This window comes from Pyrgilauda ruficollis, unplaced genomic scaffold, assembly GCF_017590135.1.
Source record: "Pyrgilauda ruficollis isolate IOZ18807 unplaced genomic scaffold, ASM1759013v1 scaffold122, whole genome shotgun sequence".
In the NCBI taxonomy this organism is placed as follows: domain Eukaryota; kingdom Metazoa; phylum Chordata; class Aves; order Passeriformes; family Passeridae; genus Pyrgilauda; species Pyrgilauda ruficollis.
Genome location: NW_024510544.1, coordinates 1,269,680 through 1,412,626, shown reverse-complemented (window position 1 = coordinate 1,412,626; position 142,947 = coordinate 1,269,680). Strand labels below are relative to the sequence as shown.

At 39.7% G+C, this 142,947-nt stretch overlaps 8 protein-coding genes across 26 annotated transcripts in view; all 8 read right to left on the bottom strand.

Annotated features, from left to right (window-relative positions):
• LOC121365829 (translation initiation factor IF-2-like) overlaps nucleotides 1–6,290 on the bottom strand; it is an 8,887-nt gene extending 2,597 nt beyond the window's left edge. Inside the window, exons 1-3 of the mRNA XM_041490304.1 lie at nucleotides 6,276–6,290; nucleotides 5,457–6,097; nucleotides 1–49 (exon numbers count right to left, since the gene is read on the bottom strand). The exon at nucleotides 1–49 is cut by the window's left edge and continues 180 nt beyond it. Coding sequence (XP_041346238.1) covers nucleotides 1–49; nucleotides 5,457–6,097; nucleotides 6,276–6,290 — 705 coding nt within the window. The remainder of the gene's footprint in view (nucleotides 50–5,456; nucleotides 6,098–6,275) is intronic.
• Nucleotides 6,291–6,686: 396 nt separating this feature from the next.
• On the bottom strand, nucleotides 6,687–15,902 carry GNPTG (N-acetylglucosamine-1-phosphate transferase subunit gamma). Of its 3 annotated transcripts, none has more exons than XM_041490380.1 (11): nucleotides 15,704–15,902; nucleotides 15,568–15,625; nucleotides 15,284–15,351; nucleotides 13,079–13,133; nucleotides 12,887–12,970; nucleotides 11,880–11,973; nucleotides 10,477–10,591; nucleotides 9,837–9,919; nucleotides 9,455–9,583; nucleotides 7,943–8,024; nucleotides 6,687–6,866 (listed from the first exon to the last, which is right to left on the bottom strand). In XM_041490380.1, exons 1-11 carry the CDS (start codon nucleotides 15,810–15,812, stop codon nucleotides 6,742–6,744), a joined length of 1,002 nt encoding a protein of 333 aa, XP_041346314.1. In that variant the 5' UTR covers nucleotides 15,813–15,902; the 3' UTR covers nucleotides 6,687–6,741. The 3 variants fall into 3 exon arrangements, with proteins under 3 accessions (XP_041346314.1, XP_041346315.1, XP_041346313.1); XM_041490381.1 differs by having other exon boundaries at nucleotides 15,568–15,622; XM_041490379.1 differs by having other exon boundaries at nucleotides 15,568–15,902.
• Nucleotides 15,903–22,585: 6,683 nt separating this feature from the next.
• On the bottom strand, nucleotides 22,586–35,114 carry UBE2I (ubiquitin conjugating enzyme E2 I). 4 transcript variants are annotated; one of them, XR_005957083.1, is made up of 8 exons: nucleotides 34,975–35,091; nucleotides 30,985–31,063; nucleotides 30,664–30,747; nucleotides 27,995–28,067; nucleotides 26,228–26,337; nucleotides 25,976–26,055; nucleotides 23,109–23,246; nucleotides 22,586–22,721 (listed from the first exon to the last, which is right to left on the bottom strand). XR_005957083.1 is itself a non-coding variant. In XM_041490388.1 (7 exons), exons 2-7 carry the CDS (start codon nucleotides 31,048–31,050, stop codon nucleotides 23,183–23,185), a joined length of 477 nt encoding a protein of 158 aa, XP_041346322.1. In that variant the 5' UTR covers nucleotides 31,051–31,063; nucleotides 34,975–35,114; the 3' UTR covers nucleotides 22,586–23,182. The 4 variants fall into 4 exon arrangements, 3 of the variants coding, with proteins under 3 accessions (XP_041346322.1, XP_041346323.1, XP_041346324.1); XM_041490388.1 differs by having other exon boundaries at nucleotides 22,586–23,246; nucleotides 34,975–35,114; XM_041490389.1 differs by lacking the exon at nucleotides 34,975–35,091 and adding an exon at nucleotides 34,643–34,854 and having other exon boundaries at nucleotides 22,586–23,246.
• A 2,000-nt stretch (nucleotides 35,115–37,114) lies between these two features.
• Nucleotides 37,115–73,191, bottom strand: KCTD5 (potassium channel tetramerization domain containing 5). Of its 7 annotated transcripts, XR_005957082.1 has the most exons (9): nucleotides 67,794–73,191; nucleotides 61,551–61,659; nucleotides 60,362–60,453; nucleotides 59,413–59,508; nucleotides 56,189–56,305; nucleotides 50,273–50,398; nucleotides 47,950–48,044; nucleotides 47,757–47,815; nucleotides 47,108–47,235 (listed from the first exon to the last, which is right to left on the bottom strand). XR_005957082.1 is itself a non-coding variant. In XM_041490383.1 (8 exons), exons 1-7 carry the CDS (start codon nucleotides 68,025–68,027, stop codon nucleotides 47,771–47,773), a joined length of 819 nt encoding a protein of 272 aa, XP_041346317.1. In that variant the 5' UTR covers nucleotides 68,028–73,191; the 3' UTR covers nucleotides 47,108–47,235; nucleotides 47,757–47,770. The 7 variants fall into 7 exon arrangements, 5 of the variants coding, with proteins under 5 accessions (XP_041346318.1, XP_041346321.1, XP_041346317.1 ...); XR_005957081.1 differs by having other exon boundaries at nucleotides 47,108–47,815; XM_041490383.1 differs by lacking the exon at nucleotides 47,950–48,044.
• A 170-nt stretch (nucleotides 73,192–73,361) lies between these two features.
• PDPK1 (3-phosphoinositide dependent protein kinase 1) lies at nucleotides 73,362–100,735 on the bottom strand. 5 transcript variants are annotated; one of them, XM_041490353.1, is made up of 14 exons: nucleotides 100,166–100,735; nucleotides 89,095–89,364; nucleotides 85,404–85,497; nucleotides 85,077–85,214; nucleotides 83,765–83,909; nucleotides 81,357–81,454; nucleotides 80,519–80,594; nucleotides 78,960–79,028; nucleotides 78,359–78,455; nucleotides 76,878–77,051; nucleotides 76,235–76,452; nucleotides 75,329–75,386; nucleotides 74,229–74,381; nucleotides 73,362–73,604 (listed from the first exon to the last, which is right to left on the bottom strand). In XM_041490353.1, the coding sequence occupies exons 2-14, from the start codon at nucleotides 89,305–89,307 to the stop codon at nucleotides 73,497–73,499; spliced, it is 1,641 nt and encodes a 546-aa protein (XP_041346287.1). In that variant the 5' UTR covers nucleotides 89,308–89,364; nucleotides 100,166–100,735; the 3' UTR covers nucleotides 73,362–73,496. The 5 variants fall into 5 exon arrangements, with proteins under 5 accessions (XP_041346287.1, XP_041346284.1, XP_041346286.1 ...); XM_041490350.1 differs by lacking the exon at nucleotides 100,166–100,735 and adding an exon at nucleotides 99,917–100,079; XM_041490352.1 differs by lacking the exon at nucleotides 100,166–100,735 and adding an exon at nucleotides 99,974–100,079.
• Nucleotides 100,736–106,140: 5,405 nt separating this feature from the next.
• Nucleotides 106,141–112,129, bottom strand: LOC121365827 (interleukin-9 receptor-like). The gene is made up of 8 exons (XM_041490303.1): nucleotides 112,051–112,129; nucleotides 111,544–111,652; nucleotides 110,098–110,291; nucleotides 109,273–109,418; nucleotides 108,781–108,955; nucleotides 108,414–108,528; nucleotides 107,292–107,376; nucleotides 106,141–106,802 (listed from the first exon to the last, which is right to left on the bottom strand). Exons 1-8 carry the CDS (start codon nucleotides 112,127–112,129, stop codon nucleotides 106,263–106,265), a joined length of 1,443 nt encoding a protein of 480 aa, XP_041346237.1. The 3' UTR covers nucleotides 106,141–106,262.
• Nucleotides 112,130–119,968: 7,839 nt separating this feature from the next.
• IL21R (interleukin 21 receptor) lies at nucleotides 119,969–135,659 on the bottom strand. The gene is made up of 9 exons (XM_041490391.1): nucleotides 135,536–135,659; nucleotides 131,182–131,256; nucleotides 127,983–128,088; nucleotides 127,131–127,327; nucleotides 125,332–125,483; nucleotides 124,749–124,926; nucleotides 123,351–123,447; nucleotides 122,444–122,525; nucleotides 119,969–121,933 (listed from the first exon to the last, which is right to left on the bottom strand). Exons 1-9 carry the CDS (start codon nucleotides 135,552–135,554, stop codon nucleotides 121,019–121,021), a joined length of 1,821 nt encoding a protein of 606 aa, XP_041346325.1. The 5' UTR covers nucleotides 135,555–135,659; the 3' UTR covers nucleotides 119,969–121,018.
• Nucleotides 135,660–142,919: 7,260 nt separating this feature from the next.
• IL4R (interleukin 4 receptor) overlaps nucleotides 142,920–142,947 on the bottom strand; it is a 12,954-nt gene continuing 12,926 nt past the window's right edge. For all 4 annotated transcript variants that reach the window (XM_041490403.1, XM_041490404.1, XM_041490405.1 and 1 more), the window contains one exon: nucleotides 142,920–142,947. This exon is cut by the window's right edge and continues 2,159 nt beyond it. The gene's annotated coding sequence lies outside the window, so the exon portion shown is untranslated.

The following is a 142,947-nucleotide window of genomic DNA, read 5'->3' as shown; positions in this document are numbered from 1 at the left end:
CCACAAGGCGGCAGCACTGCCGCCGGCCACAGCTGGGGCTGCCGCTCGCCTCGAGGGGAGGGAGGCAAAAGGAACCGGCGCGATCCCCTTCGAAAAACCCTCAAAGATAAATGCCCCAAAAAAACCAGCACAAAAACCAAAAAAACCCCTGCCTCTAACCAAATAAAAGCCCCCAAACCCCCCTTTCTTTAAAACTATATTTAACTATTTTTATATTTATATTTTTCATATTTACATTTATAATGTATATTGATGTATAATGTTATTTCTATTCTATATTACATCTCTTCCTATTACTTATATTTATTTTTATTCCATACTTTTATATATATACATATCTTCATATATTTATTATATATTTATTATACGTTTTTATATTTAGGTTTATAATCATAAAACACTTGTGTTCTTTAAAATAAAAATCTTGCCTCTAAACAATTTCTGTCTCTATAAAATTAATAATAATTATATATTGTTTAAAATAAAAGCCCTGCCTCTAACCAAATAAGAATAAAAACCCACTTTCTTTAAAACTACAATTAAATATTTTTATATTTACATTTTTCATAATTATATTCACATTTACATTTGTATTTTATATTCACGTATTTTATTTATAGATACATATATATCACAATGTAATATTAACGATAGAGTATTATTTATATTATATTTTTTCAATTTCTAAGAGACATAATTCTTTCTATTCTATATTTTTATATATATTTTATGTATTTATGATACAGTTCTATATTTATATTTTTAATCATTATTTCTAATTTTATTATTTATAGGAAAAGCCCTGCCTATAACTACATCAAAACCATCCACACCGATTTTTAAATAATATTTAAATATTTTTACATCTACATAGGTATCTTTAGATATATATTTGTACATTTGGATTTATATTTTTATATTATTTATATTATTTAAAAAACACTGCAAGGACGACAGAAGGCAAAATGAAATGACTGAGGTGAGACCGATGGTGAGCTGATGAGGCTCAGAGAACCCTGGAGGAAGAAGATGCTAACTGAATGATTTCTTCTAAGAACTGCAAAGACGGATGCCTGTGAATCCTACGGTCAGGATCCTCTACCTATCCTCGCATTCTTCCTAAAAAACAAAAACAAAGAACAGTGCTGTAACAGTCACCACTTACACTTCCCCTGCAGAGACAAACTGTGACTGACCTGCTTGGAGGAACCCCCTCACCTGGTATGGGCTGCTCTGCCATGGATTTTATCTGCCTGCATCTGAAAGAAAGTCAGGACAAATGTCAAAGGGCTACAGGATAACTTCACAGCACCAGGCATCTTGTGTCCGTCTACAAATCCCATCTTAAAAACTTTAACACGAAACCCTAACCCTGTTGACCAGTGCGAGTGGCCGCAAACAGAGGCCATTTTCCATGGGAAAAAGAAGTCATTTTCCCAGGGTCTGGGTATTAGCTCAGAGGTGGCATTTGGGGCTTTAAGGGCATGCAGGGTCCTACTTGCTTCATTCCCCCAATTTCAAACACAGACAGTAATGGAAGAGGAGTTGCTTCCCTCCATTTAAACTCCTTTTGTCCTCATAATTCCCATTTTTTTCTAGGAGCACTTTGGAGAGACTGGCGAGAGGAAAGCAAAAGTGAAAAGGAGAAAGATTCCCCCCTGCAACTACATGCACTGGCTCATCTGCTAAGCTGCTGCTGCCTGGCAAGAAGGTTTGTCCCTCAGCACCTCCTTTAACTAATGCTCCACATATCCAAGTTCACATCCAGGTGCTCCCCCAGATCCTGAGAAGCTCTCACCGTCACGTAGCCAGATGTACTATCACTTTCAGAGCCAGCAGCTGTACTAGATTTCTGGTTTGTGTCTGTTAGAAGTGGGATTTGTGCTGGAGAGGTACTGTTGGGAACAAAGGATGGAGTAAATCCACTCCTGGGATGTGCAGTGAAGGACTGAGTTGCAGGGGAGGGGTGCATTTATAAACTGTATCTATATATCCCTGAAATTGACAGGTTTTGGTATTCTACACTCACTCCTCCCTGTGAATCTTCTGGCAGCTTTGGGTCCTTCTGGGGGAGGGCACCCAGCATGACCTCCCCCCCATCATTCCCCACTCACCTGCTCCTCCACTGCATCATGGCTCTCCCAGGGACGCTGGGGTGCCCCAAATGAGATCTGAGCCCCGAGCCTACACCCCATGCCCCAGCCTTTTTTCCTCACCCCCAAAGAAGGCACAAAATGAGCCCCTGGACAGCAGCGTGTTGCTTTATTAAAGCCATTTCCACATGCACGCACCCCCAAAAAGGGGCTCTGCTGCAACAAGAAAGGGCGGTAGCCCCCAGAAGGCCTGAAGGCCCTAGCTCCGTTGTCATGGACCGCTGGCCACCCCACAGCACGGGGACAGCGTGGCCTGAACGCTGCCGCAGCTCCTGCTCATGCTCCGCTCCGTTGCCGGCGGTAGTAGTTGGCTCATCCCTTCCCTACGACACTGCTGCTGCCGCCTCCCGGGACGCTGCATGTTCAGGTTCCTTATGTGGTCCCAAACCTGATCTTCATTTTCAATGGCTATTTTGTATAGCCAGTCTCTGTTTTGAGGGGCAGGGGCTTGAGAGAAGTAGGAAGAGAGATTACAATGGAAAACTGAGATGAAAAAATTGCTGAGTATCTCAGCCTTCTCCATCACAGTTGCCACTAGTTTTCCTGTCTTCCTTATCAGGACAGCATGAGGAGTGTGATGCTTGCATTTTCTTTCCTTTTCTGTTCAACGTACTTTGTCTTGGCTTTCCTGACCTCATCTCTGCTCCAGGCAGCATCCCTACAATGAAAGAAAAGCATACACTGAAGACAAGTGTAGTGAGGTTACAAGTAATTTGGAATTCAGCCATCCACGGGTTCTAGATTTACTGCCCATTTAAGTGCACATATTGCAGAATTTGGCATATTTCACATGCACAGAGGCATGTTGCAATAATGACATGCATATTCAAGAAAGGTCCAATACAGCTGCCCTGACCTATAAAAACTGGCATTCAGCATCAGCACAGTTATAGTGCTAACATTCATAGTATGAAGTAATGCCAAAGCCAGATGACAACGTAAGACATAAATCTGAAATTTGATATTAAAGCGACATCTTCCAGTTGTAAACTGAAGTATAGTATTCTTGCTAATAAGGGATTATACAGACCTGCAGCTGCACAGAGTCTTCTATAGTGCACAAAGAAATTAGGTAAGTAGGAAGTACCAGATTTGGAATGCAGAAGTAGAGATTTGCATTTAAAACTTTAAAATCTTCAAACAAATACACACGTTGTACCTGGCATCTAATGTATTCTTACCTTTACTGGCTAATACGTCTTTTGTGTGGACAGGCTTCTTTACCTTCTCTACTTGGCAGCTGACAGATGCTGTACGAGGAAGCAAAGAAAACAAGAAAATCAAAATTAAACTAACAAGACCTGTCTTACGGCTTTTGAAAGGTACATTTCCAAATGCATGTAGTTCCATCATCAGTCATATTCTGGAGAGGCTAATAACAAATGCCACATATTAAACAGTCACAAAATTGTAAACGTAAGCCTGGTAACTGTATAAAGACAACATGAAGTTAGAAGCTCTGTGTTACACATTTCCCACACTCTTCATTTTGTTTGAAAGCTGGAAGATTTTGGAATGCCACTTATAACATGAGCTGTATCAACTGACTTTCTGGTATTACCTCCCAAGCACTGCATCAGCTTAAGAGGTATGAATGAATGAGCCATGTGTGAAGGATTACCTGTATAATGCATCTCACTCATACACATGCAGACAGACCGCTGAAAGGTTAAAAAGGATGGTGCTCTGAAACTCTCGGGCTCCCCAGTCCTCCTTCCTTAACCCCTTCCTCAGAGTCTGGATGAGATCAAGCGATTGTGGTGTTGTGTCGATCGTGACCATTCATCCTCCAGAGGCAGCTGCTGGAGTGCAAGGACCAAGGCAGTAACCACAGTCTCCTACTGAACCACATTCAGCCTTTCAGCACGCACTTACACGCTGCAAATCCACTTTTGCCGGCTCAGGACCTGAATCAGGGGAAGGCACATAACAATCAGCATTCATTCAAAGGCGTAGTCCTTCTAGCTATGCTAATTATTAATTCAGCTGGTACTATTACTACTAGAGGTCTATAATTTTACAACAGAACAATTATAGAGCAATTTGCCACACTTGCTAAAAACATTAATATGTGGCAGAGAATATAAGTGAAAAAAATCCAGCAATGCACAGCTCTGCTCTAACACCTGATGTCAGGGCCAAAGTAAGTGACCAGGTCAAACTACAGCTCCCTCCTTTGATTTTCAGAGAGGGAATTTTGGGGGGCTTGCTGTGAGCTGGAGGGAAAGTCAGCCTAAATATCCAACTTCTCAAACTGATGGTGCAGGGATTGTCCTTCTCAGCCAATTCACAACTAAGTCCACAAGTTTTCACCCGTGGAGGTGAAAAACTGAAAAATGTGGAGCTGTCATTCATATGTTCCACTGCCCTCATCCCACTCACATGATATTGGACTCATACCTTCCATTTCTAGGATATGTTCTAAGGCATGTTTCTTTTTCCCTGGCTTCAAACCCATCACTCGGCCTCAGTACCAGCACATATATGTTTAGTCTCATTTACCCCATCTTGGTTTCTTGCTTCTTTTACAGCTCCTTCCACTGGAGGCTAAACTTCTTTTTTCTTATCTTATAATGTCCTTCCCATTGCCATTGATCACCTTCAGGATGCTTAGGGAGGCATGGGCAGTCCAAAAAAAAACATGCCACGGATGTAAACTAGTGCATGAGTTATTGCTACTATTCATATTTTAAATGGCAAAGGAGGTTGTAGTTATTGCTACATCATATTACTATTCATAAAGCTGCTAACATCAGTGGTTATTTTTCAGACTGTTACTCAGGGTATTTCGCTGCCATTTTCTTGAACTTAATTTTACTGGTCTGCTTCGTTTTTTATTTCTCCCGAGTGCTGTGAGTGGCAAAATATAAGCAGCCTGTGTTTAATTCCCTGCTTACTCCTGAAGGCTTGAATTACTTCACTTATCAAATCTCCCACTTTTCTATCTCCTGGTCTATCATTACGCTAGCCAGTGATCCATACCTACAGTGAATTTCCTTTGATAGATATTTTTTTTACTTACAGCTGCTTTATTTCTTTAAGTGGGGAGTATTAAACCCATTCCAAAACGATGCACGCGATGATAAACAGAGACTTTTTTTCTTTTTAAATTTAGAGCAGTTTATATAAACTATTTGTACTCTTTAACAAGGTCCCCAAGCTCTCTAACGCGAGAGATGGAAGCTTGGTTGTACTAGCTGGCTAGTAGAATTTAAGGGTTTATTTCAAAATTAATTTATAAATAACTTTAGATTGTCAATATATATAAAAAACTTGATGGGTTTGGTATTTGGCAGAAAACACCTCATGGCAGCACAGAGCTCCGACTCCCCGCTCGGACACCGTTCAGTAAACCGCAGCCCGCGGCACTGCACGCGCCACCCGCGGCCCGGGCCTGCCCCTCGCCCGCGAGGAGCCGCCGCCGCGGCGGCAGCGAGCGAGCAGAGCCGGCAGCGCCGGCCGGACCACGCGCGCCGCCCGCCTGCTGCAGCCCCACGGCTCCGCAGCGAGCGCAGGCACGGCCGCGAGGCGGGCGAGCGGCCGGGGCAGAGCCACGGCGGGGGACGGGGAGCCGAGCGGCCCCCGCCCGGTGCAGTGGCAGGCCCGTCCTCGCCCACTCCTCTGCCCCGAAGGGAACGCGGGCACGGCGGGCAGAAAACACCCCGAGGCCCGCGGCCACCCGCGGGGATGCGCTTACTTGATCGGGGCTGAGGGAAGAGCGGCAGCGCGGGGCGGAAGCGGACGCGGCTCGGACGGAAGCGCCGCAGCGCATGGCGGGCGGGGGCGCTCGCTGCCCGGCCGCCCTCACGGCTGGGCCGCGCGCGGGTCCGGCCGGCCCGGGGCGCGCGGCGGGGGGCGGGTGCCCGGCGCGGCGGCTTCGCTCTCCGGGGAGGCGCCCGCCGCTCGGCAAGGCGCAGGTTTGGGGTGGCCAAAAAGCGTGACCGCTGGACATGGGCGCACAAAAGAGTGCTCGGTTGTCTGTTCCCGGGCTCCCTCACCGCTGCTCCCGATCCCTAGCTAGGAGGAATGGGTATTTCCTCAACACAACTATGCTTTTGTAACAATTCAGTGATTTCATTGCACTTTTCTGTCAGATTCTGACCAACTTCCATTTAACCTGACAGCCAAAGACGACATCGACCTTTGAACACGAGTCGATGGAGTGGTGTGGTCTGCACTGCTGTGGCAGAAAATGTTTCTTTTTCTGCTGAAGTGTGCCCAGAAAACGTTTTAGCATATAGATGAAATAGCATGTTGTTAATATTGTATTTAGTACCTTTCTTAAAACATCTTGCAGCACTGGTCTTGCGCTGGTTTGTATTCACTCCAACTTCTCCCACAGCAAAAGCTGGGACTAGGCGCAGAGAATCTTTAAGTTTGTACCAAATACTAGTCTTACCAAAGAAGTGTTACAAATGTTGTCAGAAAGTAGCTAACTGTTCTCATAATGGTGTGCCCTCGCTCTACTATACTGTTTGCTTTAGGGCACAAATTGAAACAAAGTCAAGAATACTCACAAGAAGGTAAATAATCTTTGTGGCATAATACACGTTCAGTTTAATTTGCATTCTGTATCACCCAAGTTTCTTCATAGAGTATAATTCCAAATTCCTGTATCGCCATGCAGGTGCTCGTCGTTCTTTGACCCATTGAGAACTGATGCCACTGCAGTTGCCAGTTGGTGACTTACATGCTCAACACTGGTATTTCCAGCTGTAAAATTTAGTTTTTTAATACGACATCAGTTATTTTGGCTTTTAAACACCACAACATTTTTATCACAGAATTCACTAAATAATTTTGAAGTAAGTAATCTACAGTAAACTGAATTCTACTTCTGATTATAGAGTGCTAATCTGCAATAATTAAAAGAACTACTGCAATAATGAAAGAACTACCAAACAGGCAGAAATACTGTGCAAATAGTAGTTTAAATGTGCAGATAACATGTTCTACAAATTTTTTATATGAGTTTTTCCCTAGAAAAGTTTCTCAAAGCAAAAAGAAAAAAGTAAGTGTGTCACTAATTTTAAGCTAAGTTAATTAGCTCAAAGGTTCTTTGTTTTGTTGAAGTGCCAATTCTGAACATACAATCTGTAAAAGAAAAAAGATATATGTATTTATGTATATACATGTATTCCTGGACATTAAATTCTCCTTTGAGAAATAGTTCATGTAATAAAGGGCATGATGGTCTGGCAGGAATGAGGGAAAACAAACAAACAAACAGAAAACCAAATTACAAACCTCTCCAAAGAAAAAAAAAACAAAAAACAACTTGTCTGGAATTAATCCAGATTAGCCGTGCCCCTTCACAGCCAGCACCAGTCTTTCCTACTAAAAACTGCATGTGGTATGGTACTTACCTAACAGAAATCAAAGAGAGGGAAGAAAGAAACAGGCAACTTCAAAAAGGGAAATAAAACAATCCAAAAAGATACTGAGAAAACTTCAAGTGTTATGAAAGGAATCAAGCCTTGGGGTTAAAATACAGAAGTGGAGTTACTTAACAGACACCTTTGTTCTATTAATGAGGTAATATCGGTTTCCTTTTAAATTGGAAGGACTGGAAACAAACTTCAGTTACAACAGCGGTCAAAATTTTTCTATAAAGCTAGAATTTCAAGTCATCAACAGATTTTTTGAGGACAAAGTAAGTCCTTGTGCACAGGAATCAAAACCTAAGTACTTATTAAAAACTTTGTCTACTGAATTTTACCACCATATATGCCAGATTTTTTAACTGTTCCTGTAAAACAGCATTGAAGAATGATACCAAAAAAACTCACCAGAATTTCCTTTGTAAGCAATACCATGTTGACCTAATAAAACTCTAAGTTTTTTTATTTCTTCAGAAAGTTGCTTGTATTCCTAAGAAAGAAAATATATTAAAAATTGCCCTCCCACTTTTCAAATACATACCTAGATTGGGAGCTTTTAAGAAAAAAATGCGTTTGTGCACAGCTGTTACACTTCTTGGCTTTGAAGAACTTAAAGTGCTTGTTCCAAGAACATAGAGCAAATTTTAGAAAAAGATACATGTCTGTGTTGCTAAAAGAGGAGCCAGCTTTTTTCAAGCCCAAGAGTAAAAATTAGAAATGCTTTCTGTAATTATTTCATACTTGTCCTGTAATTAGCATTTTATCATAGAAGAAATCCTAAGTTTGCTTCAGGACTGCCCTTATTTTGTAATTATCGTAATTCTAAGGTCTGGAAATTTGTCAACTCCTCAACTCTTGGCCTAGTAACTTCATGTTCTTGCTCTCAGCATTTTCTGTTCCTGACCTTACAGACAGGGATTGCTTAATTCTTTTGAGACTCAAAGCACGTACCTGAAATCTCAGAGAAGCCCCTATTTTTTGCTGTGTTTTGGTGTTTACATGAATAAAGATAAAGCAAAAGAATAAGTATTTAAGATTCTGTGTTTACCAAACCAGCCAATTTATGTCAATTAAGCTATGATGAAGCCAGAAAAAGAAATAGAAATTATTAAATACTGTATTGTTAATGAGTGAAAAAAATAATCACGTGACTGTTCCAGCTCCTATGAGATCAAAATGGTGGTCTCTATATTAAAGTCTATTCAGCTTAACTGTGGTTTTATTTGGTTATATTAATGAATTACTACACGGTGTTTTGTCTTTGCTACATTTTTCAAATAAAAAGACAACACCAACTGCTTCTCTGCATTGCAATGAATGAATTCCCATCCGTGCTCTTTTTCTTGTGGTCAGGTTGCGCTCTTCTAGGCTGAGCACACCTTCTGCCTCTATTTTCCCCATTCCAACTCTGTTGCAGGAGAACTGTTCACATACACAAGAGTCATTCAGAAATAAATACAGCCCTTCTGCCTTTTGCTTGTGCAACAGCCAATGCATTCTTACACAAGTTTGGGTAATTACCCACAGAGATAATTATCCACAGAGATAATTAAAAGTGTCAACATTCTCGAGGTTGGTTACACATTTATCTTTGCAAGTAATTCCTTCCTGTCTCCAGACTGATATTCCCCAGAAAGAGTACCTACAAAGTGTTCATAACCCAAGCGCATACACCAATTCCTTCACAACCCCTATCTTCTTACTGGGCATTCATTTTTGCTGGTTTGTTTTTGACTTAGGGGCTATAATAAAGATACCGAATCACACTACATGCAGGCTGTCACATATTGAAACCAGAAAGGATAACCCCATGAAGAGATTCAGCTGAACACCAAGGGAATTTACATAATGCTCTCCCACTAGATACTGTCATATAGTGAAAAGGTGGCAATTCCACATTGTAAATATTATGCTCTATACCTTACTGCACTTTTCCACTGTTTCAAATTCCGGAGTTATTTTCTTACTCTGTTTTTCAACTTCATTTTCTTCTGTTGCTTTTAGAAGTCCTGCTTCCTCAAAAATCTCTTTCAGAATTTTTTTGTAACCCTAGAAAAGAAAGTTTACAAAAGGTGATAGATCAATCTGTTAAACTCTCGTCTCTGCTTGTAATTTGCACTGGCCATTCCAAGTCCTTAAGCTTCATTACCAGTTCATATAGCAGTTACAGAACACAAAAATTACTATTTGCCAACTGCAGAATAAATGCATCTGCTCCGAAAGGAGAAACTACAGAAGCCAGGTTTGGCTATTTGACAGTAACTTTTTTTTTTACCAAATAGAGTTGGAAGAATTAATAAACCTGGTCGGTTATTAGTTCGTCGTACAGAAGCTGCTCTGCTTCATCCCACTTCCTCTGTAGTGCTTCAGTCAGAGTTGGATAAACTGAAAAATGGAAGTCAAACCATGTAAAAACCAGGAGTGCTGTCCTGCATTAGTTAATTCATCCTCTAGTATCATGCAAGAATATTTGTTTTAAGAACTCACTGTTTCTTTACAGTACACAGCCTCCACTGCTTTCAAGAGCTGGGCTTAGGCTTAAATTGCACTTTGCACATTTAAAGTTTCTGGAGAATGACCAGAAATTTTTCTTATTTCAAGATCCAAGGCCTCATATTCCTTTGCTCAATGTAATTCTAATGGAGCTTTTTTGCAATGTAAGTAAATGGGCAGATACTACAGGGCTTATTCCTACAGACCAAGAAAAGAAAAAAAAAAAAATCATTCACTGGGTCTAAACTAGCAATGACAAAAAAAAAAATTTACAAATTTATAATCTCAAATAAAAAAAATATTTGAGAAATACCTGTGTTATAATGACTTCATATAATATGTTAACACTTATTACTAATTCATATTAAGGTACTAACTCAACCTAAAAACAGACACTCTGAGGATAGTGTATATGCTAGCTGTTCCACAAAGTATTTTTTAAATCTTACCTAAAAGTGAGTGGGGATGGCACACGAGAGGAGTCTCAAATGTCAAAGAGTAAACACAAGTACTTGGCTCAGACACATAAGCCAATTTATTGCTCTTCCCACAAACAAGATGAACCTAAACATCAGTAAAAACAAAGATGAGCAAAAAATGTCTACATGAAACGATACCATCACTGATGATCTATCTGCTGTGTTCCAATGCCAGTAGATGCATTTCTGCACACACTGTCATGTCAAAGCTTCCAGCGCCTTTTTTTATTTCTTTCGGACAGAAAAAGCATCACAGCAGCACATCATCCCTTTATTTTATCAAATGTGAAAATTGTTTTCTCTAATGGGAAATTATTCTCCCCACCAACCATTGTTTCTTGAACTACTAAGTACCATATTTCCAGCAAGAATGAGAGTAAAAAGGACAGCGAATAGGATGCCTTTAGAATCTCATCTAACATAAGCATAATCTTCTTAAATTTTATTTCTGACCAATGTGCTAATTTAAGAATACAAGACACATCCAGACTGCAGAGAATTGTTTTCATCTTTAGATTTGCAGCACAAATATTTTGTGTCTTCAAAATGAAATGCCAGTGAAAAATTAAATCACAATATCAAAGGTCATACAATATGAATTCTTTCTGCAGCTTCCATGAGAAATAAAGATGTTAAGCAGGCACCTCCATTAGAGTGTAACATTTTCACCGTGGCCAGGATATGGCAGCCAAGTTGGCAGCTAACTGCAAGAGATTCAACAAGGTGAAGTGCTGGGTAATGCACTTCGACCATAACAACCCCGTGCGCTTCTCCAGGCTCGGGCAAGAATAGCTGGAAAGCTGCCTGGTGGAAAAAGACCTGGGGATGCTGGCTGACAGGTGCTACTCATCAGACTTGCACTCTAGACCCTTGCACAGCTCCAGTGCCCTTCTCTAGACATGCTCCATCACCTCAAAGTCTTTTTTAAAATGTCCCAAGTGCTTGTTCTAACACCATGCTTAGCTCCTCAGCATGCTATTGTTAACTGCCAAATTCTTTTCCCTCCTTTTTCCTGGATGTTTTTAACAGGCTGGCATCTTGAATTCTGCAAAGAGCTCTTTTTCTTTATTTTGCCCGACACATATTACAAAGCACTGAACTGTATTTCTACAGTAATAATTATACCACTCTATCAAAGAAAAAAAGAGTTGTAACTAACCAATGAGAATCCATAAGTAAATGTCCTCAAAATTTTATCCTGATTCTAGCTTTCCTCCTCCAGTCATTCACATAGTCTCTGCAGGAATTCATCTTTATGTTTCCTATCACAGCTTAAATGATGACTTCTTCAGGGTAGGAATGTTTCAGTCTGTAGTCTCACAAGTGTTCGTAGAGTCATGCTGTCTGAATTAGCATAGTCTAAGTTATTATACCTTTGTCTGTCTGCTCTTAGTTTCACAGGAGTCTCCTTCCCTCATCCACATTCCAACAAATGTGTTGTTGTCAATTTCCCATTCATGCCAGATTCTGAAAAAAGAGGACACTATTTTGTTTTAAGTTACTGGACAGAAAAAGATGAACCCTCAGGAAGAAAACCAAGAATACCCTTATACCATGTTCAATTTAACTGTATATACTTAATTTCTGTTGTCACAGGATTTCCACTTCCTATAGCCAACACCTTGGAAGCAGTGTAGTTTGTTATCCAGGTTGCTATATAGGACACATCAACAGCACTTTTGAGAGCAGTTTGCAAACCATTTGCAGTTAGAAATCTGTGTTTAAGTCTAGTAAAATAAAGTTTAGAGATCAATCCTACAACAAATTCCATGAGGCTAAGTACACCATGAAACTCAGTTTGATTGCAGGATTTTTAGTGCTGGTGAGAGCACCTACAAAAACTAGTTTACTTCTGCAAGTCCTAAAGCCTGATACCCTCAGCATGGTGATGTACCAGTTTCCTCACATACTCACTTACTGTTTTGCACATAGGAAAAAAAGAGACATCTATATACAAAATATCTAGAAAAGCAATGGTCTGGTTTATATTGTTTAACAACCATTAGGCATAAAGCACTCTTTTAATTTTGTAATATTTGTATTTAACCCAAACTGCAAATAGTTAATGGCCATGAAATCTATGTTAATATAAGCTGTAGTTAGACATTATTGAATTTCTCACATAACATATCACACTTGCAGTTGGCAGGGGTTATTAATCAGTCTCCAGCTAAAAGAGGAGGTTAGTATTTATCAACAACAACAAAAAAAAAATCTGAATTTTTCAAGACAGGGTATTTTTATGTATAACGCCTTGGGAACTACCATGACCTAAGCTGAGCAATGGAAGAATCTCAGTTTTAAAACGGCCTCATCTTTACAATCTAAGAAGTAGCCTGCTGACAACATAGCTAAAACGTAAAAGGTCTAAATGCCTCACCCTAAAATCCCACTATAGGCATTCCATCGAAAAGTCTGCTCATGCTGAGTGACATTATGGAATGGACAAAACTCATACTTGTACCTTAAAAGGAGAGAAAAGAAACAGAAAATAAGAAATGTTTCAGATTGGAATAAAAAACTAGTTTATTCCTAGTAAGTATATAAGCAAATATCCAAATCCATTACTCACGTGGATTCCACAAAACTGAAACACTTGCCAGCAAGCCTAAAGAGATGTGCAGGGCCTAAAAACATCACAACATGACATAAAGGAAAAAGAATGTTTTGGTTAAATTTAAGCAAGCTACTGTGGTGATAAAAGTGCGAGGAGTATGTGACAAATTTAATTCTCTGCTGTACACAAGGAAATTTTAATCTTCCATGTGAATTTCCGTAAGTTCTTATTAGCACTATACAGGATTGCATCACAATCTTTGACGTTTATCATTCTCACTAGCCAGTGGAACAGATAAGCCTCATTTGACAACAAAAACAAGAAACCCGTGTAAAAATAAACATTTGGAGGCCAGGTCCATAAGAGGAATCATCAGTGCAGATCCTGCCAAAATCTAACATTGAAGTAGTTGAAACTCTTGCCTGGCAGCTCCAAATTCATCCAAACTCTGCAAGTTTATACTAGTAAAGCTCATTTGTTCAAAATGTTAACAGTGCTGCATATTTAAGTTTCACTGAGATTCTCAAACTGGATAGTCTTTTTTGTCATTTGCCTTCATGTCTGATCCAGGTAGTATTTAACAAGATAAAACTTTTGCTGTCAGACAGATCAGCAATTGCAATTCTATTCTTTTAGTATTGACTACAAGGCTTGCTGCCAAAGAAATCCAAGACAAGTAACTTCTCCTTAAAAAGAGGGCAAAAAGTTCTGAACTACATGCTAGAGGAGTATTTCAGTATCTCTCATATAAGGAAATTTACCTTGGAATTACTAAATATTTATGAGGAAAGAAGAAGAGATTACAAAGCAAACAAAGTAAAACCCCATCCTGGATTCAAATTCCCCGCTGTCAGGATTGTGTAGGCACTTTTTCCAAGTATCTAGACAAGCAATCCTACAAACAAAGGTCAGACTACCAGAATCACGCCCTCCAGAATGCTTTAACCACTGGGATACAGGGATACTGGGATACAGGGATACTGGGATACAGGGATACTGAGATACAGGCAGGTGCTCTTTCCCAGGTGTTCTTCTGACTGCACGATCTTGCATTTCATTCTACAGATGGGCTTGGCCAAAGGGTTTGCTCCTCTACTACATGAAATCTGTGCCTCAGTGATAAGGATGCTCTCCCCACAAATGAAAAACAGCAAATGTGAATGTGTCCATAAGGAATGCATTAAACTTATGTCCTCCCTTTCCAGGGCAGATGCTGTAGAAGAGAAACTACCAGAACTATTACCCCAACTGTTTTGCAGAAGAAAAGAACAAGTACAGTTTCCATGCTAAAGAAATTATTCGGCAAGGTAGGGTTCCATGCCCTTAGGTTCATGTTCCATACACACTCCCAATTTTTGGCTACATGTAAGATCCCACAACAAAGAAAGAAGGATTTCTGGTGTGCTGTTATTTTTTTCCTACTACTTTTGGCAGCTTCTCATTCAGCATTCTATTACTAATCCCATTTCTAACTATTTCACATTTCACATGCAGTACATGCAGAATTATACACTTGAGTTTATAAAAAGTGACAGAAAACATTAAGCATAATCACATTCAGTGTTGTCATACCAAAATGCCTTTCCTGAATCTGAACAAGGTTTAAGTTTCTGCCTAAGGTTAGCAGAGAGACAAGAGTTACTCCCTTTTGCTTAGTCTTTGCCGTCAGTGTTTATTTGCTCTCCTCTAGAGATGGCCTAGAACTTTCCTGTTCATTTTGCTTAAGGGATGCATTTATGTTGCAACACTGAGGCTGTGTGTGTGAAATTGAGCCCCGCTGACTGGTTCCAAACCTACTCTTAGGACTTCTTTTTTAAACTATCTTTGGGTACTAAGTACTACTGGACGATGGGATGACTTTTATATGATAATCTCAATGACATTGAGGATTGTGTCAAGAGAAATGTGTTTACTGTGGGTCAAAAGGATCTTTTACAGGCTAGAAAAACACAGAATAAAACATATGCATAGTCCCATCACAAAAACTGTATTAATAGCACTGGGACCTGGAACCACCAGTGAAGGTAATATAGGTTTTAATCCTTCAGGAGCACAATAAAATATATTTGCCCGTGCTTACTTTACATGATGCTTATAAAACAACACACAAAATTCGGTTTTGTATGCATAAAGTCGAAATAGACTATTTGCACTGCAAACAACTGCTGCTACATTATGAAAACTGTACCAAAAATAAAATAAAGTAACGGTTGCATATACCTGATACTGCAGACGGGGACATCTTTGGCTGCAGTCTATTTGTTTGAGGCAAGAATGGGTTATTCAACCTTTCAAAAGAAGGAAAGTTAAACGTTTAAGGCTGAGTTATGCATCTGGGCGTCCATACATCCTCCCCTACCTGTGTGTCTCAATACCGACGGCCGCTGCCCGCGAGCCAACTGCGTTGGAAAAAACGGGCTGGAGCGGGCACGACGGCAAGCAGACCCGAACCCGTCGAGTGCAGGTGGATCGCGGGACGACACGGCGAGCAGGCGGCCACGTACCCGAACGTATTCGGCTCCTCCACGATCTTCATTTTCCCCGCCGAGGCGAAGGGACCTGCTGGGAGAGAGCAGTTGGGCGCGGCGGATGGACCAAGCGACCGGCGCGCCCGCCCGCGGCCGCGGCCCCGGCACCCACCCAGCGCCGCGCCCAGCGCCGCCAGCAGCACCCGAGCCGCCATCGCCCGCTCCGCGGGAAGCGGAAGTGCGCGACCCCGCGGGGCGGCGTCTCCGCCGAGTGCGGCCATGGAGCGCGGCCGACGCGGAGGCCGGCGCGGGGGCCGGCGTGGGGCTCTCAGCCTCGAGACTTTCGCGGCGGAGGCGGAGGCAGCGCTGGCAGGTGCGTGAGGCGACGCGGGACGCGGGCAAGGGCAGGCGGGTCCTGCCGAGCTGTGCCGCGTCACCGCTGGGCACTGACGTACACCTGCCGTTTCCAGCTTGCCTGGACGGCGAGACGGCCGCGGATGGGGGCGCTCGGGAGGCCAAGTTCCCCTGCCCCCTTGCCATGTGGGAGCTCGGACACTGCGATCCCAAGAAATGCACCGGGAGAAAACTAGCTCGGAAGGGGTTGCTGCGAACCCTGCGCCTCCGCCAGAGATTCCCAGGCGTCGTCCTGAGTCCGCTGGCCACGGAGTACGTCTCTCCGGCTGACAGGTAGGGGCCTCTGTGCCTGTTGGCACAACCCGGCGGCGAGGGAAGTGGGGGAGGTGCAGACTGTGAGGGTCAGCACTTGGTTCAAATCCCGTCATGATGCTGTATTAAAGAACCACTGATACATGGCTGCAACTCATATGGAATAAAACTGACCTTCTTATGACGTTACACTGATGCATGAACATGAGAAATAGTCCTTTTATCAAATCAGCTTAACATTTTTACACAGCTAGTATGAGAAAAGCATCTGTAGCTCCCAATGAAAAATCAAAGTGCACATCCTGTAGGTTAATTTCTTCAGAGCATGGCCCTGTAGCTGCTGTGTCTTTTATCATGCTATAGGTAAGTTCTTTAGTTAGACAACACAATGTGTTAACCCGAAAACTTTTTGCAGAAAATGAAAATTTTCTTCAAATGTGCCTGCAGAATTTTTATAAAGATATACTTACTCAGAGAAAAGATTTGTCTCTAGAAGCAGAGAGAACCTAGCAGAGAACCTACTAGGAACTTCGGTGTAGTTGAAGGTGTGAACATTACTATTAACCACACTTCTGTCACATTTTTAAACCTAGAATTATTCACATTTCATTTTGAATCACACGGGTAAACTTTTTTTGCCATTTGCATGTTTGGAGGAAAACAGTGCTACTGTTCTCTCTCATTGCATCTCTGTTAGAGGTTATTGTAAAGCATATGGGTTTTGATTAACAAAAGCAGGGGATGTATGCAAGTTTGTTGCCAATATAAAGCATCAGTTGAAATTCTCACTTCATCAGTACAATGGTAACAATTTTTCAAATACAGTTGTGAAATACAAAGCTGTGTTTTGTGTCAGGTACATACAGGCAACGTGTGTATCTGTGATTGTGATATGCGTGGAAACTGACCATGGGACAGTTATAAAAGCAATTCTAATAAATAACTGAGGAAGTAAAGCGTGGAAGAAGGCCTTTGAACCTATCCTTTGTTTGCAATTAAACTTTATAAGTCTTAAGTTGATTTAGGCGCATTCGAATTAAAGCTTTAAGGATGTTGCTGTTTGACAGGAACTTTCTGCTTCTACCTAAAAAGAGTTTTGCAGTAATAACCTTCTGAAGTATAATTTTAGAATATTGCTTGTAGTAAGGATCTTTGAAACTATAGCTTTAGAATATATAAAAAGGAAACATGCTTATCTCGACGCATTAACAAAATATTGAAAAGCAGCTTGAGAAAGGAAGATGAACATCAACTCAAGGACTAATAGTTTTGACCAAGGGAAGCTGGACATTACTGTTATGAGATTTATAGTCCTTGCAATTAGAAGGTGAACCCGCATCTGGAATCTGGACCTCACCAGCTGGGAGACTTCTTTCTTCTTTCAGAAGCTGGACCCCACCATCTGGGGATACTCCTTTCTGGGAGTCATCCTGAGAAAAACTAAATCACAATAGTGTATAGAATGGTGACATAAAAATTGGGAATAGAAACTGCTGAGAAAGCTTACAAGTACCCCTATAAATATCTGTAAGCCCCAACTATTTGCGTGCAGTTGGAGGGAAAACTTCCCCCGCTGTACCCAGGGCTGTATTACTCATACTTTACCATATTAATTAATAAATTGATTGCTGCTTGAATATTGGCCTAGTCAAACTTCTCATTTATAACACAGTGACGTTTCTTTTTTTTCAGACGTGTCATTGCTCAGAATGGAATTGCAGTCATAGATTGCTCATGGGCCAAATTAGAAGAAACTCCCTTTCAGAGAATGAGGGGAAGTCATCTGCGGTTGCTGCCTTACTTGGTGGCTGCAAATCCTGTAAACTACGGTCGGCCGTGCAAGCTGTCCTGTGTGGAAGCTTTTGCTGCAGCGTTTTGCATTGTTGGTAGGCTCCATTTGTCTGATGTGAAGTATGGTGCTAGCAATTGCTTATATCTTTAATATATCAGAAGAGATGGTCTGCGGCAAAATAAACTGTAATGCTGTCATATGGGTCGTCACTTTCTTGACTTTGGGATCAGATTGTCTAGCTTTCTTCCAAGGGTGTGTTATCAGTTGCACTGAGGTATCCATGGAGTATTCATGTCAGCTACTAAACAGGACACAAAGTGATAATCCTCATTTTGTCTGGATGGTGCATAACCTTAGAAAAACTTAAAGAAGAGTGAACACAAATGCTTAGGCAAGAATGCCTTAATGAGAGGTAGCAGCTGGCTGTTACTAGGGCGAGGTCTGGGTAAGAACTAAGAAATTGCCCCCTCTTGTGATGTTTTGCAGACTCATCACAGAACTTTGATAAGAAATGCTCTACCATACTGCAGACAAATCTTACCTTCTGAAAATACTGTACAATTTGTCTTGTACTGAAGGGCTGTGGGACCTAGAATCATTCATTACCTGTATAAAATACTTTTATGTAGCACTTGTTACAGGGCTATGAACTAAGCACTCTTGGATTCAGTTCCATGTTTCAAGTTAAACTGAAATTTGAAAATGGCTGTAGTCTTTCCAAAAGTTTTAATCCCTGAACACTGGAAGAAACACTGGTAAACACCTCTCTACTGTATTGACATGAATGCACATACTGAACTAGAAGCCAAGTGAAATCTCACAGTAAAGAAGAAGACTGATAAATTATTTTCTGTTTTAGGATTCCCAGATCTAGCCACCATTCTTCTAAGGAAATTTAAATGGGGTAAGGCATTTCTTGACCTGAACAAAAATCTCTTGGAAAAATATGCAGCCTGTCATTGCCAGGACGACATGCTAATCATTGAGAAGGACTTCTTAGCCTGTGCCCAAGAAAAAAAAGATGAAGAAGTAGGTAAGAGAAAAACAGAAACACTACACATGCCCTTTTTCTAATTAGCTTATTCAGAGTCTTTTTCTTAAATCTCATAAAAATATTAGCAAGGTGGAAGATAAGTGCTTTGCTGATATGTGTAGTTCTGTCTTTATACTGTGCTAAGTGTACCTGTTAGCCCAATTTTTTTCAACTCAAACAGGGTGAAAATGAATGAAGCAATTTAGTGCATAGAGTATTCACAACTGAACTGTAAAGCAGTTACCCTTATTCAGCTAACCAAATTGGAAAACTTAGGAGCAAAAAGAAAATACAATGCTTCCTTGTTTTCTATACAGATGTTAAAAGCAGAGTATGAGTAAAAAGACTAGTAATTGAGAAGGCACTATAAGACAAATATAGGCATACAGTCAGATACCAAGTCAGTTACACATAAATCTAAGAAGGACTTTTAATAGACATATTTATATAGTCCTTAATAAAGATGTTTAAAATCAGATCTTTATTTACCTATAAAGATAATGAAAATAATTTATAATAAGTACAAGTAGTTTATTCCCAAAGTCTTCCAGTAAATTATTCCAGTCCCAGTATTTCAGGCTGTATTCACCAGTGAGTGCTTGGTCTCATTCAAGACAGCACAAAGAAAGGCAAATAATCAAGAACATATGAAAAGGGGTTATCCTAATTAACATTTTCCTTTCATGGTGATTAAGCCCTTAAAATAGGCCAGGGGCTTATACTGCAAGAAGGTGGTCAATAGCCTTCACTTGCTCTAATCTCTTTGCCATGATACTGAATTAAACCATTCTCTTGTTGGAGGCCTAACTAGTTAGGTTAAACTGAAGACAGCTCTTAAGGGGCAACATGGCTATGCCACTTAAAGCACACTTCCACCTACAATCCTATGTATTTTCTGGTTGAACTGCAGAACCAAGACTTGTTTGACTTTTCTGACAGTTCTTCCCAGCTGCTTCAGTCGAAGTAAGCCCAGCCTTACCCTTACTCAGCAAGAGCTAAACCTGGACAGCTGTAACTCACATCTTAGTGGATATCAGCTAACTAGATAGCCATTTTAGAACTTAAACCGTGTTTTCTTACCCAAAGCCTTAGAAACCTACTTATTCAATGTGACCACCTCTAAAGAGCAACAGAATCGCTTGCAGGGGGTGAGGGAAAAGAGTGAAAAGCCTAGACTGGGCAGGCAGGACTTCAGTTATTTTCTCATCTCCCCCAGTTTCTTCTCAAACAACAATGGTAAACTTATGAGAGATGTGAACTAGCCTTTCTGTGCCTTCCCCTCCCTGCCATTAATCTGTGAAAATGAAGGAAGACCATTAAGAAAATGCTTTTTTCATCTTATTTTTCCAGATCCATTTGATGTTGACTTAGAAAAAGAATTTTCTAATCCCAACAGGCCAGTCAATTACTCAGGGTAATGAAATTTAATTTAAATAATAGTTTTATTTAGTGTAAATTATTTTGCTTTTATAATCTTGAAAAATGTTTCCAGTCTAGCACCAAGGAAGGAAGACTCTGAGGAGGACAGCATGAGCAATCCAGATGATGCCACTGAAAGTAGTGAAAGCATTGACGAGAGCAATCCAGAAGAAATCAAAATCCCCAACAATCCCAAAGAGTTGTAACATCTTGTATAAAGAAATTTTCTTGTGTATACTTGAGTGTGTCTTGTTCATCTGTAACTTGGTGCTTAGCAAACCTCAGTCTCTGTGTAGGTTTGTAGGTATTTTTATGCACAAGAGCTCTAGGTTATTTAATTTTTAGGTAAGTATGGAACATTATTTTGTGAGGAGTTTGAAGTTTAGTTACAAGTTAAAAAATGACCCAGTATTCTAATCAATGTGTCTGGAAAGTGGATTATAGGGGATTATTTTTAACTAATAGTATATTAGGTAAACTTTCTTAACTTCTGATCTATATTTCAACAGTAGAACTCGACTAAGCTATTGCCCTGTTCATGGTTACCTACCACATAAGGAGTCTCTTGACTTTCTGCAGGCTCGAATCTGCCATGTGTATTTCAACTACTTCATCCATTTAGAATAAACTGAGCTAAGCCTGAAAGGAAAAAAAAATGCTTATTGGAATTGCTTTAACATTTGTCTCTTCAGGAACTTTAATTGCTCATTTTATTTACTCTGATACAGTCCTAAGCAACAACAGTGTTTTGGGCACTTCAGAATTTTACTGTGAAATTTCACATCACATGTTCATGAGTGCTATCTCTGTGTATTTTCATCACTCAAAGTGGCTCTGTACAAAGTCAGAAATACACATTGTCTGGCCCTTAAAGCTTTGTGACAGATTCGTACCAGCACTAGTATCTTAGGTCACTTTTCCTGACGCCTGCCTGTTTGTATAGTGAAAATGAGCTGTTAGCAGTTGTTTTCTATGTATTTAAATATAAAACTCTTTGGAGATTCAAGCACCCAACTGAAACATAAACTTCAGCGATCCTTCAGTGGACTTGGACATACTAAGGACAATTCAAAGTTCTTCACATCACAGGACTTTCTCCTCCCTCTACTACTAGAGGGATTAAATACTAGTGCTACTAAAGCTAAAGCTGGGAGTAACAGCAGCAGTTTGGGTAGTACATATACTGAATTTCCCTTTTAAAAACAAGAAGCACAAGTAAATTAATTCTACAAGAAGACATTCCCTTTGATTTGGTTTTTTCAATAACTTCCCCACCCATATGAAATCTGTTCCAAATGTGCTGCTTTAGCAAGGATTTCTTAGACAGTAACAAGAAAGCAATTCAACATAACTTTTAAAAGACTGAGAACCCTGTGAGCATGTCAGCTGTTCTAATATGGGGGAATGCTTTTATATTATTAGGCTGTAGTAATCAAATGCAGACAAACAAAACAGATCTGGGAACAGAGCTGTATAACTTAGATTAACTTAAGTGCTAAGCTGTAGCCTTTTTTTAACCCTAAAACCACTGAAGAAGATAAGCTCAGATGGAACAAGGCTTTCCACTTATTTTTTGTTTTGCAGAATGATTTTGACTTAAAAATATAATTAAAAAAGCAGTGAAAGTTTAATATAGAGCATATCAGCTTGACATACATGAAAATAACTTACATAATTTAACAGATTTCATTTACAGAGGGAAACTGATTGCATAGAGCACATTCTTTCCCTAGAAGCTATATGCATTAATATATGGAAAGAGGCACAAAATTATTTCCGATAAACGAGCGCCAGTAAAAATCCTCAGCATTCCTTGGACAACTATTATTGTTCATATCAGTCTAAAGCTCACGTTTTTATATTGATGTGGTCACACCAGTATGCTGATCCCATTATGCACAGTAAGCAATTGATCTCTGCTTGAGGAACTGATGAGAATTGCTGCAGTTACCACACATGGCCCAAGGATGGGCCACATATATGCTTCAGGTCAGAGACAGGCAAAACAAATGAAGGCAACATCTAAATCAAAGGCAAACGCAGCATCACAGGCCTTAAAAACAGAACTTGCACTGAATTGTGTTTAGAGCCGTTTAAATGGCAGTTTTTAAATAATCTTAATGAAGATAAATGAAACAAAGCCCTTTATATAAACAGTTTATTTACTCTAAACAGCAACACAGACAGAATGCCATATAAACACAAAGAAAGTGATGCAGAATAAGGATGCTGGCTAACTTTGGATCTCAGAGGCTTTCTTAAGCAATAACAACCTAGTTTCTGAAAGATAGAAAAAAACAAATTCAGGGAGGGAAGGGGGTGGAGGGCATGATTTTTTTTCATACAGCCAGCTAGAGGCTAAATATAGTTCTAACATTTTAAAGCATGCCTGCATCAGATAGCAAAGTAACTAGAGATACTAGTGAATTTATAGAAGTATAAAAGTTTATAATTTTACAGCAGTTGAAATACTGACATCAATATTAAAATAAAAGCAAGTTTTACATAACAATCAAAAATACAAAAGACTGAAGGAAGAGACCCTGTATGAAAAAACTGGGGGCAATTCAGCAAATTTAGAACTGTATACAACTGGCGAATATGGAAAATGGCACACATACAACCCCCTCCCCTTATGTGGATATTAATTGAACATAGCAACATTACATTTTGCAAAAGTTTTGTAAACAAGTTCTTGCCAAACCAATCCCTTCCTTTTTAAGATGCTGCGTGACAAATGCTTATGATGGTGCAAACTTCTTGGCTTGTGCTCGAACCCTCTTTTCGTATTCCACTCTGTTTTGGCTGAAAAGAGAAAGGGTAATTATAGCTGGAGAAATCAGAGGCTGTATAACAGTTAGTTTCATAATGAAGAGAAACAGAAGTCATTGCTGAAGGCAAACCCTTTTGATAGCAATTCTCAGAACACTACGATAAATTAAAGACTTTTCTGAATGAGTATGGTACTGTTCAACTAGTTACTTCCATCACCGGTTGTCAAATGATTGCACTGACTTTGTACTGTACCAGTCTCTTCGAACAGGTTTGCACCTGCTCTTCTCGAGACCAACTGTACCTCATGTGCAAACATTCCCTCTGAATGTTTGTTCATCTGAAGTTCTGTACTCCCCACTCACAATAAGACCTGAGGTCATTAATAACAAATTCCAGTACCCTAACAGTACAAAGTGAGGAGAGCAGTTCACTAACAGTTGGTGGACTTCATACGGTTTTAAATTATTATCTTTACTGCTTTGGAGAGAGAATGGAAACACTCCTAAGAAACAGGAGAATGATAATGGTGTGGTCATTTCAGCCTTTATCTCTACAGACCCTGACTCACAGATTTAGGTTTATCCTAATCTTCAGGGGGAAAAAAAGCTAGCTCAACACAGCTAAGTGTAGCATAGTTGCTACTGATCAGGCAACTATGTCCAGTCACTAAGCCTCAGACTTAAGATGTAAAACAGCAAGTCCTTTGTTTTCTGTTCTTGTGCCAACAACAGATAGGAGTAGCATAGTAAAGCATTCATTTACATTGAGTCGTCCATTCTGTATTAGCTGTCAGAAGTGTGAGCTGAGCTAAATAAAATTTTGTAACCATTACTCTTCTGCCAGAGATAGAGTGACTAGATTTTGCAGACAGCTTTGCAGTAAATTTAACTTACTTCACACTATGAAGGCTTGCTGCAGTGAAAGAAAAAGAAAAGGCAGCAAATTATATCCTCAGAACTTGACAGACTGGGGGGAAGAAATGAAACCAATTGTGGTCACATGCAATGAACAATTGCTAGCAAAGAGATTGAAGATACTCTTCTCATGAGGAGATTTACCAACTTTATTCTGCATTTTTTCCTCTAAGTTATATTGCATTGCCACACGAGAACATAGCCTAGCTGTTAAGTCTGGCACCCATAGAATCCACACAGAAGAATGCCTTCCATAGTAAACCCTGAATGCCTACAGCAAAGAGGAGGAAGTAGGCTAGCACCTTAGGAGTGCTGAAGTTACTGAACGACAGTACCAAAGGAATCCTGAGAATACATATTCCTATTCTGAATGTTTATTCTTGAAAATTTAACAACTCGTTTAAAGTTTAACAACTAAAAGACCTCTATGTAAACAATGGTGCATCTTCTGCAGTATTTATCAACTATGCCAATATTACAGATGCATGCACAATCCTGCTCTGTTTAACTTCTACCAGATATTCACTAAGTGGCAAGAGACACACTCTTAGACTGCAGAATAACAGTAACCCATCTGAAATACTCTGCATGTCCGAGAGACATGAAAAGCATAAATGGGAGACTATACATACTTGAAGTAACAAAAATCCTGTAATATTTTATACTAAACAGGTATTTTTCCCTCCTGGAAGCACTTTAAACAGAAAGAAGACTAGCCAAGGCTGGTTTTGTACATACATGCATGTGGAAGGTGATTAAAAAGAATAAAACACAGACTATCTATTCATGTATAGCAGTATAACACTGAAGCCTTCTTCATCATTCCTGGCTCCTACAACTGTGGCCACTTAACTGTCTTCCATATGCACACAACTCCACCAAGCCTTCGGTAAGTACTTTAAAAAAATAACACTGAGTGAAGCCATTAATTAAATGCAAAAACCACTATCCATCCCCTATGTTTCCTCTTCACTAGGACCCTAATAAAAAAACGTATTTAACATAGCTTGCAAGTATGGTCACATAAAATGTTATTTTTCAAACTTGGCACTCTCCTGGAGGCCTCTTCTGTCCAGAATTGTAATTCCACAATTCCACCTTGGTTGTTATTTCTAATACTACTACCAGTAGCTACCAGTGCCAAAAGCATTTGTTTAAAACGTTTTACTTCCTTAAAGATTATAGAACAGATATCCATTTTTAATGGTGGGGAAAATTTTAAGACTAAGATGAAAAAAAACCCAAAAACAAAGAAACCCAAAAAGTCTCTAGCTTACAAATTATCCCCTTTCCTGATCAATGCAAACTTCATTCTGCTAAAGCTACAGGCTTTTTGTACTTTTTAACCTACTCTTTTGGAAGATGTAGTTTTCCCAAGATGCCATGTTTCCTACAGTGACCACAGCTCTCCTTTGTCCTTCAGGCAGAAGTTCTTACAGGTATGCACTACTGGGCAGAAGTAAGTTACTCCTGTACTGATAAATGTGACTTGTCACCTAATTCAGTCTCCTCCTGGTGTCATGACACCATTACACCATATTGTTACTATCTGGCCTTTAAGGGAAAGGACTCTGTGTTCGGCTAGAACCAGGATGAAAATAATGATATAAGGAGTCTTCACATCTTATTGCTGTTGCTTTGCTATTAAAAGCTCCACTAGCCTAAGAGCCACACAGTTACCATTTTGTTCAAGTTTGGCACAATCTAGGCAAATTCAGAGAATACAGTAATGAAGGTAAGAAAATTCCCCATGTCATTTGTAAAAACATTTGCATGTTATACTACAAGTAACAGATATCTGTAAGCAATATGACAGCTTTCAGACTCATATGCAAAGACACTTACCAGTAAATTGTGTAAGCCTCTGCTTGAGCTGGGTCTTGAATATTTGGTTCATTTAGAAGTTCTTGTATGCCTAACAAGATCTATGGAAAAAGGAATAGAAGTAACAGCCATATATTATGGGTATTACTAATAGAGATTCAGTAAAAAACCCTTAGAAACCAATTTAGGTACACAGAGTGAACATTTTATATTTGTATCAGATAAGCAAGCAAAGCAAAAGTATTAAGAATATGTCTAAGTATCACTAATGACCTGTTTAATTGTGATTGCTGGCCGCCAGTCCTTATCCTCCTCTAAGATGGAGAGACACACAGTGCCTGAAGGATACACGTTTGGGTGGAATAACGGTGGTTCAAATTTACCTGATAAAGAAGAAGAAATTAATTGCATACAGTGCTAAGAGGAAGAGGAGAGAGTTGGGTTAGATCAGTCAGGGGAAACAAAACCCAAAAATCCCCAAACCAACACTGGCAAAAGACCCCCAAATAAAACCCCACCAATTTCTGGAACTATTTTTACCAGTTTTCTTCTTGGCTCAGCCCACACCTAAAATAGAAACTCCATCACATCTGTGATATCAATCCAGGCAATCCAACATTGTCTTTTTGACTGGCAATCTTTTGGTTTAGGAATGGAAACTGACAAAGGAATTCATAGTAGCTTTGTGATAAAGACCTTTTAAAAACAATTCTGTCTTTTCAGTTTTACATACTACTACATAAAGGAAAGATACTACCCTTCGCTCATCTTTTCTCTCCTCACTTTAAAATAATGAAAGTTTCATACAAGGAAGACTTAGGTTCATAGCATTTTTTTCAGTTTCATATTTTCCTATGTGTAATCGAGATGCACTGAACAAAAGGAACCAAGTTTAAATTACAAGACTAACTGAAGGCTTGTGCAGCTTTCCTTCTGCCACTCCATCTATATTCTGGCATTGCTTTTAATCTTTACAGGACTTAAATGCAACAGCTAGCATCTTCAGTAAAGTAATGAACACTCCTTTTGCAGTACATGAAATATCTACAGATTAGTGCAGCTTTCTCATCCATCTGACATCGCAAATATTCACAAGACATAACAGTCTTGCTGCCCTATGAAGTTCAGTGGTACTTCAGAAGCTGCGCTGGTAGGGAGTTTTATCAGTCACATATACATCTTACTTTAAGGCATGACAATGCCCTTTAGCACTGTCAGGATGTGAAAACTGGTATTTTTCAAGAAGGTAATGTGAAATGTTTTCAGTTACAAGAAGTGTTTGCCCCTGTGTTACACGTATTTAGGTGGTATCAAACAAAAGGAGTAGCCAGGAGCTGATAGACCTGAAATATGCTTACGTGATGGGAGATGAATTGCTGCCAAAAGAGCAATTTGTAATTGCTGTCATTGATTTGAGAAGGTAGCCAATTCAAGAACCAAGAAACCATGCAATGCAATAGATGTTTTCAAGTTTCTATAATAGGTGAAGTTTCAGATAATATAAAGAAAATTCAGTTCAAAAACTTAAGGAGACTAGGTATCTGAACATCTATTAAGTTATACACAGTAGCAGATAAAGAACAGATTCATATTTTAGAGCAAGTTGATTAAACGGTTCAAGTTATAGAGCCCTTTTTTCCAAGTTCCTGTCTTCTGAGTTCTCAGCTTACAAGACCAACAGTAAGAACATAGGGATTTAGTCTAAGCGTGCCTACATATTAGTTTCCAAGAACAGCTGATAAAGTAGTGAGCATTTTCAAGCGATGGTGTGTCGCTTCCCTCAAAGTTTGCCGAAAGCAATCTCCCTCCCCTCCCAATTCTGATATATTGAGCAATTAGCTGATTTCATCACAACTTTCTGTGATGAAATGCAAGGGGGTGGGGAAAAAAGAAAAAAAGCAATGTGTCTTTAAAAAACAACAAAACAAAATCAAACAAAACTGTAAGAAAGTAACAACCATTTGTAAGAACCTCATTGATTAATTCAACACCATTCTAACAAACCAGTGATTTTTAATTACCTGTGATAATTTTACTTACATTTTGGGGGTGAAGAAGGGTAGTCATCCTTGAAAAGCATCCGTAGTTTAAATAAGCCTCCTTCCCATGGTGTCTATCAAGAGTTAATGTAGAATTTTGGTTACAGCAAGGAAAAGTCAAAATTGTGGAAAAAAGCTTACTGAGAATACAGTTTCTCAGGCAAAGCACAAGACATTCTTCTGCTACACAGCAGAAAATAGCTGTCCTGCACTGTAGCACACTGTCTAGACTATGGTAAGCTATTCTACCTATAGAAGAAGCTGAAGTGGAAAGGAAAGGGTTTCTTTCTTCAGCTAGTAAGTGATGCCAACTCATCAACACAGTCAGGGTCATCACCAGTAATTCCATATAAAAGTAAAATTTTCACACTACGTAAGAACAGAATACTTCTGAAATTTTACACTATACATGTACAGTAAGGAAGGGACTGTTGTACCCCCACTAAAGTTTGAGAAGATAGGAGATGGATACACCCATTAAGCATTACATAAGAATGTAAATGCTTCTCTTGTGCCTTATGAGAATTTGGATAATAAAACCACAAATGAACTAAAAATGTAGACAGAACTGTACTACCGCTACAGTTAATGAGATTCACTAGTCTAAACTAACCCTGTGTTTGGTAGAATGTAGTCTCACAGATTCCATTTTTCTGTATAACAAGAAATTTTAAGAGGCTCTTTATCCCTATCCAACACTGGGAAGGGCACTCATAGGAGCAGTTTCCATGACATAGAGCAAACCAAATAAGACAGTACTACTCAAAAGGGTCATATAAACAAGAAAAAGAACCATCTAGCAATAGAGAAAAAGACTGTCTCAAATACACAAAACACAAAGAAAAAAGCCTGTCTTCTGACAAACTGAGTTCTGCTAAGAAGTGTAGAAATACAGAAAAGATTCTTATAGCTGTAAAATTTATTTCTCTGCTACTTCTCTGTAACTTGCCCTTGCTATGGAAACACGGCAATGAAAGTAAATGTTGGGTTGATTTTTTTAAAACAACTGGAGTAAAGATGGTCTCACATCTTAAGAGCAAAACTGATCAAATCTTATCCTCATAGACAGACAGATATATTTGAAGACCACCTTAGAAGGAAATTCTTTATTATTTCTTATCTGAACTATGTGATTTTTAGCTGAACGAAAACCAAAACAAAACACCCAAAAAACCCACATGAAAAGAAAAAAAATCACTCCATTGTCATTGGTATTCATTATGCAAAGTCTCAAGCTAGAAATGGAAGAAAAACATGCTAGGAATTAATAAGATAATACATTTCCTGAAGTGAATGAGTTTTATTATATTTGCTATAGCGTATTTAAAGAACTCATTCTAAATTGCTGTAGTCAGTTGTCAACAACTAGAAAAATCCATCCTCCATACCTTCTCAGAGGAGTTCCTTTTTAGAAAGTACAAGCCTTTTAATAGAATAAACTACCTATTACATAGAAGAATAGAACAGTTGGCGAATTTTTTATCATTTTTCTGATAGAGCAACATACCTTATGGGTGAAAGATAGCACCCAAGCCCTACTAAGGCTAACAGTATGACCACAGTATCTTCGAGATCATATGGGATTACGGGACTAATTGCAGATGTTTTTTGAGTCAAATTTCAGGTAGTTAACAAGTGATTTGCTGTCAAATAAGTGAACAGAGTATCCCACCCAGGACTAACACCACTTCAATATTTAATCTGGCTGACAAGAAAGCATTTTGGTGGTTTCAGGAGCAGTATAGGATGTCTCCAAATACAAAGGGAATAGAGAGCAACTGCTTGGTCTGACAGAGATGAGTAAGTCATGCTGCTTCTTGTTAAATGTAATTTTTTTAATTAGCAGGAATCACATCAGCCTAACTGATCTTTTCTGGGTGTGACACATTTTCTACTACACATGAAGCTGGCTTTAAGGCCTTGTTCACTCCATTCTGTGGTTTACAAAACTTCAAAGCAACACAATGAAGATTTTGTATGGCATATAAATTTTACCTAAGTATTTAAAAGTGCCACCTCCGTAAGGTTCATAAACTGTTATGGGGAATAATCTTGTTCAGGCAGAACACAAGGGGAGGAGTTTTTCCTTACACTGTGTTAGAATATTTGTTGGTCCTTATTTAAGAACTAACTAATGCTGTGCCCAGACAACTACCAAAAACTAAGCTGCAACTGTAACAGCAGTGTTATGTTCAGCATTCAACTAAGACAGCATCACACAGCCTGCAGGTTTTGCCTACACACAGATTCTTCTGAGAATCTAAGAAACAAGATCATAAGGGTATTTAGGCAAATTGGCAAAAGACAGTAGAAAAGGCAAGGAAAAAAAGTCCCACACTGAAGACCCGAAAGAAAGAATTAAAACCCCCAAATAATTAATAGTAGTATTTCAGAAGAAGCAGAAGACAACCTGCAGTTTCAGTACAAGACTCAAACACTCCTCTGAAAACTTGTATTCTTCAGGTGCCAAGTGCCAGGAGTTGAACAGGTTTACAGTATACTTTGTTCAATATTCCTAGTCCATAGCACTTTTAATTCTAAAGTAGCAGCAGGACACAAACTTCTTTATCAAACTATACGTAAGGTAAATCTCATTTGTCAGTGTAATGCATAAGCAACTTCAGTTAATTTTCACCATAAATGAGAAATCAGGAGAACAGTAAGTCTTACCCCTTTCTTTCCTGGAATAGCACACTCCCAGTTCATTAGATTCATTGTGCCATCTGGATTTTTTGTAGGTACTGCTACAAATCCCTGAACCAAGGCAAAAAGACATATGGTGAGGATTTTAAAAGATGTACTTAAAATACTTTGTGACATATTTTATCTTTACACAAAGTTACTTCTTTCTGCACTACTTTTTTTTTTCTTTTCAATTTAAAAATATTAATTTTAGGGTTTTTTAAAAAATCCTACCAGGGTAATGAAAAAATCACCACCAGAACACTGAAACAATTGCAGAGTCAGATATTTGGTAGCTTTCATACTTACAAAAGGATGATCTTTTCTCCAGGCTTTTCTCTCCTGTGCAAGTCTGCTAAGAGCTATGCCAGACATATTCAGAGTCGCTCTAAAACAAAAGCAATTGCTGTTAGCATATACTTTTACTTATGGCAGAAACAATCACTATGCGTTTATAAACCCTGCTCACACAAGAGTAATTCTGAGCTCTCATTTTCACTTCAATAACCTAGACACGTGTTTCTGCACAGCCAGCAGAATTTATCATCAGGAATAACATCAAGTTTCCCCATGCCATCAAGTTCTTAGTTACTGGACTTGACCTACAAAATTCCATCCTTACCTTATTGCTCTATATTTGAACCCCATCTTAGAAGAAACTTTGACAGTAGCTTGACAACAGAAGCACTATTAGTAATGGCAAAAGTGCTCAGACTTCCTACTTGTGCAACTGACACACACTCTGTTTATCTTCTTCCTACAACACGTGAGGTATGGCAAATTTCTTCTGTAGGCAAACACCTGCATTACTCCCATTTCTGACAACTGGGAATAAGAAATGCTACTTTTTGGGTAAAGTCCCACTGAAAGCCAGTATTCCCCACAAAAGCAACAGGGGTATAGAATTTAACAAAGTCATCTCAGTTTTGCAGCGATGCTGCTATAAAACTTCTAGACAACAGCAGGAACAGGCAGCAACACAGAACTCGGCTGAGGAAGAGCAAGCAGCTCATTCCACAAGACAGATTTTAAACTGAAGTATAAACTGAAGAATATTTCTGCACCTTCACTGCCTTAGTAACAGCCAAGCATGGTGACCACAACTACAGAAAAAAATATGCAGAGCACAGGTCATTCACTACTGCATGACACAGAACAACAGTTCTAAACAGGATGATTGCACGAGTGGTGCTTTCAAATTCAGGGGACGATTCTCCATTCACCCAGAACAGTACTCAAAGTGAGTTTATTTTTCATTGTCAAACTGTATCTTAACTCAGGGTTTCACTATCCACATGCTCAAATTCCAATGAAGGTTTTTAATCCTTCTTGTAACTGCACTTCCACATATTTTAAATAAGAGATAATTGGCAATGGAAGAAGTCAGGCCAATTTGTTCTCAACCCGACATGTACCTCATAAGCCTTTTTGACAGCAGAATAGTAGAATGCTTCCACTTAACAAGTTCACAGAGTGACTGAAAGCAGTGTTACCACTCTATTAAAACAAACCCTTATACACTGGTTAAGAATGATGCAAAATTTCACAACCTCTCAATATGTTGATTACTTGTATGAAGTACTGCAGTCTACTACTATTACAATCATATGAACTGTAGATTTTTAAAAACACCAGATTAAGCAACTTATGCTGTTCTTAGGACAATATGTATTTTAAATCTGTTCTTCAACCTTTTCAGCCCGTTTTGACTAGATGGTCATATTCCCTAATTCACCTTCAAAGCAGCAACTAAATTAATGTCAGATAAAGCTTTTTAAAAGGGACAATTCACACTCAGTGGACATGCACACACACAAAAATATTCCTACATTCAGTCCGACTTTCCTCTAGTATTCCATACGCTTGTATCTTAATTATAGCAGAAGACTTGCAGGACTTAGTGAATCTGTACACATGACTACAGATTTTAGTCTGTTCACAAGCAGGAGATGCAGAGCCATTGAAAAAAAGATAGCAGTAGAACTGAAAAAAAAAAAAAAAACAAACCCAAAAAACCAAAGACAACAAAAAACATCTCCCTTAACCAAATTATACAGGCAGCAAGTTTTAATATATTGTAAGAGATGTAAATGAACTGCATATACAGCAGAACTTCAGCTGTGCTTTTGGTACCTAGTAGTCCACTGTGCTAATACTAACCTCCCCATCACAGGCTGAGAAAGCCATATTTGTTTATAAACCATCCAAATATTCTTCCATAGTTCACCAAACTCAGCTACCTTTTCTGGCAAAAGACACATTACAGGATGCTTTTAAATGCATTTATTCCATTTCCAGTGGCTAACAGCCAATTATTTACCACATGAACCTCAAGGGAAATGCCCGTTTCTCACTGGGTAAATAAACAGTGGACCTTCTGCAGTACTTCAGTAACCCAGTAACTTTTGAAGTAATTGAAAAAAAAAAAAATCCCAAGTTTTCAGACCATGCATCCTACTTGCTTTTGTTACACACTATACTGTGCCCTAGTACAATATAGATTTTTCTAATGCTCTACAAATAACTTTCCAAATCTTGAGGCATTTGACTTAGTTAAGCACTGAAAAATTTCAGTGTGTACGAGAGACAACAAGCTTCACATATATGGTTCCCACAGACTTCAGTTACGTCGACAAGAACAGCCAAGCATCTAAAACCTCATCAGTCTATTAGAAAATAAAGATTAAACAAGAAGACAGAAAGCCCATTTCACAAACTAAGGTCTCATTAGTTAAGCATCCCCTCAAAACCACTCTGCTAACAAACTGCCAATATAGATTCTCTATATCCCAATCTATTAATGTACTACATTACCAGAAAGAATTCTGCACCAGAGGAAGTCTATTCAACCCTATTTTTGCACACGCCACAAAACTCAAAGAGATCAGTCTTCACATTTTGAGTTTAATCCCGCAAATTCGCCCCTGCCATTAAGAGGTAGTAACGTCCCCTTTACTGCCATCAACTCAAAATGTTAACAGAAACTTCCAAATTTACTCAGTAGCTTGCCTTTGCTGCTGCTACTGCCTACTTTAGAAAAAGAACAAAATAAAACCATCACGGTCATCACAGATGCAAGTTTTTGTGCCCCATTACGGCATATCTTACCCATTTACCTCCTCTGATGGAGTGGAACAACCTACTTTCACACACAAAATGCACGTCTTGCAAAGAATCGTTCCCGTGCCACAAACAACTCTCTAAATACGTCAACAATATGCTCCTGGAGGTTCAAGAACTTTCAGTACGACTTACTGATTCCAAGCAGCAACAAAAAAGACCCCAAAACGATAAGATTGCTAGCCTCACATTTTCCCTTTGCAGGTTAAATACTGACATAGAAAGACAATATTATCGAAGTAGTTTGCCCCGAACTATACCAACTTTATTTTTCCGAAGGGTGGAGAAAGCCACGGTCTAAGCACTCTAACTCTGGACTAGGATAGAAAGTCTCTGCTTGCGGCAAGAGAAAGGTTTCAAGAGGCCGAGCGGAGACCGGAGTCGCACATTAAACAACAGAAGATGCCGAGCGGCGATGGGCGCCGTGTTCGACGGCCAAGTAACCGGAGAGGGCCGAGCGCCGCCCGCCACCGCGGGCCCGCTGGTCCCGTCGGCCCCGCGAAGGGCCGGGGCAGCGCCCAAGGCCTGCACGGGGCACCGCGGGCCCGCCCGTCGTTCCCGGGCATACACCCGGCGGGGCGGGACGGGCTCGCGCAGGCCGAGCGGTTCCACGCTCTGCTCGGCGACCTCCGCCCGCCACCACCGAGACCTGCGGGGCGCTCAGAGCCTCAGGCGGATAGCGCTGCGCCGGCCGGCCCGGCCATAAGGCAGGAGCCGCCAGGCCCGCACGCCCATGGCCGCCGGTCCCGTCCCGTCCCGTCGCAGGCGAGGGGCGCCAGCCCGGCCCAGCCTCGGTCCGCTCCCCGACCCCGTGGCCACCCCGGCCCCACTCCCGGCCGGGCCTCACCGAGAGCCGCCGCCGCCGCGCGTGTCCCGGATCGAGGCCGCGCGAGTGACCCGGATGTTCCCGCTCCCGCTGCTTTGTCTCCACTCCGGAGTTTCCCTCCCTCTCGCCTTGGCGCGGAGCGCGAAAGCGCTATTCTGTCCCTCGGCCCGATCCGTCTGTGATCCTATCGTCACGCTTTACGCATCCCCGCGACACAGGACCCAGAGGCGCCCCCAGCAATGCCTGACTATGAAGCACCAGAAAAAACTCCACACGGGGCTACCCCAAAGCCGAGCACTTCCTCCCGCCTCTCGCTCCCACCAACTCCGGCGGAAAGCTGAATCAATTTTTACCTCTGGCGCCGTGGGAGCCGCCTGCGACTTAAGAACACCTGGTCCGTCGACGGGCGCGCGTAGGTCTGGCGGGCCGCGCTCAAGCTGGGCCGAGCCCCGCCCCCTGTGCCCGGCCGAGCCCGATTGGAGGAGGGGCCGCGGCTCCGGAGGGGCCTATCAGAGCGCCGGCAGCGGCGCGGAGGGCGGGCTTCGTTCGCCTCCATCCCGCGCTACTTTCACCGACCTTCACGGGATTTAAGACCGGGGTTTTGTTTCCCATTGCTTTGTTAGTTTGGTTTATTTTTGTTGGGCTTGGTTTCCTTTCCTTTCCTTGGCGGGGTGGGGTGGGGTGGGGGTGTAGGGGTAGGGGTGTTGTTTGGGTTTCTAAGAACGCATTTTTAGTGGCAAGTAGAGTATGAATCACATTCTATTCTCATCTTGAACTTCTCTTTCTTAATGAAACTGCGGAATTTTTAGTCCAGAAACCACTGCCTAGCTATGCCTTGCACTAGTCTGTGTCAATGTCACTTGAACGATGTTCTGTGTAGTATTAAAGTTCAAAATGGTTTTCTTCAGAACTCTAGAATTAGCTATTTCAATAAATAATCACCTAGATTCCAATCAGCCCATATCAAAATATATGCTGAAGATCACTGCACCTAAGAAACCTTTCACCAGTAGCAAATGCATAAACACATACTCCCCGTGTAATTTTCCACACAACTCCAGCGGCATTACAAAAAGCAGTGGAAACTGTTATCGCCTGGCTTACAGGATCTCTCTCATGAAATTGTACCCATTCCAGTCTCTGATAATGTCACATACATATGGACTATGTGCATATGACTACCAGGCAAGATTTCAGCACACTGAAAGATGAACAGCACCTTAAAAGGTGAATCTGCAGGATCGCTTTCATCTTTCTGAAGTGAAACTTCCCACTGGAAAGGAAAACTAGTGCCAAATGAACCCTAGATGTTATAAAAGATCCAAACAGGTTGCCAATGACTTAGTCGTTTATGTCCCCTTTATAACCTGTTTTCTAGTTCAGGGTAGAACTTGTCCTTTTTGTGCTCTCATTTTCCCTAAATGGTGAAAACACCTACAGCAACAGATAATGTAGAATAGGAATTTGGGTTGAAAGTCATGCTGGCTGACTCTAAAATACCAATACTTTTAGTAGGACAGTCTGATGAAAATACAAATGCACACACTGATCACTTAATTACTGTAATTGCTGTACTTGATTTCTACAGCAGTGTTTGTTCTTAGCACTTATTTTAGTAAAATTTAAATGCAATTAAATGCAGGAAATTAGTAAAATAACACTTTCACTGATGTTGCTGGATATACAAGGAAATAATAGAATGCACTTTGCACTTAAAACCAACTAAACTGTTAAGATGAAATTCACTTCAAATGTAACTACAGCGCCTTTAGGAATTTAAAAATCATGGGTCTTAGCTTCTCAAATTCTTACTAGCAGTTCGGAAAATAAGAGCTGTCCAGTGGTCTTCTCAACACTAATACTCAATTATAAACTTTTCTATAGTTTATAGAAAGCTTCTATAGTTATAGAGAACATAGCTGTCAAATTTCCTGGATAATTTCAACAACCTGTACTTTGTACTTAAATAATTTACTTCCTTCAGCCATTTCTATCCTTGAAACTTATTATATGTTTGCCTTATTACAAAGCATCAATTTCCCTTAGCTTAGTTTTTCAAACAAAGGAAGCACTTATATTAAAAAGCAAAGAAGTGGATTCTAGAATCTCCGATGTTAGGCAGGGTGGTTTTTGAGTTGTGCGAAAGAAAAGGTAAGCAAAGTGATTGCTTAAAACTTTTTCATGTGATTATATATCCATAAAAGAGACAACTATTTCCTCCTACAATAATCAGCACGTCACAGCAACTGCAAAGGAAAATAATTTCCCAACTGGTATATATCTGAATAGACCTAACTTTTTTGTGACCAAGTCTTTGGGGCAGCAATAAAGGATACTTCTCCTTTACAAAGGAGAAAGCGTTATGCTTTGAATCACTGCACAAATATGCAATTGCATTTTACATCTGAAGTGCTAAACTAGGAATTATCACAGGATATGACACTATGAATATCAATTAGTGCATTTAGGAAAGACAGATGTAAGACATCACACTTTAAAAGGGAAAAAACAGGTTTATTCCATGCAGTTTACAATACACTAGTGTTATGAAAAGGAAGTTAAAAAAATACCCATACACATTTAGTTTGTTTGTTGTGAAAGTGATGGTTAACAGTAACCATCTTCAAATTATTTGGGAAGCCCTAGCAGATTTTTTTCCAGGGAAATTTCCCTGAATTCAGTTTCTTGTCTGTGTCTGTGCTATGAGTTTTGGTTAATTCAAATGCATTAAAACCAAATCATAACTCAATTTTTGCTGCAGTAAGAACACTTCAGACATAATGAATTGGCACAAAATAAATTGTTATTGCTAATCCACTATCCAGGAAATAACATGTTGCAAGTATGGCCACTTGGGTATAAGCACAAACAGCTGATGCACAACTAATTTTGAGACCAGTGATTCGGAGGAAAAGGTTAAAAAAAAGAACATTTGTTGAATTGGGTAGGTGATCCTAAAGAGTGCATAGGAAGTAGATTTCTCATAGCTAAGTTGAGGTAAGGATAAGGGCAGAAGCAGGTGGAAAAAGCTGCCATTTGATACTCCTTCAGTTTGGTGATCTTGTTTCAGTTCCAGTAGAGAGGTTGGTAATATTCCTTTTAAGAGTGCCTTAGCACTTGCTTCATTCTAGCAAGTACACATGAGCCAAGTTAATGTGAGTAAAGTTGTGCAATAAGCTTTTGGAAAATCTTCAAAAGTAGCAAGAATCATGTACATAACAAACACTTTTACTCTTTATTCATTTCAGATGACGCGGCCTCAAAATCACAGCAGGTCTCAGGTCAAAATTTAGGTTCAGCTTTCTAAGGTGAGGAGAGCACTGTCACAGAACCTCTTCCACTCACCCCCAAAGTAACAAAAATTTTAAAAGTTTCTCTCATTATAGTACTTATTAAGACATAACATCCTGAAGAGAACCCTCTGATGCCTCCAGAAAGCTATATTGGCAGCAGTATCTACTCACTGAACTTCTGAGAAGTTTATGCCTTGGTAGACATCACTAAAGTAAAGGTCAACTAAGTTGCAAAGAAATATTCTGTGACAATTTCCTGGGGCAGAATCTTCCCCAAAGCTTCTCTCTTGCCAGTGCTGTTCATAAATGTCATCAGGTTTCAGCAAAGGTAATAATAAAGTGGAGGGCAAATGTACTGCCTTCTCTAGTGTGCCCTTATCCAATGTGGGTAGTGAAAATCCAAGCCACATAGGAATACTTACATCTGCAATTGGTTCAGACATTCGTAAAAATTATTTGAGTCCATGAGTTGAAAGGAAAATGGACTAGTTGTTTTTTAGATATTGTATGTATCTGGAATGTCAAATTAGCCCTGGAAAGCATTTTAGCCCTTAGCATTTCTGCTCTGAAAATGGAAAGAGTTCCTTCTGACAGTCATCTAGGCAAACTGGACAATATGATCTTTTTAGCCCTTTAAAGCCGCTGTTCATTAAGAAGCCTTTAAAGACAGCTCCTGATTTTTCTTGAAACAAAAGAAAACTTGCATGACACTGAGTTCAGAGAGCCTTCCACATTTCATGATTTTTAAACTGAATATTCATACTATTTAAAGAATCAATAATTCTAGACAAAGCCCCACGTAAGATCCCAAGACTGTCCTCAAAACTGGAGACAGCTGCAGTCTAAATAACAATGAAGTAACAGGCATCACCCTTAGGCTAAAGTATTTCAAAACGGTTGTGTAAGAAAAGACACTTCTCTGATGTCCACACAGGTTTTACCCCAACTCTCTTAAGATAACAGACACTATTAAAGGCATAACAAAATTTCATCTCTTTTCAAAAGCCCCACAGTTCAAGGGCTGATTGAAAAAGTTAATTTGAAAAAATTGAAACTTTTGATGTGGCGAGAGAGAGAATAAAAACAGGAGAATGGCACTTTCTGATTTTATCACATATTAAGGGAACAAATCCCCAGACGTCAGGCTTTAATTTGACTACCATCTTCCCCAAAAAGCCCAGGACAACTTCACTCTTCTCCCAGTACTTCCCAAGGAATACATTCCAGTATATCTGGGTAACTATAATCCAGATTCTATTTAATTCCACTGAACCAGATACTATTGCATTTTTGCCCTCCAAGTTCATTTTTGTAATATTAATAAAGATTTGTAACTAATGTGTGTTAATTTGCTGCTGGGATCTCTCTACAGCTTAAACAGAGACTGATAACTCTCAACAACTTCAACAGACATTCACAGAATAGCGTTGTGTTATGAGAAGCACTTTTCTGATAACACTGTCTCCCTACTCAGCAGACTTGTTCCCTTGGTTGTATGCCTGCAACCAAGTTATCTTTTGTTTAATCTGCCAGTTTTCATTTTTCTCCTGAAAAAAATCCCAAAAATATCCCTCTCTCAGAAAAAGAGGAGATTGATTCAATTTTTGAATCTGCAGGAAATAGTCCTGTTTCTAATCAATTATAACTGTGCATTCACATTGCTAGAAATGGAGCTATACAGCTAGTGTCTAAAGAAAAGCTCAAAACAGTCAGATGGATTCACTGAGCTTCATTTTTTAAGAAATATCTTCTCCTAATGCTACAATGCAGGATGAAAGGAACTTTTACCATTACAAGAGATCTGAGTTTGAAAAAAACACAGTACATTTTCCAACTCTTATGAGTATATGATTGTGACAATGGAAACTTTAGTAAAGAATCAAAAAAAGCTTCTAAATTCAATCAAGTCTTTGACACACAATTAAATTACTTTGGGATTAAAAACATGCAATTAACTGTAATCCATGGAAATCCCACAGTAAGTAGGACAAAATCCCAGGTAACCTTTGGGCTGGGAGCAGCTGAGTCAGACTGTACGTTTGGATAGTTAATATGGACCATGTGACATTAGTGTCTTCGAGGCCTCAGAACTACTTGTTCATTGCAGAGAAATTCTGATTCACTTGCCGCTTAAAGAAGTCAAAAGCATGTAATATAAAAATGTCATCTCCAACAAAGGTAAAAATAGCCTCTGAGAAAACCTAAGGCAAACAATACGCTGTCTCCTAACTCAAAGCAAGAAATTGCTATAGCAAATTTGAACTTCTGTTTTTAAACAAGTTTTGCAAGAAGTTTGTCATGTAAATGTCTTTAAGGAATTTCATCTCTTTCCCTTCCTGCTTTATTCCTTCTGCTATGGTCTTTTCAAGCTCAGGATCTAAAGTTTTAACCTGGAATACTGTTCTGATTTAACAACAGAGGAGCTGTGTATGTCCAGAGTTAAGTCCAAGGGGTTTGCAGTACAGCTTTGCAGTTCCAGCCTGATAGGGAACCCCTCAGCTCTGCACAGTCACAGGCAATTCTCAGGTAGGTACTCTCCAAATGGCAGAAAAAGAACAAAGGAATCCAGTTTTAACAGTACAGGTACATTACTTCCTTCTTGCAAGATCTTAACAGATGAAGCAATGTTTGCAAAGCCTGGTAATGCAGATTGGACTCTAATGCAATTACCTGGTTACTGTCACTAACTTTATTTGAAACTGCAACAGTCAAACAAAAAGAAACAAAACTTATTTAGGGATAAATTCTTAATGCCTTGAAAAAAGCTGAAGAGTGTATTTCCATCTATCTGAAAGCCTTGCATGATCACAAAAATTAAAGCAATAATGACAATAGCAAGAACAGGAAAGTAGTTAGTTCAGGTGGCCTCAAACAACAATGTATTTTAAAAAAATTTACAAAGTACCTGCCCACTAAAGTTCTCTCTTTTCTTTCCTTCTTAAAATCTTCATGAGATAGTGGAAACAAAGTGCAAAAAATTATTAAACACTCATTTCCCTAAAATTAGCTACAGGAGGGATACAATGTAAACTAAACTGCAAGTAATCTCAGCATAGAAGTAGGTTTTAAAACTGAAAATATTCCAGTGGGGAAAAGCCCCCATACTTAGAAAAAAGTATACCACTCTTACACATACTCTAAATTTGTTCAGTTTGCTCAGTTTGTTACTCATGCTTTGCTGATGTCATTCAGTAAAATTTCACTTTATTAAATAGTCTGTCCTTTTTGGGTTTACTAAGAGAGGCAACAGAAATGCTGATTCAGAAGGATCACTGTAAAACTGGTATTTTAGGCATTAAAATCCACTTAGATCAATGCTGAATTACTCTGTAGAGCACATCGAGAAAACAACAAGTAACATGGTTGGCTGCAACTGGCTGCAATGAGCCGGGGAGCTCAGAGATTTTGTTTGAGCCATACTGCTTAAAAACACAGTGACTACTGCAGCAGAGGAAATGTTTTAATATACAATTAACACAGACAATTGTTATGCTTATTTTCAGATACACAAGATAATCCGTCACTATTTAGGGGATATCTCTGTGCTCAATTTCAGCTGATAAAATATGGGTACCTAAAAAAGTATAAAAGTATAAACATTTCCCCCTACACAATTACAATTTTAGTAAATTAAATTCAGTTTTAACTTCTTAAAAAAAGACAAAAATTGTATGTGTTGTGGAGGGGCCAGCAGCTTCCTGTGCAGACCACATCCAAGTCACAAAATGCATTACAAATCCTTTCAAGCATTAGGCACACGGACAAAACATTTAGCCCATTGCTTAATCTGTTTAGTAGAAATGTTTCTTACAAATTTTTTTGCCAAACTTTTATCAATGTCTAAGTCCTTTAAAAAATAAAATAATAATAAAAAAAAAGTAGACCCTGGGTGTTTGAAAATCAGGCTTTTGTGTAAAGGATTACCTACAGTATATGCATGAATTCTGAAATTACTTAGAATGAAAACTGTAATGTCTTCAGAATTTAAAACCATCTTGTAGCTTTTTCAAACTCCCTTCCACTGGTTCCATGAGTCACTGAAGCCAAGTTTTATACTGTCCATTTCGTTAAGTGTTTTAAAGATGTGCTGAAGATTTTGCTCAAAACATAGTGTGTGTCTTGTGTATTAGCCTTTATCAAGGACAAACTAACAAAGCTGCACCACATTCTGTTCAAACACTGTTCTTAACTGCATAGCTGAAACTGTATAGAAAGGTTGATTACAGGGATCCTGAATACCCAAAGTAATCAGGTTTTTCAACTGGATGAGTTTATGTTCACACTAAGGTTGATTTTAATCCAAGTCATAGAGACAGGGACTTAGGACTAGCCAGCTGTATTTCTGTAAAACCTCCAGCTCTAGAAAAATCTCTACTCTAATCCACACAGTTCAATGCTTATAAGCATTTTATAGAAGCACAAACACACATATGAGTACAAACACCTCCAAAGAAACAGAATGTTCAGTTGGTCATTTTAAGTGAATTTTGATTCCACTTTCAAGCATGTGACCAGGACTGGAGCGTAACTTTTGCAGGAGACTGTTTTAACAGAGGGAACACCAGAGGAAGGCCATTTTCTCTGAGTTTAGTTTTCCCTTTGGGTATTAAAATAAGCTATACATCCAGTCAATATATACACCCTTCAGAGAAACCTTTTCTCTGTTGTGTAACTTACACATGCTAGTTTCAGTTGTTCTCCTAGGCTGTTATTACATAATAGATTATGTCACAGAACCATAAGGAATGTGCAGTATAATACAGTCAACTGGGGCTGACACTGATTCTGAAACAACGTATGCCCAAATACTTGCGTTTCTGGGCTGTAACATTTGTGTGTGCATGTGTGTGCGTGTGTGTGTGTAAGTGTGTGTGTGTAGCACCAATTACATTGTCCTTTTAAGGTTTACAATGATTAGTAGGAAAAGGTCTCCAAACTGATCAACATTGGGTCATCCAGCACCAGACATTAAGTGCTACATGTCTCCAAGGAAAATATGAGTGCATGGTCATTTCTTTTCAAATGACCAGTGTCAATAAGCCAACAAGAGAGTACAACCATGCACTACAACCAAAACTTAACACACACTCCCACACCATCTATTCCCATTATGTAATCTTGCAATGCTTCCAGAAGTTGACACCAGCTTATAGGCAAATATGGTTGAACCCAGATCAACAGAAAATTGTCTAAATCAGATTTTTTCTTTTGCAGCCAAGCCTCTTCAGTGTGACAATTCACTGCATCTTCGAATACAAGAAAAAAATTGTCACCGTTCAATACTGTCTTCACATCCTGGAACCTCGTTCTTGCAAAATCTGAAATAGACCAATAAAAATTCTATAAATGAAAATTAGCTCAATGTCATTCCTAAAGCATGGAGATCAAAGAGCAACATAATGACTACTTTAAGTAACTGGTAATGTGTCAGGGACCTGGTTCGAGGAAATTCCTAGGATCTGTGCTTTAAAATTGAAAAGAAACAGATTGATATGTACAATGTCTACTATCAAATACCATTAAAACAGGTGTAAAACACTGCTAGGAATTGAGTATTATTAATATAAATCATTAATACATTAATAAGACTTAAGAGTTGGCAATTGCAAAAAGCCATTGCACCTCAACCTAGTTCGGAAGATCCTGAGGTCCTACGTGGTATATTAACCTTGGTACTTTACTAGGAACTGAATTTAATCTTAATTTTTCCTGTTCCAGAAAAATGTCCTTAACTTCTGAAGTTTCAGATGCAAATTGTGTTCCATAAATTAGTACTGAAAACATGAACTAGCCAATCAAAATGTGCAGAAATGTCACACTGGGTGCGCGTCGATGCAAGTTTTTAAAGGTCAAGTACAACCTGGCAAGATTTAAATCAACAACATACATTTTACTTCCAGTTTTACTATTTTTTGTCCTTTTCTGTTTCAGTTTATTTTGCCTCCTCCAGAGAAGGAAAGGATCCAAGTCTTAGGACTGACTGTCCAAGCAACTATATTTTAATGTTGCTGTTCTAAACTGAATCACAACCAGCAACAATGAGGTAAACTGTTGGGCTGCATAGTACTCTAGAACTGCATCAGCAGGCTGTAGAACCAATCATGACAAAAGGCAAACAAAGCATTAAGCAAAGCTTCAAACGTACTGAGCATAAGTACTTAAGAATGTTAATCTGTAAGTAAAAGTCTTATGATACTTCATTTTCTTTTGCTCCTTTATAATTTTCTTAGTATTGGGAAGGGCTCTTTATTTCAAAAGCTTTCAAAAGAAAGCAAAGGCACAATCCCTTGACAATGGCAGAGCTGCCCTCAAGATGGATTTTCCTTCTATTATGATCTTTGTGTAGCCTGATGTTACAACAAACACTCAGTAGCACATTCCAGCCCACAGAATCTGCCAGCACACACAAACACTTCAATCTCTGTGCTTGTAGGGTAAAGGCTGGCAGCTGATTCACACAACAGTTTCAAGTATGGTTTAAATTTTAACATCTGAGATATTTGGTTTCCTTTTAATATTGTTAAAATGGCTATTATGTCTTTCATAGTGACTGAAGTCAAGCAAGGTCTCCCCTGCCTTGCCCAAGTCCATGGGATTTTTTAAGGGCTGGAGTTCATGAAACACCCATTACCATTTGTGTAGCTCAGGGACAGTTCAGAGGCAGTGTGGTGTTAGCTCAAAAAATTAAAAATCCACTTTATCACTTGCTCACTGTACTCCCTCCTACACCTGGATCTAGCTTTGTGCATACAAAGCTCTTTTTCATTTCAAATTCAGCATTATTGTTTTGAAGTTATGAAGCCAGATGTCAGCACAACCACTTTGAAAAATTTCCAAAATACAGAAGGACGTTTTCCACTGGTCGTTATCATGCTTAAGGTACATTTTAGAAGCAAACACCTCTTATTTCATGAAGGTAATTCATGAATGCTACACATGACTATGTGTACTAAGCAAAAAGCATTCATATGAAACTGCAGGAAAGAGATAAGTGAATTCTGTGGGGAAGAACCAGGCTCCGTAAATTACTCAGCAACTGCTTGTGTAATATATGCCAAAGGGACTAGATAAACTTACAGAAGATAGTGCCACTGATACCAACTCATGGTATTACAATGTCATTGCAGCTTCCATAAAATGTTCTGGATGAAGGCTTGTAGACAAAATTCACAGACTGAGTTTTACTGGAAGGTGGGGAAATATATCAGGAGCAGATATCATAAATACTTCATACTTAAACTCCTTCCCCAAGTATTTGCTGTTGGTCAGAGCAGAGAACAAAGTGCTGGAGTAGACACCCACAATAAAGGATAGAACAGTCTGATGCAGCAAACGGACTCAGTAAGTAAAATCATATCCAACAGAGACAAAAACAAGGCTGAAACAAATACCTGTGCAACTAGAAAATAATACTGGATCTATTAATTTTGTTAATATTTATGATTTAATATGAAGTATTTAAGTTTGTTCATTCCTGGAAGAGTACTTGCAAGATTAATAGCCTTAGAACTATTTTCTGTAGCATCAGGAACACATGCAGTAAGATAAAGCTGAGCCAGATCTGGACACTGAACTTTGCACACTTTACTGAACCAGTAATCCCAACATAAAGCAGAAAATTCTATTCCATCAGGCAATATTTTAACACACTTTTCTTGATGCTTCTTCTACAACCTTCACCTCTACTGAAAGAGTAATCATAGAATCACAAGAGTGGGTTCGGTTAGAAGGGATCCTAAAGATCATCTCATTCAAACCCCTGCCATGAGTAAGGACACCTTCCACTGTCCCAGGCTGCTCCAAACCCTGTCCAACATGGCCTTGGACACTGCCAGTGATGGAGCAACCACAGCTTCTCTGGATAACCTGTGCCAGGTGTCTCACCACTTTAATGGTAAAGAATATGCTCATCATTATATCCAATCTAGAGCTAGCCTCTTTCAGTTTAAAAACCTCACCCCTTGTCCTGTCACCATGAGCCCTGGTAAAAAAGTATTTTTTCATCTTTCTCATAAGGCTTTTTAAGCATTGGAAATGCAGTAACATCGGCCCTGGGGCTCTCTTCTCCAGGCCTAACAATCCAAACTGTCTCAGCCTATCTTCACAGGAGAGGTGTTCTAGCCTGCAGGCCATTTTCGTGTCTCTCCTCTGGATCCACTCTCACAGGTCTTGCACTGGGAATCCCAGAGCTGGATGCAGCATTCCACATGGGATTTCATGAGAATACAGTTGAGGGGGAGACTCACTTCCCTCAACCTGCTGGCCATGCATCTTTTGTTGCAGTCCTGGATAACTGGCTTTCTAGTCTTCAAGTACTGCTGGCTCAAATTCAGGTTTTCACCCACCAGTATCCCCAAGTCTTCTGCAATGCTGCTGTAAATCCATAAATCACTCAGGCTGTACAGATGCTGGGGATTGTATCAACTGTAGTACAGATCTGCTGTATAGAGGATTTTCCTTATTTTCATATTTCTGTTTTATTTTCCCTATAGGTATACCAGATCCAAAGCTGGCTTAAAAATTCTAAACACTGCTGAATGAACTCTCATATTCTAGGGGCCTGACTGTGATTGTTTCTTAGGCAAGCAGAACATGAAAACTATTTCTTCCCACCCAAAATAAAGCTGCTACTGCTAGAAATTTGTTTTAAGGACTGTTTGCCTCCCAGGCACCTGAAGAATATTACATTAAATTCCAGCAAAGTGCCAGTTTACTTTGTTTCAATAAAGCTTCAGATTTGATTGATTCCTTTCAGCCATTCCTGAAGACCTGGCAAAAGGCTTTACACTACCCTAGCGGTATCTTCTGTTAGCATAATTTCAGAAAATAATGTAGTTCTTTTTCAGCCATGTGCAGTGACTTCATAGAATCACAGCATATCCTGAGCTGGAAAGGACCCACAAGAATCATTAAGTGATGATCCTGGCCTAGCACAAGACAACCTCAAAAACCACACCATGTGCCTGAGAGCATGGTCCAAACTTCAGACATAAGTGCTAAGGCTGCTTTACAGCTAAAAAGTTCAGGTGTATAGGTGAGAAGCTGAAGTTTAATCTCATGCAATGGTAAATATCTTCAATTTATACATGCTCAAGTGACCATCCACACCATACCACTGAACATTGAATGGTATGTTATCTTCTAGAAACTAGAGAGCGGAACAAGTATGAGTAGTACTTAAAGACACATTAGGAAAAGTGCCTAAGTTGTTTATTCAGATGCAGCTTTTTTTGTGCTCTTCCACTTGTGACTTTTAATGTAACTTGATCTTCAATCAGATGTCAAACTACAGCGGAAAGAATCCCTCCCCAGAGTTGTTTCCTGTGATAAATACACATTATTTACTTATATTTGCCACATCTTTACTGAAAAAATCCTTAGTTTCAAAATTATCAGTTAAGACCACCTTTGGACTAAGCTGCACTTCAATCAAGTTTGTTAAATTATTGCCAAATCGGACATTTACTGAAAATGTATACAGAGTTTGTAACACATGCCTCTACATGCGAAAACCTATCTGGCAGAAAAGATGGTGCACATAAAATAAAAAAGAAATGAATGAATTAAAAGCAATTCTGGCCTCAGAATCTACATTAAGAACTTTCTTTCTCAGCAAAGCTTTAAAGTTACTACTCACAATACAGTTTATAAAAGCAACACTAATTATTCTGTCAAAGAAGCAATATCCAGAACACAAATTCTACCTTTGCCAACCATGCAACAACTATAATCACAAACACACACACACCACCAGGACTAGCTGAAGGACAGCACTAGTGGGGGTGGGAATTGGATGGGGCAGAAAAGAATCTGGTTAAAATCCTAGGGCAGCTAGTGCTCACCATGACATTTACACTTAATCTGAGTCATTCATATCGTAATCCGTTTCTTCATCCTCACTCTGAGTGTCATGCAGCATGCAGCACGTATAGAAGAAGGAAGGGAAAAGAAGAGATTGCAAGTGAGTCAGAGCTGCAACAAAGCACATTCCACTTACACCTGAAGCATGTGGCAATGACATTTATTTACTTTTACCTGGGACCTCCACTCTTTGTATAAAAAAGTATGACAGCTGACCATTTCAAGAAGGAATGTAACAGATTTCATGACAATTTCCTCTTCCAAATATCCTGAAGTCAGCAGATAGAGGCCAACGGTCAGGTCCATAAAGTGGTTTGAAAGAGAATACTGCTTGTGGGAATACAGGTTATCTTTTGGTTGTGCCATGGCTACCAGTAAAAGCCAGCGGAACCATTTAAGATGGATTTCTTTTGTTTAGGTGTATTAGAAGGTTACACAGAAGTTGTCTACTAACTTATTATGTTACTAACTAAAAAAAGAAAATACAAGAAGAAAGTTCCTAAGAAGGAATGAAGGTGAAGCATGATTAGATGGCTATCAGAAGATACCTTTTCCCATTCTGAAAATCCAGGACTATTAACTAAAACTGAAGTACTTGTCAATGAAAAATACATAGTGGCAGGTATATGGGGATTTTTTCTCTAACTCAATCTGCTGTGAAACTAATAGGAGGAGTTTCTTATAAGTCAGTCCCAGTACATGAACATATTATTCTGTACATAAAAGTGGATGCCAGAATTTCAATCATATGAACTTCATGAAGACCAGCTCAGACGCTACCAAGGCTAGAGGATAATGCTTGCTAAGAGGGAACTATGGAGACAACATCTCCCAAAGTCAAGACTCCTGAACACAGCTGTCAGAAACCTCTCAAGAAAAAAAATTAAATTATTTTTCCTTTTTTTCCCAGTTACAACATATACCTATATACAAAAATATGATATTTTAGAAACTTAAATTCTTCAAGTATTGCCTATTAATTGCTAGGAACAGCTTAACTCTTCCAGGACAAAAGGAGGGACCCTCCAATCAAAATCAACAGTAATTCCTATTCATCACAGTGGTCAAGTGATGCTCTGCTCTCTTCTCTGAAACAATGACCAATCAGCACACTAATGAAGACAGCCTCTCTTAGCGCTACTCCATTTACACAGTGGTAATGCAGCTTCAACTAGCTTTTGGTTTTCGTCTTTAACACTTATTTTTGACCCATATTTTCTATTACATTAAGCATGCATGCAATGTAACGCTAGCAACTTCTAAAATTACCTGAAGATTTTTATGAGGCTCTAGAATTCCACATTTTATTTCAGGTAGATATCTCAGCCCTAGATTATTACCACACACCTCTAACATGTCAACTTTCAAAGTCTTCTTCAAGCATCCTGGCAAAAGCAGACCTTAACTAGGGTTTTGAAAGAGTAAGACATGGCTTACCCAGTCTCACTGTTTATCCCTAACTACATTAATCCTTTACAACTCTTGGGAAGTTTTATCTCAATAGGGATGAACATAAATTACTCATTTCACTAGGAATCCAACATACAGCTTAAGAGTATTTCTATAGTTCAAATTATAAAAATTATTCCATATGTGTAGCTGCATAAGCATGCTAAAAAGCATAGAAAGTAATGAAGTTTTATCTATTTGACGCCTCAGTACCAAGACTCAGACCCATTGTTAGCATTATTTCAAAATCAATTTCTTTGAATGTAATTTTTGAAAAAGCAAGCTTTGATGATTTAGCAATTGTTTTCAATCTACGTAAGAGAAATCAAAAGCTTTTAAGACAACTACAGGTGCATGCAGTTTGTCTGTAGTCATCTCCTGATACAAAGCTGCAATAGAATGATAAAAGCTGTTCACTATTCACGACACTGAACACACATTACAGAACCGTTCCGCCTTACGGTTAGTCAGCTCTGGTTTTACGTTTTCCTTTGTACAAATTCTGAAATACAACTGAGTGAAATACTAAGATTCTGTGCCCATTACAATCTTTTCGTAAAGTTGGTTACAAAAGGTAAACTTGGTAGAACCCTAAAAACATTAACAAGTACCCTCATTTTATAACATATTGCACACGACTGTTTTACAGAGATAGTATCTTTCGAGTTCCATTCTCGACAGTAAGATTTCTTCAGCAGAAGTCAAGCAAGAAAAAGTTTTTAACTGAACCAGTGTCATTCAAACGTATCATAAACAAAACCTAGCTTCTCAGCTGTAAAGAGCAAGTATCTGCCAATACCTGAAAAAAAAATAGGTACTGAAAAAGTACAGAGTATTGTATTTAAATAATTCAGGCATGCATAACAAAAGCATGCTGACTGTACCATTTACAGTCCCTCATACAATGGACAGGGAATCATTATTAGTCCTGAACAAGGGGGAAAAAAGGACAATGAAATAATAGTCTAGAACAGAGGTAGATCTATCACGACTTGTGAAGCCCATGCAATTCAACACCATTTCTTTAGTCCAATGTCTAGTAACTCACCTTTGCTTTTTCACTGGGTTCACTGGTTGTGCCGTAAGGAGTGTTATGCAATTCCTTTGAGACAACACACAGAAATTCAGCCTGATCTTCATTGCCATAGTTATAGGAAGAACCAATACTGACCAGCTGAAAGATGAAATTTTTAAAAAAAAGTCAATTGTATCTCCACATAAAAGAAATTCCATAAAGTCTCATGATTAGTACAAACATTCCTCACTCTTCAGACTGTAGGCTGTGCCTGAAGCATGATTCTCCACTTCAATGCAAATATGCTTTGATGCTGACAAATACATTGACAATACACACTCTGATGATAAGATACACACAGGTTTTTTTAAAACAGTTAGAGAATTAATGATTCACTGTGAAAGAAAAGACTGTGGAGGCAAGCCAGTGAAGAAATAGCCTGTTCCCTGTTTCTGTTATTTACTAGAAACCTTCCTATCCTCCAAAGTTAATTTTTAAAGTCTATATGTGGTATCTTACCGTGGCATGATTTAACACGTAAATGGCTGCATGCAGGAACCTCTTTAGCCTGAAGGGATACCCATCACTACTTATAGAATAATGGTATTTCTATTAAAACGTATTTTGAATGAACAAACACAATATTTGCATCTGACTGGAAAACAAGACACGGTATGGCAGGACATCAAGATTAACATCTGAAATTCACACATACTGCTATACAAGGAAGCTAATTAAGGAAGTGCTACAAGCAGAAGCCATGTATAATGAAATGTGACATATTTACAAGTTTCTACAGTCTCTACATTGAATGACAGATGACAATTTACTGAGAAAGAAGAATATACTCAACATTATTACTTCTTATGCAGTATGTTTATTAAATGGCAGAAATTGTCTTACCTTACACACAATACACTTACCTAATATGCTAGAAGCTTTACATGCTTGCCTGACTTTCCAAGTCAGATTCAATTCAGATGTAGCTGGTTCATTTATTTTAAAGTTTTATTTCAAAAGCACACGATAATGTGTGATCTACAAGATAATGTGTGATCTACAAGATAATGTCAGATCTACTGACACAGATCAAAGTCCTAAAAATAAAATTGTTGCACAGATACACTGTGTCAATTTGTCATTACCCAAACTATATTTAATCTATCTACCAAATCACCACATATATACAATAAGACTGCCCTATTCTGCAATCTCTACTGTACCACTTAAGTGCTCTAGAAACAGCCACATAGGAAAGGCCTAACTTATTTTTCTAGGGTAATGGCACTTAAAACACTGTAGTTATCTCTGTAAAGACAAATAGTGTACTACCATTAGTCAAGCAGAACACCAAAGAGAGTAAAAGATTTGTTAAAGCATGAAAGATGAAGTCAAGATGAAATCCTGATCCAGAGTTTGCACTTAAGGGATAAAATTATTCCTCAACAAAAACTGAAGTTAGACCAAGGTTAAAAGCAGCCTCCATATAGCACTGTCAGAAGAAAACAAAGCCTCACTGTACTTTCTAAGGAGAGGAGAGAGATGTTCAGATGTTCCTGCACTGCAGCAAGACAGCCAAGCAAGCAGTTCCAGAGATGGACAGAGCCAATATCTACCAAGAGCAGCAGGCAGTGTGTCTAAATAATGAATCAACTTGACATCAGGCCTAGGCACTGTCAAAAATTTTTGGAGCCTGATGATATTACAGTATGAGGCTCAGCCTTCCATAAGCAGTACTGCCCACCAAAATTCATCACTTTCAAATTATGTACTTTAACTACACTGAATGTGATCACCAGAAACTTTCCCTGCCTCCTCCTCTTCTAACATCACTCTAGTTCTGCAAAATATATACATAAACAGTAATGAACACAAGCTGATCAAAAATTATTGTTAAAGACATTTTTTCAACCAAAACTGTGCAATGAAGTTACAAACACCCAGGCTTTCTAGAAGCACTGATGCATATAAAGACATCTTTACTTTGAGATGTTAAATCAGCTAATCCTTCATAATGAATACTCTGCAGTCTGCACCATAAGGTATTTGTGCAATATAGAATCATGAACCCACAGAGTAACTAGTTCCTTAGTTGCACAAGATGGACTAAGAAAGTCTACTGAAAAGCTGGAAAATCAACTCAAATTTACTTTGTATATTAAGATGATTTGTTGTCTTCCCTATCAACAAACAATACGCACAGATTTTCAGAAAATAATAGCAATTAAGTTGCTTTAAATCCTACAAAGTGGTATAAAGTTTACACTATACATTATATAGCAATTATAAACCATTTCATACAAATACAGTAACTGCTTCAATTATTAAGGTAAAGGTAGGACATTAAACAACATTTTTAACCCACTCAAAGGCTAGAAAACCTCCAGAAAGTTTGCATACATATTTCAATAAAGCCACTCAAAATTCACCTTCTCTGAAGTTTGAAGAATTCAAGCATACAACTTAATTAATATACAGTTGACTGTTCTTCTTGGAAAATGGCAACAACTCATTATCAGGTAAACTACATTAACTATCAGAAGGAAAAATACTTCTTTACTTATTGACACTGTAAAGAAACAAACGACCACTCTGAAAGTAGATACCATACAAGACCCAAACATCAGCCAAATCATCAAACCTGTTTCAACCAGGCTGACAGGTCTTCAGTTGATAGCTACTAACAAATGCTTCATAATCCAACCACATAAAGAAACCCATAGCACATAAGTCTTTTTAGGAGACATGTCAGATTGAATGCTTTTAGCCAGTTGGATAGGACTATCAATTTAGCTGACTGCAAAACATCTAATGACTTTTCACCACTATTGAACAGTTGATAAAGTCATTTTTGCAGAATGAGACCCAAGTTCCTCAAAACTCCAACTCACAATACTCTCATAAGCAGTTTGATATGTGTGCAGCTAAAAATGTAGCATTTGCATAGAAGCAACTGCATGCTAGAAATGTCATTGTAGCATTCTGAAATGATCAACAAGGCTGATGGCAGAAAAAGAAACAATGGAAAATGATTGCAGATTAGAACTGAACTGTTCTGTCAGGAACTGAGATCAGAAAAATGTTTTAGCACTCCTGTTCCAAAAGTCACTTCATTGTTCCCAGTATTGGTGACAACACTTTAAAAAGGATGCTGATAAACTGGAAGACTACCCCTGTCATGTCCATCTGCCCTCACAATACCACCCCCAACCCACACCCCAAAAGAAGCCACAACACATCAGAGTAATCTGAGGTATGAAAAACAGGTCAAAGGATTTCAGGTTATTCAGACTACTGTTTCTCAGACTTTCTGAAAGGACAAACTTTTTGGTTTAAAGCCACATTTGCTTCATGTAGCTTATATTATCAAGAACTTAAGGAAGGATAAAATAACATGTTGAAATGGTAAATTCCATAGATTTGTATGCTTTTATATATACACACATATGTACGTATACGCACACATATCTATTTTTCTGCATTGGTTTATTCCTTCCATGACTTGTTTCATTACACTCCTTACTAAAGCAGTGTGATCCTATTTAAGCATCCCTGTGAGCCCCAACAGTGTCAGAACCGAGCACAGGAAAATGCCAATGCTAATTATCACAGAAAATTCATTAGATAAGGATCCATTACTGCTTGTATAAAATAAGGGTTGATGGTACTAGTAGGCTGTCAGCTACAGCTAAAAAAAGGCAGGAATGGAAAGCAGCATTACTTTTATTTTTATTAAATCAAAAGAAATATAGTTATTGCTTCATGTGCCAAGAGATCACATTTTTTCTGAAAAGAAATCATAAGAAGGAATTTCCTGTCTCATAATAAAGAAACCTTATTTTTGAAGTGAACTAATCTCATGCCTAATTGAACTGAGACACATCTCTAAACCAGACACATTTCAGTAACATGCCTATACAGATTTGCTGTATTGGTTTAATAATATTGATTCAAAATCTATATATTTACCAGACAAATCAGCAATAGTATTGCTATCTCAGATAACCACTCCAGCTTGCACAAACAGCAGCCCAGTCTTCTTCTTCTTCCTCTTCCTTCTTCCTGTGCTTACCACTGGAGTTACTCATATTAACTAACTTTCCTGCTTCACCACCAGCAATTTCCTTCTCTGTTTTGTGGTGGTCTGATTCTCAAAACCAAGTAGATTCTGTAACAATTTTTCTCAAATTATATTTTAAATATTCTTGTACTTTGAATATTACTGCTCCTATTTCAGATGTGGTGAACTCCTTGTACACTAAAAAGCTTGAAAAACCGGCCCTTTCAAAATTTTTAATTATACTATCAGCTAACAGAATCAAAGAAAATCCTCCACTCAATTTTTTTTTACAGAATCAAGCAGTATGAATCTAAGAATCAACTCTATGCCTTTTAAACATATAATGCATTTGTTCTGCCTTCCCAAAGGATTTGCAAAAGGTCATGAAGATACACATATATCAGCTCTAAAAACTCAGCACTGATGACGGACACCAGGCCTAAAAGAATATTTATTTTAGGTCTCTTAATGCAATAGTCAGACTTCAAAGCTTCATTTTTTTTACTATAATTTTTATTTTATTTTATACCTACATTAATTTCTTCACTGCCCTCCCCACCTTCCATTTCACAATGCTGTCTTTTACTTTGAGCTATCCAGGACATGAACGCATGAATAACATCATTCTGCCTGTACTCTACACATCACTAACAAGCCACGATTCTTTCTCTGTTGTCGAAAGTATGAAACACCCGCATTTCACATTCCAAATGTTACCTGTACAACTGCAAGAAACAGACAGTGCTTGGTACATTCAAAGCAGATTCTGCTATAAGGCTGGGTAACAGTCCGTGTTTCAAATCTAGAATTGCATGATTATGTGTCCATATAAAGTCACGAGCAAAGGTTTGTTTTTATTAAGCCATTTCACTATCATGTTATCTTTATAATGTTATACTCATCTTTCAGACTAATAACCATATATGTTGTAAGAAAAAGAACAAGTACTCCAGGCATTTTGTTGATGAAAAAAATTACAGAGTACCAGGTACCCAAATCAATTCACATACAACACTTTGAAATGTAGCACAGATATTTAAAGAAACAGAAACTGCCTCCAATGCTACTGAGAGCAAAAAATCCTTCCCAAACTCACAAATATTTGGAAGTAACACAGCAATCAAAAAAGCAGAACAAGAGGAAAAGGAAGGATGAAAAAAAACAGAGAATGAATGAAGGTAGGATTCTCCATTTGGATTTCAAGAAAATTTCAACATCAAAAAAAGATGGAAAAAACCCCAAAACAACAAAACAATAAGGCTAAGGAAACACCCAGCATGTTTTTCCAACTTGACACAAGATTTAAAACTGTCTATTTTGTTCTCCCCTCACTCCTCCATATTTTACTTATAAAAAACTCCTGTTACTCACTATTCAATTTTGAACATATCTCATCCACCTAAAAAAGAGTTAAGTTCTGAGTTACGAGAAATAAAGGGCTCAAACCCAGGAGTTAACTTTGGTGGATGAAATAATAATTTTCCTAGTTTACCAGAAATGGCCCCTTCTGGACCCACTGAACTCAAAGGTGTATTTTTAGGGCTCCTTACGTTTGACTTGTATCTTTTAGTTAACAAGTATGGATCAAAGGCTGTTACTTTTGGAGGAAAATTTAAGGAAAAGAAGTTATTGCAGAGGTAAGAGCTCTTCCTAAGAAAAACCTTGAACTAAATAACCGAGGGATTTCTGTTCGGTTGTTTTTCTGTTTTTACAATGTGGACATTCATAATGTGTAATGAAATATCGTGAATATAAATAAAAGCCAGTCACAAATACACACAAATTACTATGTGCTGTACATCCAGAAAAAAAGTGAATGATCTGAAAGCAGCAGAAACGCAAGGAGGCCAAGCATATCACCGTGAGGCAAAAAGAATGGTGTGACACACCTCACTGCAGCATTTCTGGAAGCATCTCTCTTCCCCTTTCACTTCCCGTGACACTATCAGCAGAAACTCTGACTGCTGAGCCCGGCCACAGCTGTACTGGGAACCTATACTGACAAGCTGAAATAACCAATCAAAGCAAAACACAAAAAGAAACCTTTGTAAAGCTGAAGTATATACCATTATCCAAATTGTACAAGTAACAGATGAGCTCAAACGTTCAGGTAACACTTACTTGCCACTAGAACAGGTTTCTATCAAGCTACAACTTTCATAAATTTTAGCTACAACCTAAAATTTATGAGGCAGTTGCAAAGCCCTTTTAAATTTAAATGGAAATTAAGAGTTACTGATAAGAAGACAGAAAACTCCCCGTATAACTGTGGAGTAGCCAACTACTCTGCAAAACAAAGTTTGGTGCGTTATAAAAGTAACCATTATTTTCCTGTCATACTTCTCCTGTCAAGGGGAGAAGGCAGCATGGATATAAGACTGGAAGGTGTTATGTAAACCAATATATAAAGCCTGGATATTAAAGAGCTTAATCTTGTTCCAACTACTGATAAAATACAGCTAAGAAAACATAATTAGTCAACAAGAGGAAAAAACGTTGAGTGGTCTAGATAAGTTTCAGAAGGAATAAGTTATAGAAGATCCAAGAAAATAACTGGAATGTAAAAAATTGTCTCGTTCCCACAAAAATCACTATCAAGAACACTGGCCAAACATCTAATAATTTAAAGTTCAACCTCAGCTAAATATCTCAACCTCTTATTACAAAACATATTTTACCTTAATAACACATGGCAATTCCTAGCCCATTTAAATTAAAGCATAGCTTGTCAGGGCACTTTAGAGAGATTAGGACTTTAATTTATATGGGAAGAGTTAGAAACAATTGCCTATTCTGAGTAAACTGGAAATTATGACAGATGAGAAAGCCCATGAACAGTAACTTTATCCTACTTTGTGTGTGAATAATTTTGAAGACAGCAGTTAAACACCATCCTCCTCATACAGTGAACATACTTATGACTGCATTATGGCACCAGACTCAGGTTACATTAATCATTAAAATTTACATGATCAACACCGCTGCTGTCTAAAGCATTTTTATTTAGCCAATTTGTATAGCCCAGTTTTTTATTCTGTTGTATTGCCAAAATACTGGTTTTTTTCTGATTGCCTGAAGAGGCAACAATTGAAGATAAAAATCCTCTACAAAATAACTCAAGAAAGCGGGGCAGCATAATCTTTAGTAATAGATTTTGTACTGGGACTAATATATAATTGTACTGTTCTGGCAGAGCTTTCAAGTGTGTTCTTTGGAAAAGGGCATCAATACATCTGCATTAGTGCACCAACAGTTCAGCACCTTCCACTCCTATTTAACAATCATATTTAACGATAAAATTTTGAAATGCTAAGTGTAAAATAGCATTTTTTTCAAAACCAACCACTTGAGTATGTTATATGTGGCGCAGAGCACAAAGACTCTTAATCTGTAAAAATATCACTCCTCTGAAAAAGCTGAAAAGCTGATGAGTCCATTTTTTTTCACATACAGAGCATGGTGGGTACCGCCCTAAACATTGCTACTGAAAGAAAGCATGTTGCTGAGCAGCATGGGCTTAGAAAAAATTACAGAAATGCTACAGTGTTTGAAGGTTTATTAACAATAAAACTGTTTATGCACAATATTCTAATCCTGCTTCAAGCGAGTACAAAGGAGGGAATGGGCTAGTGTGAGGTAATGAGATGCTAAGTATTATGAGATCATACAGCTACTGTGTTTATCTTCTTCAAACTATGTGTCTAAAAATATCCAACATGGGAGAGGGAGGAAGTAGGGAGACAGCTGGATGAAACAAGAATGTAATGTCCAAGAGAACCAATGGATTCTTCCAGTTCTAAAAGAGATTATAATAGGCCTTTCAGCAGTTGCACTGTCAAAGCAGTATTACTCCCGAATACAATATCCCCAAAGGGTTTAGGATAGGTAAAAGATATGGTGTCATTTAATCTGCTAAGAAGTAAAAGAGCCCTATTTGCAATGAAAGTTAGTTTCTCCTGACAAAGAATAATGTTGAAAAACATTTTTCCATGCACTAGCCAAAAAACAGTCGTGCATTAAGTGAGAGTTTTTTTCAGGGACTTAAATAACATTTAGCTTAAATAACATTTGGCATGGCAAACAGACCTAGTAATACTTGAAGCGGAGTACTGAAGCATAAAAAGCCTGCTCTGTATCTCTGTGCTTAGTCTATTTGCTCATGGCTGTCTCCACCTTACTAGCACCTTACATATTTTGTCAAATATAAACAAAATGTTCTCTTTCACCTTCATGTCATAAACATTTTTTAAATGTTGCTTTGTTGTGTTATTAGAGTGAGACTACACAGGGTAATGGGCTTGTGCTTATTTCCATTTCTCCTACTGTAAGCATCGGACACTGAAAAACGTGCTAGCAGATGAACACTTGTGCTTCAGAGTTAACAGATTCCTTGCTCCAATGCAGTTTAAATACTCTGCTGCACATTAGGTATGTGAAGGATAAAGCAGCTGTACAGTTCATTTCTTACTTACATAGATTATCAAAGATAACAGAGAGATCTTGCGATTTTACAGTGTGTTCCTGAATGTACACACAAAGCTATTTTTATGCACTGCAAAGAACAAGAACATTCACATAGCTCACAGCTATCAAGCTTCACATCTACACAGGTAAAGTCCACCCTCCTTTGTGTATCAGGTTTTTTTATCTGAAGAACCACTCTTTGGGCCTGGCAAACATTTATCTCCCAAGCTCAACTCTTTTACTCAGAGCTCTTCCTATCTAACCTATCATTCACATAACCTTGTATTAGTTAATTCTGCTTGATTCACCCTTCAACTGCTCATGTGTAGACACTGAAGAATTACATTTCAGATGCTGCAGATGTTTTTATAGAAAGTTAGCAAAATTTACCTCCTGGAAAGCTGAGGGGTTTTTTTTGGTGGCTTTTTTTTTTTTTTTTTTTGGTTGTTGTTGTTGTTGTTGTTGTTTTATGATAAATGCAAACACAAATATCGCATTTTAACTTTGGTGTGTATGTTTATCCAAATTCTGAAAATTACTGAATAAAAAAAGATGCATGGAATTTAATTTATATTCCTCTTTCACAAAAGGTACTTCACACTCATTTCTTAGAAGACTGTGTTAACTATATCCCATATGGATTTTTTACCTGTTCAAATTTCCAGCCATCAGACATTGTGGAAACCATTTGAGTGAGTTCCTCTTCCTGACACTGCAGCACTCTGTATACATGTTTGACTGGCACCTTTAAGAAGAAATATAAGATGCTCAACAGGGCATGGAATTCGCTATGTTTGTGACTTGTCTGAAGTTGCCCTTATTCTCTAGAAATTGTAAGCAACACCACTTTGAACCCATCAAGAGCAACGAATAACTAGGACCATTTCAGCTGAGACCTACAGTAAATGCTATCAGAGCAACCCTGCAATCCAACAACCTAGCTTCAAGAGAAATTTGTCAATAACAATGTAAGTTTGTAATATCTCCATGAATACTCAGTTACCAGGGAAGTTACCAGTTACCTGAGTAGCAGAGTTAACGAGCAAACTTTATGATATTCACTTTCATGGAGAACATGAGCCGCTATGAGAAGAGGCAACCTTCTCAATCACAGAGCAATACAAATAATGAAAGCAAATTTACTACAAAAACATATGACAGGAGCTAAACAGTATCTGTACGTTTGCAGCATAAACATACTGTATAAACAGCAGTTATACCATAGTTAGGCAACCTCATCATATTCAGAAGATTTAAAAGTCAATGACAAAGCTATGTTCTACAAAAGCTGTTCTCTAACATAACTATTTCCAGAAATAATATTATGACAAATTCTACTATTACTGAACATTTCGGAACAATTACTTAAAATGTTTTCATTTTTGAAAGCAATCTGTGAATTTTGTAAGCAGACTGGCAGGAGCCAGCAATTAAGAATATTAATCTTTGTATACTAGCGGTTCCAGATCATCCAGTGATGGAGGCAACCATTCAGTATCTTACTGGGGAAATCAGAAGTTACATAAAAAAACAAATGGAATCCACTCACTACTTGTCATAGAACAAATAATCAAAAGCACATGAGAAAACAGCCTCACCTGAGAGATTCTGCTGTCTCTTTCTCTTATTTTGTCCTTTACCAGTTTTATTAGAGATGTGATATTGTAGAATTCAGCCTCTTCCAGTACACCTAGTATGAAAACATTTTTTGCGAAGACAGTGTAACTAAAGACTCCAGGCCAAAATCACCAACCAGTTCATAAGATTATCTTCTCAACAGCTACAGAAAATTATTTATTTTTCCCTATGATAAGGCAGTTCACCAACCTAACAATTCTGGCTTCTTTCAGGTACATGTAATTCAATGTTTGGCTTGTTCTAAAAATTGTCCTAAAATATCCCAAAGAAAACTGATCCCATTTCACATACAAAATGAGACAAGAAACAAAAAAATGCGCACAGATACCGTTCCATAGCAGACTGATAAGATACCGTACCTCAGGCCCTGCCTCAGGCTGGAATGCAAAAGAGAAATTTAAATAATCCTACTGAAAAATCTCTGCAGTTGCTAGCAAGCATAAAGTTTTTCTTCCTGTCATTTGCGATCTTAAGAGTCTGAAACAAAAACTTAAAGATATATACTGCTTCTACTCACATGTTCAAGGCCTACCTGTTCTCCACACAAAGGGCACATGGAAATTATATTTCATACAATTTCCCCCTAGTATTGTTAAATTGTATCACTCTTTGATAAATTCCTTCAGTATGCTATCAATACAGTCTTATTACTATATGTTTTACAGCAGTCATCCTCCATTAGGGTAAAACTGATACAAAGTGGGAACAAGGAGGGAGAAGCTGGGGGCAGAATTCAGTCTTTAAAAGCATGTTCCACACATCTGAACATGCCAGAACCTCACTTTTAGTTTGCTTTACATCTTCTAAAGCTTGCTTCCTAGGCAGCACTCTTTTGCTTCAAGAGAACTAAACCCAAATATTTCACAGTTACACAGGAAAGATACAAGATTACACAATAAAAAGCATCTTCCCTCTTGTTTGAATATTTATGTTCCAACTGAAAATGTGGGTTGTGAAATCAGGAATTCAAAATGCTCAAATAACCCTATATACTATAACTGCATGATACCTATCAGTTTTGCATGAAACAGATAGAAATGCTACACTGGTTAAGGTTTGCCATCTTGTTCTAAGTTAATTTTGGTGACCCAAAAGAAGAGAAAATAATAAGCAAGTGGCAAGCAAACAAGATATTTAGAGACGTCTTACCTTCCTCAGCTAGGTCCTTGTTAATAACCAGTTTTCCATGTCTGAGATAGTTCAGCACTGGCCCAAAGTAGGTTGGGTCTCTGTCTATTAAATAGGCACCTGTTTCATCCTAGATTAGAAAAACAAACAAACACAAACCAAACGAACAACCCAAAACAAAGCAAGAGAACACCAAAGCCCAAACCAAACAAACCAAAAACCTCACAATGATTTGAACATCCAAGTGGGAACTGCAAGCTAATATTCATCTTGCAGCGAGCAGGTATTCAGATATAGCCAAATCCCTGAAAGCTGCATTTATTGAAGACAATACAAGGAATTAAACAATATAACTGTCATGTTATCAGACTGATCAATCAAATCATCGGACACACAACTTCTCTTATCTGATCAATCCCCCTAACTCCTTATCAATGATTAACAACATTGTTAGCGTGAAAGATCTAAGCAGTGAGAATGCCAAAAGTTATGGTTAAAAATAGCACTGAAAAATCTTGTTTGGGAGCCTGAAGAGTCAGAACAATGGCTACATTCTAGCAAGCTTCAAATACCAATTTTTCCTTTTTAATCTTCTTTTTTTTTTTTTTTAAAGGCAAACAAACCTATTTTTTTTAACCTCAACACTTTGCTCTAAAAACATTTGCCTTTGTCTTTGCTCAGATGTACAAATACTCACAGGGTACTGATAACTGCTGTGTACCAAGCAAGGGTTGTACATGCATCTTCTAAAAAAAAAAAAGTACACTGAAGATGCAATTCCTACCTATCTCATGCAGACAAGTGAAGTAATAGATGGCTAGATGAAAACTTGAAAACTAATGCTCAATTTACCAAACAGACCACAGTGTTTTGTGAATTGAGAAACATTTCAAGAAATTTATCTGCAGAGCTGATATTCTTGACAAAGAGATAAAGAAGCAAAATTGGTAATTCCTATGTTACTTAGAATCTATGGGTGAACCCCTGCAATCAAGATAGTACTGACATACTTTGTGCTGGCTGGAGATCTAAGGAAGATTCATAGAAAGATTTCTAACTGATCCACTGCTCCTATCTACTATCAAGTGGATTACTGACTGTATTAATCCATTAGTACATAAGGTTTTAGTGGAATGGATATCCTACAGATATATACTAGAGAGATGTAGCAGCACCCCAATTGCTTTTTCACTTATTCTTATTTTTAGTATTCTAGTAGTTTACAGGAGATACTCAAAAAATCATCATTACCAATAATGTGGATCATACCTTGAAAAATAATAATAAAGAAAGCACACAAAAGTCCTATAATTTTTGCTGTAATAGATTTTTAAAAAAACATTAGAAAATATCAACAGTTAAAGAACTCTGGCTAAATTCTAAGTGTGCAACCCAAATTCTGTCAACAGGATTCACGTAAGCATCTAAATTCCATGCAAAAGTTGCTTACCCAGATTACAGACATAGAAAACATGCATTAATTAACATGTCTTGAACATTGACCTGACAGCTCAGATATGCTACACACTAGCACCAGGGAGTCAAGAGCCAAGAGATAAACTGATCAGTAAAGAATATTGTAACCATATGCAAATAATGCACAGGTGAGTGACACAGAAAAATTTACTTCCTCAGCATCTTCCTATAGAAAATGCCTTATCACTCCTCCTTTTGAGTGAGCTGCCTCAATATCGTTCAGTGCATGCTAAGCACTTCATGTTGAAATCACTAAGAAAGGCCGATAACACTAGATCTTTAAGGATGTTTATGTAAACATAAATCCAGTACAAGCTGACACAGAAGCGTAGTCATCTGCTCTACCTAGAACTCTAAAAATACAGATTGTAAGTCTTTCAGAATATTATCAGGGCTGTTTTCATCCACATATACATGAAAACACACTGTATTATCACATGTAATTAGCTTTTTGACACTTTTTAATAAAAACTGTTTTATTGTGAGATAAAATAATAAATTGCAAACGTGATCCAATGTGAACTGGACAATTTAAAGAGGTAACTAGTTTGCATGCACATAACTGGCTTTAGGCTTGCTAGCTTAAGCTTAAGTATTAGTAGACTTTGATATCTCATCTATGCAATTTCCTCTGCTAACTAGTAAATTCTTTTTTCTACGAGCTTTGAGAAAGTTTGCATCATCACTGACACAACCAGTGTAGGCATTTTGAAGCCATTTCCTAAACTTCAGGTGAATACCACAAATGTCAAACAAACCTATATTCTAATAAGGTTTCAAAGTTCTCTCTCTTTCAGATGTACTTTATAGAAATAGGTGTTACTGTTTACCAGAACAGCAGCAGAAATTCAAGTTTCCTCTCTATTCAGTATAGTCACATCACCCCACACTTAGAGGTGTTTCCTGCAAATGTTGCCATTCTTCATAAGAAAATTCAAAACAAATGCATATTGTCTTTGTGCATCCAACCCTAAACTGCTAGTTAATCACAGGACTGTTTGTATCTCTACTCAATTCTACTTTTGCATTACATTCTTCTCTGAGTGCTTTTTTCTTCATTGTCTGTAAGTTCTAGGCCTTTTTCATGCATATTTACAAGGACACCATTTAGAACACAGCATTGCCTACATACAGTGAAGACTACATTTGTTTATTAACACTCTCCCACAGTAATGTTTTGTTCAAGTTACAAACATCATGGAATTTTAGAGGAAACCTAGTAACTTGCTCTTAAATTTTCAATCACCTGGTTCAGCATACCAATGAAAAGTCAGTGTAGCTCACAATTACATTCCTTTGAAAAATACTGACCAAAGCAATTAAGTGATCATGTATTCCCGTTACAAATGTTTTCACTTTGATCTCTACAGAGGCTGAGGCTCGAAGGACTCATAATGAACACTTACCCTGATCTTAGTTTAAAACACATAAAAAACTCAATTTATTTACAACCTTTAGAAAGTAGCAGCGAAACCTAACCATTCCAATAAATAATTACTGTCATTGGTAATATTATGTACTTCCTAGCAAGGACACCTATAGTCCAACACTTTGCTAGCTGTATTTCACAACACCTTTGCTAGACTGAACAGACTTCACTATTAGATTTCTTGTCTCCATGTATGTACCTCTGGACTGAAAAGTCACTCCTTAAACTCCTTGCCATAAAAAAGTTTTGTTCTTTAAAACTTTTCACCAAATCATATTTCACCTTGAGACTAGCCTTCTTACCCTTCTGTAACTTTGAATTGTGGATGCTAGATTCCAATACAGGATTCCAGAAGGACTCAAAAGGTGCACCAAATACATACACCTCTCTAATTCCATTTAATAATCTCCCCAAGAATTGCATTAAAACACTAGCTGAAATGTCATAATTTTTTTTCCAATTAATTATCTTAATTGGGATCAGCACTGGATCTGGTTACAAGACAGTGTATGGTGATGCAAGTGATGGTATGACTCAAGTCACACCATCAAGCTCTTGGTTCAAGACTCTAACACGAATATTTTAATTTTACATCATTTTAAAATTTTACATCATTTACATACTCTGAGTTCTTATAAAGGCAGCAATATGCAGAGAAACACAGCAGTACTTGGTACTAAACTTGGATTTATATATAATTGTCATCCCTATCACCTGTGCTTTTTAAATATTGAACCAGTGAATTTTTCACAAACTGCATGGCCTAAAAACTTTGAGTGTCTGCAAACCAGTGGTACTTATAAAAACTACATCAGTAACACAACCCACCTGACAGGTCAGAAATCTCATGGACAAATGAAATGTATCTGTTACTTCCTAGAATAATGACTAGAATTTAGAAATTTCCTAATGCTGACAGTCAAGGTTGCGCTAGCAGGAAGACTTGGATTTTTCTAAAACACTCAGTGCTTGCGTGCTTCCTTCTTTGACAGATTCCATGCCAACTTCAGAAAGGCATTAAAATACAAGCATGAGTACTACTGCCAAAACCTTATTATAAAAGTTTGACAATCTCCTTCTTAGAGGAAAGTTAAAAGAATGCTAGAACAGTTTGCGAACAAAAAAACTGGTACACAGCTAAAATAGGAAGATGCTGAAACAAGGACATAGATTTAAATTATTAACAGTAATGCAGCAAAAGCATTACATTAAACAATGATGACAAGGTGAGCAAGGCTCTGCTTGTCTATTTTTATGTATTCATCTCTAAACCAAGATTTAAATATCAAAAACAAATCCTATTCTGAACAGTAAATATGACCACTACAGCTCATTTATTTGCTGAAATCTGAAATGATTCTCCAACAGTTTTAAAGCTGTGAGTGACATTGTGAAACATACTAAATTCAGAGAGTCGATTTCACTATCCTCATCCATTCAACACTAGTTTGGCCACAGGGTGTGCCAAAGGTTAATCTTTCTCCCATTACAAGTGGAAACATACCAGACAGCAAGAGACAGGCTGCCCTGTCCTACTCAATGTTAGTACCTGAAGGCAGTTTAAAGGCCAACATGCTACCTTTCTTGAAGCCTCTCAGTTCTTTAAAGTAGGAAGCACTAAGGAAATCATAGAATCACAGAATATCATGAGTTGGAAGAGACCCACAAGGATGAAGTCTAACTCATGGCCCTGCACAGCACAGCCCCAACACTCCCACCATGTGCCTGAGCTTTGTCAACCTCATGGCTTGGGGCCAGGACCATTCCCTGGGAAGCCTGTTCCAGTGTTCAACCAACCTCTTTGAAAAGAAACTTTTCCTTATATCCAACACAAACCTCCCTGACACAGCTCCATGCCTTTCCCTTGGATCCTGTCAGTGGTCACACAGAACAGAGATCGATATTGCCCCTCAAGAGGAACATGCAGACAGTGATGAGCCTTGCCTCGGCCTCCTCTTCTTCAGCTGAAGAAGCCAAGTGACCTCAGCTATTTCTCCTATGCTTCCCCTTCAGAAATTTTGTGTTCCTCCTTCAGATGCTCTCTAAGAGCCTTAGATCCTTCTGATACTGTGGCACCCAAAACTGGCTACAGGACTCAAAGTGAGGCCACACCCCAAAACAGATCAGAATGGGACAATCCCCTCCTTTGCCCAGCTGGCAATGCTGGACAACAGTGCAGGACACAGCTGGCCCTCCCACTTGCCAGAGCATATGGCAGTGATTTATCTTTTAATTAGGAAACCTTAGAGGAATGTTTTCCTACTCTCTCCCAAACAAAGTTTACCTATCAGCAAGCCAGCCACCTATATTTTTAAATTTAGTTTTATAGGTAAATTTAAGCTCTGCATAAAAACTTCAACCAAAACCAAAGACAACTACAAAACAATTCCCCCACCACCACACTTCAACTTTTTTTTCTTCTAAGTCAGGAACATTACATTCCGTTCCCTATCTTAAGTGCTCAATTATCCTTTCTGGAAGTTATGCCTGAAAAAATGATGAAATCTACTAACCTCACCAAAAAAAAAAAAAAATCAAAATTTAGATATAATAAACAACTCCTTATTTTCAACCTGTTGGTTATAAGGGTATAAGCTGTTCCTTTCTTTTCCCTAACTGTAAAAAATGCTTTTTTGTCTGTAATGCTTCAAAATTTATTTCAGAGCCAGCACTATATACTTTATATCCATTACTACATACCACACCACAAATAAAATCTTAATAACTTTCTTCCCCTACTAAAAGTGAGTCAGAGTGAATACCAAAATATTCACCCACTACTTGCAATCTATGCAGAATATGCAAGTCTATGCAACACAGAGAATTCTTTTTCTCTAAGAATTGCTGAAAAGACAGAAGCTATGTCTAAGTGAGAGATTATTATCAAAAGTACTTTGCTCTGGTTCTTGTTATTGAACAAGAGAATAGTGACAGTGCAGAAATAACACAATGTCAGTGCATGCAGATATTTCATAAAAACGCTAAAACTAAACCCCGTCAAACAACATAAAAATATGACACAAACGTACAAACGATACTGTGCTGTCTGCTCTATTTACGAGCGGTTTTGTTATCCACGAACCCAACTGCTTCGCACGACATACTCATTAAGCAACACTCTTCAGGAAGACTCCCTCCACGGCAGCAGAGTCGTTCCTGCCGCCCCTCACCGCGGCGCCGGGCCGCGCGTTCCCTTCACGCCGGCGGCCGCCTAGGCAGGCGTCACAGCGGGACCAGGCACCAGCCGCAGCGCACCCTCAGCGCGGCAGGCGGGGAGCGGGCCCGGAGCGGGGAGCGGGCGCGGCGGCGGGGGGAGCGGGCCCGAAGCGGGGTGCGGGCGCGGCGGGGCCCGCGCTCACCTTGTCCGAGTCCAGGTCGGGGTCGGCCTGGCAGAGGCGGAAGAGGAAGGACTTAGGGTCCCTGCAGAGCGTCTGTCGAGTGGTCAAGAAGCAGGTGCCCCCCACGTTCAGCCTCACCCACTTGCCGGGCCCCGCGCCAGGGAGCGGCGCCGAGCTACACCGACGGCAGGGCCCGCCCGCGCTGAGGCCGCCAGCCGGGGGCACCGGGAACTCACAGTGGTTCTCCGCCGCCATCCTCGCCACCGCCGGAAGGGGCCGCCCCGGCTGCCTGGCCCCCGGCGCACCGCCCACCGGAAGCGCCGGTTGGAACAGGGCCCTGCCCCTTCTCGGCCGCGGCCGCGGCGGCTCCGGCTGGGGGCCCCGGGAGCAGCGCTCGTGTCGGCGGCAGGGCCGCCGCCGGGCCGGAGGCCACGGGCCTGTCTGTACCCCATGCCCCCCGCCCCACGGCGGAAGGAAGAGGCGGAGGCCGCGCAGAACCCTACATGCCTTTATTACAGACTACCAAGCATAAGTGAAATCCGTCATCCAGTCACTAACTACACATCTACAGCACAGAGATCTGTCGAGAGGAGAATAAACAGTCATTAAATTATGAGATATGATTAAATCATCGACCAATAGAAAATTTATATAATAAAGCCAGAAAAAAGGTGTAAAATATAGTTTACAATAATTATTCACATTCAAGGCTGTACATCAATACATACAACACCATGGCCCCGAACATGAATCAATCCAAATAATTCATATATTAGAATTTAAATAACACAGACTGAACTAGAGGCCAACAAGAGCCAGCAAATAACCTTAGAAGAATAAAAATACAAAAGTGTGTATCATATCATTGCATTATTTGCTTCTGTTTTCACGAGTTCTTGAAGGAGGGGAGATTGTTTTGTGGTTTGTTGAGGGGGGGTCAGGGGTTTTGTTTCTTTGGGGTGAGTTTCTTCTTTCTTTCTGTACATCACAGTTACAGCTACAAACCAGGTAGAGCATATTACACGTGTAACTGACTGCCACCAACCTGAAAACAGCATACAACTATCAAAACTCATTATGGTTCCTGGTTCCTAATTTTTCTCTTTTGTCAGATAGAGTAGTTTTCAGTTCTGCTACCATTGCGAACATTCACCACATCAAGTCAGTTAATACATGGCCATAGGAAGCTTTGTCAAATGGCAATCATCTACATTCATGGCCCAGCTGACAGACAGATTTCTCTCTTGACCAGGGAAAGGACTCGAGGAAACGGTATGAAGCTGAGGCACAGGAGCTTTAAGTTAGGTGTCAGGAAAAGGCTTTTCACTCAGAGGGTGGCCACTGGTGAACACTGGAACAGGCTCCCCAGGAAGCGGTCACACTATCAAGCCTGCCTGAGTTCAAGAAGGTCTCTGGCACATGGTGGGATTGCTGGGGAGTCCTGTGCAGCGCCAGGAGTTGGACTTTATGACCTTGATGGGTCCTTTCCAACTCAGTATATTCTCTTTACTCTAAAACCAAGCTATTGGGTGCTTAAGAACCTCTCCAACTGTTTGTTGCATAATGGTAATTTCTTCTATGAAAGAGGAAACACTCTGAAATTATCAGTCATAAATGAAAGCATGCCATTTTGGATTACAGAACTACTTGTCTGTAAGCTCACTTGATCACCTGATAGACAATCTGCATCATGAGGCTTTGCAGGAGCATTTCCATTTGATTCATAAAATATTTCCATGAAGCATTACAGGCATTCAGCAAAATTTCAGATATAAATACTGCACCTATTTGTGCAATTTACTAGTAGAAAGAATGATCAGAATCCATCCAGAGGCCACATCTTTAGGCAACTATTAATACACAAGTTCTGTCCTCAGCAAGGTGTTGAAATCAAATGTTTTATCCACAGGCCAAATGAAGTAATTGTCTTGACTTTACTAATTCAGAAGAAAAGGTACATGTGGGAAATTCCCATAATTTTTCAAAGTTCCCAGCACAAAAAATAACTGTATCAAGCACATTAATTTAAGCATCTTGAACTATGAAAGCTGATTAGAATAATCACATCTTCGTTTCAATCCACAATTCTTTTCAGACATATATATAGCAGATACTTCACAATTAAATCACATCAGAAGGAGGCAAGTAGAGCACAGTACTGATAATTTGATCTTTTTACCACCTAAGTGCCTAGCAAACAGAATTGTAATAGGCAATATCAGTCTGCTAACAATGCCTCAACATCACATCTCAAGTAACTCTTTCTTAATACAAAACCTTTACAAAACTGGACTTTAAGGCAAACGGTAACAAACTAATTTCTCAGTTTATTAAATTAGTCCTAAATTTCTTGTGACTGGGCATGTACTTCATCCTTTTTTAAGCTCCACACCACAGAAAATGATGGAATAAACCTTTCTGAAGTTCAAATACCAAGCAAACCAAAATTACAACACTATTGGCCAGATTCTTCATAAATGATCAACAATTGTTGAAATTTCAAGAGATGGTATGAATCAACAGATTTGGTTTTCAGTAGGTCTGCAGTAAGGAAAAATCTTAAGGAGAGTCTTCAAGTACCTAATTTTTTTTTTTTTCTCCTTTGAACACCTTGGATTAAAAGCAGAAAAATCACCTGGCCTATGTGCAGCTCCGAAGAACCTCCTTTGCACATTTCATTCCATGAACTCCCATGAACCACAGGAGTGATCTTCAGGACAAAGACCTGATTCTATGCCACACCAGGTATAAGCATTTAAAATGGGTACCAGCCCTTCATAGTATGCAGCACCTTTCAACACACATTTAAGTGGACAAACTGGCAAAACATACTTGAATCCACAATTGCTTTGTGATGCCTCACTCTATACTCTTGCCACCTTTCAAACCCACAGATTCTACAGATAGTCCAAGAAATAGAAATACCTCTCCCAGGAAAGTTCTAGTTCCTTCCCAAAAAAGCAGTAGCTAAGTAAGACTGGATTAGGAGTACTGAAGCTCTAAGTGGAGTGATGCCTGTAAGAGATGCTTACAGTTTTCCAATAACAGCATTGTCAAATATTAAAAAAAAAGGACTTCTAGAATGCAGACATCAGCCTTCCACGTACCTTCTTGACAGCTTACTGCTACCAAGATCTACAAGGCTGGCTGAAAGCTTTTGGTGGGCATGATGAAAGCCTACTGAGAGAAGATTTTCAAGGTGTGAAAAACCACAATTAATTTGCTATGGTAAAATGATTAAAAATCTAAATATTACAGAAAACATGTTAAAGCACACCTAGATCTCTACCTAGTTAACAAGCCAATGGAGGTCATTTTGCCAGACATTTTATGTGAGGCCAAGTTTTATCACACTGAACAGCAGTGGCACTGTGAATCTCCATCACTGCCAAACTCCTGTATGAAGTTGGGAATATGTCTGTCCAGATCTCAATACCAGAGACTAAATCCAAAAGTGGTAGGGTTGTCTCCAGTGGACACAATGCGTGGCCGGAATTTGACAGCTGGAGAACAAATGGATAGCACTGCAACAGACTTAAAATACATGTCATCTTGGTTAGAACGGCACATATAGCTTACTACAAACACAGATCAAAGGTACAGTGTGCTATTCAAATTTGAGCAACAAGGAGTATACTTTGTACGTGATGGGATTTCTCATGATGCAAAGGGGAACATTTTTCTGTCTTCCTCAGCCATTTACATTTAACACCAGACACAGTAAGCCAGGGATTTACTCGTCTCAGGTTTCCATATGTGGTGGGATACAGACGACTACAGGAATGCAGCTGCACCAAAAGAAAAGGCAACTGCACTGTCTCTTCTAAAGACGGGAAAAGCTGAACTGCCATCAAGTTCAACCACATAACGCAGTTTTTAAGAGATCGATAATAAATCTCCTTCACCCTGTACAAGAAGATATTCAACATTCACATAATTTCAGAGAAATCTGATAAGCCATTGTTCTTAAACTACTGCTTCTAGAGAACAGTAGCCTATGAGTTTTTTCAACATTGCAGAGAAACCTTTCTTTGGAGGAAGGAAAAGCACATCATAGTATGACAATTCAAAATGTAAAGTAATGGTATATGTAATGAGTGAATAAATAGGTGTGATGATTATACTGCTTTTAAAACAAGGAAGGAATGCCTTTGTCCAGACCTAGGTCATTCTCCTCTGCAAGATTTAGGAACACAAGCATGTAGAAAATACCACTGGGGAAGTTTTTTTTTTAGCACATAAGAAGTTGTGTTTTTGTAACATGACAAGAAATGTTTGACCACAAAAAACAGCCATAATTTGAAGAGGATAAAGGAGATCAATATGAAAAATATTTTCATTTTATAGATATGCTTTAAGTACCATATATTTTCCCCTTTGTATCAATATTTGCCTTTGATTTTTCTCATCATATTACTTTATTATCTGTATTTCAATTCCTTACATTTTTTTCCAGAGTTCCTGAATGTTTGGCCAAGGACCAAAAATAGAATTGACATCTCATTACACAATGAGACCAAAAAAAATTGCCAAGTAATCAATTGTACAACATTTTCACACTTCCTTCTCTACCCAAGAAAATAGGTTGGCCCCACTAAAATGCACAACACATGCACACCCTGGAAAGAAAGCTTCCAGCCCTCATCTGCTGAAAAGGTGAAAAACTATCTACTATTTCAATAGTAGCCTTTTCTCCCCCATACTAACTAGTTTCTCTTTTAGTTAGCATTAGTTAAAAGCATGCTGGTAAGTTTATTGTCCCTTGATTAAACACACATATGACTTATATTAAAATTTAAACTTAATGTTTAAAATGCTTCAGAAGCCAACATTTCAATTTTAGAAATTTCAGTGCTATGTTCAGCATTTTACTCTCTCAAAAGCTTTATCACTGGAGCCTGTCTGCCAGACAAATACATCTGATTCATTCACATAATTACTATAGTACCACACAAATCCTGCAACCAGAACAATGTTAGGAATTACACAAGGGTGCAACCAACCTGGCTACAAATGCCACATACCAATAAGCTGGGGGACTGTGAGGAAAGGAAGAGGAAACAAAGAGGTGGTACTTAGGAGAGGCATATAAAAGCTCCCTGATGAAACACAGTTTAATGATAATCTGAGAGTCACAGAAAACTCCAGCCCCATAAAATGCAAGGCTGGTACATGATTCGGCGTGTGTGCGTGTGGGTTGGTTTTAACTCATCTTAAGTGAAGCTGGTAATGCAAGGTCTATCCACTAGTCTGCAGCAGAAACAGAACTGAAGTGCACAAAAGCAAGATCTTCACAGCAATGATATGCATGTGGAAGCCTCAACAGAAGCACAAAGAGCGAGCAAAGCAACCCTGAATTCCACTAGGTTTTTGCTTTTCTTCCTTTTTTTCTCTTCTTAAAAAAAAAAAAAAACCAAAAAAAAAAAACAAAAAAAAAAAAAAAAAAAAAAATTCAAAAAACCCCCAAAAATCCACACAAACAAACAACCATAAAAACCCCAAAAAACAAAACAAAAAAAAACGCCAAACAAACAAAAGAAGAAAACCAAAAAACCAAAACCAAAAACTAAAGCAAAAAAAAACCATAAAAAAAACCCCAAGAACATTTCAGACGTATGCTTCCCCTTGAGATGGTAATAGGTGGGTTGAAAAGATTCCTCTGATCGGCTGCACACGGAGTTCTAGCAGCAAGTAGGGAAACTGGGAAATTTTGGATGAGCTTTACTATTTTGCAGCATTCTGGTGGTATCTGTGCCGCCAAACTTCATGTATCTTTTTGCACCATTTATGAGCATTCCCACTTGGGTCCATCAGGTAATATGTCCTGTTTGGCTATAAGTGAACAACATTTTAATGATTACTCCAAACATAGTTTAACCAAAAAACAGTAGTAATTCTGCACCTACCAATAAAAAAATTATTCACAATTAGCTCATTAACTTTCTGAAAGTTAAATTCAATTACAGCTATATAACATTATATATTACTGATTAACCATACATCTGGCACCTGAATATTTTTAAGCAGTCAACTGACAATATATTATACACATCTCATGATTCACTACATACAAGGAGGGCTAAATGTAAATGGGCTAAATCTAAATGTTAAGTCATTAAGAACATCCTTCAAAGCACAAAATCCACTTATGGTTAATTTAAACACTAATAATAAAAATACAGTAGCATTTTTATGATAAATGTGTATGTCAGAGTGATTTTGTGTGATTTTTGTTTTATTATTATTCAACTTTGTTTGGGGGTGTGGATTTTGTGCATTTTTTTTTTTGTTGATTGACTTTGTTCAGGTATTTGTTTAGTTTTGTTTTAAATTAGGACTATGAAATTTTGTGTCTAAGCAATTATACTTTCTCCAGAAAAATCTTTTTGACAACTTACAGAAATTGGCCAAGGACCTTAGAGCAATTTACAAAGAAAATTCAGAAAATAAACTCACCGTGTGAACAAAAAATGTCTTAAAATTCTTGGCTTCTGGACGCAACTCTAAAGACCATGGAATTTCTCCTTTTAGAACTTTGTTGACAGGATCCACATAATACAGGTGGGGTCCCTCCGTAAGCAGCAATTGGCGCCGACGTGCAAACAATCCCTAACAAGAGAAGTAGAAGTAGCAATGCAAAAACAAAACAAAAAAAAAAAAAAAAAGAAAAAGAAAAAGAAAAAACCCCCAGCAAAATCCATGAGGGAATTAAAAATGTAAATTTACACATCACTGAACTGACCAACAGAGGCAGGATAAAACCAGCTCAGTGCTAGGATGGTATATTTGGGTTTGGGGGGTGGGGGGGGGGGAATCTTTAATTTTACTTTACCTATTTGACCTCATACTTTTTTTAGGGTGTTGCAGTGCATTATTCTACTACGTGGGGAAAAACAATTACTATTTTAGGAAAGTATCTTCAAGTTCTAGCAAAACCTAAAACATCTAGCAGCACAGAGCGAAGCAGAATCTATTTCTCAAAGAAATCAATAATCATGGTTTTGTAAAGACTACAACAAAGCAGGTAGCAACTTAGATGAAAGAGAACCTTATTTCTGCTAAAGCTGATGCAGACTATCCTTGCTTATATGTAAACTGCTGAAATTAACACTTAAAGCTGTTCTAAGATCACCTCTGCCTCTTTCACGACAAGGGCACAAAGTCATATTCAGGAAAAAAGCACAGTTGAGAATAACATTGGTAATTTTTTGGTATTTTTGGTTCAAACCACATTCAGACGTGCATCAAGAAAGTGTTTATTAGATTATATCGCATTGGGAGGAGGAGGACAACCAAATCTCATTTACTACAATCTCAAAATGAAAGCATCAATAGCAGATTTACTTAGGCTTTTCCAAGAAATCAAGAGCACATGACTAAATCAAGAAAAAATCCAATCTACTCACAAGAAAACACTGAATTTTTAAAAATAACTTGTTTATAGGTGACAAATTGTTTAAACAAGGAAGCTTTAAAGCAGGCTGCTTATCTATGCTGGAGCTGTGCAAAAATTTGACAGCTCAATCTTGTTACAGGAAATTAAGAAAAGCCCTTACCTTTCTTTTGTCCACTGGACCCATTTTTAGGATTAAGTTATTTTCTACAAACTGATGCCTTAGAAAAAGAAAAATAACTATTACTCCAGAAGTAATTCTTTCACAGAAACAGCTATAATGATCAAGTCGTTTTTCATGTCATTCCCTAGCATGTCCTTTTCCACGAGAGTTGTGAACAACTTTAGTAGTATGTGAGTTTTGGACTCTTCCTTAGCCCAGACCAGTGAGTTTTTTCTAAAATTTTTCTAAAATTTCTAAAATTCTAAAACCGACCAAACAAAACCAAAACCAAACAGAAGAACCCAAACCAAACAAAACCAACAAAACAAACAAACAAAAAACAACAACAACAAAAATTAACAAAAGCAAACAAAACAGGAACAAAAAATAAACAAGAAAACTGTAAACAAACCAACCAACCAAAAAAAACCCCCTCAGCACACCTCTCTCCACCCCCCAAGGAGCAACAATGACAAAAGTTCACACATGAGAGACTTCTCTAAAGAGTGAAAAGAAATGCTGTTACATAGTCTGGAGGTATTTTGGTTAGATACCCACAGAATATTATCATGCAAAAAGTTCCAACAACTTTTGGCATCTGTAGAAAAGGAGGAATCTTTTCTAATTCTAGGACTGTAGTGCAAAGACTCTGGAAGCATTGGATAGCATCATTCTGCCTATCTTATAAATACACTCCACATCATTTTCTATACCTTGTAAATTTTAGAAATATAATATTAGTGTTTTGCTGCTATTGCTTTAAAAATAGAAGCCAAGAAAAATATAGTTGCTAATTGTTTACTTGAAAATACTAAGATTGACAAATATGAATTTGAATCAAAATCACTTATTTTCCAGGATTCTTTATTGCTGGGCAAGTTATTTAGCTACATTCAAAGATCCTACCAAGGATTTCCACCAGCTTGTTTTGCCAGAAGTAACCTCTTTTCGTCTTCAGAAAACTGTAAATCCAGCTCAAAGGAATTGTTGTCAAGATCATGAATATACTGTTCAATATTTCCTCCTGATGTCTGTGGTGTACTTGTCTCTGCAGCAGACAGTGAATGGGAAGAGGCAGAACTAGAAACTTGCATGCAACCGAACTGACTCAGGAGATTGTCATACTAAAGGAGGAAACAAAATGAAGTAATTAAATGTCTTTTATTAAAAAGCTTATTTTGCACTAAACTGTGCCTTTTAATTTAAGCATGTTTTAGTTTATTTTGCTTTTGGTCCAAACCCCAGCCTATTCCCTATAGATCAGCAAGCATCTATGCAAAAAAGTATGACTGATCAAAAAGCAAGCCTTGCTTTTTCAAAATACTCACTTGATCAGAAAACAAATGCTGATTTAAGTAAAAATTTAACCAGCAATATTGATTACATTCTTAATAATTAAAATCTTAATTAAAATATAACTAATCCATAGTTTCAGTAAAAACATTTATATTAGTATTTATATTATTAATTTATATTAATATTCAATATTTATGCTATAATGGAAGTCTCAGGCAGCATCAGAGCTGAATACAGCAGTAGACAAACATACATTTCCATAACAGTCTTCATCATCCTCTGACATAGCAGGTAAATACGCTGTAAGTTTAGGGGGTGTCTGAAGATGCAGGTTCTCCCACACAATGGATTCGAAGAAGGGGTGAGCCTTAAGAGGTCCATATCCTCCCATTTCTTCACAACCTAATCGGCTGGTAGCATCTAGAACCTAAACAAATTAAAATTAAGCTGCATAAAATAATGACTAAGGGCAAGCATTATTCATCACATTTGCAAAGCACCATGTGAAAACGTAAAACCAGTTTGTCCTCCTGCCCTAAGCACACGTATCTATAAGGAGGTTGTTTATAATAAAAGACTTTGTCAGTATGTCTTGTCAACAACATTTTGTATTAGATCAGCTCATAGATCTAAGGACAGGAGCACTTCTTTAGGTCAACACAATTTTTTGGCTTTGCTTCTTCATAAAGACTGAAGAAAACATACAGAGAAGGCCTGAGGAAGCACACCTCATTTTAAGTTTAGTCCACCTCACATTCTAGTGATGCAAGAAGCTGTGGAAACTACAGTTGTTGTTAAACATCAGCCTCTCAAGCACCTCAAAATGACACAGTTCTCAGGATACAACCAGGTTAATACAGTCTGGACTTCACCATTCAGGAGACGCTGTTGTGGCCATAGAACTGGTCTTGGACACAGGAACGCGCTAACAGGCCTTTTCGGTTGTATTTATCATCATCCACAAAGGTTAGTGTTTCCTCCCCATCCCCCGCTAATATGATAGATTATTGAACTTAAAAAAGCTTGTAACACCTAAAATATTTTCTGCTTATTCACTTATTCATATTATCATGACTGTAATCTCAGTGATGGAACATAACTACTTTTTCTTCCTACTTGTCAAACTTTCACAGGCACAGTAATTCTTAGGCTGATACTATTGAAACATGTTAAGTGCATGCTAAAATGCAAGGCAACTGGATTTATATTGTAATGAATATATCTGCCTGTGATGTACAGGATGCTGTTTTCAACTAAATGATCCCTTATACAACTCAAAACCAATTAATCTGAGAACTGTGTAAGCCTAAGTATTTGAATCTTAATTTGTTTGTAATGCACAGTACCTAGAATTGTTTGCTTCCATTTAATAGAAAGACATTCCTCATCCTTCTAACAATTCTTTTTAGAATTCACATAAAAAAAAGTGCTGTTTAATAACAGATGTCAATTTTCAAGACAGTCCCCTACACAGTTAATAATGCTCACAGATGTTCATATTATAAGATTTACAAGAGTGCATAGAAACTTTCAGAAAAGAGAACTACATAAGCTGAATGTTTTCCAATGTCATCAAACCACTTAATGACAAATCAATTTCAGTTATACCTTTTGGTTCAAGAAGTTAGGCATTTGGGCACTTGGTCAGTTATTACAAAAAAACAAACAAAAAAAAAAAACCAAAACAATCAAGACAAGCATACTACATTCAAGAAGAAAAGCACAAATATTTACCAACAGCTTTTCCACAAGGTCTTTTGCCTTAGGAAAAAATTTTTCTGGGAAGTCATATTCCAACTTTATTATCTTCTGGAATATAAGATATTCATTTCTGCAGAAGAGAAAAAATATTAACTCTTGTTATTAGTCCTCCACAGTTCTTTCACCTTACCCTGAATAAACCAGACAAATATTAAACAAAAAATCTACAAGTTCAGTTATGTTCCCATAAATCTTCCTAGTGTGAAGGGGTACTATGATCCTGTAAGCACCAGATACTTGAGCAATAACAACAGAAGCTCAAATGACTTAACAGAGAGTGTTGAGGATGTGCCTTATAAACCTCTTCACATACAGTCATACAGTTATATAGTTACCATCATGGCACAAATTAGATGTGAAATTCTTGGATAGTTTAAGCCATCTCTCTCTCAGGAGCTCTAGTTATTGCGGTCTAAGCAACTTCATGACATCAAAAAGGACAAATAAAAGCAGGCATGACATTAATACCAGCTCTGCATAATGAAAATACTTCAGAACTGGCAGTAAGGTAAAAATCCAATCAGAGGCAATATATTTATGATCCACATGTAAATAATTAGCTCAAATCTCTTACCCAGCTCTAAATGGAGGCAATCCAGCTACAAGTTGATATATTATGCATCCCAGAGCCCAGAGGTCAGAGCTTCAAAACAAAGAGGAAAAAACATAGAATCTTTTTTGTAAAAGAAATCTTTAAAATGAAATCTAAAAAGAAAAATTCTTAACCTTCTGCTACTTAAAACATAACATGAACCCAGTGGACAAACCTGCTTTGAATATTTTCCACACTATTTTTACTTCAGCCCTTGAAAGAAGAGTAGGCTAGCAACACAACTTAAAAGAAAAAACTGTAGAGTAACAGTCCCACAAAACCTGACTCCAAGCATAGAAGGAGCAAATGGAAGACAGGTAAATTCTCAGTCAAAATAATGGGTAAGTAATGACTTTGAAAAGAATGCTGACTATCCACATGATGATTCAAAGATTCATCCAACTTAATTCAATATATGGCCCTTCAGAGTTAAAATATTTTCCTCTAAATATTTGATTAAAAAAAGAGAATATATTACAATACAGTTTTTTACCTTTTCACCTAAAGCTTTTCTTAAGACTCAAACAAAAATACATGCTATAATGGTGAGGGAAAAAGGGTGACTTTCTAGTGTGGTGGGTAAAGGACAGTTAAGCTTTAGCGTGTTGACCTGAAAGAACACTTTCAACTTATTTTACCTCAAGGTTAGCTACCCACAGATTTGATTAATCAAATCCTCAATGGAAGACTAAAATACTAACAAATACTTAAAACTACTCAAAATAAGAGTTTTTTAATACAGGTGAAGCATTATGCAACTTCTAAAAGGAGATGATATTCTAATTAAGTCTTTCCATTAGCCAAAATAGTCAAAAACTCTTCACTAAAAGAAGATGTGAAAAGTCTGATAGTATCTCTATCAGTTCAAGAAACGCTAGCACAAATTACTACACCTATTCACATAAATGATCCAATTAACCTGTCATTTGTCAGCAACTAGCTTACTCTTCCATCATTGCAATAAAATAATATACACATTCAGTGGCATACCATCAATAAGCAATTTTAATTAGTTCAGAAATTTCTTAAGGGCATCACTCATACCCTTGAGATGACTTTTAAAATGTTGCAAATCCTAAGTACAGTTTGGGAAAGATAACTGCAAGTTGATCTAAATACAAGTCAAAGAAAGCTGCAGCCTTCTCCTTAACTGAACAGCATGAGATATTCTGTTGTTCCTACAGCAGGAAATACCATATTTGAGCAATCTTATATAAAATGGAATTAAAACAATTGTATTACTTGGATAACAGATTCTTCTGATTTATTTATGGGTGAGAAATCCAACTTCACCTTACATAACTCCTTCTCCAACAACATCTAATCCTGTTAGTAGAACTCAAAAAAAGTAGATAAACTGAGGAAACCAGCCCTCAGACAAGAAGCAATACTTAATAAGAAAAAAAATTTCAAACTCTGTTAAAATACTCAAGCATCTTGTTTCTTTAAAATGCTAAGCTTGCTTGCTTGATTTATCCACTCCTCCCCATTTGACGGTTTCCTGACAGAGTCAGTAAAGTTCTGGAATATAGAGCCCTCACCTTTTACAGGCAGATTTCTCTGTCAGCAGTTCTGGAGAAACATACTGTGCTGTTCCTACAAATGAGTTTGCCCGGGCTGTTAAGGAAATAGAAAGAAATAAGCAAACACATACTTATGCATAAGCCAATATTCCCCTTCCTCACCTATCACCACCCAGTTTAAAAAAAAAAAAAAAAAAAACAAAACCCAAAAGGCAACCCACTGGAAGTTACATAATGCTGCAAAGAATCCATGAGAATTTAACTTCTCTACCTATCCACAAAACCTGCCTGAAGAAACAAATCAATCTCAGTGACACCCGTTTGGTTCAAGAAGCTAGGCATTTAACTATTTAGTTATAATATCTACCAGCACAAGTTTGCTACAGTTAAGAAAAAAGTGTCAATTGAATTCAGTTCAGCCTAGTGCTTTTTTTCAGGCATTGTTTGCAGCATCTATTTAGAGGCAATTAGTAACAACTGCAGATACATTAATTCTACAACCTTCACATTTGTGTAATTCTTTCAGCCACTGGAGTTAAACACATAAGCAGAGATAAAACTTACTGTATCAGGTGAGCCATGGTACCTGTTTGTTTGTATTCTTGTCTTACACATGCAACCTGAAGTAGTTCAACTTCCCAGTCTATTTGGTAATCTAGCTGGTGTTCCACTACACCAAATGCTACCTCCTCTGATACAATCTAAGTAGTGACAGTCAAAACTGTTTTGAGATCTTTTAGTGATTTAGATGAGGTAATGACACTGGAAGGTTACAATCTTGGCAAATACAACACATGTACATTTCAAAGGATCACTTGCTATAATTATTGGTGTCACATAATGAATAATGGCAAACCTTGTCTGCTATCTGCAGATAATACTTTTGCTGTTCCGAAGTCTGTTATTTGAATGTGCATATCTTCATTTAATAAGATGTTCTCTGGCTTAAGGTCCCTGGAAAAGACAGATTTTTATATTCAAACAGCACACAAATTAAAGTTGAAAAACTATCTTGTGACTTAGGTACATAATGCTATAATAAATGATGCAGACATTCTATAAACATTGTTACAACGACTCCTCTAACATGCAGCTGTCAACCTGCAGACTACCAAATTTTGTTAAATCCATTAACTTTTTTTTTAAACATCACATAAATAATAATCTCAAAACTACGCTACTGTGTGTGTCACATGTTCAAAAATTTATAAACCAAAACAAACAAAAAACCCAAACAAATCCCAACAATAACCCCACCTCACAAACACACACACAAAACCCTAAGCCCCTTCACTCCAAAGCCTTAATTTACATAACATCTGACAGATTGATATGGCATTAAGATTTTCTATGTCTGTTTCCTCACTGCAAAACTCCAGTTAGTCAAACAGTGGCAAACCCAGCCCCAGCTAATGTCCTGACCAGGTAAGAACCATGGATCACCTCCATGCATAATCTGCATTTCAAATGCATGCCTACCATTTGCATAGACACAGCCTCTGATTCGGAATAAAACCAGACTTCACAGTATCACAAACACGATAGCAATAAAGAGTTAGATGTCAAGAGGTGCATTAGAAACAACTTAAGAGCATTCAGTTACACTGATATGATATGCCTTTGCATCAAGTTTCCTTAGCTGATCCAAAAAAACCTACATACTTCCCTCCTAAGCAGAATCTTTGAATGCTCATAAAGAAATCTAGGAGCATGGGAGTTATTTTGTTTGACTGGCAAGAAAAAAACAGTAAAAACTGTTTCTGTCAATCACTGTGCAGCACTATTTTCCTCAGATTAAAGCCCCCTACTATGGAAGAGTATGAGTTGTACAGTTTAAAGTCTAGAAACTACCACAGAGAGCAACAAGCCATAAAAACCCTGTTGATTTTCCTGTGCCTGTCCTACGAGAGAAGTAGAAAGTACGTGAATGGAATGGACCCTTTTAACAGTTTTGTGTAGGGCTTTAAGATACGTATGCATGTAGATACATTGTACTCTACACACAATTCATATATACTGTTTATATAATATATCCTATACCTACATTAATACTGGATTATGGATTTATAGCTATATATCTAAATACATAGAGAGGTATCTGTAATAAATTTTCCAGGGTAGCCTGACATCTTAAAGTGGTTCTATGTCATGTCCTATTTCTTCAGGCAGCAAAAAATCCCAAGAGTTTTCAGGCATTGCTAGAGCTGTGTCCTCATAAACTTCATACTAAGTTCTCCAATTGCACAATTTTACTGTTTTCTTGTGAGCTCCTCGTAGGGTCCTTCATATAAAAACAAGTACAAAGCAGCTCTTCTCCAGTAGGAGGTTTCCAATATAGGCTTAGTAACACTGACAATCATGCCACATTCATTTTATAAGCATCCTCTCAGCATAAACACTGTACAATTGGGGGTTCTTGAACTTTCCCCCTGCCCCTATAGAATATATTATGTTTTCAGTGTGCTACACATCCATACCCCTTAAATTCAAATTCAAATTATTCCACAAAAACTTGTATTTAAACAGAAAAACTGTTTTTGTAATAACAAAGAAATAATGCTATCAGAATTATAATCAGTCAGCTTTTTGCCAACTAGCATCTAGTGTCCCATGACAACGGCTTGGTAACCAAAACACAATAGATTTCTTACCCAAAAAGAAGTTCTGCAGCTCAGATGTTCAGCACTTAAAGCTTTATTTAATAAATATGAATAACAAAACATGACTATCCAAACAATATATTACATCAAGAACAAATTCGAAAGTACTACTTAAAACTTCACTAATTTCACCACTTACCTAATTATTGTGCACCTTTGTGGAATTTGTTTACTCAGTGAAAACTGATATAGATTAATTTTACTTGATTATATAGTACACATTAAGCCACACACAAAAAGAATTCTAGTTACTTTTGCTACATAACAGCACAGGGAAAAAAGTAGTTACACAAAAAGTAATTTTCTGGTTTTCAGGCCAACTGATGAAGCTTGAAAGACAAGCTTTTGCTAATGTTAATTCAAGGCCAGAAGGTTTTCTTACTTTTTCCTGCTCCAACAGTTGGTATAACAGTGATTGGCTCTCCTCCTCAAGTTTCCCATGTTTAACTACTGATGTTAACTGTGCTAGGGCTGATCAAACACTATTTGTGCTCTTTAGCTTTCCACAAAATCCAGCTTTGCTTTTAGCTTCACAAAGAACATTTTTAGGAAACAACCCACCTCTTACATGATCAACTGCATGTCTGTCTCAACTCTGTATTACCTGTGAATGATTCCTTTGCCATGCAAATACTCCAGGGCTGATACAATTTCAGCAGTATAAAACCTTGTACAGGTCTCATCAAACGAGCCAATTTTGCGTATATACTTTAGCAGCTCTCCATTTTTGGCATAGCTAAGTCCAAAATCTGAATGTAACTTAGTTAAGGTTTATCTCTAAGCCACTCTAAAACAAAAATGTCCACAATCTTGTTCCAAAGAGAAGAATACTACTAAAAATACATGAACAGGGAAGTTAGTTAATTTGAAACTTTACAAATAGCAAGCCCAGGCAATTTCTTAAATATATCAACAACTCAGGACATGGGTCCAAATTTCTTAGCACAGCAAAAACTACATAAAGGGTTAACTTCAAAGTTTTTCCAGAGAGTGACTTGGATAATTCATTTAAATGACATACAAAATTGTCCTCAGAGTTGTTTACAGTAATAACTGATAGAAGTTAAAAATTGTCGCATCACCTGGAAAGTACCACAGCAAGTGTTTACCATACAAAAGAGGCCCTCTGAGCTCATACTGCATGATATGTAGGGCTTGCCAGCACTATTAGCAGCCTTTGGGAAAAACAGAAAACTACTTACTGACCCCAGAAATAGACTGATTTATACCTTTACACTTGGCACAGCCAAGTCCAAGCAGAAGGTTCAAGAGGAAATTCACATAATTAACATTTTCTTTGCAAAAAAAAAAAAAGAAAAAAGAAAAAAAAAAGCCAACTGCCAAGCAATGAGCTTCCAGGATGAACCTGCACTTCGCAAGTGCAGTGGAGAGAGCTGGGAAAACACCAGCTCAAACAGAGGATTCACATTATTCTATAAGCACCTTCATCTTTACATAAAAATTGTAATAATAGCTCTAATTGTAGAAATGAAACTAGTAGGAAATATTAGCTGGCTACCCCTATTTTAAATACAGGAATTACTGTGTTTTACTACAGACAGACAGATGGATATACACAGACACATATAAACATCAGGAATAAAACACTTCTGGAACACTTCTCATTGGATTGTAACAAGTCACTCTTCAACATTTCCCACATGGATAATTTGTTTAATTGCTCACCCATGTCTCACAACACACTTAATCTTCTCTTTGAGAGGATCCACTCATTCAATCTGCTTAATTTCTGTTAAAAGCATGACTACAAAAATTGCATCACATACATGAGGATATTTTAAATAGCTCAAGTTACCTCCATCATTTTCATTAGACCATTTTTCAAGGAATCAAAACTGGGCATTGTTATTACTCTTAAGAAAGTGTTACAGCAAGTTTTAATATGCAAAGGATACATAGCTTTTCATCATCTTGAAAGGTGAAGTAGAGTTTCACAAAAAAAGGGTGATCCAGACGGGACATTACATCTCTCTCTCGTGTCACATATGGTACCTTGTTTTCTTTTATGATATGACGTTTTTCTAGAATTTTAACTTAATGAAAAAAAGAGAGTAAAAATGAAAGAGGTACCAGTAAATGAAGCCCATCTTGCTTTGGAGTTTTTTTGGTTATATTTCATTAACATAAAACCACTAATTCTGTTCCTTCAACAGGTGTTTTGTAACTGGACTACACTGATACTGTATTTTCAAAAAATTCATGTTAAAGGAATCAATACTTACTGGCATATTCTCTAGAACTTGCCAATTCTCGAGCCAAGACAACCTGTTGCCAGAGGAAAGAAAACATATTGTAACTGGCCACTAAACACATGCACTAACATTGATCTTCCAGTAGGTATTTGGAACACAGCAAAATATTTAAGCATATTATGCTGGCTACAGCAAGACTTCTGCAGAAACTCAGTTCAGCTGACCAATGTTTGTTTTGCCAAAAGACTTACACATCTAACAGTGTAAATACTGAATTTTTTTTTCCAAAAGAATTCTGAAGATTGTAATGTAAGTCATAAATTTTCTTAAAGGGGGAAACAAAAAGCAACAAGTACTCTGAGGAATACTTATAAAAATAATTGTCATAGTACTTTCCTTAATACAGATGGCAAAGATTGAAAGATAAATTTTATCAAATGAGCAAAAGTAAGAAGTGAGACAGAACTTTCAACTCTTTACAGTTTGTTAAGAAAAAGATTTAAATAAAAGGAACAGAATATTTCCAATTAGTAGAAGCAAGGGATGAAATTTCAGGCAAGCAGGTTTACATTTTTAAAGAGAAATGCTTTTGGAGGAACACAACGCTCATTTTCAAGACTGAACTCTATAAAAGGTCATTTTAGAGACAATCTGAAGTCTTCTTGCATGAATGCAACCAATAACCTTGTAACAACAGATGAGTACCGTTCTTTGTTTTTCTCATTTTAAGTTTATATCCATTTCAACACCTTGCTAAAAATCTCAACTTCATACTAATTTTTTTCATCACTGCACCAGGCTTGCCTCTAATCCCTTGCAAAATCAGTTATAACAGAGTACTCCAAAATATTACTACACACACCTGATGCTAAATGTTAGGTATTTAGGAAATCTAAATAAGGCATTTTTTCATATGAAAGAAGTGCATGCAGCTGCACTCTTTAGTACTAGAAAATTGACCTCAGCTCAGTAGTAACAGGCAGCCTTAACTTTCTTTAAAATTTCATCTCCTAAAACCACATTGACATTTACAGCATTTGATCAATGAAAATTTCTACTAGAAATGTTACAAACAACCAGTCTGTTAACATCTGCCTCTCTGCATAAGGAATTTTTGAGATCCTTCTGTGTACACACATAACACTAGATAAGATGTGCAGCTGAATGACAATGTTATGAACTTTTCTAATTTTTGTAGCTAGGTTTCATCAACCATATCTACCATGAAAGCTTCTGAAAGCAGGTCAGTTTAAAAGGCAGTTATTAAATAAAACCCCACATACACAGAGACCAAACTCAGATGGCAGAAGGTATCAGCTGACACAGACGAAAATATATCTTGGCAAATTAAGCTAAAGACTGACTCTCCTCCAGTCCTGCACTGTATCCAACTTTTTACCATTGTATTTCACAGGTATTATCCACATACATTGATATTGAGCAGCTGTGTTCTAAGTACACTGAGCACTTACCTAATAGCAGGAGTACTTTGGTACCCTGAAGCTCCTTCCTCACCAATCAGATCTGAGCATACCATGTATCTTAATTTCCTCTTAACTAATAATCCAGAAAACAACAGTAGATATGCACAAAACGCAAACAGAAAACCCCTCAGAGGTACATACTAATACAATGTCTCTGTTATCAGGGGCCTGAATCTTATCCACCCCATGGGAAGAAGTAATATCAATAAGGAATGTAAATTCTATACAAAGAAATTAGACATTAACTAGATAGCTTAAAAAAAAAAAGCCATAAAACTAACAGAAAACAAAAGCATTCACAGAACATGTAAGTGTGTAAGTTGTATATTCAGACAACAGCAAGGTAAGAAATGTAGTTAAACATCCCAAATCAAAGGAAGGGGAGAGGAAGGTGAGATAGGTAGAGCAGAGAACCCTCAGAGGCTACAGAACAGAAATAACTGTCAACATACCTGGCATACGTCATGACCAAGCCCCACTCTAAATTTAAACAAATACTTCAGGCTGCTAGAGATTAAATCTGCATTTAAGAACTGGTTTTGGTCAGACAATCATACTTCCTTAGAGCTCCTGTTTTTAAGAAAACCCTCATTTATAGGTGGAGACAAAACCAAGGTGGAATATATATGTACCCACCATACTGAAGGAGGTGAGCTATGCAACATGCCTCCTCAATCATGAGAATTACAATTTTTCCACCAATAACAGATATTATTCTGAAGAAGACTGAAGCTGTCTACAAAGCAAGTAGATTTTCATTAATTTAAAAGTGCAGACCAACAAGTAGAAGGCCATGTATTTGTGTGTTCGTTTATATCAGGCATGGGTCCAAGAAGTTGCAGCTGCAGAAGAAGATCCCACAAAATTGGAGAGTGCTCTGAAGAAAAACCCTGAAGCCACATCATGTGTCTCTCTGTTGAATTTAAAACGCAGCCTTGGCATTAGGAAAGAGCTTGTGGTAGCATAAAAGAAGTCCAAGAAAATGGAATATATTCATTATGACCTTGAAGAAAATATTTCTTTAATCTGAAGCTGTCATTGGATATATGGTAATTTGAGGGCACCTATTTTTTGAGATAAACACTTTTTAGTTACAATATTGATGAGGATCTTGGGGAGTACAGTCAGATCTCTGGGTCTACAACCTTGTTTATTATGAACAAATCATGTTTTTTAACAAGATGTTTTGATGACAACACAAAGATACATGCCCCACAGATCAAATGCTCTGAAGTTGATACTTCAGAGGGCTGCGCTGCCGTCCAGGGAGACAGGTAGCAGAGTGCTGGACAAAGTTAATTCAGAGTCTGGGCTAAGCCCTATGAATTTCTCTACCTACGTAGAACATGGCATTAACTTTCAGAGACCAAAAGCAGAAATGAAAAGTGTACTACTGAAGCAAAGTGTCCTGGTATACCCAAACCACTTTTGGATGCTTTAGGGAAACCTGCAAATTATGCAAACTACGTGTTTGAGCACAAATTACTCTTGGCAAGTACTATAGGCCTGCATACTAAACACTGCAGTAGGCTGTACTGGAAGAACCAGAAAACCCCAACATTTAGAGACCTACAACCAAAAATTGTACACAACAAGTATCATATGAAAAAGATACAGAAATATTATTGTCTTACAACTGGGAAACTACCAAACCATCAAATGAAAGTATTAAATGCTTCATGGATTCATTAAGGTAACACTTAAGTAATTCATTTTTGTGCAATGCTGTGGATGTAAGCAACAAACCATTTAAGGCTACTGAACACAAACATACTAACTGTGACTCACTAAATCCTCAAGGACCAGGGGCTGAGTAAGAATACCAGAGAAGTATCAGTGTTCTTTCTTTTGAAAGCATCTGGCAGTACCTCCTGCCATAGACAGGACATCACATAGTTTTTACCACAAGCTCCTAGAACAGTTCCAATCCTTTATATCAAACTTCTTACATAACCTGTTTTGGCTATCACACTTATATTAGAAAACAATGTTGATTAAACAGCCAAGCATCAAATCGTTAGGATACAAGAGGATTTCTGATCAATTTAAGAGGAGCTTAAAAAAAAATTGCTACCAATATTTAGGATGACAATTTTAATAGTTAAGCTTAAATCCACTAAGTCCTATTCACTTACTCTTCAAGCTGTTCTCTCCATATTTCAATGCCATCAATCTTACACAACAAATTTTCAAGTTTATCTAAGATATCTGTCACTTCTTATAAAAAGTAAAGTTACCGTTGAAAAAGATCCTTCACCAAGAATTTTCCCGAATTTGAAATCATCAGGTCGTTTCTTTCGAGGCTGTGGAGGCTGCTGTCCTGTATGTTGCTGCAAGGAGTTTGAATTAGATCTTGATTCAGGTGCTGTACCCTCCATGTTAGATCCCTGTCTGCTGCCACAAGCGGAAATGACAGGTGGAGTGCTGGAATCTGCTTGGTTCCTCACCATTGAAGGGGATGAACAGGAGCATAACACCACACTTGACTGGATTGGAACAGCATCATACTGAAAAGAGAAAATTAAACTATTATTCCCATACCTGGCATAATTACCATGCACAACCATACTTTATTTCCATACAAGGATCACAAAAAATTCTTTTTTGAAAGGGTTATGATTAAAAATCTCTTTAGGAGGGAATAAAATATTTATGTTGGAAATGGCAACAATTTGATAAATAACTCTTTTTAATTTCAATTTGATAAATAACTCTTTTTAGGTCATGCTGTCATACAGCCATAGGTCAAACATCTGAACACTTTAATTCAAGAATGCTTTTTTTGAACTCAAAAAAATGTTCCGAACGCCAAGTTATCAAATTTCATGGCATCTTCTCCTATGAATAAAATGACCTTAAACTTCTAGTCATACAATAAACACCTGTATGTACCAGTAACATTAGTTCAGAGATACAAGTTACAATGAATTCTGAATGAACACGTGAAAACTTTAATGGAGACAAAGGACACATTCTTATTTTTGTACTCAAAATTTCAATTTCTCTGGTGGTATTTCCCTTTAGTACACATTGGGGAAGGACATAACATAGAAAGGAAGATCAGGTGGAGGGTTTAATAATCAGCAACACCTAAAACTTTTTTTGAAGAATGCTCTGGTTCATGACCTTTTAAAACAAGGGAGATTGCAGTACTTAAATTTTACATATAGCCACATAAAGACAATCTAACTGCAAAACAAAAAGAACAGATATAGCCCAGAAAACAGCAAATACAAGAAGACACACTCCTAAAACTGATAAATGTAATATACACAGCAAATTGTAATTTATCAATTTTTAAGTAAGATCAAGGAACCTTGTGAAGTTGCTTTCTGCCCCTTCTGGCAATACACCACAATTAGTCTGTCAGGGACTGCTTCTGATGTTTTACTTGAAACCGGCCAGAAAACACAAACAGATAGGAGAGCTCTGCTAAGCTACCACTGAACAACAACAAAAAAAAAGTACGTAAACAGAGGAAATATTTAAGAACATTAACACCATTTTTTAAATCTCAGTATTCTAACATACATCCAGCAGAATTAAACTATGACTTAATGAAAATCACCAAATTACCTAATCTCAAAACAGATGTATTGTACAACCATGACAGAGAGACTATAACATACATCATGTTACCAAATTAAAAATTACTTCTCACAAAAAGAATTTTTTTACCTCATGAAATTCAATTCAAAACCATTTTCTGCATTTTTGTCAGAAACCACCTTGGAAGAGAATTGGACTGGCACTCACTCATGCACTCACTAGCACTCACTCTTAAGGAACCTAGCTCCCAAATAAGCGATTCCTCATTTGGCTGTGCTCTGTGCAGTAGAGAAAAGCTGCCTTTATTTACTGCTAAAACTGATACTATTATTATGCATATACACATGTGCTGTAGGTCACAGTTCTTTTTATGCCTTATATACATATATTTTAGACACCTTCTGCAGACTAACTATTGTCCCCAGAATTTTCATACCCCGGATGAATCACCTCTCCTTCAGACAGCTACTCACACAGCAGCATGTCTAAAGATACACACTAGCTAGAATTAAAAACAGATTATACCCTTTCCCATCAAGACTGCAGCAAGACTGACACAAGCATGAGTGCTCAGCAACTGAAGTGATGCCAGTATAAAAACCATCCCATTAAATGAAATACAGTAAATAAAACATACATACACAGACTAAATATCGGGATCTAAATTATGAACTGGCTCCAGTCACAAATGAGGTTTTACAGGTAAATAAAGCAGTAACATTGCAGGAGGAGGGTCTGATTAGATTCTGCAGCTAGCAAGATCACCTTGAAAAAGCAAACAAGCAAGAAGAATATCCATCACAAAAGCATCAGAGCACTGTGAGAAAGGGAGGAAAAGGTGCTGGATGCAGTATGTTTCATTACACAGTAGCTGAAACTAAGTCACAATGAATATCAAGTATAGAAAAATCCTGAGGGAAGAGACAGGAGTAATGGACTTTGTAGGAAAAGGTTATTTTCGGTCAGGGTATAACATCAATTAGTCCCCTGACTTTCGCAAAGGAAAGTCAAGATTAGGAACAAGGAGGACAGAGGAACACGCAATAGATTTAAAAGGATCAGTTACCTAAGAAATTAACTATGCAACTAGGACTACACCTCAACGTTTATGGAAAAATGTAATTCCTACACTCGCCTTTTCACACTCCATATATTCTTCTTTAGTATTTTGTCCTGTATTATTTACCTTCTAAGTTTTATTTTGAAAGGCTCCAAAAACCATGTCTGCAGAAACCAAATATGCCTCTACATATAGGTTTTCACATATGCCTAAAACAGAATACAGGTCAGCTTATCTAATGTAACCCTGTACCATACTCTTGTAAAAATCAGACTTAAGATCCTTCTTCTACCAGATGCAGACATTTTATTAGTGAGATACAAAGTCAGTAACTGAAATTTAAAATGTTCTAAACTGCATCTGCAATTCTCAGAAGCTTGAGGATGCTCTCCTTCTAGCAATTATCAACATTTCTCTGCTGGCAGCCAGTGAAAGCACAGATCCTCACACAGTAACAACAGACTGACCTATTGCATGTCATGTATCACCACAGACCATACTGATAACCACTTATCTAGTAATTCTGTCTCTTTAAAAACTAGTCTCTAACACTACTTTCCCAAACCCTTAAGGGTTCTTTTCATTTACTTTCATATAGAAGTAGTTTCATTCTTAGTATAACATACTTGAATTTGAAAACCTTTCAAGGAAGAAAATAACAAATCTGCTGAATATATGTGGCATTATAGATCAACAGTCATTTCAAAATCTCCATCAAGTAGTTTTCACTAAATAACTAGAAACAGTATTCCTTCTATTTATACATGAAGTAAGTACTAATACTGTTCTTTCCCCCACTAGTCTGCAAACAGTAGAAATAAACTAAGTAAACTGGAATCAATGCAAAAAGCCCACTAGATAGGAAAAATGTGATCCTTTCTTCCCCACCACCCAAAAGGACTCATACCTTTTCCCTCTGCAATTCAGCATTTTGACAACTGCACTATCACTACAACTATTAATGTATTTATATGCATCAAACACATACCACACTTCTCTAAAGCAACTACAACCACAACTGCATCTCCACTAGCTTTTTCCCACCACAAAATCTGCAACATTATTTTCCTGAGACCATTCTATCAACACTGACAGCAGCAAAAAAATACTTTTAGAGACTGAGCTTCTAAAACTTCCAATATCCTTTACTTCTGTACTAAGTGACAGGATGCTGAACACTGAAGATGACTGAGAACATCTTTGGTATTGCTGAAATTCCGCTAGCAAGATCTATTACAAAGAAAATCAGTATGAACAGGATCCTGGCCTCTCAGCTGTCGGATAATAGTGAGTCTGACTGCTGACTATTACAGAATCTCAAGCTGCATTAAGACATAGGGCAGACATGATCATAGAACCTTTTCCATCTAACTACTTATAAAGATAATTTTTTTGGAAGCAGACCTTGGTAACAGAAAGTATTTTTTACACAAAGTAACATGACCTTTAAACCACAACTGGTACATTTGTTTTGATTATAAATAATGCTAATGAGACTATAAGCTAGAAGATTGGCACAACCCAAGATTCTGCTAAAGGCAGTTTAAGTTAGACAGGTTTGGCCTGAGCTGTTTTGTAAACTGTTTTGACCTTGTCATGTAAGCCAAAAGTTCTGAAAGTGAAATTTATTTTTTATTGCTTACAATTTAAACATTGACAACCTAGAGGTTTAAAATGAAAAAACTAAAAGCTAAGCAGTTCTATTTAATATACTCTTTTCATGGCATACTGGTGTTTCAGAGGGTTGACAAAGATGCACCAACTGCATGTGACACACATCTCATATCTGAAAAAGAGCATCAGAAGGAATAAAGGAATAATTAACAGATATTACACACAGCTTTTCCACTGGCCTCCTCACCCCTCATATCCCACAATTAAAATGTTAACCTTCTCTATGTTCCTCAATACCTAGTTGTGACAGTCTCCAGTTCAAAGGTTACTGTGTAACACACCCTGAGAGCTCCAGCATATTCCAAAAGAAAAAGCAGAATGTATGTCCTCAAATTATCATAGTACCTAAAATGAGAATGCAGGCAAAAGCAGTGTAGTTCAGGTACAAGAAACTGAAGATACAAATCCACTGATTCAGAGTAACAAAATCCAACTGAAGGCCTCACATTTCAGTGCAGAGAGCACAGTACAGTTTGCACCAATAAATACCAATCCCATACAGGAGTTGTTTGCAGGAAGTGTAATGATTATTGTGTGACCCTTATCAATATTTAACACCAGTTTTACTTTCATAAATTCTGTTGTTGCACCAGAGTGAAGCACCCTCAATGAAGAAAACCCAGAGCAATAATAGGTAGTGTGCTTTCATAAACTGCAGTAAACATCAGTTCTCAGACCTTATATGCTCATGTCTATTTATGCTCTGGATGTCTGTCTAAAAATGGATTGTCAGACTTTCTGCTAAATGACCAACAGCATCCTCTTTCTATTAACCAATTGTACATGCATCTGCATGGAGAGAAATAATATACTGACTAATGAAAATCCATTGTGTGCCAATTTCTCTTTATATACACTTTGAATATGCTTAGAAGTTTGTCAGATAATCTCAAGAATTCAACAGTACATCTATCTGCCAAGATTATTATTGCCTTTAAGTAATTAAAATACTAGCCTAAAGAGAAAAAAATGTTCACTAGAAAAGGATGCTATCAGTCTGTCTTTTTACTGTAACATAAAATCAAGCATGTAATGAACGGGACAAAAGTCACAGTAAGCCAAGTCTCAGAAGTACTTTGACTGCATCACACAGCTCGTTAACTGTTCACCCACTTAACAGGTTAACTTTGACACCAAAACACATACAGCCATATTAAAACATCACAGTAATTGGGAGGTATTTAAAGACATGTACTCTGCTCACACTTTCAGCTTGACAGAAGTTCAGCAGGACTTCTAAGAGCAAACACTTCTCTCAAAAAAAAAAAAAAAAAAAAAAAAAAAAAAAAAAAAAAAAAAATCAAAAAACAAAAAAACCCCAAACCAAAAAAAGACAGGACAAGCTTTCCTGTAGAGTTCTTTGAAGACAATAGTAAGTCAAACTGCAGCAAAGAAACCCCACTCTATGTATTAGTTATTTGTAGATATTTAAAAAGCATTGACCTCAAACATTAATCTTGTGATCTCATGTAGCTGTGGTTTGCACTTATGTTGCATAGAGCTGCATCAGCACTCTTTCAAACCTCATCATCAAATGGCATGCAAAAGATTACTGTAGAGAACTTAAAATTTAGCACATAAGCCAACAAACTGCTCCTTTAACATCACATATCTTGAAGAAACTGATTTTCGCAGTCAGCAAAACAGTCTGATGCCAAACAATTTGTCAAAATCTATACTTTGATCAAGGTTCATAAATGGTTACCTACTACTACATTTAAATGAACATATTAAAACCTCATAGTTCAATTATAAAAACTATTTTAACACAAATTCATTTTGCAAGAGAATCGGAAGTCACATCTATCTATGGTGAAGTTTTTTGATCTCAGAAGTTGCCACATGAAAAAACTGTTGTTTAAAGAGTATTTTTATGAATTAACCATGCAAATTTCAAAAGCATTAGGCTGCATAAAAGGAGTGGGTTTTTATTGTTCTTGTCCAGACAGACTGCTATACTAACCGATTAAAGAAGTCTAGGCTCTAACCCACCAAAACAACTATGCCCACCTTCATGCCCAGTGTCATTTGAAATCTCTCTAATGCTGAAAGGTAAGCACTCATTGAAGTACTCCATAAAACTGTTTCCCCAAAAAATCTCTTAACAAAATACCTTGATAGAAATAACCATAATTTAAAAAACAATAAAAGACCTTTAAAAACCTTGTCCTGGTAATACATTTCAATAATAAAGACTGTACAAATTAACGGAAGGAGAAAGCTTGAAAGCTTCAAGCTTTCCCCTATTCAAACATACTATTTTACCAAAAACGGCTGGTACCTCTGCAGTAGTGGCAAACAGAAGTACTGTTTGTCTACTGCCATTTCTTGCTTTGTGCAGTAAATCCATAACACAGTTCATCCATAAGTGAGTAATGAGGATATCAGCTTCATATTATATTAGCAAAAATATAGCCAAGAGGCTCAATGCTTTGGAAGCACAGAGAACATCTCTACATTCTCAGATTGTTTTGGCTTTTAGGGAATAAAGATATTTTATCCACAAGACCACTTTCACTTCTAGAGAAATTAACTTTTCACATACCAAGTAATGCTGATCCAAAATTTTAGTTTATGCAAATGCCCTTCTCCAAATTTGACAACTTTACATATAGTGATATTTCTTGCCACTGACTTCCAAGATTCTAATTCCAAAATCATGTAGGGATTAAAGCTAATGAAAGGATTTGTAAGAACCTGCATATCAGCCCCTTACCCTCTAACTTCCTCTACTGCTAAGCAAAGCATTAAATTCCAATCATCTTCAGAGACAGACTATTTAAGGCCTCCTTCCACTGCCTAGTACTTCAAAACAAATCAGAAACAGGAAACCACTCAAATCTCCAAGAACCTAAAGTCAGCCTACAGCCCAAACAGCTATAATGTAAACAATCCACTGAGAATTAATTTAACATAAACAGATCTAGGCTAGCTCGCAAGAAAACAAAAGCCATCTGTGATCACCATAGTCTGGATCTCAGGATACACCACCAGCTATCTCACAAGGCACACTGATAATCAGGTGCTGCACGGCATAGATGGGGACTCAGGCTAGCAAACACAAAAGGGCTTCCTATGCCAGGCTCCTTGCTAGCAACAACAGGAGGCAGAGAACAGCTTGGGGTGAAGAACAGAGAGGCAGACACACCAAGGTGGCAGTATATAGATGGAGCACATGTACGAAGAGCCATGGCACAGTCAAGAAATGTAAATTCCTGCAGGATTACTAAAGAACCAAACATTAAATTTACTATTTTTTCAGAAGAATGCGCTAAGTAAGTTAATCTTTGCAATTTTTCACCATAAAGAATTATAAAATATTTGCAAGTGAAGTATTTAGAGCTTGTCTTTTAAAGCAGAAATCAATTCTCAAGTTCAATATTTAACCACACAGCAAACCACTTATTTCCTACAGCAATTTTGATTTCAATTCATATTGCATGAAAAATAAGGTTCTAGACCAAATAGCTAGCTTTGTGTATTTTGTCTACAGTCCTTTCAGGTGCTTTAGATTGCAGTAAGTTTCTACAAGCTTACCTGCAAATAAGATGTCAGAAGGGGAAGTGGGAAGGGAAGAAAATCTGCTTCTTCCACTTTTTTCCTTCTTTATTATATATACATAATCTGACCTGGCCACTTGCAAAGACAGTTTTTTCCATTTGAAATACCAGAAACAGTAATTACTTGGCATCATAGACATTCTTTGGAAAGCTCCAATATGAGGAACTTGGAAAAGGATTTTATCTTTCAAACATAAGTGTTTTCTCAATTAAGGTCACTCGCGTATTTTCTGAATGCCATAAATGTGCTAGTTCTATACCAATCCGTATAGCTTTTCTTGACAAATACATATATAAAAATACAAGTTTTCTGTTAAAAAACAGGTATTACTAAAATATTTCACATACTCACAGACCAAATTTATTTTTATTACTTTGCCAGCTAACTACATTTTTCAGTCTAACAAAGTGATTGTGCCCCTGGTTTCATGCCTTCTGTACAAAAATTCCTGCAAGTACCTCAGTAGTAAGCATCCCTTTCCAAGATTTTCTGGAAATGACGCCTTCTAACTGATCTGCTTTAGGAAAGTGCAATGAGCCTGAGCCTGCAGGGTATCTTACAACATCCAGCTACAGTAATCTACCTGTAGAGTTTCAAGAGCTAAATTAAACTTTACTTCTGGCACTGTAATAGATCAACAACCCAAAGAAAAACTTGTTAAAAAAAAAAGCCTACCTACGTGGTAGAATCATTGTTTAGTAGAACATCCCTATTATACTCAGATTATTCTGTGGATCATGTTCTTTCCACTAACTCTAAGAACTTTTAATGTTAGAAATATGAATGCATATAAAACTGCTCCTCTTAAAACTTCTGATTTTTCCACCTTTGAGCACCATTTCAACATCCTTGTTTTCTAATCCTGCAGCCTGCTTTGGTAAGGGATTTGACACCTAGAACATTTACTGAAAACTTATCCCAGTTAAAAGCCCATACATGAGTGATAAAGACTAGTCATGGCTTTATGATGAAAAGAAGAGAACATTAAATAGACAGGCTTGAAGGGTTTTCCCTACATATGTACCAGGAAATTTTACACCTACAAATAACTACGAACAGAACTCTTGACATAGTGTGATCTAATTCTTAACATAGATGCAAAACTTACTCTATGTAAGCTCTGTGAGCCCAGTTCTTTGTAGTTCATATTAGTTCCACTGGGGAAATAAAAAGAAGCTATCAATTTTGCTCAGCCAGATCCATGACTACACTATAGGCTTTATCAGGTCAGGAACACTGGTAGAATCTAGTAACTGCTAGTGCAGTTGAACAGTCCAGTGAAGATGTTGCTGCAAATGAAGATGTTAATTCTTCATTCATACTTCCAGACTCCTCATTTTGAGAGGAAGGGCACTTCTTGGTTTGAGACCCAATATACTCATAATAAGATTAACAGCAAATAACTAATATCAGACTGGAATCTGCAACTAAAGCTGCACTAAAATGCTTTCCTTCTTGGAAGTACAACTCCCTCCTTATGTCACGTCTTCAGAAAATAATGGAACATTTTAGGAATTGTCTGTGCATACAGAAATACAGAAAACTGTTTTGGCAGAGAATTGCTAGAATGTTCGTTTCAAAGCTGTGCTCTATTCACACCTCCCCTCCCTAATCCCTCTTATGCATTTATAATTCAGTCATCATGGAACTCATTATGTCATTAACTCCATCACATAAACATTAACAGTAACTTGCTCAGTCTCAGAAATACTGGATTTCCCATATTTGATATCCTCTGAATTACAAAAAGGTTAGCTAAATTGGGCCACCTGTATCTAGTACTGCCTGTCAGTACACTCACCTAACCAGGAAAATATTAAATAGAATACAAGAGAAGGAATTAAAAAGAATTATCCTGATAAAATACCCTAATTTTTACCTAAACAGTCATCAGTTGCATTCTTAATTTTTCCCCTCTCTACATGTTTTTCTTATGGGCAAGGACCTAAACTGTATATAGAAAAGGAACAGAAAGGCAAGTATTTTTGAGAAAAAAACCCAAAAAAGATGGGCAAAAAACAAGAGCAGAAACACAAAGGGAAGCATACTTTCTGTTTAAGAGTCCAAGTAAACAGAAGTCATCTCTGATGCTAAGAAGAAGCTTTATAGAGCTGTATCAACTATCAAGAAAGCAAAACTAATTCCTTTAATAAGCAAAAATTGGTTTATCTCATAGTCCTTGATGTAGCATTTATGCGCTCTGTAGAGTTATTCACACAGGACTTGTCAACTTCAGTCAATAAATTATTTTGAGTAATACCCTGATGAAAAAAATCACTGAGCATGAAGAGGAGAGCACACTGAAACAGCATGTCAAGAATCAACAGTGCTGTGCTATTCTCCACAGAAAACCCTCCTTAGCCAATTCCAACTGATGAAAAGGTTTTAAGTGTTGCAGAATGAAGCTTGGCAACTTGCAATTGACAGAACACAAGATCCAGAACAGCAGCATGCACATGAGGATAAGGAACATATCACTGCCAGGTAGTTTTGCCAACACAAGTGAAAGCTGATGATTATTTTCCTTTTCATGAGGGAATGTCTACGCTAACTGAACAGTATAACTTACAACACAAAAGAAGATTTACCATTACCACCTCTGTATACCATCTACAACTCCATCTTCTAGATAGGTCACTGCACACAAACCGAGTATACGCTGTCAGACTAACGTAAACAACTGCATTTGAAACGGCGTCCTACCGTGACCCTCGCGATCTTCTTCACGCGTTTGTTCCTACTACAAAAGAAATCGATTACAGAGTGACAGGTAGCTCCTACAGAGCAACAACACCTGATCTCCCGTCGGGAAACGGCCCGGCATAGCCACGCCAACGCCCCGTACCGGAACCGAAAACGGAGGTCCGCGAGAGGCCGCGGTGCGGCCCCTTCACTGTCGGCCTCACCTCCTCCCGGGAACGGGCCACGCTCGGGGACGAACGGAACCTTCCCGCGACACCCGCGGAGAACCAGGAGCGGGGAGCGGAAGAAGGACCGCGAGCAGCAGCAACAAGAGCGGCCCCACGGGCGGCTGCGCCCGCTCACCCGCCCTGTTCCAGCGAGTGCAGGAGGCGGGGCCGTTCGCGAAAGCCCACCGCGATCCCGCCGCCGCCAGAGCGCTGGGCACGGGCGGCCACCTCTCACGGGCCGGCCCTCACGCCCGGGCCTACTTATTCCCCCAGCACCCTGAGGGCCGCGGCCCCGGGCAGACTCACCAGGGGGCTGCCGGTGCTGGCCATGGCCCGCGGGCCGCTCCCCGCGCCCGGACTCACCAGGGGGCTGCCGGTGCTGGCCATGGCCCACCGGGACCACTCCCCACCCGTTCCGCGCCAGGCGCTCGGCCCAACCTGAGCCAATGGGGCGCCCGCGTCCCCCGCCCCTGACGTCACCACAACAATCCCCCCGCCGTAGGCGGGCTTTCCGCGTACTGCGCTCGCTCATTGGTGGCAGTAGCTGTTACTCACACTCGGGCCCGGCCAGAGCGTCCCCCGGCAGCCTCAGCGCCTGAGCCGACGAGAGGATGCGCAGTTGTGGGATGACGCCCCCAGGAAGCTGCGTATGATGAGGGCGGAAGAGGGCGGGGCCGCCGGCAACGCCTCGCGCGGTGGCCGTGGCGGCAGCTCGGAGCTCAAGTGCGTCATAAATGCAATTTCGGTGCGGATATTCGCTCCTGAGAACCCGCCTCGTCTGCGTAACACCGCGGTCCCGTGCCCGTTCTGACAGGCTGTTTTCCCTGCGGTCCCGTCGAGCCCGCGGTGCCCGTTAGCCGCTTTCTGTCGGCCGCGGGGGCCGGGAGGGACGGGCCAGCGGTGCACGACGCTGCAGCGAACAAATTGAGTTTGTCAAGGAATTCCTAGAATTGTGAGGGATTACTCAAAAAGATGAGGCAGGAAAAGACCATCTAGTTTACTGAATATCAGAATCTACAAAATACAGATATTTAGCTTCCAGTTGGGGTGGCGTGGAGGGCCAGGGTAATCGCCGCGTCTCAGGGCTGATCCACTTTTTTCATAAAGATTTTTAAAGAAACCAGCCTAAATCAGCTTTCCTGTATGACAATTTTCTCATCCTTCTGCAGATGAGTAGAAAAATTGATCATAATCTTGTAGTAGGTTGGATGCATGGATCGGTGGATGTGTGTGTGCTCGTGTGTATGCCTTCTTTTATTGTAAGCCTACGTTTGCTATTCAGACTATCTGTATTTTAGGCCTCTCAGAGAAACTCTTCCAAGTACCAAAAGCTTGTGTGTAACTTAGGGCAGTAGTGCTGTAACTGTGTTTGTAGCTACTGAATGACGCTGTGATGGTTTTCACATATGTGAGATCAAAGAGATTATCCTGGCAAAAAGGCAGCTTCTTTTCCATGTGATCTGGTAAGAATTTTCTCTCCTCTGTTACAGTTTTGGGTCTAACTAGTCAGTATCATAATAGTTCACACAGGGGCTTGAGCAGTTGGATTTATGTTTATATCCTTGGATACTTTTATAAGGCTCAAAAAGTATCAGGCTCATCACAAAGCTAGTAAAATTTCTGGATCATACACAGCAAGTTTACAGCTATTTCAAACGTCATATTGCCAAGAGTTGTGAACACAAAGAAAAGGAAGGAACCAAAAATATCAGACTTGCAAAAATACTACATGACTACTCAGTTAAGCTGTGTGTATCAAGGCAGTTCTGTGCAAACTCACATCCTGTTCCAGCAGGGCTTACTTGGGCACATATGATACTCTGATTTAGCTTCCCTGGGCTGTGGATCATCTGTACAGACTATTATGTGTATTCCAGCATGGATGAGCCAAGGCAAACACAAAGCAGGCAACAGCATCACTATAGGCAATTTGCTGGGTTCTGCTGCTTAATATCAGCAAACTGTAACATTTTCCTTTCTAGGAAAGCAAATGGTGCCTTTAGAATAGAGGTAATAAAATACACAGTAGCATTTAAAGCTATGAAATATCAATATCTTGTGTAATCCTTCGAGATGACAATGCTGTAGAGTCCAATGGCTTCATCTGGCAGAATTTAGGGTACCAAACCTGCTGGAAAACTTGGACAGTAGATATTTTTATCTCCTGTTCAGTTGAAAACAAACTGAGAAAATAAAATTAGTTAGGAAAGGGGACAACCACAACATCTGCACGTTTGTCATCAGTCTTGGGAAAAAGGGAGAGTGAAGGCCCATTACTGTTCAGGAAAGGAAGTGAATGGTACATAATGTGTAATGGGTTGAAGAATAGAGCACACCATTTTTCTTCCATTGAACAATCTAGTTTTAACAATGAAGATAATATTATTAATTTCGACAAGATAATAGCACACAAAAAATCTGAGTTGAAGTCCTTAGCACATGTGTTAAATTCTGTAGGAACAGATGAAATTTGCCCTAAAGTTTTGGGGTTTTTTTAGAAAATGAAAGAAATCAAAAACACCAAAACCAAACAAATAAACAACCCCAAAGAAAAAACCCAAAGCAAAATGTAAATAACTGAAGCAGTCTCTGCAATGTTAAAAGAGACTTGTTGGGGGCTATCCAAACTAGCTGAGAAGCCATTTCTGAGAAGCCATTCAAGGAACCTAGAGGACTTCAGAAAGATAGTGTCTCATCTTCAAATGTAGGAAAGGTAAGGCGCAAAATAATGCTACACCAAGTGGATAAACACAGAAACAATATAACTTCCATCTTTGACAAGAAAGTTTACTTGCTGCTAACAGGGTAGGTAGTATATATTTTGACTTTGCTAAGATTTTTGACACAGTTCAATTTTAAAGGAATACTAAGGAAGCTAGTTGACCTAAATGGTAGTAGCTAGTCTTGTTAATGAACTATTAAATTTTTTGATAATGCATTTGAGTCTAATCATTAACAGTTCCTTGTTAAAGTGGAATGGCATTTCAAGGGGCATTCCAGGCTCAAACTTGGTCTGATTCAATATTTTCATTAGTTTTGGTAATGAAATAGAAGTATGTATACAAGATTTGTAGGAAGGACTTTAGTCACTTGGGGAGACAAAAATGAAGAGGAAGAATATTTTGATATATTTGAAATACACTCTAATATGGAATTAGAGTGCAAAGCAAAGCATTTCAAAAAAGAAAGCAAATGTATTAATATAAATTCTGAAATAATAATTTGCTAGCAATATATTGAAATAGGATGTGAGAGCTACAGGGTACCAGAATTTACATAATTAATTAATAGTTAGTTACTGCAAATAAATACTATTTTAACATGTGATGACATATAGAATTGGAGAACGGCAGCTAGTACTTCTTTCATTCTTCGTGTAACAAACGAGGATGCGGTTGAATAAGTATATCCAAGTCTAGGCATGATGCGTTCAGGAAGATGTGAGGCAGTTGGAGAGAATCGGGGGAAGGAAACGCTGCCTGGGGGGGGGACGGGAGGAACCGTCCGGGATCCGCCAGCGGGGGGCAGCCACGGGCCGAGGGGCATCGTGCTGGGCCGGGGAGGGGGACCCTGCACAGGGGATGGGGACCCTGCACAGGGGACAGGGGGACACTGCACAGGGGACAGGGGGACACTGCCCCGGGGATGGGGACACTGCCCCGGGGAGGGGGACACTGCACAGGGGACAGGGGGACACTGCCCCGGGGATGGGGACACTACACAGGGGATGAAGACACTGCCCCGGGGATGGGGACACTGCCCCTGGGGATGGGGACACTGCCCCGGGGAGGGGGACACTGCACAGGGGACAGGGGGACACTGCCCAGGGGATGGGGGGACACTACCACATCCACCCAAGGGGACTATCCAAAGTACCTGAAGCCCGCACCCAGGGGCCATACAGGAAGCAACACAAAAACAGAACTGAAGGCAAACTTTGTTCCTCAGACCTGGATGGAGGCTAGTAGAGCCCCCATGCCCTGGGCAGTTTATGTGAGTAGAAGTCCCAGGTGAGACAGAAAAATCAAACCAAACCAAACAAACCAAACAACCCCCAAACACACCACCAAAAAGCATACCTACAATTCAAAATCTTTGTCACAGAACATTTCCAGCTCCTTAGTGGCTTACAAGCACTACTTAAATATCTTCCAAAATAGTTTATTTTGGCAAAACTCAACAGAAGAAAAAGGGGGAAATGCTGTCTACTTTGTTCTGGTTGCAGGTGATACGTACAGCATGTGCTCAGTAGTCCCAGGATATGAAAGGCTTCACAGGTTTGACCATAGCCAGTATTATGTCTCCTTATTAGAGACATAATATTAGAGATTGTAGTTCTCTATCTTCCACTGGAAGGATATGTATCACTCTTAGGGGCAAAGGTCAGCCTTAGAATTATTCAGAGATTCTGGAAGAAGCTGTGAAAAACCATAGCTTGAACCTAATACCAGTCTTAAAAAATACACACGCACACACAGACACACACATACAGACAAAAAGGGGGGAAAAAAGAGGGGAGGCTATAATTTGCTTTTTTAGAAAATGTGTAGTATTTCAGTGGTTGATCAAAATGAGGCTTTGCTTTTCCAAAGACCTCATTGTAAGGAAGAGGCATTTTGGTTTTAGCTCCAACAACTAATATTTATAAGTAATTCCATAAAAGCAGAAGCAGCTAAAAGTTTTTAAGAGTTTCAGTTGGAGAACTGCTGATGCTGGAATATAATTTCAGCCTTTTAACCATCAGCCGTCATCATCTGCAGACTCAGTTCTTATAGTCTTCCTATCTTGCCCTAATGGACACAAGCAGCCCAGTCTTTGACTTTTCATTTCTCTCAAGTAATTTCTGACAATTCAATCTCAGTTTTCTTTTGCTTCTCTATTAATGAAGACTACCTTAATGCATTCTCCCTTCCACAGAAGTCTGACCTGCTTCTTCTTACTTGTATCTGAATATAATTGTTCCCACTCTCATTTTGCTAATATAGCTGGTACAGAATACCTTATTAACAAAACAAGATTTTATGAAAATGGTTATATTTCTGTGCAGTCACGTTCATAAGAAAGGGGGGAACCCACCTCGTCTGCGAGGTTCTTGTCTGCCAAGAACTGATGAATCTAAGATACAATTGATCTGACAATTTCAAAAAGCGTCCCTCAGATTCTGAATATTTGAAATTTGGGACAATATATCAAACCACACTATGGGGTATAAAAGTTTGGGATCACCAAAATCCTCCATGTACGTGGATTTGTTTTACTGATTTTCTCATCCTGGGGAAATAACGGCAACTGTTAATGACAGCAACATCATGTTCTTCTCTTGCCACTAGATTGTGGCAGAATAATAGAAGCACCCTTGAATATAGTTTGTGTAAGTTAAAAAGCACCAAGAATCAGAAATGGGATATTTTTTCAGGGATCAGAAAAGCTCTTTGCTTACAACATTGAAAACTAATCACTGCTATCACCTGTGGATGTCACACAAATCAGATATTAGGTCCTCTATCTGTTCCTGTTTTTCTCACAGATGAAGACTGCTCACAACAGTTTAGCACACTTTTTGGGAAGGATGTCTCGACCCACTTTGTTTCTTCTACATGAAATCTTTCTTTGCCTTGTCAAAACTAATCTGTGCTCTCACCAGAGAGACAAGGGAAGCACTCCAAAGAGGAAGGAATGAATGTATGTTTATATAGATGTGTCAGCTAGTTTGGATGTATGTGTACATATCTCAGTGTGCTTGCTAAAACTGTTGAGCCCATTAAATCTAAGAGATGCAACTAAGACTCCAGAAATCTGCTTGGTAGATTATTAATCACGTATAGGATTTTCTGTGTCTCGGGCAGAAAGTAAACCTCCAGAGATTGAGCTCACAAGAGCTGTACCTGTTGTGCAGATAGGCAAAGGACTCATGAATTCTGGAGAAATAATAGAAGCTCTGGAGAGGCAGTGGACCTGGCCTGTACTGTGATTAAGTAAAGGTCATTTGTGCTGTTCTTATTTTTCACCTTTTTTTCCATTAAATCAGCCCAGCCACTTAACCTTGAAATAAATTTTTGTTAAAGCAGTACATGAGGCTTAGTTATTGCAAAATAAAAAGTTACAATCATTCAAGATAATAAAGAACAAGGCCTACTGTTTGATTATCTTTAAACAGAGCAATTACAAATTCTGATCAAATCAGGAATCCCTTTAATTCATCAATATCATGTTAAGAAGCAGAATTACTTTCTTAAGCAAAAATAGTTTCTCATGATTTTGTGAAAAATCATGCATATTTTTTACAAAATGATGGTGTTTAAATCATGGCTCATCACATTGAAAATACTGCTGCTTCCAAGGGGCACACAACTGTAATAGTTCTTCCTGAGGAAAACAGCAGGTCTGCTGCTGCCTCCTTAGACAAGAGGGTTACTGGATCTTGCAGCCAGGAGGTTAATTTAGGGAATTAACCCTAGCCTGTAGGGGTAGTATTTGCTAGACAGGGGACATAGTCACAATCTTCTTCTGAAGTACAGAAGTTGAGGATGTTTTAAAATTATACATGTTTGAAACTGTCTGCACAGTCACCATTTGTGCCGCTTGGGAGGACAGTTTTGGGAGGTGATAGGAGAGCACAAGGAACTTTGTAGGCAGTATTCCTCAGGGAAGGTCACTGATCTTTCTGATGTTTAACATGACTATTGCAATTAGAAAGCTTCAGTAGTTCAGCAGAAATCAAACCTCCTGTGGTATCATTGTCACACAAAGTACAATAGTCACTACCACTGAAAGACACATCTTTTATCTCCAAAGATTCTCGAAGCATAAGAAAGTCACCCTTTCCATGCTGTGAGTGAGAAGGATAATTCCTTCCAACACTAGGGCTCTCAAGGTTGTCTTTAATTATTTCAGAGATTTTTGGGCCAATGTTATCATCAGCATGGCTTGGTGCAAACAATAGTCCCGGCCACCTCTCTATCTCTTCTGCTCTTATGTACTTGCTGGGGACATACTGATGGCTTGGACCTGAGGCAAATGCAAAGTTTTCTTCTGCAGTAGCCACATCTGTGCTTCCTGTAGGTTTCCATGAGATTTGGGAAATCAGTTCTTGGGTGTTTAGATCAGCAACTCTATCTGCATTCACTTTGCTTGAATTGCTGGCCTCTTCTCTTTCAAGTTGGCTACAAGCCTCATTCAGTCCAACCCAGTCCTAATGAAAGCATCAATGAGTTGGGGTCATTTTGTATAGTTATTACAAAATAACTTTTCTTTCTTTATATGGCTTTGGCACAATAACCCAGGTGTTTAGTGCAAATCCAACAGGCAAGGTTAAAATAATAGGATAAAAACCTAGCAGCTAATTTCACAAAATTTTACAAGAATTTTTGCAAGATTACACCACTAGAATATAATGCAAGCTGCTGGTGTTGCTTTGCTTTTGAAAAGGTGCACCTTTTGCATTCAGTCTGAGCTGGGAGCCACTGGAGGAGTTCCACTTCTAAGGAGCAAGAGGCTGGACAGAAGCTCTGGTGGTTAGCTACTATGTGGACGGAGTAAAATGAGAAACTATAAACTTTCCAGAAGATCAGAACCATGTGTCAGTAACTCTGCTCAGAAGCTAGAATTATTAATCCCTGAAAAAAAAATCCTTCTGTCATGAGTGGAGGTGCATAAGAAAGAAATGAAATTTATTTCTTACCTTAAAATTCCCATTGTGCAAACTATAGAGTGGCTGAAAGAAAGCAGCTGGTGTGGGAATGGTAAAGCAGGTGAGGCTTTTTGCCCTAAAGTGAGAAAACAACACTCAAAAAAAAATATAGTTTTTCTGTGTTCTGTCTCCATGATACTGGTTAGATGAACCCCACCCCACTTATGTTAGTAAGATTGCACAAGAAGCCCACTCATCATAATTTCTGACTTCTCACGCAATTATTTTTCTGCCACCTGTGTATGCATTTCATGTTTCTAAAGCACAGTCTCATAAGTTTCTGAAGCACAGTCTCATAAGTTGCTTTGGAATATGTCACAAACTTAATATACTGGTCTATTACTCATTATATACACTGAGCCATTTAAGCATTTGTGTATCAACTTACATGATCTAAACCACTGTTTCTGAAAGTGTTTTAAAGAGTTGTAGTTTCATTACATTTAAACAGGGAAATTCTGCCAAACATCCTTACCCCTTTATTGCAGTCTATCCTATAAAAATATTTTATCATGTGGACATAATGTATTCTGTTTCTCTAAGAATGATGTGTATATGGACCATAATAATGTATGTCAAGGTAAAAAAGAAGGAGGTACTTATGCTCTGCCAGCATAAAAAATTGCAGAGGATTGTTGAACCAAGGTTCTAAAACCACTTTTTTCTCTGTACAACTTGGTCTCAAATGAAACAGTTGGTTTGTTTTGCCTATATTGGTATTTTACCTACTGACTCCTGCCAGGAATATCACATGTAGCTTAGCATTGACATCAGTTTAACCGCCTTTATGGGTTACTGTGTACTTGCACTTATAATTTATTTACATGAAACTTCAAATATTTCCATGTGCTTAAATTTCTTTAAGATACCGTCATTCTTGGACTTCAGCCAAATTTGGGAGTCCCAAAGGTGCTTTGGTCTCCTTAAGGACTGTATAATGGGTCATTAACTATCATCACCTGAGGAACATGTCACATTCCAAGATTGTCAGAAGACCTTTTGGAAATGACTGAGTGTGTGCAGCAGAAACAGGAAGGAAAAGGAATATAACGACTCTTGATTTACCGTTTTCAGGCCATAAAGATCAAGGGGAACTTACTGAAAATCACATACCTTGAGGAAAGCTTGCAGTTCCAGAATAAATAGAGTAGAGTGCCAAAACTCAGTGGAATGAATAAGTACTGTATAATTTTGATATTTAGAATCTTTTCAGAGACTTTTGGGACATCTAGGAAAAGAATCAGCACAAAAATTTTTAATAAAAATTCTGAAGTCAAGATAGAACCCCAAATAACCAAGGACTACAAAAGAAACAGGCAGCTAAAGGCCTTAAGGAAAATAATTTGGCTATGAATACTTGAAGAAAGCTAGCTCTGATTTGAAAAACTTCATTTTACCATATATCTTCTTTTTTTTTTTTTTTTTTTGGAACATGGACATTCAAAGAAATGAAATGAGATGAAAACAACATTCTTTGTACCTGCTCTTTGAAACACTGTTGTCTGGCTCCACTCACTCCATTGACTGTGGTATGAATTCTCGTTTTCAGAAACTTTGCAGCGAACTCTTGCAGCATAAGCAATGCCACTGCGAAGCTCTGTGGCTTCAATTTCTACTTGTGGCAGTGAACTGGGTAGTGTCTTGTTCATTGCAACCTGTCAAGTATTACAAAGCATTGCTGTTAGTGAGATTGGGCAAAAGGATGGTCTTTTGAATACTTTTTTTTTTGGTTGGTTTTTCCCTTTTCTTTTCCATGTTTTCTTTTCTTAGATGAAAGAAGAGGGCCTGAATGATGATGCAGCGTTCATAAGAAGAAGAGTTATTGTACTTCAGTATTGATGTTTAATGTAAAATCTCTCAGCCTTAATATGGGAAACCAGAAAGGCCATCTTAAGTCAGCTGGTGGAGCTCACTGGCAAGGCCATTGTACACAAAGAAAAAGGTAGGATCACTGTATGTCTCGTCCAGTTACCTCCCAGGACATGCTGTACTCCTTATACTGCAACTCATACTGGAGAATTTCAGCGAGGTACCAAGGCACATTCCACACACTCCACCATATCTGGCACTTGCTGGCAGTGGCATTGCTCTGGATGTTCAAAGGTGGATCAAGTTTTACTGGAAATAGAGGAGATGGGGTTTTTTTACAGTGTTTGGGACACCACAAAAGAAAAATGCATGACATTAGGGTGACTGAAATGGAAGATAAAGCTGGGTCTAAAGAGGGATACTAACACTAGCAGTAGATCAAGTTAGCTTACAGCATCAGAACAGCTACAGATCTGACATAAATTAATGATAACTCCAGTAGTTCCTAGGGCTAATCTTGCAAGCAAAGAATGGAAATCACATTCTGCCCTTACAACATACCACAAATACGGACAGGTTTTGAGCATTTCTCCCTGGTACCAGGCCATGGGACCCTCAGTTAAAACCCATGATTCCTCATTACATAATTTCTTAGAGAAAAATAAAACAACAAAATGAACAAATAATTGAAGCAATCCAGCAAATTACTTGGGGCACAAAAAAAACGTGATGCAGATGAGAAGTATTGTTGGATGGTGCTCCAGAGCCAGCCCCTCTGAAGTCCAGGAAAAGTCAGGATGGAGAGACTCAGCGACTGCATCCTCACTGGTGCAGTTCACACAGCACACTCTCTGCGGATGGACATCTTGATTGTTTTCATTGTTTTCCCTTGCTGTCCTTGAGACAGCCTTTGTTAGGCAGCATATCAGACCTATCCTGAAGCTGCTGGGCAGAGCCTCAGCTCACAGCTGTCCTAGTTCATACTTACTGTGCTTGCGGGGAGTGTACTCTGGAAAGATCATGTATGTCTGATTACATCCAAAGAAGTTTCCTTGGAGAGAGACTCTATAACCGTCAGTTTCCAAGATCTGGCTGGCTAGATGAATTGTGCAGTGGTACTGATTCTGCATGTTCCCTGTGGCAGTCAGTTTGCAGCTGGCGTTGTGGCCCTTTGACCAGAGGCTAGAAGAATAAAAAGGCTGAAAGTTTCTTTTAAGTCATACAATTAAGTGCTTTTCTGTTTATGCATATATGGCACCTTAGCGCAGCACCACACTCTGGAAGACCATGAACTTCATTAGTGCAGAGAGGAAGCAAACCAGCAATCCAAGTGCTGGATGGGTGGCAGGGCTGGATAGGAAGACACCTTTATAACCTTACTGCTTAGAGCACCAGATCTCACAGGAGTTGCACATAGCATCCAGTAGCTGTTCCCTGCTCCCTCTGAAAGTGAGAGAGTTGCTGTCACTGCAGGAAAGCAGGTGGGTAGGGGGAAGGAGTGGATGGACAGTTGGTTCCAAGTGCATAGCACAGAGGTAACAATAAGCTGTACATTAAGTCCTCTTTCACTAGAAACAAACCAGTACTGACAGCAAAATGTGTTAGAAGTTGCTTTTCTTTTTGTGGTTTAGCCATTCATTAGCAATTTTTTCACATTGCATGTGATCCCACAGGAAACTGGGATATCACAGTTTATCAGCTTGCCCATCTTTCCATAGATTTAAAATCCAGTATTAATAACAGTTAGGCTATTTTTTACTTAACCGTAGCAGAATATAAGGCATCTAATGTCAGAGTGGCTTACCCTCACATAATAGCTACTGGTGGTGAAGCCAATGTTTCTACATAACCTAAACACATTAAACTCAAGTTATCCTATCAGTTAGCAAACTATTAATCTGATTCCTTCTATTAGAGGAAAAACTATTTAGATAATATTCTATTATTCTAGTAATCTATTAATCTCTTATTAAAGCTTATAACTGAACTTATATTTATATATTTACTAATATACATTAAACCATTAGATGTTTAATTTCTAGGCAAAAAAGAAAAGAAATTATTAGAAGTTGATTAGACAGGTTTACATAGGATGGGCTCTGGAAGTTCCCAGGTCATGGGGACCCAGAGGCCAGGAAGGAAAGGTTCTCTGCTCTGAGATGCCTGCCAGAATGGTTTGCTGAACAGATGGAGAGCCCACAGCTGACAGGAGATCATGTGCACTTGACTGCTGTGGCCCCTGAGGCTGTGGGACCAGAGTAGAGAGCAGCTTCTAAGGTCTGGGGTGGTGGGGTGGCAGAGCTAGCTGCGCCACAGGTCTCCTGCCGTGGAGGGAAGAAAGCCCATAGCTGGGCTCCATCTCTGCTTCTCAGTGCTGTCCTGTCCAAGCCAGAGCTGGGGCTGCCACAGACAGCTCTTGGTGTGCAGCTCTTACTTGGTGAAATGCAGGTGGAAAGGTCCATCACCCATGGGCTTCTCTGTTACCCACATGCAGCTCACAGTAGTCACGTAGTTATTCAGGCAGCTCAGGCTGCCAGAGAGCTCTGCAGAGGAAGGAGACCAGAACTGGATTCATATATCATTGGATGATGCCTTGCTCAGCACACTAAATAAATGCATTGCTTGCTAGTACTTCCTTTGCTGACACTGCATCAGGTCTTCCTCATCCTGTTCTTACTCTGTTGTAACACACTTCAGTGCATGAGATGAGTGTAAGATCTTAGAGCAGGGACCTTGGGCAGTGGCTACACTTTTTCTGGTGCCCAGCTTGTCCAGTATGTGGTCAGTCCCCTAGGCCTGGCATTGTCAGCCAGCTGTACTGGCTCCTGGGACAGGGCAGTCACAAGATCTTGGATTGCATACTGAAGGGTCTGTGAATGAAAAATGAGCGCAGGCATGCACCTGTCTTTGTACAGTGGACATATTCCAGATCTCCTCTTACCTCTCCCTCTTCCTCCACCAAAGAGCAGTGCAGCAGCAATGCACAGCTGGAGCCCCAAATGCCACACAACTCCTCCCATTCCAGATGGTATCTAGAACAGAATAATCGTTAAGAGCAGTTTTGTTGGTATTTCTACCAGCAGGTTGAAGCATTAGCTGCATGCTTCTCCAGCCTGACAAAGCTGATCCTGAATCTGTCAGAGAAGGCACCAACTCAGCTATATAATTTCTTCTATAGGAACTGTTCTTCTCATAGTAGTAAATAGTACTTTGCACTAAAGCACCAGCTGCCTGAAAGGAAATCTACAATCCCTACAATTTTATCAAGGGTGGGAGAAGGTGTGGGTGTTTTATTTTTCTTTCTTCCTACATTTTTGTCATCTGGTTTGTGACAAATGAAGAGCAGCAGAGAGCCACAGGATTGGAAGCAATGTCCATGTTTCCCCAAATCCTGTTTCTGATCACAGTCAAAACCAGATGCTTAGAGAGCATCGTAGCAATAGAGCATTGCTGTTCCTCTCTGAGCATTCTCAGCCTCTGGACATTCGCAGCTCAGGGGCCTCCTGGAGCAACGTTATTTCGCGTATTCCGAAAACAGACACAGAGAATAACTGATATGATCCTGGTCAAAGCACTCTTTGGGAGATATAGAATACTTAGGGCCTAGTCATTACCCCAATTCACTGAAGGGTTGTGCAAGGATGTTTGAAGAGTATCTTCCACAATATGGGACTCTACATCTCTACAAAGTTATAGTAGACTCACTCTCTTTTTAACCAAAAAAATTCAGTTTTCTGAATTGTCTCCTGATGAAGTTTTAATTTAAAATTATACTTTTTCACTAAAAGTTTCCGATTTGATGATTTTATGGCAACAGTTAATATGAAGAATATGGACATGATCTATTTAGCAATATGTGGTGTTTTAAAAAGATGTTTCCAGTTTGCATTATTTGCTGTTACCTGAACACAACACATGAGCCCAGCACCACTGCAAGGAGAGGGCTGCTCCAAAGAGCCTGAAATCCAGAAAACTTGGAGTGATTTTATAGACAGAGACCATTAATCAGTATAAACAAAAACAGTTTCTTGAAAGTTAAAAAAAATATTGAAGGAACAATGTTTGCACTACTTGACTAGCACAGACACTGAACTGAGCTTTATAACTGGGGTGACAAGAGGATGGAATGTTCAGTCTCAAAAGAGCTTGGGTTATTATAAGAAAAAAAAAGAAAAAAAAGAAAAAATACCAAACAAAACTTGCCAGAGATTATGATCTCTCTTTCAGAAGAAGCTGGGGAGAAGGGAAGGAATGTCAGGATAGGAGAAAAAATAAGTACAGTATTAGCACAGGACCAAGTGTATATAGCCTGACTATAGAATAATATTGTGATTTCTAACCAGCAAAGGATCTGAAGCAGTCTTGGATAGAAGTGTGCAAAAAAGCCTATGCTTAGCAAGGGCTGTGATATAATACTCACTAGGATTGTTTTACTGAAGAGATTAAGCGACCTGATCCATGACCAAGAATATCCTTCCAGTCATGAATTTCACAAAGCTAGACAACAGCATCCAGGTATAACTTCTTGCATGTGGTTATGCCTGTCTATAGTTTCCCTTGTCTGAATTAAATTGTAAAATAATTACGGTGTTTTTGAAACTGATCAAGAGAAAAGGAGTATTTCTGGCTTTCACTTCACCACCTCTTCAGTTATGGGCTTTTCATAAATATCCTGTTTTACTGTAGACTTTCTTCAGGGTGGGGGTTGGTGAGAGGAAACGTCACCATTAGCTGATTTTGGCTGGGAGGCTTGAAGTCTCTAGTGCTTATCATTCTAATCAGGTTTGCTTATGGTCCCTGTGATAAATACAGTAATACTGACTAAATATGAAATAGAGAGAGCTGCATTAAGTAGAATTATTCATGTGCTTACAAGAACTTGTTCAGGCACACAAACAAATAAACAAACTTAGGTCAAGATAAGTAAACCAGGACAGAATGTTTCCAGGTAATTGCTACTAATTTGATAAACTCCCCCCACTCCCACACAAGAAGTTCTGTGTTCAGTTCTGCAATGTTTGAAATGTGTTAGACATTTCTGGCTCTCTGGCTCTCCTGGAAATAAATGCAACATGTTTAAATGCAAATTTTTGCGTTAGAAGCCATAAACGTTAGTCATAATTAGGTCACGGAGCACTGAATTCTGAAAGACTTACCAGAAAATAATTTCAGGAAGTAGCACATAACCAGCTGAATGAGATTCTGCAGTACATTAATACAGTTAGAGGAGCTAACATGCAGACTGTGGATACATATCAATTAAAACAAAAGTTATTGCAGCTACATGTAGCATTTGAAACACAATTAATTTATTCTGTTGGAATCAACACTTTAAACAAAAAAATGCTGTCAATATGAAAATGCTTCTGAAAAGGGAGATGTGAGTGATTTAGTCCTGGATAATTTTACTCAGAAATCAACAATTACAGACCAAGTAAATCTCTTTAACTTAGCCAAAGGAAAGGCTAAGTAGTCATTTCACCAGCCATAAGTATCTTACATGAGAAGATGATTTCAGGTAGGAGAAAAGTACTTTCTTCTTTTTTAAATATACAAGAGAAATATGAAAAAGTCCAGTAGTTGGACACTGAAGGTAGATACAATTATACAGAAATGAAGAATTTTTACAAAGGGGAATTATCTTTATTGCTGAAACCTCTTGCCTAAACATATGCAAGACTTGTCGTCTTCCTATTAGCACAGATGGAAGCCCAGTACTAGCAGTGCAGGTACAATTACAGCAGTTTCTAGCAGTGGAAGACAAATCAGCTTCTTAGCTGGATGTCTTGGGGACCAGACTTGCTGAATTCTTGTGTTCTAATGTCCAGTTTCTGCAGCACTGCAAAGTTGTGGGTGAAGGCAGAGAAGCTGTATGAGAACTAGTGTCAAGAAAGGAGAACCACCTTCACTCTGCAGGAAAGAGACAACATTTCTGAGATGATGCCCTGAAATGGTACATCAGATATGCTGCCAGCAGTCTGTCAGCACCAGGAGGTGGTAGTGACCTTGATTTCCAAAGTGGTCTCAAGCTGGTTGCAATGGTGTTTCCATCCTTGCTGTATGTTTTCAGGGCAGAATTCTGCCTGTTATCTGCTCAAGGAAATGAGGCCTTGTATCTGTGCCTTTCCCCTTCCCTCCTGTGGTTCCTGTCTCCAGTTCCCAAAAGCAATTTTAAGTAATTTTAACCAGAATTTGTACAACACAGATTTTCCAAATGGTCTCAACTGCTTATTAACAGAAAAACAGATAACTGACTGTTATTGCTAAATCTGTCACCAGAAACTAATATTCTGGGATTTACCCCCAGATTTGGGATCCAGTTGAACACACAATAAAAATATAACATTTTCTCATAAGAATGTATAAGGTAAAATAAATTATTTGACAGATACCACTGAGAGAGGAAGTAGTGCAAGCAGTTGACAACATAGTTTCAGCATGTGGGTAGCCTAGATATCATCTAGGTTTCAGAAACTCTGCAAAGCAGAGCTTTACAGGGAGACTTGAAGAATGAGGCTGATGTAGCCCAAAAGAATTGTAAGCAGTATCTTCAATGTGTAAGCAGAAGCCTGGAGGATGATTAGGAGAAGTAGATTTAATGATCTAGTGGGAGGTAGAAGCTGACATCATAGAATTAACTTCTAGGTAGGGAAGTGAGAGATGACAAGAAGAGGCTGTCAGTGACTTTAAAAGTGGGAACAAGAAGCTTATGCTTGACGAGCTAGAGAAAAGAGATAGAAGAAATGTACAGATAAATGTAATGAACTCAAAGGAATGGACATAAAATAGGATTTTTGTGTCTCTGACTTTTGGATGGCTACAAGTACGATCAGTTTTACAAAAGCTTGATAAAACCTGAAGTATCATATAAGAGCATGAGCAAGGATTTTGCATGGAGATATGTGCATAAGATTCTTCAATATGCTTGGATATCCTTTGAACATATGATATTATATTCCAGCCCACAGCAGACAGCTGGGAGTTCTAGGTTTTATTCCACTTCTGACATCAACTTTTTTATAAGGTCTGTTGATTAATCAATGAAATTTTTTCTTGTTGCAGCTCATTCACATGATCTTGTATGCTCACCTAAATCTTAGAGGAAGTCAGAAGCTTCAGGCTCTGATTTGGCAGTGGCTCTGGACTCTTTCAAAAGGTGTTTCCCATGTTATCACTTCCAGAGCAAGATTCTGATGTTGACAAGACACTTGACAAGGTCTAGCAATGCATGTTGGCAGCCCAGAAAGCCCGTTGTATCCTGGGCTGCATCAAAAGCAGCATGACCAGCAGGTTAAGGGAGAGGATTCTACCTCTCTACTCTGCTTTTGTGAGACCCCCACTTGCAGTACTGTGTCCAGTTCTGGGGTCCTCAGAATGAGAAGGGCATGGAGTTACTAGAGCAGGTCTAGAGGAGGCCACAGAGACGATCAGAGAACTGGAGTCCCTCTGCTATGGAGACAGGATAAGAGCTGGACTTGTTCAGCTTGGAGAAGAGAAGGCTCCAGGGAGATCTTAGAGTCCCTTCCAGTACATAAAAGAGCTGTAAGAAAGCTGGAGATGGGCATGTAGTGATGAGGCAAAGGGGAATAACTTCCAACAAGCAGAGGCCAGGGTTACATGGGGTATTGTGCAGAAATTTTTCCCTGCGAGAGCAATGAGACACTGGCACAAGTTGTCCAGAAAAGACATTCCTCCCCCATCCCTGGAGGTGTTCCAGGTCAGGTTGGATGGGGCTTGGAGCAACCGGTCTAGTGGAAAGTGTTGCTGCCCATGGCAGAGGGTTTGAAGATCCCTTCCAACTGAAGCTATTCCAGAATTCTATGATATGATGAGTGGTGCACAGTGGGAGCAGACACAGCAGATCTGGACCCTTGAGTGCTCAGTTTCCATTCCTTACATCTTAGCAATTAGTCATAAATGACCTGCTCTCCCTTGGCCATAATCCCTACCTTTGCTTAGGTCTCTTCCAGAGGCAGGGCCAACAGGCACTGAAGAAAGGCAGGACACTGACTAGCACCTACAAAGTGAAACAGTGTCAGGCAATAGCATATCTGTACCAACAGGTACACTCCTTCATCCACTAAGATTACCCAAAGTGCAGAGTCACCAGAGCAATCTGTCATGCTAGTATGTGTAATAGGAGGGGTACACATTGCAAACCATCATCCCTGCCTATAAGAAAAGGCAGGTCCTTTAAGAAAATTAGTGATACCTTATCTACCTTCTGAATATCTAGGCCTCTAAGCACACGTCTTGCAGAAACACATCTAATGTGCTCAACAGGCTCACATGAGACTTATCCTGGGGAATAAGGAAAAAGTAGTTGGATTTTCTTATCTGCATAGATTATCTGAGAGAACCCCATATAACAAGCCTTTTTCTCTCTTAATCTTTGGAGAGCCATTTTCCCAACAATTTGATGCCCAAAAACAGCCACGTACTTTTAGATGTGATATACTTGGATCCCAGAAAGAAAGCTGCTACAAAGGATGACTACAATAAAGCAATATTCATACACACATACACATACATTAAAAAAGTATGTTCATGTCTGCAAAGTCCCAAACACTGAGGACTATTTTGGCTGGATTCCTTTACATTCATCTCTTGTAGTCAGAGAGGAGTACCTTGTTCAAGATGGCCCTTCTTTCAAGCACAATCCATCAGAATTATTGCAATAGTGGTGTTTTGTGCTCAGCAAACTGTCAGAACAAAAGTACAGAGACACTTTTGTTCTTCAGGCTCCTAGTTCAAGAAACAGTATAGAATTCCACATTTAGATAAAGAAAATATTTTTCAATATTTTGTTCAGTAGATGTCCCCTAACATACATACTGGAATGCATAGAACAAAATATGATAAACTGTCTTACCAGCAAAAAAGAAATGCCACTTTTCATCCTGCTTCTGTCCCTTGATAGTTTAAGCTGTGTGGTTTGATGATCAGGCAGTAGCAGCAGTGGCATAATAAAACAGATCTTACTGTGCCTGATTTTAAAGATTATCTCAAGAACCAATGAAAAACTGCTCTGATTATCAGATTGAGTTAAAGTAGCTATATATGTAATTTCTCATTAGTCACGGAGAAACAGGAATTTCTGCTAAAGGGTTAACATTTAAAAGGCCAAGTAATTGCTGAATAGAAAAGTATCTGCTTGCAACTTTTATATAAATAGGTCAACAAAATAACAGTTTCTAAGCGACCTAAAGCCATTTCCTAGCCATGTGGATATGGGGCTAGACTGCTCCCACCCCGGAGCCGTGCCCAGCTGCGCTCAGACCCCCGGCCCCCCGAGCTGCGCTCCCACAGCCGATTGCGCTCAAAGGCAAAGGCAAACAACCACGGCAGCGCTTCCTCGTCCTGACCCTGGAGCAGATAAGGGACAGCTCTTCCCATGCCCAGCAGCAATGATGCAATGGCAGAGTTACAGCCAGGATCCATCAAGTTAGTGCTGTACATGGGTCTAGTGCTCGAGAACAGAGAGAGAGAGAAGCAGTCAAAGAACAGGCTGAGTAACAGTCTGTCAGTATCAGCTTCTGGGGCCAAGAGACAGGGAGACAGGGGCCGTGCAGAAATGGAGATGGACATTTCCAAATTGGTACACCAGAATGGATTGTGGTGCTTCTCTCAGTACCTGCTTTTTGACCCTATTCTTCCTGGGGGAAAAAAAAAAATTCCAACTCAGCACTGGTAGATCAGGGACATTTGCAGTTTGCTCCTAAGAGGCACTGAAAACCCGCCACCTCAAACCCCTCCACATCCACAGTGACAACTCACTGACCAAAAGCTTAATTGTTATAGCTTGCTTCAAAGGGAACAACTTCCCTTATTTTAATACCCTTGTGTCACACACTTGTTCATGAAGTCTGCCTCCTAGGGTGAGCAGAGATAACTTCCAGCCCAGCACAACACCAAACCACCACCATCTATCAGATGTACAGCCAGATAGTGTTCCAGTAACAGAAACAGTTCCTTCAGCAGTTCTGGGGCCATCAATACAAACGGAAACAGAGCACACAGGACTGAGATGTAAAGGGCCCCAGAAAAACAAGAAGTTTCTCCCTTAAGCAGCCTGGGGTCAGTTACCACAGTGTAGTTTCTGCAGTGAAAAGAGCTGTGAGATGAAGCTGCAGAAGACTGTGCTGAGACCATCAGAAATGCTTCTGTCCAGTACACATTCTCATCAACATGATCACAATGCAAGCAGCCCTCACAGGACAGTGTGGGGCAGTCAGCTCATCAGGGCAGAGGAGCTGGGGAGATTCTGTGCTGCCTTGTGGAGGACATGTGAGGGACCAGTAGCAGCAGGGAGCATGCATCAGCACATGAAGACAACACCTCCCATGACTTAGCACAGCACAGGACAAGAAAAATGGAAAATGAGGAGGGAAGAAACCAAAGAAGCTAATATATCTTAGAGCAGTACCCAGGAAGCCACTGAGCTAGGGATGTACAGGGGGAGTAATAACAACATGGACAAAACTAAGTCATGTAGGTCCAAAATCAACATAGCAAATACCATGGTGGATGTGAACAATCAAACCAGAGGATGTGGATGCAATGCAGTACTGTCCCAGCACTCACCTGTGAACAAATCAGCTTCTCTTTACTACAGCGCTCTTTTCACGGAGAGAGGAGAAGGAGCTGTGAGGGAGCTCCCCCCTCACAGCAAGCTCCTGTTTATGGAGCTGTGAGGTTGCCTATAGTCTCAGGTAAGAGAAGGGGGTGAGGGAAGGGAGTTTATTGGTATCACAGCAACAACAGATTATTACTACACTGGAAACATGCATCATTCACCACAAAGATTCTCTCAAAATATGACCTTCTGGAGCCAAGCAGTCTATGGGTTAGTAGCACTATGCTTATGTAAGATGAAGGTCTTCACATTCAATTTCAGTTTTACTTTTCAGTGACCTTTTAAGACAATTATCCTGAATAAATCAGAGATATGGAGATGTCAGAGAGAAAAACAGATTCAGGGTTACAGTGCAGCTTCAGATTTGGCTTTATTAGCTAGCAGAAATTGCTCAAAATTTATGCTACTGACCTGTTAACTGCAGCAGAGCAAGTCCAAGGCAGAAGTGGCAGGCATATCCAGATAGGACAATGTTTCGATAATTTTGGCAAAATTCTAAAAGCTGCTCAATTAAAATGCTTGAAAAGTGCAGGGAGAGAATCTGACTCAATAGAAAAGCCTAGCAGTGAGAGTTTGTTTAGAATTATATATATTTTGAAGTCTTTTCATTTGCAGACTCTGCCTGGAAAGTCTTTCTGAAACCTGAGTTGTGCTTAGTCTCTAGTACACGCATTTCTGCAATAATTTAATAAGAATTAGTTTTGATCCCCATGGACCAGTATGGAGCCCTCTGTAATTAACAGACTACTACAGCTGACTTTAAAGAGCCAAAGGTAGTAGAAGGAAAAGTAACATCACATGTTGTTTGGAAAGGTAGGGGAATTTTAACGCAGCAAGCATGCTTGCCATGGGTTATGATTCTAAGGTTCCACGTGCAGCCAAACTCTTAATTCAAGTGAGAATACCAGGGAAAATAACTCAAAGTTCTGTACTCTTTATAAGGTTACTGCAAAAAATTTCGCATATCTATATGAGTCAAAGATAATTTTCAAGGTACAGTTGTTTTTTTCTGATATTTTTCTGCCATCAAAGGAGGGTTGATCTATGATTCTAAAAAAACCCAAAACCCAACAAAACTCAGAAACAATCAATCACAACACATTTGAGACATCAATAGGATAAGTGGGAATAGAAACAGGCACACTTCTGTGGACCTAACAGGTGTCAGTTTATGCAAGAGAGGTTACACAAAGTAAACTTTGTTTCTCTTCTGAATTTTGCCAGCAGTTTGGTCCTGGCGCACTATGGAAAAGGCCCCACATTCATCCAGTCCCTAGTTTGTCTGTGTCCCACTGACAGGGCTCTCAGAGCGACAGGAGACCCACTGCTTGACGTAGCTCCGTGTAAAGTCTTGCCCCTCCTGCTCAAGAGGGATGGGCCCACAAATGGTCTGACTGTTTTGCCCAAATTCAGAGTCAACTGGACTTCCACAGTCTGAGTCCATAAAGCCACTGTCAATAGTGTCCAAATCTACACAGATCAACGGATAATTGTCACCAGGCTTTGTATTGTGAGGGAAGAAGTCATAGGAGCCTTCACTGCAGGAAACACTTTCACCATCAGGAGAAGGTAGAGAACCTGGATTTTCCAAATCCCACTGATAAGGCTGCAAGCAAAGGGCTTCTAGTATGCTCTCCACCCCTCCTTCCACTCCCCTTTCTCCTTGCTGGTTGACTGGGACACTTGTGCTCCTCAAGTGGTCTGTGGACACACAGCCTGAAGCAAGTATTTTGTCCTGTGTACTCAGATGAGCCAAATGCAAGTCACTGGATATTTTTCTGTCTTCCTCATCAAGGTTAACCTTGGGGTAACCAGGTTCTCCAGCACTACCATCTTCCTTGTTGGTATGGTCATGTTCCCTGTACACATGGTTACAGCTGCACTGGCAGTCACAAGATGTAAATTCATCGGCCACAGTCACTGTATCAATTGACAAGTGCCCATAGGACTGGTCCTCAGTCCCACCACTACTGTTCACACTACACCACAGCGACTGGCTACCATGACCTGGGGCAGCCAGGCAAGACACACAGGGCTTGCAAGGCAGATTCTTTCTTAGCTCACACAGCTCTTCCTGTGGGGTGCTCTTGGAAGGATGCATGGTATAAACTTCTAGGACTTCTGGAAGGACTATTCCCCATTCAAAGAAATCAAAGGTCATTTTCATATGGGATGCACCAACCCACTTCTGCAGAAAAAGAAACACAGAGAGAGAGAGAGGTTAGCATCACAAGGTTTGAGGTTCCACAGAAATAACCAAATTTCTTACACTTTTGGAGGCAAAAATTAAACTCTAAAATCCCTGACTCCTCCAACATAACAGGAGGATGCTGTTATTATGAGACATGGGCAACTGCAGGAGAACTAACTGAAGTAATTGAAAATAATTTCCTCTTAGAGCTTTGCATGGCTTTGCAGTTTTCTCTGACACTCCCATCAGGATCCCAGGCTTCAGAAATCACATGAACTCAGCTCACACATTGAGACAGCACTTACAGAGAATAAAGAGTATAACATGAAGGTTTTCATGGCACTGAACAGATACTGGAAAGCTCTGGTTCTTATATCTGGAGACATTTGGCATTCCTTTGAGATGGACTTCTCCTTCTACTGCCCTAACGAGAATCCCTTGCTCAGGATAGCATGATGGCCTTTTAGTTTGTCATGTACTCCACTCACTTGTGCAGCCCATTTGTACCTTAAAATCTCCATTATGAGCCATGTAAAGAGGTTTGAAAAAGGGAGCAGGGTCTGGGATGCAAGCCATCTTCTTCCACAAGCTGGAAGAGAAAAGAAAAAGGCTTTGGGGTTAAGCACACATTACAAATGCAAAGCAAGGTATCTCCAGATCCATTTCAAGCAACTGGAATCACTTGCCCAGCCTTGTGAGTTAGCAAGCAGCTGAGGTTCCAAGGATGCCTTGTGCTGCCAGAGCCATCTAATAGCCTTTCCTGTGAACCTCACTAGAGGTGAGACCTCAGCACTTGCACACACACATTCACACTAAGGTAAGAGGTTCCAGTCTTTTCCTTCCTGGAAAAGCACCAAATGCTAGAAATGCATTTTCACCGAGGCTGAGCTGGTTTGTGGTCTGCAGGCAGAAATCCTCCCTATGCAATTCTTCTGTGGACCTAGGCTGTGCCAGCCCTATTGTTGCACCAGCCCAGCCCTCCTCCATGTCAGCACCCCGTGTCTCTTGAAGGGCATAACAAGCCTCTGAGAGGAATAGAGGCCTCCAGCCAGCACTGAGGGACCTATGTCAGCTTTGGAAAGGGGCAACTGGCAACTGCTCTGGCTACTGTGCTCTATCTGGCGACTGCAGAGCACAGACAAGACCAGGAGAACAGCTCAGAAGGCTGTATGGCCCTTGCTTCATCCCCACGTGCCACCACCTTGGCCCTGCCAGCTGAATGGCAACAGAGTCACAAAGAAAAGCAGGTCACTCGGGGCAGTACATCAGCCAGTGACCATTCTTGGCTGTCCCTCACAGGCTCATAGCTGCCCACTCATAGATATACAAGACTCAAGGAAGGTTGCATGTGAACACCCCATCTTTAACAAGATAGAATAAAAGCATTAACTTTTGCCTCCTGAAGCATTCTTACCTCTGCTGTTTGGCCAGAAATGTTGTGATTGAGGCCATGATTGCCACGACAATACCAAACAGCAACAACCATTCCATGCCTGCTGTCTGTGTCACTGCTGGAGAAAGAGACAAGGTCATTCAAGCTCACCTTGCATTTACACCCTGATCAATAAACAGGAGATGGTGAGGGGGAAAAGGGTTTTTGGAATGCAAAGTGTTGTCAAGCATTGGAATGGACTGCTCAAGGAGATGGTGGAGTCACTATCCTTGGAAGTCAAGAGACTGGACATCATCTTAGTACTATGGTCTAGTTGATTAACTGACCATCAGTCAAAGGTTGGACCTGATGATCTTGGAGGTCTTTTCCAACCTAAATGATTAATTTATATCCCAGATTCTCTCATTGGGATATTGAGGCTGTCACCTGGGCATCAGTACTTCAGACAGGTTTGATTGAGGGTGCTCAGAGATGACTGCATCAATGAAAGGAGCAGTACATCAGCTGCCCTATGACCTGGCTGCACCACAGATAGACAGCCAACATAGTTAGGGCAGAACAGCTCCTTGCCACAAAGACCCCTGGAGTTCTGACTCCTGGTCAGGGACACCTCCACAGATGATCTGTGGAGTGAAAGAGTGCAGCTGATTAGAGACAGGTGTTGACTAGATGACGGTTTGGTAGCTGCTCTCCACCTGTGATGAAAAGGAGCACCTTTGAGATCCAGAACTCAGATATCCCTTAGCAAATGGACCTGGTCATGCTGCCACTGCACCAGGTAAACCCTGTAATAGTTCAGCGTGAGCTGCAGAGCAGTGAGAGCAGGGAAGCTCACCACATACTGCTGGCATTGACCACAGTAATTTTGCACCTACTCTATTGGAGCAAAGACTCCTTATTTTCACAGCCTCTGTTCCACCATGACATGCATCAGTGTACTTCTGTATACTGTGAGCTCCCTGCAGAGTATTGCAGAGTGGTGGCTACCAAACAAAACATCCATGCCCAGCATGACCCAACATCCCAGTCCAGACACAGAACTCAGTTTTGAGAGCACGATGCCCCTCCTCTCAGCTGAAGACAACACTAAGACCCAGTAGAGGAGATCTCCCCCATTTCTGAAAGCTGCAAACAGGACCCTGGACATTTGACTGAAAAGGAAGCTAGAGGCTGCACTTCTGCAAGTGGCATCCAAATGTACAGCCAACTCCACCAAACACTCTTCTTTTGCCACACAGTGAGAACATCAATACCGACAGCCCAGGCTTGGGGTTCACATAACCAGTAAGGAAATTAACCATACCTGTCTTCACTGGACTGTTTAAAATTTGTTCTAATTAATTATATTTTATTAAATTTCTGAAAGCATTCCCTGACACTGGACTAATTGAAACGGCAAAGAGATATGGCAGCATGTACCGGCAGGGCTGGTTTTCAGTGACAGCGGAGAACTCCATTCACTCCAAAAACCACCATAGTCACTGTCCTCCCGGGGTCTAGCTCTCACTTGGAACTCGTACTCAGTGTTCGCCTGTAGCTCCCATGGCAGGATCACCAATGTCCGTTTATCTTCATGAACAGCTTTGGTCTTCTGAGTCTGTAAATTATTAAATACCAAACACTAGAGTGACTGCTCTTACTTTGCTTACACTGCTGCACAGTGAGGATGCCTGCAAAGTGACCACTTCTGCTTTCATGTTGTTTCTGCAAGGCCGTGCTCTGACCGGTCAGCAGCTGCATGCAGTCCTAGGGGAGCCTGCCAGGCAGGACAGCATGAGAATCAAATGAATTATCAGCCTTCGTCACAGGATCTAATACTTCTCACACAGCTTCTGCTTCTCAATTAATTTTTGGGTTTGCCTTTTTTCAGTCCAGTCAAGCAGAGAGACATTTTTTCTAAACCATGAAAACCCTTCTTTCCCACCAGTGCTACTGTCCTAGTTGTGATGGCCTCCTCTTTTCTGGTACACCCCACTTGATGGTAAACTGGCATCTCACTTACCTCCCAGGTGTCAGTTATTCTTTTGTAACGCAGCTGATATTCCAGCTCCCCATTCAAAAAGTAGAAGGAAGAGTTATGGTAGATGGTTTCCCAAGAAATATTGTAACCTTCTGAGAACAAAGCGGTCAGGTTGAATGGAGGCTGTGGTTTTACTGAAAGACAGGATGGTGTTACCTTTCATTAAGATTACTACAGTTAGGAGATGGCCCAACATGGTATCAGCAATGCAGAGTGAGTAGGGAAAAAAGCTGCCCTGGCAGTGGTGGGCCTTCCTCCACTAGAGAACATCCACAGCATTCCTGTCCTCAGCCATGCACAGAACCCCACATGTGAGGAATATAATGAAGTCAGGACCACATTTCTCTGAATATATTTTCTGCTTGTCTCTGAACCTCCTCATTGCCTATGGAGAAGGAAAGATAGTATACAGAGATAATAAATTCCCAGGAGATTATGTGAAATGTAGAGCACCTTGTTCTTCTCATGACATAAAAAACTCTGTGTAGTCATGATCACTCACAAGATTGGGGAAATACCCCTCAATGTAACAGAGTCATGAGGAAAAGCTGAGGCTAGGGGACACTGCATAAACCCACTGCAATTCCAAGTCCCATCTGCTCAAAAAGCATGCTTTTGTATTCCTGCAGGGAGTGTGCATACATTGAAAAGCAGTAATACAAAACTCCAGCAGTCTGCAGGGCCCATCACTGAGCTGTGATGCCTTTGAATGAGGGCCTCTAGAAGATATGCAAAGCACCACTACCCAATCTCTAGTCTGTCCGTGGGAGCAAGGAGGCTTCCTGAAATGTTAAGGCATTTGTCAAAAAGATGGCACTTGTCAAGTAAAGTTTCAGAAGAAGCCAAATAGAAAAATCCTTTTCCTACGTCTGCGTGGTACCCATCTGCCTGGCTAACCACTCCTTTTTTTTCACAGTTTGATACACAGCCCAGAACATACCAGCATTCCACCAAGTCAGCTACAGGATTGCATTCAGTCTTTGTGTCATGCAGGAGAAATTATTAGGAATTGCCCCAGAAAGGGAAACTGCCACATCCAGTACATCTGGGACACCTTGTGCCACCCAAAATAATGTCGTGTTGGTTCAGGTGCTCACTGCAAAAGCCTTTTGGGAGCCTCCAGCTCCTTGGATATTACAAGAGAGCCGGAGAAAGACTTTTGACAAGGGCATGTAGTGATAGGACAAGGGGGAATGGCTTCATACTGACAGAGAACAGGGTTAGATGGGATACCAGGGAGATATTCTTGTCTGTGAGGGTGGTGAGAAGCTAGCAGAGGTTGCTCAGAAAACTGTGGCTGCTCCATCCCTGGAAGTGTCCAAGACTAGGTTGGATGGGGCTTGGAGCAACCTGGGCTAGTGGGAGGTGTCTCTGCCCATGGCAGGGAGTTGAGCTGAAGGATTTTTAAGGTCCCTTCCAACCCAAACCATTTTAAGGTTTCTGTGATTTGTGACTTTTGTTATAAAGTAATTCCTCCTGCCCTTTAGAATCCAGCCAAGAACAAGCTCTTGCATAGCCTAGGTATGAGACTGGTCTAAGGTGGATATTTATCACCTACTGCTTCATGGGGAAAAGGAATTTCCACACAAAAAGCATGGACCAAGCCAGTTTGAAGCTCAGCCTCAAGCATAATAGCAATAATAAGAGCACAGTGCTTTATGTAGATGAGTGTACAGTAAATGTAGCCCCACACTGCTTGCTGCCACTCTCACTCCTTGTCCAGACTATCCTAGCACATAAAGTCAACCCGTATTTATGGAATTCACCACTTTTGTACTTACTGTTTTCTGACAAAAAAAAGTCTTTGGAAAGCACGTGCTGCCTATCAGCTACCTCTGTAACATCCACCTGGACTTTGGTATCTGCCAGGAGTTCAGTCATATCCACAGTGCACATGTACTGTGTGTGACTGGTGTTTCTTGACAATTGCATGAGACTGCAGGTAGCCACAGTATTTTCTGGATCTTCCCCAGGAACCCTAAAAAAGACAAAACAAAGAAGTCTGCATACATCACATGCTGTAGTTGGATTAATTTGTTGCTGAACCACCAGGCACCAGGAAATTATTTAAATGAAATTATTATATTATTATTGAAATGAAAAATCAACATGTTCAAATAAAAAATTATCTTTGAACTTCAACAGATATTTTTTCCCTTCTACTTGCTCAGCTTAGCATCTTTGAGAGAAATAGGAAAGTGTTTCTGGAAAGGAAAGGTGCTCCTCAGGCCTACACTGCTCAAGACTACATCCACTTCCTTACTGGGGCAGAACAGCAGCAGACCGGACAATCTACATGAGCCCCACCAATGCACAGGGGTGAAATTTCACTTCTAACAGCAGCAAAGGGCAAGGTATTCCCATGGCAGCAGAGAAGGCAATGCCAAGGAAGCTGGAGTCAGCATAGCAGTTGGCAGCAAGAAGCACAGGCAGCGGAGACAGGAGCCAGGGGTCCTTTGCTAGGGAAGTCTCAAACTCCAGTTTGTAACTGGAGTGCAAAATACCAAGTAAAAAACCAGCACAGGAGCAAAACCAGGATTTCTACCTAGCAAAGAGGACAGAAGGTCACCACTGTGCTATGGCCATGCAGAAGCTCCTGCTAACTGGACTGTGCTCATCCCACCAAGACATACCATGTAGCAGTGACATCGTACGAACCGGCACCCAGCTCATCTCGCAGGATACAGGACAGGGTCTCTACATAGTCCACGAAACAAGTGAGGTTTTCCCAACACATAGCTGTAGGTTTGGAAAGAGAAAACACAATATCAACTTCTGTGACAAATCAACATATGCACTCCTCAGGGTTCCCACTAAATCTGAAGGGAACAGACCAGTCTCTGACAACCGTCCTCCCTCCCACTGAAAGTCTCCAGTTCTGTGGCATAAGATGTGTTCCAACTCAACAGGGTGACAAGTCACTGACAGCAAGATAAGTGTCAAACAAAAACCTATTAAAAATGCTGTGGCAGCCAAAATCAGGACATGCCTAAATTGTGACTCTCACATAATCACTACAGCACAGTCACATATTTCTGCAAGAATTTTAGCTTATATGGCACACAGAAGAGGCCTGAAACCCAGTGAGAAACAGTAGCATTTTGTATTCAAGCATTTTCATGATACCACTTTCTAAATTGGGTACTGTCCATTGCTAGTCTAGTTTTCATTGTACATCTACATAGCACTTTACACATTTTTTCAAGTGCTATTTTAGTAATTTTTTCTTTGCCATTCTCTTTTCTGTTTTCTAAAGCTTGATATCCACAGTATCAACACTTTTTATGTTCAGCTCTAGAGCCTTGAAGTATGTTTTTAATGAAATTTGGGAATAAAAAATACTGCAGTTTTTTGTAGTTACTATAATTTCTATAAAACATTCTGATAAGCACAATTTATTAATTACAGCCTTCTCAAGAGAACTTGAAATGCAGTTGTAGAACTTATACTGGTATTAAGAAAATCAAGTAATATTTTGAAAGTGGTCACAAAGCAGCATTTATACTCTTCTACTTGTTCTGCAGGAGCTTAGCTCACAGAGCAGTATCCAGTACGTACTTTATAGAAGTACAATTGTTCTGTACATAACACAATTATCTCCCTGCATTTCAAGGCAGGTAAGATAGTAGCACAGTGAGAAATGTTTGCATTGACAAGTCCCCTCCTGACAGCTCCCTGGGCTGACAAGAACCACCACCATTACACTAGGAAAGGCTGAATGAGGAAAGGCCTGCAGGTGATGCAGCATGCCGTGCTGGTTCAAACCATGCCTACTGCAGTGACATTCATTTCTGACACGTAAACTATTACCAATTTCAATGGGAATAAAATGGTCATCATCTAGGAAAAGACTCAAGATAGTTACATCCATGCTTAATTTAAGCATGTGTCCTCCCCTACGGTGAAGGCTGCTGCCAGCCTCCTGAGAACACACTACTCTGCAGCCATCAGGCAACCAAACCCTTTGATGCTAACCACGCTGCAAGCTCACTTCCCTTTGTTCTTCTGCTGCTTTCTTGGTTAGAGAAGCTGCACTCCCTGCTTCCTCCTCCCCTGTTGCAACATGCAAGTCCAGAGTGTTGTTTGCTAATGTGATATGTTCGACAACCCCAGTGCCCAATCTTAGAGCTGAAGCTGTATGCAGAGAACCACCAAGGAATGCAGACAGTGTGTGCAGTGATGGACCAGAAACATCTGTTCCTCCCTTCAGATTAAATGGCCATCCACACAAACAAGCTGTCTGCATTTACAGTCACAACAAGCAGCAGGCGTGTCCAGCGAAGGGTGCAGCCTCCTTCGAGGGTGGGGTAAGTCCAGAGGAAAACAAAGTCCAACTTTTCCCTGCTGAAGTCACCCATCACAACATTTACTTCCTAGTCCTCACATGTCAGAGCACACAGTACTCTCCCTACACGAGCTCGGGGCAGCACTCAGATTTGCATACAAAATCCTCCTTAACCCAAAGGTTTAGGATGGTGGCAGAATAAATTTGGGCATGTTTGGAACAGATTGGTCCAAAAGATGAACATATGATTCTTTTAAACTTTTATTTTGACTTTTTAAATTCACATCAACTTCAGAATTCTTTCTAAAATTTTCATTAAGTTCTCACGTTTTATTTTGAACCCTCAGTAGACTCTTCTGAGGGTCCTGGACCAAGCACTGCTTAGTTCAGAATCCTGAGCAACATACTTTTTCTCTTTTAGCCTAACTTTATTCTCCTAGAAAAAAATTGGGTTAGGAATCTCTTGCATTCCTTTAGAAAGGGCAGCAAGTATTAATAGGCTATTAAGCATCAGTAATTAGTGTTCTTCTACGCTATTGTGATAATTAGTCAAACAGATTACTATTCCTAGGTAGACAGGCTACTATTCCTAGGTAGCTGGTAATCTGCAAGGGTATCTTTGGGCAAGAATCTGTTAACAAAATTAAGAGGACAGCTTTTTGCTGGCAAAGGAATAATTAAGTGTCCTAAAACCAATTAGTTAGATCTAGGATGAAATGTCTCTCCTTGGCAGCTTCAGAAACAAAACTTGAATACTTTTAACAGTAGGATCTAGATTGATCCAAACTGAAATTAGTACATGGTAATTCCCTGGCTTGCATCACACAAAATTCGGACCAGACATCACAGTGGTCCCCTATGACAGAAATATATAATTCTGAATGCATCTTGTCTCCTTATTTAGGTCTGGGGCAGGTCCAATGCTCTGCCTACAAGCAGCAAGTAAGACACTAAACTTGCATGGTTCCCTGCAGATGTGGTTGTCACTGCCTTTTTCTGTCTGGCTGATCTGTTCAGAAAGTCAGCTATGAGTCAGCTGGAGTTTGCAGTGTGGGTAGGAGCCAGAAAAAAGAGTGGGCTGAGGGGCTGGGGGTGTGACTGTACGCACAGTCCAGTCCTAAGCAAAGGGACTCAGACTAGGAGAGGTTCACTACACTGACCCTGGCTGACCAGCCAACAGCAACCCTGGGATATCCTGGTCCTGGCCACCAGAACCTTTTCTATAGCAAAGGGTATTTTTGGTGGGGGAAATCCTACTTTAATGTCACTAGGAGACATTTCAGCGCAAGGCAGGCGCTGCCTCTGCAGGCTCTCCACTGGTGCTGCTCCCAGAGCCGTGTACAGCCTGGCTGAACTCGGCCCAGCTGTGCTCCTTCCTGTGCCTGTCCTCCACTCACTACGGCATGGAACTCTCCCCTGGGACCTCATCTTGTGCTTGCTGTCCCATGGCAACCTTGTGCCATGCACATCTCATCAGCGCTGGTAAATATGGCCACTAAGATAAATCCTGTGGTTGTACAACCTGAAAGAAATAGCTGAGGACTTACTGTACTGGAATAAAAGGCAGAAGAAAATATTCTGGAGCCACAGTTTGTTCTTCATGGTAGTTCTCACTGGATGTCCTGGGGAAGAAAAAAAAACAAAACAAAACAACCACACACAAGATTCCCACGACCAATTTAGAGCTCTGCTCAGACATTTACTTGATTAAGGTTGAGGTGGAATTAATCTTGCTTTCTTTTAAACATCTAAAAGTAGAGTGCCTTATTTAGACAATTAATTTCAGCTCTCCTGCTCCATTCCATGTGCTAAGGGGGGTATGACCAACAGCCTGCCAACTTGCCATAAGCAAGGTCAGTGAAATCTTTGCTCTTTGCTAGGACATGCACAGAGAAAGCAGCAAAGTGACTGCAGCTCAGGCTATCTAGGCAACAAGAAAGACTCTTGGGTTAATGGCTAACCCATTTTTTCTTCATTAGTATCTTGCAACTAGGAATGGCCTGCCACTAGAAGTGACACTGCTGCAGATTAAACAGCTACGCAGTGCATTGGCCAAATGGAGTCTGAATATCATTGTGGGTCTGTGTGAGGAAAGCTGGTGAGAACTCATTGATTTGGCCTACCTATAGTTAAATAAGCATGAAATATCTAGTTAAGGAACTCCAGAAAGACAGACCAGAGGAAAAAAAAAAAGAAGAAAAAAAAAAAAAAAACAGCCTCGCATATAGCATCCAAGAGAACAATGTACAGTACTGACTGCAGGGAAAGGCTGCCCTGATGGTATGGTGAAGAGAACCTACAACAAAATCTTCAGAGAAGATGACAGCAGGATGTTAAAAACAGAGGAAATAGCATCACATAGAAATGACTGTTCAACCCACAGCCCCTGCTCCAAGACAAAGCCCTCAAGTCATATAATGTATTTAAGGCTGTGTTTTCACAACATTTAAATGTTTATAGAAATACATGGATGTGCATAGAAAGACTCAAAATGTGCTCTCTGCAGAGTATTGGCTGTTGATACCTGTACACACTTCAGCACTGTTTTCTCAAGCTGTTCCTAAATGGGACAAGACTTTGGAGAAGCAATGTGTATTATTTTGGCGACACAGTTTCATTGAAAGCAAGTCGCAAGGATGCACAGGCAGCAGGAAGGGCCCATATGCCATGCCACATAGTCTGATCTACCCTTTTGATTTAAAAAATATCATCCCTTGTCCTGTTGCAACAGACTCTGCTAAAAAGTCTGTCCTTATCTTTCTTACTGGTTGTAGTAAGGTCTCCTCAAAGCCTGCTCTTCCCCAGGCTGAACAAGCCCAACTCTCTCAGCCTGTCATACATAGCAGACGTGCTGCAGCCCTTGAAGCATTTCTATGGCCTCCCCTGGACTCAACACAGCAGTTCCACATCCTTGTCACATTGGGGGTCCCAGACCTGAAGGCAGAACACCAGGTAGGGTCTCAAGAGAGCAGAATAGAGAGGAAAAATCTCCTCCCTCTATCAGTTGCCCACACTGCTGGGGAAGAACCCCAAGACAGGAGTTTCTGGGCTACCAGCACATATGGCCTGCTTATGGCCAGCTTTTATTTCACCACTGCCCCAAGGTCCTTGTCAGCAGAGCTGGTCTCAATCTGTTTGTCCCTCAGCCTGTATTCATATGGGGGGTTCAAGGTATCCAGGTTCTGGGGTGCCTATGCAGCATCCACCACAAGCAACAAATACCCAAGCAATCACCCAGCAGAGAGAAACCCATGAAGCCTTTAAGACTTGGGGAACATTTGTGGAGTTTAAAAATTTCCCAGGTTTACTCAAATAATGAAAACAAAACAAATTTAGCAGCCACCAGAAAGCCCCTGCAGCCTCATGTGAGCACACAGACTTGCTCTCAGGGTGTCAATGCCCAGGTGAGACTAGCAAGACTCGCTCTGGAGGTGCCACAGACGCACTGCGTCACACCCTGCTGTGGGAGCAACGATGCAGCTACTGCCCCTTCTTTCCTGTCAAACAAACCCTGCCCATGAGTTCCAGCTCAGCAAGGAGCCCCAGGCACCCTGCCATCCTCCCTCACCTGTTGCCAGTGGCAGGGCAAACTCTCTACCTTCATACTCCAGCCATTCTTTCTGCATCACACATTGCCTTGAGTAAACACCTTTTCTTGACCGCTCTGGTCCAAGCTCTCCAAGTTTTCTCTGCATAATAACTTTTGTCATTACCACTACTTCTGGTGGTGCAGTCCCTAGTCACTGAGATACAGTCCACTGTCTAACTCCACCTTGTGAAGTTAGACATCTTCAATGGCTCTTCTGCAAATCCTCATTCCTCTGAGGAAGGCCTGCTGTTATCCTATCTGAAACCTGCTCAGTTGACTTCATGCTGAGACTGGCTGCACCATGAGCCCATCCCAGCATCACTCAGTGTTGTGACTGTCACGCTCCACACTCTTGGCAACCATGGAAAACAAAGGAAGGCAGCTTGTGAAAGAAAAAGGAAAGAGAAAAGAAAGGGAAAGGGAAAGGGAAAAGCTGGGCCCTCAGAGAGGCCTGCAGACCCACCACCTATTTCAGAATCCAACTGGCAGGGCCTTTGACACTTTGTATTCACAATATTGCAATAACTCCCTGATTTTATGCTTATTCCTGACTAAATGAACAGACCAATGCAAGAAAGTCTTTGCTGCTTTTACCTATTGGACTGTGGTTTCTTTCAAGGGCTACTTTTCTTTCTCTGCTCATAGAATGGTACCTTCAACCAGAAGGGACAGGCAGGACTGAACTTGAAAAAGTCAAAACAAGGAGCCCAAGTAGCTCATTGGGTAGATGTCTTACAGAGTTATCAGGGACTGCCATTACACAGTGGGGAGAGGTTAGCATACAGCCTTGTAGTCTAGAAGGAAGATTCATGAAGAGCAGCACAGTAGCAAAAATAAGAAAATCAGTAGGATCTGCTAAAATAGCTGAAACAAAGAGACAATACTTCCTCAGTTGGGATGCCACTGTCCCATCTCCTACCCTTGCCAGTGCCCATAGATTAGTCCAACATTTATCTCCTTCTATTTCCCTACCTCACTGTGGTAGAAAAGGACTGTGGCCTCTAAGAGCACCACAGACAGTTTCAGTACGGCTGAAACTGTCTGACCTTCTGGCTGTGCTCCAGATTGTTATGACAAGACATGGACAGACAAGACATGTGCAGAAGAGCTGGAAAGCTGCAGCTCTGCAGCAGCATCTTCGTGGTGTTTGATGCCAAAGCCCTCATGACTTCAATGGAGATGATGGAGCCCTAATTCTGAAGCATGCTCCAGTCAGGCCCCCTGCAAGCTTCAATCCCAGGCTATTATTGGGACCCCACCTTTCCTGCATCCCTCCATTTGTTACACCCTTCCCATCTGCTTCTATCTGTCAGCGTGTGATTGTTAACCTGGAGGAAAGAATGGCAGTGGGCAATGAGCAGAGGCAGGGACTTATTCCCAGTCTGGCATTAGAAAAGTCCTTCCTACTGCCTCATTTCATTTTCTTGGTCTGTGAAATGGGAACTCAGAATCAGCTTCACGCATCCTTGCAACACAGACACTTGTTATAAAATGTCAAGCATTGTACAGCTGCCAAGTACTACATCTGCAAACTCTGTAATATCCTATGAGATCACAGCAATAAAGCTGAGTAGCCATTCATAATATACACATGTACATGATGCTACAAGTTTTTAATATACCAGAGAATAGGAAATAGGACCAATACAGACAGACCTTTATGAAGATTATTTTTGTTAAGGATCTGGAAATATGATGCTATAAGTTACCAAACATTGATGCAGTCTAAGATCACAGTTTGAACTGTTTTCAGGAAATAAACAAAAACAAAAAAACAAAACAAAAAAAAAAAAAAAAAAACCCAAAACCCCAAAACAAAACACACACACAAAAAAACCCCAACCAAAAACAAAAGAAACAAAAGAAAAAAAAAAACCAAAAAAAACACACCAGAAAAAACATCCCCAAAAAACAAAACAAAACAAACAAAAAAAAACCCCACCAAATTCCAAATCAAAACTAACTAAGAGCTCAGTTTAAGTTAAAAAAAAAAAGAGAAAAAATATTTCCAAGCATGAGAAAATGAATTTTTTGCACCCAAGCAAAAAAAGAGTGGAAGATACAGTCCACCAATTATATGCCCAAATAAGCTTTCTTCTTGAGAAAAAATCATTATCAATGCACACTGCCATCTGATCAGAAAGCTGAAGCAACAGGGAGACAAAGGGGTGCTCTGACTGTCCAGAGGCTAAGAGCAATGACAGCTGGGGCACAAGGGCCACATCAGCTATAAGAAAGATTTACAGTGAAGTTGCAACATCAAGCAGGAACAAACTGGCAGCAGGGAAAATTGGTGGAAACATGGATATTACCTGCCCTGTATCTGTGCATTTCAGCCCTCCAACACTTCCATGACCAGCCTGGCTAAATCATTACTGCAATTGCAGACCCCACCTGGGGAGCTGAGGAGCAGGTGGGTCTCGTCAGCACTGAGTAAGAGCAAAGCCTACTTGTGCTCAGCCAAGGGCCGTGGTGTATTGGAATGCACAGCGATAAGTGGAGATTGACGTCACCACTGTATCAGTATTACTGTGCCAACAGAAGGATGTGGTGAGAGGAGGGGATGAATTCAGGTCCAAACACCCACACAACATTTATTACTGTACTGCTCTGCTTTCTTACGTGAGAAAAGGGTGGGAGAACTGACAAAAACTCACAAGCCTCATATCTAAAAGGTCATAGTGGGGCTTAGATTTGTGCAGTGAGGAGGCATCAGTGTCAAGGTATTAAAGGGCTAATCCATACTACGTAGTGCAGCTTGTGCCACATTGGAGACAGTCAAACACCACGGTGTTCAACTTCCATCTGTTCCCAAAATGGTCCCAGGATCAGGGAAGAGCACCAGTCCTTAGATCACAGGCAGGGAGGTCACCTGGCTCCTACACAGGCAAGGGCCTGTGACTTTGTCTGGGCCGGGTCTCCAGATTGCAAGGTTGACACTGAGGGAGGGTCCATCAACTCCCTCAATCATGCCTTTAAAGGGGCTTCAAGGAACCCATGTGCACTCACTGTGTCCTTGGACAAGAGGGAAATGAGCAGCACTGTGGAGGGATTTGGCACACACAACACAGCGTGGAGGCAGGAGGAGCTAGGAGCAAGAACAAGGAGCTGTAATAACCCAAGAAGACTGCACCAGTGAAGCTGGCACAAAGCAGCAGGGTGCAGGATGAGGGAGCTCCATGTTAACCTCTGACTCACTCTTTGAAAAACAGGTGTTTTGGAATGTTCAGGCCAGGGCAGGTGGCTCTTGACCATGCTTACCAGGTAGTTGCTGGTAACTGAGCTGGTCGTACACTCTTAGAGCATGCATGGAGAAGGTCACATAATCCAGAAGCTACTCCTCATTGTGTTTGGAGCAGCCTCTCCAAACCATGCAATAATATGCATTTGATATTACAGAGCTAATTTTAAAAACAGGAACACTGGTAGCACTGTAAGACAAATGGCTTTATAAATTTAAACATATTGCACCAAAAGGCCTGTTCCTCAAATTTAACTCATAAAAAGTGTAATTTCAGCCTAGCCTGCAGTAGTAATATTCACCAAGAAGCAAGTGTGAAGGGCTCACAAGGGAAGGCTTGGTAGATTCTCTTATTCATGACCCAAAACCATTTTGCCATCACTGGAAGAAGGACAACATCATTACATATTTATCAGCAAGATAAATCATTGAAAAAGCAACATTCAGAGCTGACAGTTCGTTTCTCTAGGATATAAAACCAGTCATGCTTGGAGTTATCAGGTTCATGATTTGACGAAAAAGAGAAAAAACTCCACAGAAACAGTACTACCTCTGTACTTTCTTCCTGTCATAACAGAATTAAACCAATATCCCCAGCAGCGTCAAAGATACAGACCTGGCATAACTTTAGAGTCAAAGGCACCATTACTGGCTGATGACATTTAGGAGGAAGATAATCATACATTACAATAAGTGAAAAATGGCAGGAGAACAGCTGAGACATGAGTAACAGTGTTCTGCTGGAAAGGAAAGAAATAGAAGAAACCACCTCAAAGCTCAGGAAACAAGCTAAAATATGAATGAGCCAGGCAGAAAGCAGAGGTGTTAGTCAGCAAAGCAGCAGGTTGAAAAACACCGAAGCTCCACAGGTGGTGGCTGTGAGCTGACACAGGATGCTGCAGGGAGGGAGGAGTACATTGCTCTCAGTCTGAGGAATACTGAATGTCACCTGCAGAGCCCAGCATCCTGCCCTCCTTCCTCCCTTCTGCCTTTGCCAGTTATCTGTAGCCATCAACACTGGGGTCAGCCTCTTGTTTTCCCCAATATCCATCAAGTCTGAGCCCATACTGCATGAATGCTGTAGTAAGAGGACATCACTTTGGCTCTAGCCAGGGGAAAAGAGCTTACCTTCACAGAGCTGTGGCTATGTACGTCTTGCTCACATGGAGGAGATTGCACAGAGGCATGTATCTTCTCTCAGGAAATCACCCAACACATGCTGGTAAAGAGAAACAGGAATGACTGTGCTTGTGAACTCACCCTGACCATCTGGAACAGAAACCTACAGCTCTGCTCAGGCTCGAACCAACATCCGCAGCTGCACCATGCAAAGCATGCCCAGAGCATCTCTGCACAAGGTCAGCAAGGCTCATGCATTCCCACAGCGCTGACCTGAGCTGGCAGTGCTGGCAGAACTCCCTGCTCCTTCCATGCAGGTTGGCAGAAACCGACCCCCTTAAGGCAACACTGATCAGCTTGTCCCCACATCTGCAACTGGGGATGTACCAAGACCAGAACTCTACTCCTGGCACACAGATGTTTATGGCAAGATCCTCATCTGCATCTCATGGAGCTGTTTTACCACAGCTGTCAAAAATCAGCATGTCCCCCCTATCCTGCCTGGCTGCAGCTCTTCCACACTTGGGACTGGTGCAGCGATGGAGTGTGACTTAGGCAGCTTCGGGCACCTGTCACAGGGTGAAAAACACCAGCTGTCTTCAGCCTCTGGCTGTGGCAGCATGTGCAAAGCAAAGGCTTCACGCAGCAAGCTGCAGGGGGGGTGGCCAGCTGCATCTATAAACCACAGAACATGCAGTCCTAACACATTTGGTAACTTCCCATGTCACTGGCGGCAATGTGATGTGTCTTTAGGAGAAAAGGCAGGAAGGGAGTGGCTTCTCAGAAAAGCCACCCTTGTAGCCCCCCCTCCACTATAAAATCTTGCTACACAAGCCCAATATAGGAGCAGAGCCAGAGGTTTTTCAGTTGTAAGAACAGCAAAGGCAGCTTGACCAGAAGTGGGAAGAATTCCTAATACTTCTGGACAAGAGGGTCTGTTGCAGAGGCACAGCACAGCTCAGAATAAGGCCATGAAATAGTTAGCACAGGCCAAACTGTGTATCCTAATTCCTGCTGTAGTAGAGGAAACAGGGCATTTCATGGCTTCATTGCCCCCCGTCATGGTGTGGAGGAGCATGCTGTGTGTTTCTGAAGCACCTCAGCCAGGTAGTGGAGGGGGAGGACCACCCAGCAGTGAGCTGCCCTGCACAGCCTCCAAGCCCAGGGCCTGCCAGACATGTGCACTGGTCAGCACTTGCAGTACAGTACAAGGCAGCTCCTCCAAACCTCAGCTGGCTGTTTACCACAGGCACTGGCTCCATGGCCAGCCATGGCCAATGCACATCTGGTTCTCACAGAAACTCCCTAGGGCGTCAAAACAAGAACTGGGGATTGGTTACAAGGCTGACCCAGGCATGGAAATTCTACCCCCACAATGCCGTCCAGTGCTTTCTCACCTCATTATAATTCTTGTTGCTGTGTGGGTGGCTCATTGCAAGTGAAACCAGCAGTAGCTGAGCTGGGGAGAAGCAGTCAACCTCAAACCCTTCAGCTTATAGTGAATTTCCCCATTTCTAAGAGCCGGGGAAACAGTAGTAGGAAAATCCCAGTGCTACGTATTAGTCACCAACTTTGTAGCCTTCAATCAGAGGACAAATACCACACTGTTATGAATGCCCCGCTCTTTACGACTGGGTAGAGACAGGATGAAGGAAATGGCTGATCCACCACTAAACTGGGACAGGAGCTCCTTAGGACATGCCTGCCATGCTCCTTGGACTGGGGCCAGTCTAGCACAGTAATCCCTGTACCAAAGACAGATTGTGACTCACAGGCTGTACTGTAACAGCTCTTGCCATGACAATTGCCTCTCTGCATTCAGAATATAGAATCTTAGGTCTCATGAAAAGATGGTCAGTTTTATAGACAGCATTCTGGCTAAGAGCAAAAAAACAACTAAAATGGCTGCTCCTGCCCTCATGCAGCTAAACAGCCACAGCAGCCAGTTCCCCATTCTGCTCAACTTGGGCTGTTGCCACTTTTTCTTCTCTTTCATCTTGCAGTCTTACTGAAGGGACAGCATGGACATTCCAGTGTTATAGAAAACCACAGGAGGGGCAGACTGGAAGCAGGACAGCAAAAAGGACAAATAGAGCAAAGTGCCTTTGGCCAGAGTTCTGCAGAGATGTACAGTTCCTGTCAACAAGCTTGTCACAAGGAATGAAAACGGGATTTAGCAATCCAGCTGTTCTGCTGATAGCTGTTATTAGGCAGTCTGGGAGAACAGGCCAACGTATGGCAATTCCTTAGGCTTTAACTTTGGTTGTGTTACTGAGGTATCTGGAAAGTGCTCTCTTCCTCATTTGACTGTGTTTTTCCTTTGCTTTGGAGCAATCTGCTTAGAAAGACAAAAGTCCTGCAGTTGAAAACCAAACTGGTTCACTGGTCTCCCTGCTTTTTTTACCTTCTGACCTTGTGACTTTGGTGCAGTAGGAGAGGCCTTGAGGGCTGTGGCCATGACTGCAAGGTCTCAGTCACAGAAGCATGCTGAAAGAAATGAAAATTCCGGGTAATGTGAGATCAAGATACATCATCACGTGGGAGCCTGGGGCAGACCTTGTATTCAGCAATCTGCAGAGGTGAGAAATTATCTGTGTGTTTGTGTGCATGCATGGACACACATGCCTGGGCAATGCCCAGGCACAGTTCTCCCAACAATTAATTAAAATTACCTATTTATTTGTAAAAGCAACTGCATACAAAATAACACATTTTGGAAGCACCTCTGTGAGGGCTAGAACACAAACTGCATGAATCATGATCCCTAAAAGGTTTTTGACAGAGAAGACCTGGTTAGGAGAAAACAAACTGTTCTCTCAGCCTCTCAGCCTCTCTTCATTAAGGAGTTTTGTCACATAATTGCATGGTCAGAGGTAAACCTTAGGGAGCAGGGTTTTGGGAGTTGCAACCCTCTCATTTAGTTCTCTAACCCTTTGTTCCTTTGGCCCTATCATTGCAACACTTAAAAGAACTGGTTTTCTTATATAAAGTTTGTACCTCATGGTGGGTGAACACTTGGACATCCCTGGACCCTGCCTCAACAATGCAGGGTCACAAAGCAAGAGGCAGAGTCAAGATATTTAAGAAGCTGACCCCTCCTTCACCCTAAATTAACTTGTCCCTACCCCCAAGAACCTGACGCCACATCCTCAAGGTCCTGCTCTATCTAGGATCACCCTTGTCGTGTGGTTATTGTCAGCTTTCTCTGGGCAATGATAAACCTCATGACTGATGGGAATTTGCCAACAGCTGATCCTTACAGGTGCATATTTCCAAGGAGCCAACTCTGTTCAGAAGAGAAATGAAAAGAAGCCAAGCCTCTGGCATTTCTGCAACGGAAAAGGAATGTATCTGAACTAGTTTCTCCTGAACTGTGAGTGCACCAGCTTTTTGTTTCTCAGGAACCCATTTCACTCATGGTGAGTCAGGTTGCTAGTATTTGGTAGATAAACAGGTGAGATAGATGTGGAGGTGGAGTGATTGTGAGCAAGTAATAAATGGCACTATAACTAGGCTAAAACTTGGCACAAGCCTTCACTTGCACAGCAGTTTTCAAAACAAACTGAAAACCAATGAATATATGCTTACCATGATCAGTAATTCTCTGTCCTGGCAGGAGCCCTCATTCACTAATAGGACATGGCTGGAGGGCACCAAAGCTCCTCTCTTGGGAGGGTGAGCTGCCTCTCTCTGTATAAGCGTGCAGGCACAGGCTAGTCCCCAGGTGGTGACCTCAGTTCAGACCCCTCACTGCCAGCTCAAAGTCACAACTCCCACTCACCACCCAAGGGGCAGATCACCAGCTTGGGCCAGAAACCTGTCACTTGAAACCCATCTGGGTTTCATAGCCTGGCAATAGCTATGCATGGCAAAAGTGGCAGGGTTAGGGGATGGAACAGGGAACTCAGCTCACACTACAGCCAGGCACCATGCCTGTTGCAGGGAGAGGGCGAGCCAGAGAGCTGCCCCCTCAGCCCCACTGTCTGTCTCCAGTTCTGGGCTATACAAAGACATAGGAACAGGGATCCCCCTTCTCTAAGAGTTAGGTTCCATTTCACCAGAGAAATATTGAAGGGAGAGAAAGGGAAGAATAACCCCACACAGAAAACCATCATATGGAAATGTGCAGACTGGAGTGCTATGTTGAACAAAAAAGCCAGGGAAAGGCAGAATAGAGCTGGGGCTCATCAGAGAAGCAAGTGCTGCAGCAAAGTTGGCCTGAGCAGACCTCTCCAGCCAAGCACAAGCCTTCATGGATGCAAAATCTTTCTTCTCACAAAGGACACAAGAGAGAGCGCAGGTGTAGAAGCGAAAGAAAGCACCACTGGTGTCCTTACACAGACACCTCTACTACTTCACCAACTTGGAAGAGAGATTTGCAGTACCAGTTGCTGTGCTTAGCATTATGATTTCCTATCTTATGAACAGTAATACAAATAGAGTTTTCTAAATGAGAACAAATGTATACATGTCAATAGAAAAACTCCATTACTTAATGGTTCTTATTTGTTTTATGCTGTTGCCAACATACTAGGGTGGAATTTACCATACTGAAATATATAATTATGCTGTAGAGAACTTGTCAGTAAAACTTCTTGAGTAATTATCCAACAAGAAGTACATACTGCCTTTAAGGTGTGGGCTAATTCCTATTCTGATTGGACAAGAACAAGAAGCTAAAAAAAGTATTTCACTAAGGTAGGGTGTTGGACCACACACTGGATAATCTTTCTGGGAAGAAACACTGCTTAGAAATCCCTGATTCCTTTTACAGCTGCTGAAGTAACTGCTTGTTTCTACAAGGTAAGAAACTAATCACCAATAACAGCACTGTGTAAGTGCAAATGATGGTAATCTTTACCTCAGGTCTTGATTGCGCAGGTATAGAAACATACAACCCATACCAGGGCTAAGCACACAGGGCAACATCTCCGACCCCAAAAGAAGTAATATGGAAGCTGTGTCACAAATCAAACACCTTCCCTTTGGACCTGCACCCACATCCCAGTTTCAGGTATGTCAGCACATTCCACGTAACCTTTGTGTGCTTCCCAAGCAACACACAGCCAGGGCAATAACCACAAGAGCTGTACTAAGAACTGCTTCCTGCAGTGGCTGCTCCCTTTTAGAGATGTCTCACAGCTGGAGACACCAGCTCTGACTTTGTCCCTTTGAGCTGTGGCTGCCACTGCTGGGTGCCAAACCCAACTGTGCCCAGGGGTCTGCATCATGTCCCAGCTGCCCGTCCCAGGCAGGCAGAAGTGCTACAACCCAATGAATCATGGGTGACCTAGAGTAGCCCTCACTTCAGTAAAGATTGAAATAACAAGCAACAATTCAACTTGCCATACAGTTTATTTCCAA

What these genes read in the sequence shown, in the direction of transcription:
- KCTD5 (XM_041490382.1), bottom strand. Translation starts at nt 68,027, where the DNA reads ATGGCGGCGGAGAACCACTGTGAGTTCCCGGTGCCCCCGGCTGGCGGC. An exon ending in GAGACAGCAGAATCTCTCAG is followed by an intron (nt 59,509 to 60,361) that starts GTGAGGCTGTTT and finishes TTCTTCTTAAAG; the next exon opens with GTGCCAGTCAAACATGTATA. An exon ending in TCCAGAAATGCTGCAGTGAG is followed by an intron (nt 50,399 to 56,188) that starts GTGTGTCACACC and finishes TTCATCTTTCAG; the next exon opens with CTGGTCAGTATTGGTTCTTC.
- PDPK1 (XM_041490350.1), bottom strand. Translation starts at nt 99,997, where the DNA reads ATGGCCAGCACCGGCAGCCCCCTGGTGAGTCCGGGCGCGGGGAGCGGC. An exon ending in ATGAAGACTGTTATGGAAAT is followed by an intron (nt 76,453 to 76,877) that starts GTATGTTTGTCT and finishes TTCCTCCTTTAG; the next exon opens with TATGACAATCTCCTGAGTCA. An exon ending in AGACATTTTTTGTTCACACG is followed by an intron (nt 73,605 to 74,228) that starts GTGAGTTTATTT and finishes GTTCACTTATAG; the next exon opens with CCAAACAGGACATATTACCT.
- UBE2I (XM_041490388.1), bottom strand. Translation starts at nt 31,050, where the DNA reads ATGTCTGGCATAGCTCTTAGCAGACTTGCACAGGAGAGAAAAGCCTGG. An exon ending in CTATTCCAGGAAAGAAAGGG is followed by an intron (nt 28,068 to 30,663) that starts GTAAGACTTACT and finishes AACTCTTGATAG; the next exon opens with ACACCATGGGAAGGAGGCTT. An exon ending in CAGCAATCACAATTAAACAG is followed by an intron (nt 26,056 to 26,227) that starts GTCATTAGTGAT and finishes CTTTTTCCATAG; the next exon opens with ATCTTGTTAGGCATACAAGA.
- IL21R (XM_041490391.1), bottom strand. An exon ending in ACTGAAAACCAGCCCTGCCG is followed by an intron (nt 123,448 to 124,748) that starts GTACATGCTGCC and finishes CTCTTTCTCCAG; the next exon opens with CAGTGACACAGACAGCAGGC. An exon ending in CTCATAATGGAGATTTTAAG is followed by an intron (nt 121,934 to 122,443) that starts GTACAAATGGGC and finishes CTTTTTCTGCAG; the next exon opens with AAGTGGGTTGGTGCATCCCA.
- GNPTG (XM_041490379.1), bottom strand. Translation starts at nt 15,812, where the DNA reads ATGGCCGCACTCGGCGGAGACGCCGCCCCGCGGGGTCGCGCACTTCCG. An exon ending in GAGGAGCCGAATACGTTCGG is followed by an intron (nt 15,352 to 15,567) that starts GTACGTGGCCGC and finishes TTCTTTTGAAAG; the next exon opens with GTTGAATAACCCATTCTTGC. An exon ending in CTAAGAGCAGACAGACAAAG is followed by an intron (nt 10,592 to 11,879) that starts GTATAATAACTT and finishes ACTGATGTTTAG; the next exon opens with GTTCATCTTGTTTGTGGGAA.
- LOC121365827 (XM_041490303.1), bottom strand. Translation starts at nt 112,129, where the DNA reads ATGGGAGGAGTTGTGTGGCATTTGGGGCTCCAGCTGTGCATTGCTGCT. An exon ending in TGGTGGAGGAAGAGGGAGAG is followed by an intron (nt 111,653 to 112,050) that starts GTAAGAGGAGAT and finishes CTTCCTCTGCAG; the next exon opens with AGCTCTCTGGCAGCCTGAGC. An exon ending in TGCACAATGGGAATTTTAAG is followed by an intron (nt 106,803 to 107,291) that starts GTAAGAAATAAA and finishes TGCTTTCATTAG; the next exon opens with GACTGGGTTGGACTGAATGA.